The sequence below is a fragment of the Bombus flavifrons genome, chromosome 4 (assembly GCF_040668555.2).
Source record: "Bombus flavifrons isolate JBK064 chromosome 4, iyBomFlav1_principal, whole genome shotgun sequence".
NCBI classification, from domain to species: Eukaryota; Metazoa; Arthropoda; class Insecta; order Hymenoptera; family Apidae; genus Bombus; species Bombus flavifrons.
The window spans coordinates 5,547,119-5,691,297 of record NC_138445.1 but is presented as its reverse complement, the minus strand read 5'-3'; the positions used below and the strand labels follow the sequence as shown (position 1 = coordinate 5,691,297).

Sequence of the window (144,179 nt, the reverse complement as noted above, 5' to 3'; positions counted from 1 at the left end):
TCCATTATTGGAATTAAAGACTGGATTATGGTGAAATAGCAATAATATATGATATATACATCAAAATATTAAGTATCACTTCGAGTGTATATATGAATGCAACAAAGTAGCGGACTTAGTATTGATCTCTGAGGACCACCCGCGTACAAGTTTCTCCTAACTGTTCCTCCCGTCGTTCTGACTATAATCCTTCTGTCCTCGAAATGATTTTTGAGGTGCGTCAACAGTTTCTTGGGTACCCCTCTAACATCCGCTTCCCGCAAGATCACGCTTCAGTTGAGGGTATTAAACGCATTCTTCTCATCGACTGCTACCAACACGGTTATTCTGTTTCTTCTTTTGGCTCAGTTGGCAAGATTAACCACACGGCGCAGGGCGTCAACAGTGCTCCTCCTTCTTCTGAACCCATATTGGTCTTCATGGAATGGATCCAGTTCCAGGCTTTCCTTCATCAGACCCTTAAACGTGTATTCCAAGACTTTACTCAGTGCTGGGAGCACGTTGATCGACCGGAATGATGATGTCAATGCTGGGATCCTACCCGGTTTGAGAATGACCACCCGCGCCTCCTTCCATTTTTCCGAAATCTTGCCCTTGCCGTTCACCGCGTTTAATCCTCAGTACTTTCTCCGCTCTTTCTTCTATCAATACTCTGACCGCCTACACCGACCGCCTTCTTCGGATTAATCTTCTTGCTTGCGCCCCGCAAGTCTTTCACCATAATTCTGCAGCCATCGTCATCCACATCAGCATCTTCGTTCAGATACCTAGACCTAGTGTCACTACTTCCCGTTGGCCTTGTCAGGAAGAACTCGTCAACTATGTCACGGACCCTATCCACGCGAAGGCCTTCCGTCCTCGTTCTCCGAGCCATTCTGGACATGATAGCCCTGTACGGCCTCCCCGATCCAGCGTCGCACAGAAATTCTTCCAATACCTCTCCTTAGAGTTCTCAATCATCCTCGCCAATATCTTCTTGTTCGTCTTAAATTCTTTGCTCAATCGAGCCATGTCGTTTGTGCCTCTCATCCAGGCTCTCTGCGCCTTTCTCTTGCTCTTTATTGTTATTATTCTAAAGTTGCCGATTTTGTCACTCCACCAATAGTTAATACATATCTTCCCTATTGGTGGATAAACCTTTTTCAATTCCGAGGCACATGTCATCTCCAGTGCCTTCTGCAAACGATCACCATGTGCCTTGTCCGTATTGTCTTCCAGTAAATTATTGTAGTTATTGTCAAATGTTAAAAGAAATTTTGACATGTCAGTGTCCTTTGTTGAGTATTTAAAATTCTCGGCATTATGCCTCGTCCTTGCAGTCTTAAAATCATGCAGGACGTAGTGGTGGTCCGATTCTGACCAGACATTCGGCATCTTCCCACCAACATAACCCCTCGCCAGTCCCTTGCTCACGCTGATCACGTCAATGAAACTTGTTCCTCCGTTTCTAGAGAACGTGTAATCTGCGCGTGTCATCCTAATTGGTACAATTCTATTCTTCATTATCATATCGAGGAGACAAGTTCTTCTGCGGTCATTTACACTGCCACCCCACGCGGTGGCCTTTGAATTGAAGTCGCTGGCAATCATCATCGCTGTGTAACTCCTCTTAGCCGCACGTATCAATGTGTCCAGTTCATAGACGTAGAAATTGAACTGTTCCATACTCACATTGGGGGAGCAATAACCCCCAATGCAGAATATATCGTTTAGCGACCAATGTAGTGTCGTCAGCTTGTTTTCCCTTGAAGAGGGTCAGCAATAGCGACGCGTCATCGTTGTCATCGTTATACCAGTATGTCTGCTGCCGATATGGCTCCGCGATGAACACTATGTCAACTCTGGCTTCGCAGAGAGTCTGTACCTGTTCAAATTAATTATTAATACTTTTACCTTGCACGTACTATGTCGTTCCCCCTTCTATCCTTCACGGCCAGGCATGCCTGGGATCTGGCGACATGCCTCAGGTTACTTCTATTTTCATTGGCGCAAACAACGCACCTAGACTCCTTGGTGCTTTGTTTAATGGTGTGGTCCTTATCACGACAACGCTTGCAGAGCCCCTTATCTGGGCTCACCGTCGTACACCTGGCAGCATTATGTCCCAACATGTGACATCTATAACATCTCACTATGTCGGGCAGAATCCTAGCTGTCGCTATTGTCGGCTCTGTTTTAATCCTGAGCGGCCTATCTTTGGGGACGATGCTCGCCGGCAGCACAACTACCGCATGCTACGTTCCCCATAGCGTCATCCTTGAGGACTTCATCTGTATCCATTGCTCCTCTTTAATATATAATCCCGTTGCTATATCTTATATCTATTATAAGTGTCTCTCTGTTAGCCGGGGGAACTATCTCAGTACCCTGCCGCATTGCTTTCTTGAGGCTGTCAGCGACCTCGCCCGGCGTTACTTTACTGGTGAGCTCGATCAGGATATGCCCGGTTCTGGTCCTCCTCACTGCTGCCGTCTCCTTAAGGGCGCTCTTCGCCTCGGCCACCTCTCTGTAGGAGTTGATCCAATTAGCGCCCTGTCTGACCTTAACGAGGATCGCCTCGCCCCTTCTCGACGTCCTCTCTCTGGCTACTCTTACCGGAGTCCTGCCGTTAAAGCCCTCCGTGCTCGTCATGCTATCTATTCGGCTACGAATTCTACTTCGTCCCTCGACGCGCGTCCGTTCAGGTTCTTCGTCTCTTAGCACCTTCGCATACGTCATCTCGTCCAGCCTTCTAGGATTTTTGTTGTCCTTTTTCTCATCCAAGGGGGATATCCCTTTACGCTTAATTGCTCTCACAGCTTAATTGCTTACGTGTGGTATCCCTCTTGCTCAAGGTCGTAAGTCTGTTATCATTCTTTCCATATTGAGAGTTAGTGTTTCCAGACTCTTCATCAGCCCTCTCACATCTCGAAGTCCGATTATCGGTTCTCTTCCCTCGTTAGCGGACGACCCTTCCTCCTCCTCACGATCTCTTCTGCGTCCAGCCTCTGACTTCTTACGAGAATCGACCATCCCAACACCAATTCACCCAGAGCGCGGGTGAATCATTATCTCCTTCAGTGTCCTATCGACACCATCCCCCCTCTAACACTTTTAATTGGTCCCCGGTCGCACTTATCGTAAGAGAGGCGGTTCTGGGGCCGACCATCCTCTCCTTGTTCCTCGCCATGTCTCTGAATGACCGTCGAGCGAGCCTGGGGAGGCACCACCCGCAACACCGATGGGGCCTGGGGGCTCAACTAAATTTGCTATTTAGTAATCCGTTATATTAGTAATTTCGTGTACCAAATATAATAGTCCGTTATATTTTGTTTGATGTTTTGAGGGGCCAACGTGTAACAATCATCTAAATAATTTTTCTCATCGTTTATTCATCTTATATGTGAATATGGATATTTGCTATCTGCGTATTTTGTAAGGAACAGTTGCATTCTTCTGTTTTACGAGACGCTGCGCACGCACATACTCTCACACACACTCATACTCTTATATGTGTGTCACTACTACGCGGTTAATCTAGTGTAGCACACAAAATTATACATATCTCAATAATTAAAAAGAATAAAAGAGATGTGTGCTATGATGAATTTGCAAGACTTGAAAAACAACAGGGGAATGATATCCACTCCAGAACCTTTATTACCGTCAAGGAAGTTAATATAAGTAAAGAACTTGCTGGTTGACACTTTAGTATTGGAAATATCAACGGTGCTAGTGTAGAAGAAGGAGGGGTGATAGAGAGCTAGTGGAGAAAATGGATAGAAGGTAATTCGCGAAAGTATCAGCGATCGATTGATCAGGACTGACATTCTCTTTTGGCTGACTAATGAGACGAGTTTGCGAGAAAACCAGTTAGGGTAGGAAGAAATTATTAGAGGAACAGACGGTACAAAGGTCTCAACAATAGAGTTGAAATGAAAATAGAGGATATCTCATTACCTCATCTACGCGCAAGAAGGAGAGAAAGAGATCCCAGTCAATAGAGGACTAGTAATCATTAATACAGACATAGTTAGCTGATTTAAATACGATGAATCATTTAGTAAGTATAAAATGATGAGATAATTTTCAGGAAAGAAGAAATCGGGCGCAGAGGAGATGCCTTTGAAAAAGTGAGAAAGCAAGGTCAAGAAGCCTACCATTGCCATTGGTAACATAATTATGTCGGAAGAAGTTAAAGAGGCTAACGCAATCATGGATAATGTCCAAAGGAGGAGATAAACTATTGCTGTGGCTGAGAGAAGATGGGAAAGAATGTTGTGGTTGACAAGCGGGAAGAATTGGTGGGGCATAGAGAAATAGGCAGACTATGATCACCGGCAGTAATGCTATCGCCGTTCAGGGAATATTTCTAAAAGTCTTCAAACCTTCAAAGTCTTCCAATAGGTATGAGTACTTGTGTGGGCTGCTTGTAAATATGCAATATTTAGTACATACTGATGAATTTCCTAATCCTTAAATGCCGCATTCGATTTGAAAATTCGGGAAATAATACAGGAAATCCAGCACGAGTCAGAGAATCGAGAGTATGTAAACACAAATTTTTCCTTTTATATTTTAAATGGATATAAGCTACCCCACTTTTCATGAAACTGATCACTTGAAACATTTTCCGGTGTTTCTTGTAATCTGTTTCAGCCATGATGAAATTGATAAATCGTCAAAATAAGAAAAATGAAGATTTTCCATTCTTTATTTCATTATTATAAGATTGTTTTCTTTCAAGTCACTCATATGAGGGCATGAAGCACGAATTGTGTGATGTCGCGTTAGGCAAAAATGGCTCGATTTTATTATCATTCATAATCGCAGGATGATAGTGGATTATTTGTTAGAAATTCAAGACAGACCACGTTGTGCAGGTTCCTTATATTCCTGTATTTTCATATTATTTATTATTTCCATTTTGATATCATTATTCTTACATTATTTAACTGATCAGTAAAACAAAATTTGGAAAGCGAAAATATAATCGCTACAGAGGGATGGAAGGGAACTGGATGTTAGGAATGGTGGATATCACAAACAACAACTGTAGAATGGTGGTTGTATTTTCAACTGATGGTGGGGAGACGCGATCAAGAGGAAGCGCGTCAATGGGAGTCGTAAATTCCCGTTACGATTCTAAGAATCGACACCGCGATCAACTGATCGACCCCCGAATTTCCGTTAAAATAATAGGGGTGGTTGTTGTGGTATAAAGCTGCGATTAACAGTGTTATAAAATATATATTTCCAACAACTTTGTACAATAACACAAGTTCGTAATTCCGCTGCTTAAGATATAGGTGATGAAGAAATGGATTGCTCTGATATTAGAGAATCCGGGTAGAGATGTAGTCTGCTCTGAAGACCGATATTGAGTACGGGTAGTTATGTGATCTTCGATGAAGTCTTGATAGTTAAGCGTATTCGGGCTGAATTGATCTCGTACTGGTACTGTTACTGGTCTGGAACTGAACTTTTTTCGTACTGTTTTAGGATTCGAACTGTTCGCTCTTATATACTTACGGAGGAAAGCTCGGTATGTATGTAATTATTGAACGAAGGAAGCTGATTCGTTGTTCACACTTTTCGTTATGAAAAGTGTGATTCCCATTGGTTGATGAATGAAGATAGGAGGAATAAGCATCCTACCCACGTGGCTCATGGGTGACCTTGTTCATGGGAAAATCCAGACATTTCCATTAGGTAAATGACCGATTTTTCCCATTATATAATTATTAGCTGTTCCGTAATTTCTAAGAGCGAACAATAAACCTAAGGACATTTTAAGTACCGGCTATAAACCGAAAATATTTGCAGGATTAATGGTTCCTGCAAGCTAATAAGATTCAGTTTATGGCGGGGCCTTAGGTTTGTTGAGGGTGTACATAATGGTCAGCGAGGCGACAACGTTCGTCTTTCGTGTACAGCGACTGTTGCCGTCGGCAGCGTGATCCACACAGACTGTTTTCGAAGTTACATGGGTCTTGTTGCAGAAGGATTTATTTATAAAGGAATAAATCACAGTGTGGAATTTGCAGATAAATAACGTTGAGTTTGGTTATGTAATCGGTACATTGAAATTTGAATTAGATTAGATAGAATTGATTTAGATAGGTTACATTTAACTAACTACAGCCAGTGATGGCACCCACACCCAGAAGATAGAATGTAACACTTAACCAACCGCGCGCGCCACAGCAAATTGCTGTATTTTATTATATAATATACTTTATAAAAGCAGAAAAAGCAAAGGGTGCTTTCATGATGATGATTCTGTCGACCGCCTATGCGAATTTCTGTGGCAGCGGTATTATAAAGCATATCAAATCGGCAGCATGCAATCTTTAATAAAAGCAGGAGAGCATATTTGAATGCTCATCTATGTCGAGCAATCAGGGTGTGGCTAGAAGCCAATATGGCGTGAGAGTAACCTGCAAAATGTACTAAAAATGCACGATTTTATATACACATAACTTTTGAATCAGAGCAATTTGTACCTTAAAATTTGATTTTGTCGGAACACATTGAAATAAGATTACAAAAAAATAAGATGTCAAGAATTTCGCACTCCCTAAAGTATTAGTTTATCCTAGAAACACGTTCGGCTTTTTATCGCTGTAACATTAATAACTTCCCTCGTTTGCTGACTATTTCGAACAGATTAAACCACAAGGGTTAAATTAATTTTTATTTTTTTTAAATGGTCTCTCGAAATATGAATTCTGTGAGATGTCTTACTATATCTCATTTGCTTTCTTTATTCCTTATTCTTATATTTGACGTATTCACAACAGGGTGATCGGAAAGCAAGTAATATCGATGAATTTGTAGAAATCAATCTGAAATTAAAACGGAAAGCAAGTAATATCGATGAATTTGTAGAAATCAATCTGAAATTAAAAATCACGACGTAAAAGAAACTGTATATATTTCTAGATTCGAAAGAAATATCCTGTTGAGGGAGCTAACGTGACTTCAAATACAACTGTCAATTGGATGCGGTTCATGATAAAATTCTTGAACTTTGCTATATAAAGCTTTTCTATTCACAAGTTTCAACTTTTCCTTTGCTGTACTGTGCATCGAACCATCAGGCAGTTTCCAAATACATCCTATTTTTTAAAACATACATAGCTGGTAATTCAAATTACGTGCTAAATGTACATGTCGACCTTTCTAGACTAAGATCATGTTAAAGCTGTATTCAGAACAGGTAATTAAGACTACGTTTACACGATAATGTAATAGCATCGTATATATCTCTTAACGGGAAACGCTAAATACTATAAAATTAATAGATATACTAATACTTATATTCGCGAGCACATAGATAAATTTTTTTCTACCCTTTTACACAATGTAACAATCGTTAGCAAAAAACTCAATTAAAGAAGAAGGCGCACGGTTTCGTTTTACCGATCAAAAGGAGATTATTTTAAATCCCAGCAGAGACTTTATTTTTTTTATAGTAAATACGTTTATAAATAAAATATATATACAAAGTACACATGCAGAAAAAAACATATTAAGTATAAGAATATTATTTACGTTATATACATAAAAATATTTAAAACAAAAAAAATTTATGACATATTTCATACTTTCAATTGAAGTGTTATTGGCGAATTTATATAACTTGCATTTATCCGTTATTTAAACATTTAGATGATACTTCTTCAGCGAAAGCAGTTTTTACATTCGCTTTAATTGAGAAACAATTATGTAAGATATAAATAATATTACTATTAACATCTGTATCCGAACATTTATAAATCTTTGACAATTTTACATTTCATATTTGCTATAAAAAATAGTAACTGTGAGTTTGCTTTCGGCCATAATTGCTAAACTAATTAACTAATTCCATATGTTATAAATTGTGAACTAACTAATTTATGACTTCCGAAATGTTGTGTACACTCATGAAAACCCGCTTGTTGATTTTCACCCTAAATTTTAATGTTTCAATCAGTATTTGTGCATTTGGCCTACTTTTCGTTACGTTAGAAAGAGTGGGGAAATCCTGCACGGGCTTGAAGTGCGGTTCCCTCAAGAGGCACAGATAACTGTGCCGTTTTACATTTATATTATAGAAAATGTGCGTTTATATAAAGAGGGGGGAGAGTAAGTGAACGAGAAGGAGAGAAAATGTGTGGGCAGTGAAAGAGGAAGAAGAAGAGATAGAAACAAATTGGTAAGCAGCGTAAGTAGGAAATCTAACGTAACGGTTAACGATATAAAGGTGATCAGAATAAAGGCAAATATCTTTATGTTGCATAAGTCTTCCTTCTATTCTTTTCGATTCCTATACATTATGTCATAAATATTCCTAGGTTAATATTAAATTCGGGATCGTATTAAAATTTTCTATTTGAACATGTAAGTTTTCTCGATCTTCGTCGCTTTCATTGATTTCCGCGGATTGATTTCTCAAACATCACGAGGAAGCACGTCAACGGGAGTCGTAAATTCCCGTTACGATTAGATAATCGACGCCATGAAATGATCGATCCTCTATTTCGGTTAGGATAATAGAGGTGGTTTAATTGAGTAGTTACGCTGAATTAACAGGTATAACTTAATGTTTATTCCAACAACTTTGTAGAGAGATGATTACACTGATGCGTATGTACAAGTTAAGTAAGTAATTGCTATAAGTATAGAAGCCCGATAGTGACATGTTGACTTTTCTAGCGGTGTAGAAGAAGTAGTTGACTTTTCTAGCGGTGTAGAAGAAGTAATTGACTTTTCTAGCGGTGTAGAAGAAGTAGTTGACTTGACCCCCCTGATGTCGCAGAAGAAGTGAGGTAAGGTGACGATGCTGTATCGGAGGAAAGCTAGTCGTGGGTGTGTCTAACGCAAGGGATCATCGGATTTGTTGATGACAATTTTGGTTAGGCAAGTGAAGGCAGTAGACATTGCTTCTGATTGGATAAAAGAAGGTTGGTGGACTAGGAAGGGCCTTAGCCGTCCTCTATAGAAAGTTGCTGGTGGGAAGCATCATACGCGAGAAAAACTAACTTTCCTGTGTCAACCCGTGGTGGACAATAAACCTTAGGAAACAATTCAGCAAAAGAATATCTGTTCGGTTTGAAGGACCTCGACTAGGAAATTCCTTAGATTTATGGAGGGTACTTGGGAATATTGAGGGTACGCAGTGAGGACGAGCGGACATCTGGTTACCATCTTGCCCGCGGTGTGTGGCCTGGTCTAGGTAGAGTGTCGCCCGACGTAACATCAACAACACATAAATTTCCTCGAACGATCCTTATTGCCTTCATCGATCTGCGCAGGTTAATTTCTCAAACTTTTAATTAATTTCGAGCCGATTTATTGCGTAGTACGACCTTTCTCAATCAACGTAAAATGCAACGTGTTCTTTTTATGACAACTGCCGTGCTACGGCAAAAGTTATATCGTTCTTCCCATGAACTGCTTTTCTACTGTAGAGAAATGTTTTTATTTCTAAATGATATGTATCCAAAAAACAAATTGTGTTATTGATAATGTTTGCTAATAACTGAACAAAATAATTTATAATACTTACTCATAACCTGAACACTTAAAAATCAATATTTTTAAATAAGAGTAATATAATCATATTTTCTTTTTATAGGTTGCCCTTTATTTTATTTAGGAAAAAATAGAACAAAACTTTATTTATCGGATCAGTGATACGTGTGTTAAAAATATACTACATGCAGAATATTTTTATATTTAAATTCTATGTTTTATAAAATGATCATGCGTCCGTTAATAGCAATTGCTTTTTGATCCTTTTATTTCATTTATCTGATCGACTATAATTTTTCAGGAAACTTTCTCAAAAGTCTTCGTTGCCAGAAAATGATACATGTATTTCGTGATTTTGAAGAAAACTTATTACTCGGTAAAACAAATGTTCATAAATTCTTTTCTATGCTCCTATGGTATGTCTTTCTCTGTAATTATTATTATTTTTTTTTTTATTAATTTTCATAATGTCTCATGTATTGCCTGTTTTTAATTATGAAATGCATTATGTCATGTAAAAAAAGTAAAAAATACATTTATTTGTTATTTTTTCTATCTGTTATCCAAAATTTATGAATGAAAAGGATAGATGTTATTTCTATTTAGTTTTATACAAACTTATGTCAGTATTTATGAAGATTAGTTAGATTTCATTGTAAGTTTGTTGTAAGTCATAATTGATAATTTGAATAATATACCACGTTCTGTAATTACAAAATTATGAAAAATTTTCAATTTTTTATGTTGTGCTTTATATATTTTTATATATTAACATAAGAATGTATAATATGTTAACATAAAATATGTTATGTTTGAAATCATATTGGAAAATGATTTATTTTTTTCATTCTCTAATAGATTAGATGTTCTCTGAGGAAATTGGTTCCCCAATGTTTTCTGAGGAAAAAGGAAGCGATAGAAAACTAGCTTATTTTTATTTCTAGCTATTGTAGTTTAATAATATTTTATTATACACAAAGGTTTATGAATTCAAGATGTGATAGCATGAAATTGTAACAGTGGCTTTTACAACAATTATTAAATTTACAGCAAGCACACATCAAATTAATTTTTATTTGCACGTATCAAATTAATACCAGAAGTTATGTAGTGAATATGCAAAGTATATACAGATTGTGTAGGAAGTGATGCAGAGAAAGTACACTAAATATCCACTTGGGAATGTATAATATAATTCATATGTTTAGTCATATTTCTGATAGCTGCTAATCACATAAGGTCAGTATTAATGTTTAATGTAATGGTGGAAACAAATCAAATGATTTTGAAGTATGCTATCACAGTCTACATTCTTAACAACTTTATCCTGTATAATGGCTCATAAAGGTATTCATACACTTGTCGTAGATAACTTTTCAATGTACATGCATTGTGTGTGTTGTAAGAAACATTTTGAAATTTAATTAGCGCTATATGAAATGCGACTGTTACAATTATATTGTCAAAATTTGAACCCAGTCTGAAAATATATATAAAAGTTACAAGATATTAAATGGAAACTTATATTTAGTAGAAATTAGTATATACTATAGGTAGTCATCATAAGAATATACATAATAAGTGTTGAAGATAGTCCCACTGAATACTAAAACTTATTAATACTATTGTAGATAATTGCCTGTTTAAACATTTTTGTGATATTTGCAAAATATGTATATATTCTACTGAATATTTGACAATTTCTGTGCAGATTTTCAGAATTGTTTAAAATTTTACCAATATAATGGATTACCGATATAATAGATAATTAGATATCATTATAGCGCTAATGAAACTTCAGAATATCGTGTAGCAAGAGTTCGTATAGCATAAAGGTTACAATGATAGAAGGAAGTGTGTGCAATGTTCTATCAAGTATAAAATCACCAGTATGTTATATTTGTGACGTCACGCTGAAGAATGTGAATAAAGCTACTGTTTCTAATAAAATCTTACATGAAAATATGCACATATAACGAGTTTAAACAACAAGTGGATTTATTAGTCGACATGCCAAAAATAGGATTCTGATATACGAGGGTCGTCCAGAAAGTACTATCCGTTTACGCATAGAAGCCATATAAAACGATGGAATGTACTTATAGCGGCACTCGACAGCAACTAATACCGGACGACGGCAGCGCAGTGGTCGGCGCCTTTGGTTACGTACGTTCGAGACCCGGGATCAAATCCCGACGCCCGTAATCCGATTTTTCTTTCCACGATTCTTAAATGAGAAGAAAAAGCAGCAGTATCTCCCAGCGCCATCTACACCAGCAGTAGCACTATCACCCACAAATAATACACCTCATACTTATACAAAATTACCTAGCTTCATTTATATATTGACATAAGTCATACCAAATTTACTGTTTAAATATTTAATGTTATCATTGTATCACACGTTTAAAATGGCAATGCGAATTATATATGTCGGTTTTACATTGGAATTAGGGTTAGGGGCGTGGAACGAATCTTCATTTAGATTACACATTGTCGTTATGCAATAGAGAAGACATTGACTAGTGTAAATATGATTATTACAGAACTTGACAAATAACCGTGGTACTTAGGTACTCCGGAAGCTAACGACAATGATCCTAGGTTCATTAACGAATTCGCGGTCGACGGGATAATAGGATGCGCTTTCTTCCAAAGCCTAAATCGTACTCGACTTGCTTGGCTACGGTGGAAGTATAACTAAACTAACTCTTTGTAAAACGTGGAATAACCACCGAGCGTAAAGACGCCAAGTAACTCGCTAATACGACCTCACGAGAGAGAATGACTTTCCGTCGCGATGATGCTGCAGAGGAAAACTATGATGGGGTGTGTCTAAGGACACGAAATCATCGGATTCATTGAGGAATACCTTCCTTCGGAAAATAACGGAAATTGACATTGCTGCTAATTGGTCAATTTCCATATCGGTGTTTAGAAAAGATGCTAGCCGCTCTCGATGGAAAGTTGCTAGTGGGAGACGTCGTTTGTTGAAAAATAGGCCTCCTCTATCTTCTCGTAGTTGGGACAAAGACTGTTTGTTTGAAAGACTTTAGTTAGCTAAATCTTAAGATTTATAACGGGCCCTCAGGCTAGTTGAACATGTACTGCGGAGACGCATAGACATCTTTTCTTTTTTGTTTTTTTTTTTTATTAACGTGGGGGAAATCCGCACGGACACCAGGTCGCTTCTGGGGAAAAGCGGCGTGGTAGGGCTGGACTCCGGACTCCAACCGACTAAAACCTCCACGGTGACCGTACCGGCTGCGATCGAGAGGGGACCGGGAACCGGTGTAAGCGATACACGGCCCCCCCCCCCCCGCCACGCTCAATACGTCTCCTAATGGAGCGATGTGCGGCCACGTCACACCGCGCTTCGTCGCCGGAGCCGCCGTGCCAGGCAGTCCGGTTCCCCTACCGGGCCCCGGGGCGCTGAGCTGCCAGGGACTAAGTTTGCACCCCACCGGGGGACGCGGCGGACCTAGTGAGTCTCGCCGAAGCGCGTCCATGGCCTCTGCCTCGCCCTCGCCGATCAATTCTCTCAGAGTGAGAGTACCGCACACTCACCCTCTCCACGGCCTCTTTTAGAATCATGACTTGCTGACAGAAGGAGGTCACGGCCCTCTTCCTTCTCTTGCTTACCAACAATGCCTCGAGGATCGTCGGCGACGAGAGATACCAACCGATTTCCACGATGAGGTCGTGGCGCGGCCGCGCCCAAGCCGGGCAGTATTCCAGTGTGTGCTGCGCCAAATCCACGCTCGCATCGCAGTGGTGGCAGCGCGCGGACGCCTCCTTCCCGATACGGTGCAGATACTCACCGAAGCAACCGTATCCGGTGAGCACCTGCATCACCCTGTAGGTCAGGGAGGCCCGCCGCCGTCCAACCAAACGTCCCAGTTTTGAAGGACCTTTATTCCCGGCACACCCGCTCTCGTGTCGAGGCTGGCGCGCCATCTGTCGAGCAAAGCTCGCCAAGCCCGAACCCTGACGTCGGCGCCCACCGGACCCGCCCCGTCCGACAGACCCCGAGTGTGGAGATAAATCTCAAGGCATCTCAGGGCCTGCAATTCGAAAGGAGGAAACTCGGCGAGCACCGCCGCTGCCGCCGCCGAAATGGTGCGGAAACCCCTCACTACCCTGATGGCCACTGTCCTGTGCAGCTTGTCCTGACCACTAGGAGACTGCGACTGTTGGTCATCAGGTCCTCCGCCCAGATCGGAGCTCCGTAGAGGAGCCTCGTTCACACCAAGCCGGCGTACAGCCGGCGCACTCCGACGTCGGGCCCTCCCAGCCGAGGAAACAGACGTCCTAAAGCGTTCGCCGATGCCTCAACAGACTGCGTCAGGCGCTCGAAGTGAGCGACGAAGGTCCAGTGGCTGTCGAGGTTCAGTCCCAGATACTTCATGCTGGTTCCGACCACGATCTCAGCCCCCTCCAAGCTTAGGCGATAACCCGCTGGAGGCGTCCCGTGATCGGCCTTGCGGCAAAACCACATTGCCTCGGACTTCCCAGGGGACATACTCAGTCCCAATCCCTTGATTTCGGCGACCACTTAGGCCACTGCCAGCTACGCCAAGCGGACGGGTTTACCCCATGCCGTGCCCCAGACCAGCACCAACGTGTCGTCGGCGTAGCACGCCAGTGCCGAGTTCGGAGGCATCGGCGTCCGGAGCATCGCGTCGTACGCGAAGTTCCACAGCAACGGGCCCAACACCGAATCTTGCGGGACCCCGCGGTGTACAGCCCTCGCGGTCACTCCTCCGCCCCGGACGGTGTAGACGATATTCCGGTGCCGGAGGAACGCCCGCGCCACATCCCGCAGGTACGCGGGTACACGATGAAATTCGAGGTCCCGGCATATCCTGTCCCAGGGGATGCTTTTGATGGCGTTGACCACGTCCAGCGACACGGCCAACGCCAGGTGACCACGCCGCTCGGCCCCCTCGACAAGGGAGCGGACACGGGCGACAGCGTCGGTCGTAGATCGCCCCCTCCGGAAACCGAACTAGCCATCGTGCAGTCCGGGCACGCTCCGGGACAAATGCGACTCCAGGCGGGCAGCCACCACTCTCTTCAGCAGCTTGCCCGCCTCGTCCGAAAGGCACACCGGCCCGAAGGCGAAAGGCGAGTCCTGAGAACGCCCCGGCTTCGGCGGCAGGTCCATCCTCTCCTCCTTCCACGAAGTGGGGAAATCACCTCGAGACAGGCATCCGTCGAACAGACGCATTAGTCTCGGGGCCAAGACCCCGGCGACGTCCTTCCACAGGCGAGCCGGGACTCCATCGGGACCCGGAGCATTCCGCGCTCCGATCCTCTCGAAGGCCCTGGCCAGTTCTTCCTCGGTGACCCTCGATTCCGGGCTCCAACTTCCCGCAGTGACCCGTGGTTCTTCTTCCAGCGGTTGAGGCTCCTGCTCCTCCCCTTCGGTAAAGCTGCCAACTCCCTCGTTCGCTGCTCCCAGGAACAGGGTGCTGACCAGGAACCGAGGGTCCATGCTCTCCGTTAAGGGAGGCACACATGGACGGAGTTTGTTCAATACCATCTTGTAAGGGCGCCCCCAGGGATCAGAGTCGAGGCTGGCCAGAAGGTCGTCCCAAGCCCGCCTCTTCGCCTCCTTGATGGCTCGTTACAGGGGCCTCCGCGCTTCGCGGTAGGCCTCGTACAGACGATCCACCGTGCCTTTGTCCTTCCGCCGTCTACGGCGGGATCTGGTGTACTGGCGCCGAGCGTGGATGCACGCCTCGCGGAGGCGAGCTATCTCCTCGGACCACCAGTACCGCATGTCGCGCCTCAGCCGGGTCGCTCTTGCTTCCGCGTCCTCGTCGGTCGGGGATTCTTCCAACCAAGCGACGGCTATAGCGGCCGCCGCCAAAAAGTCCTCGTCGCGGCGGGAATTTTCTTCTCCTTCCCGTTGGGCCGATGGGCCCTCGCGCACCCGACGCCCATGTGAGGTCTACTATGGACTCTCCCCGCCACGCCTCGCACGTGCTGGATGTTCCCCGGTTCATAAGCCGGAGGGCGAATGCGGCCATCCACTCCTGTACGTCGCGCCCCCTATCGTTGGTCCTGCGGGAGCCCTACGCCGCTGAGTGGGCGTTGAATTCCCCAAGGACCAATGACGCCCAAACGTCTCGTGTAAGCCGGGAGTCTGTCAAGAAAGGAGGTGTATTCTGTCCGGCTGATGTTGGGCGACACGTAGTCGGCCACCACGGCCAAGTCGCCCTATTTCACGGCCACTCCCCACTCAATCACCGAGCAGCAAGGGCTTCCCGCAATCCCAGTCCAGAATATGGCGACCGAGCCGATCAGATCACCAGCGCCTCGTGACGCGTGGGGAATGCTGTACGGCTCGGCCACTGCCGCCAGAGCAATCCGCTGCTTCGTCAGGCTCTGAAACATTAAGTTCTGATCGCGGCGTGAGCGGTTAAGATTGCATTGCAGGAGCAGTTGTCCTCCTCCTCTTCTTCCGCTCACGTCGGGGAAGGCTCCGTCTCCATAGCAGCCTCCGGGCCGTTCTCCTCGCAGTCGTTGTGTCCGAATGCTCCATCCTTTCTTCTGTCCTTCGTGGGGTCAGTTGACGGCGGTGTTGTTTCCTTCCTCGTCATCGCATCCCCAGCGTCGCCTGGAACGGCCCTTGTTTCCTGTGGGGCCCTCCTCTTTCGGGCAGGCGGTTTGCATGCCGATGATCCCATATGGTGCGACGCGGGCAGTCCCAGGTCCACGCACACCGGACACGTGGGTACTCGCGCCGAGCAGCCCTGGCGCGATGTCCTTCCGCCCTGCACCGGTAGCAGCGCTCCGACCGGTCGGCCGTCGATGTGCAGTCCCGGCGCACGTAACCCGACTCCATGCACCTGAAGCATTGGAGTCGGCGCGCAGGGAGAGGAGAAACCCTCGCCGATGTCCAACCTATGTTGATCCTACCTCCTGGTCTGGCATCTCCTCCTCTGCTGAGTCTCCTGGCCGCTGTGAGCGGGCAGCGTAGCCATACCGACCCGAGGCCCCGAAGAGCGGAGCGTATAACTCCCACGTTGACCTCTTCGGCGTGGCAACCCCCGGCCTTGGCAACGGCGGCTGCCACCTCCTCCGCGGTGACCGAGTCCTCCAGTCTGGTGACTCTTAGTTCGGCCGTCCTTCGCGGCATGGTTAGCTTGGCGGGCAAATCCTTCGGCGTGGCCGCCATCCGCTCGGCCTGTCGCGATGCTTTGCTCTCAGCGTCCTGGACTGGGATTTCGAGCAGCAGCGCACCCCGTGATCGCCCTCCACGGTCTTAACTCCGTGATGTCCAGTTCGGAGAGCTTGACTTCTCTCTTCGCCACTGACATCGCATCCCTGTACGTGAAGCCCGAGCCGTCCCTCACGGTGAGCGATACCGCGGCACACCGTGGGGGTCGGGGGAAGGCCCGGCACTTTCTCGCTGTGCGCGTCCCGCCCGCTAACGTTGCGTTTCTTTCCTGCCCCGATAGCTCCGAGTCCATTGCCGCTACCTACTGCTCGCATGGATTCCCTTCCTGTGTGGAGGCGCATCGGAAGTCGAGCGGCCACCTCCGCGAAAGTCCTGCCCTCGTTCAGCCGCTTCCGGTCGCCGTCCAGGGCGCCATGGCCCCTATTCGCAATGTCGACGACGGAAGAGTCGACGATACCCGTCCCTTGGTTCTTGCGTCCTCGGTCGGCGCATGGATCGTTGGAAGAGGTTGCACCGTGGGCTTCCTGTTCTTTCGCCTCGCTCTCCCTCTTCTTCCTCCTACCACAGTGGTGAATCCTGTCTCGTCGGCCGACAACTCCATGGTCGACCGCGAGCCTCTCCGAAACTCCCCAGTTCGCGAGTCGCCTTCGCCAGACGCATGAGCGTGTCCAGGGGCCTGGCGGCCCACCCCCGGACGGCCACGGTTGCTCGATGACGACGCAGCGGGGCCCGCTTTACAACCCGCGGCTGCGCCTGTACTGGGGTATCCCTCCCCTGCACCGTAAACGACTCTTCGATTCGTTTTTCTATCCATTGTTATTCGAAAAATTGCCGACTTCGTCAACAAGGGTTTCCATCCTGGTGCCACTCACTCTTTCGCACCCTGCCCCGATCAAGGCTGGTGCAGGGTGACAGGGAGCCTCACGAGAAGGTGAATTGTGTGGTCTTGGCGGATACGGGCCACCAACTTCTCCGAGGTTCTCCGCACCGTAGCCGCCTCGTGCCCCCCGACGCATCGACATCTGGCAATCATCTTACTCGAAGAATAGGGACTGCGTGTGGCGAGCCACGGGACAGAGACCGTTGGAATGTTTACTGTCGCGTGTCGCCAGAAATATTTCTTTTAAGGAGAGCTATAGAATTACTCCATACCTTTGTTAAACAAAGCGTTCACCCATGACCACGGCTACGTTCGGCTGGCTGTCGCTTCGAGCCCAGGCTCATTATCACAAATCTCGAACAAATACAATCGGATCGAAAGACGACAATTGTTTAATTACGCCTATGATAGAATCTAGATTACGGTGTTAAGGGAAGTTCCAAAGGGAAGGCTCCGATGTCCTTTCATCTCCGACATATATATAAAACAGTCTGTGTCTGCAGTTTCCCAAATAGCGGAAAAGATAGAAAAAGAGTTGAGGTTTGGACTATTATGATGGGATGGCTTAACTGCTGTAGCTCAGTGGTGCTTCTTTGGGTATCGTATAGATCAGTAGTAACGAATTGGCGCGCTGGTAGTCTCGGTATGAACGTAACATCTGATGTTTTAAATATTCCTTATACTGTAGTATCGGATATTTTACACTGTAGATGGCCGCTTCTCTTCTAATTTCTATATCGTGGAAGAAAAATCGGACTCCGGTCGCCGGAATTCGAACCCGGGTCCCGAACGTTCGCAGCCTAACGCGCTAACAACTGCACTACTGTCGACACTAGTGTCGAGTGGTGGTATTTTTTATCGAGTGTCACCACAGGCCCTCTTTCCACGATACTACATTATGTTATTATTTAACAAGTAGTTTCGGAAGTGTATATTCCTTTCGGAGTTTGTCGTTGCAGTGGTTATTTGTAATTCATTGTTTGCCCCAGTAAATGTTGCACCGTTGTCACTATAAATATGTATGAATTTTCCGCGCCTAGTGAAGAACCTCCTCAGAGCTGCAAGAAATCCGTCAGAGGTGAGAGCACTGACTAATTCGATGTGTACTGTCTTTGTGCTAAAACAAACAAATAGTGCTGTATAAGCCATCAATCGCTTTGCGTATGTTTTTTCTGCTTGATATAAAAGGGCCTGCAATAGTCGGTGCTCACCACTAAGAATGGTTGCACGAATTTGTCTCGATTTGTCGGAAGTTGGGCTATTGCATATTGCAGAGTTCTGGCTTACATTCTATAGTAGATCACGCACTTTCGAATTACTGATTTTACCGCTACCCTCCCGTTGACCGGCCAGATCTGTCTCACTGTGTTTAAGATGCCGTGCACGGCGCTATGACTCTGTCTGATATTTGCTTCACGAATAATCATATTTGTGATATTTCTGAAGTATAACTATGATTCGGTTGGTAGCCTGCTCAAGCTCTTCTATCGTTAGGTATCCTCCGTGTTTTAATCGCTGTCTAGTATTGTGAGAAAATCTTGTGAAATCATGAAAACTTGTGAATATTCATAACACAATGTGAATGGATTAAATAGTAGTAATTTGTAGGATGAAGAAATGAATGATTTTTGGTTTAGTGATGAAAATAATACATTTAATAAAATGAAGGGCATACTACGTACTAATGAAATTAAAATTTATTATTATAATATTAAATATATTATTACAAATATCTTATTATTTGCAAAATAACAAAATGCGTTTCGCAATGTGATTGAACAAATCTTGGAGTTTCACTTCTGCACGAAATTCTATAGTAACAATATCTGTTGCATCCGAATAACATCGATGTTTGGCTTCTAATATTGTCCTATGTGGTGGATATAAGTTACAGTTATGTAACCCCAAAAGAAGCAGCAATCGAAATTGGAAGATCATCGAATTCAACTGTCGCCATTTGTCCCACAGTACATGAATCGACAAAGCTCGCATCTGACCTGATGCCAGGTTTTAATGACAGAACTTGCGTTTACTGTGGGAGTTCCGATGTCTCACTGAGAGACGGTTATTGTGGTAAAGGAGATCTTTTTATTATTACTCCTATATGATCTATCACATGATCACAAAGATTGGGAATGTTCCCACACATCTGCACTTTTCAATCATGGGCAGAGTTCAACATCTCTTCGCTGGACATCACCATCTACGACGATCGTCACGCCATCTTTGACAATCATGAGATCGGACCGATACTGCCCGCCAGAGGCGGAATAGGAAAGTTCTTCATTTACATGTCACCCCTTCTGTCTTAGAAAACCAGTAATTCGAGGACACAGATCGTTGTGTCGCAAGATCCCCCTAACGTGCGTTCCGAAACAACGCTGCATGCAGTGCACTAGGGATTCCCTTTCGGGATATCAGAACGTCCCAGTACGATTCCAGCTCTAACTGGTAGGCGGTTGCCACGGACGGGATCATAATGCAAGTAATCAGTCCTTGGGATGGCTGAGACACTCAACCACTCAGGGCAAACTCGAGTGATTGGCATCAGTCTTGCGGAGTACATTACCACCTCAAGAGTCTTATAAGGTTACGCTGCAACGTTGTCTGAGCTTAGCGGCCATAGAACTAGTTTTAACAGCAGATTAATTGTCGAGTCACGAAAGGTATCTCAGCAACTACCTTAGTCAGTAGAAGCTGACTACTACACAGTCGCTGGAGTCGCCGGAATTTGATTAAAAAATTAAAGTTGTAAGTAGTGGCAGCCCTGGCCCGCCCCATCGTATTTGCTCACGCAAGTATCCAGCAGCGTCATCATGGGGCAAACGCAGTCAAGCACGCACCGCAGCATGCATTAGTGCATCCGACATGACCTCAGCAATATATACGGATTTGCATCTCCTGCGGGCCACGCGCAATTTGATCGTAAGGATCATAACGTTCTCAGAAACACCATCGACTAATCGAAAGCCACGCTGACGTCCGTCCATGACATTCAGAACAGCGAGTCTGAGGTGTTTTTTTTTGTATAGCACAATAATATGGGTATTTTCCAGTTTTGAATTTTTCGATTCAACTCGAAACTTTTCCTACGACCATGGGTCGCTACAAGTCTATTTGCTAAGATACGATGAAACTATCTCACCGCGACAGATCCTACACTCCGGATCCGGTAGTCAAAAGGCCCAATCCTGTCCGACTAACCGGCTTTCCTGAAAAAGATTGTCCCGCTAATAGACGTTAGCGCATGTATCTCCCTTACGAGAAGCAACAAGTTGTACTACAATATACGCATTATGGGGGGGGGGCACAATATCCACATCCGTAGGGCCGCGGAATCCAATCCAGGAGTGGAATTAGCCTTGCTACACCCGAGAACGAGATCGGTAACCAGAGGAAAGAGTTATCAGACCCTCCTTCTGATGGTGAAAGTTAATCGTTTTGTGAGATGTTCCGTCCAGCACCTTGGAGACTACTTTAAACCATATAGGCTTTTTATTAGTTTACAAACGCGATTCGTACCATCATCAAAATCCTCAGGTTGTTTCACATAGATGTCTTTTTTCAGATTCGCATATAAAAATGCGGTTTTGACGTCAAATTGTCCAAGGTGTTAATTATTTTTTGCAGCAATACTAAATATTAATTTAATTATATCAAACCGAGCAACAGGACTATAGGTTTGTTTATAATCTGTGCCTTCCTTCTGCGAATACCCTCTTATCACGAGTCGCGTTATCGTTCTGAATTGTCTGGATTTAGCTTTATAGTTAAAACCCATCTATTACTAAGTATCTTCTAATACTTTGGTTTCTCTGCAAGAGTCCATGTCTTATTTTTATGGTGTGATTTTATCTCATCACACATAACCTTTTTCCGTAACCTTTTTCGGAATTCATCGTTTCGTTAAAGTCTACCAGTAATTTTTTCGCTACGTACATCATCGGGCAACTATAAAAATCGGTTCGTTTGATCGCACGTCTTCCGCGATTCCACGATCTCTTCCTCTCGATGCGTTCTTTCTCCTGGAGCGTGATTATTTTGTCCGTACCACTGGAAATCTCCGAAGACACCACTTTTTTCTTTTCCATCATAGTGGAAGTTTCATGGTCGATCTTCGAAATGATAGTCGCAAATTCACTCTTTGCATGTCTTATATCCTCGAACATTTTAAAAGCTTTTTAAGGATCGGTAAAAAATTTCGAATACGTTTGCGTTTGGCTCTTCGTAGTTAGATACTCCTCCAATTTTGAAGTCACCTCTTTGCTCGATTTTTTCCCCATTATCGTATATGATTCGCTCTGTTTCCTAAATGCGTTTCTTTCTTTCCAGGTTTATCCAAAGCTGGCTTGATATCTAGAGCACGTTTCAGAATTCGAGATTGGAATTCTTTCGTTTAAGTCGTCGGCAAAACTTCTTGTTCCCCTGTGTTTAAGTCCTTGTCGCTTTCGGTTTTACTTGGAAGCTGTTTTAATTCTGTTATACCTTTGGGTTTCGTTTCTTTTTGAATTTTATCTTTATCTATCTTTGCCATTGAAACAGGAACACACAATTCAAATTCTTTCTTAACATGTTCTGTTTCGATCTCGGTTACTATTTTCTTATCAAGTATAATTATTACTTCTTTCTCTTCTTTTCTTGGTTTTTCTTTTCTTTTTCTAATTTCTCCATCTTTGATTTTTTGGGTCGATTCTCGAGCAAGAGATATTTTCTCCGATTGTTCTTGTTTGATCGATGTTATCTCCCTTGATCTTATTCTTGACTTCAATTCCCGTTGCTCCCTCCCTTTCCAAAAAACTTCTGCATAGACAGTTTTCGAGAATTTGAACTAGCGCGGCAACTATAGTCTCGCTTTCTTCTCGTACTTGAACGAAATTTCGTACTTGTTCTTGAATCAGAGTACTTTCTGTACTTTGTAGATAATAGTAGTTTCTTTTGTTATCCCTTTGCGAATGGAGACGTCCTCCGAGCGAGCGTCGCTCTAGACGAGAAGTATTAGTGCCCGCAGTTGAGAAAGTATAAATGTTGAATGTTTGAATTATAGAAACTAAACTTTTATTTAAGTACAACAAAATTTGTTGTCATTTTCCAAGAGAACATATTTAGCTTTAGTATGTTCATGTATGACACATTTTATATTCTTGCATGGTGTAGTATCTTTTGAAGCAGTCGCCTATATGCAAGGCCGGTTTAGCCGAACAAGTAGCATCATAGTACCTCGAGTTTCTTATTTTATGTTTGACTTTCCGATTGGAACATACCTCGCAATGCTTATTCCTTCCTGTATCATCTTGTTGAATGATATGTAAAAGGTCTTTCAATTTTCCTGCTGTTTCAGGAGTTGATGAAGGGTTACATTAAACGGAAGATAAGACTTCATCACCGAAGATCTCTCATTTTTGTTCACAAGAAACGTAATACTATTTAGTTTAATATACCCACGCGTAGATACGCATGAGATCATCGCTTAGAGAAATGGACGTACTGAACCACTTTATAATACGTGTCCGCAACTGTGAACAGATTCGGGCGACTATATGTTGACACGCGTCCGCAACGGGAAGAAACTTGGGCGGCTATTTCCCGACACTCGTCCACAAAGAGTTAGTACCTTATTCTTCTGCATAATCGATCCATTTAACGAAGGTAATCGTTCCTTTTGATTCGTCGTTTCGTACGGTTCTAATTCTTGATTAAAAATCTTATATGGCTGTGATGTCTCCGATATTTGAATTTTCTCGGTAGCGATAGCCCAATCGACATGTTTAACTTCGAAGCTGTAAATTTTCGGGGAGACCGGTAGATGAGACCGGAACGGGAAAAATACTTGGGCGGCTATTTACCGACACTCGTTCTGAAAGAGTTATAATGTCTTCCAGTCGATTTTTCTTTAATAATATTTGTAATTTCGACCAATCGCGGGGAGACGCAATCGCGAGGAGAGACGTCAACGGGAGTCGTAAATTCCCGTTACGATTATACTAATCGACACCACGAGTTGATCGATCCCCTGATTTCCGTTAGGATAATAGGGGTGATTAAGTTTATATAACACTGTGATTCACAGAATTATAAAAATATATATTTCCAACACTTAAACTACACTGTTGAGTAGATATAAATCGTCGATAACAACTTGTCGCACGAATATGAGATAGATATGAATAGTAGAGCAAGGCCACAGTCGAGTTTTAAAGTACAGTTTTACAGTCGAATTTCGTATGTTAGTGGACGTAGCACTGGAGGATACTTGATAGATTTAGATGCTAGAGATTAGATTTTGATGCTAGACTTCGACGTTGTAGTATGTAGAAGAAGTAAGTTGACTTGACCTAGTGGTGTTGACGAAATAAGTTGACTTGACCCTCCTGATGTAGCAGGAGAAGTCTGCGACTTGACCCTCCTAGAGTCGTAGGAGAAGTATTCGACTTGACCCTCCTAGAGTCGTAGGAGAAGTGATGAGTAGGAAGCCTCCGACCAACGTGGTTCGTGAGTGACCTTGTGCATGGGAAAACCCAGCCTGTTCTATTAGATAGATGTTCGGTTTTTCCTAATGGGTGCGTACCCGCTTTCTCCGTGTTTTTAATTGCGCCTAATAAACCCAAGGACCTCTCTAAAAACCTGATGTGCGTCGCAAATATTTTTAGCCTTAAGAAATCTTTCAGGACAACGGATTGAATGAAGATACATGTGTACACAATGAAAGAGAAAAGTTATGGTTGGTCCTTAGGTTTATTGAGGGTCGGAGTGACGTTACGCAGGCCGTTGGCTGTTCGGTCGCGAGAGCTGCAGTGCAGATGTTTTAGGCGACGTAACAGTATACTGTGTGGTTTCATTTTGTTACGTTAAGTTTATTCTCTATTTATGTTTTCTTATATTATTCTCATGATATTCATGAATTAAAACGTTGTCTCAACCTAAGAATAAGCCTTAAGAATAACTTTCTTATATAGTGAGATGTAATCAATGTACAGAAAAGGCTGTACAAAAGATATATATATTCTTTGTTTTAAGATATAAATTAAAATATAGAGCATGGTTATTAGTTTTCTTCGGATTGTTGAACGATCAACTAAATATTTTCAAAATATCAGATCATCTCATCGCTGTAACAGCTGTTCGAAGTTTATTGTTAATCTCTGCTTCTTCTCGTTTTCGTTTATCACGCTATCGAACAGGATCCTTATTTGGTAACACGTATGTTGCAAGCTGCTCGTGTATAGAACATGAAGTGCCCTACAGACGATGAGATTTGTCTTGAGACAAATATCGATCCGTCATATAGCCTCTCACTGTTGTGGTATTTTCTTTAAAATATAACTGTTACTGCATACTATGCAATTCTATGCATAGCATAGCTGGGTAAAATATTATTTCGAACAGGAAATAGTAAATAGCTTTTTTATATTAAATCGTACGTGTATTTATAAAAATAAAATATTTTATTTGTTGAAAAAAGTTTTTGAAATAGTATTTAAAATTGTACTCTATTCGAAGGATAGTCAAAATAGCGAGGCTTTCATTTGAAGTATTTTATTAATCTTATTTTATTTTCTCTTCTATTCATAAAGATCAAATATTATATTTAGAAATATTAACGTACGCTCAGTATCCTTAGTACGTAATACAAGTAGTTTCCTAATCTCCTGGTATTTGCTTCTGTGATATTGTTATGTATGTTTATCTACATACTATACCGTACTCTATCACGATAGCACGGACTCTCATTGTCAGTTTGACGTTGTTACCGGATGCTGTTAATTAGTGTTACTCTATCTTCTGTGGTTCAACTTGAAAAATTACTTGAATCGCGTTTCAAATAATCATGTGGGGAAATTGCGATTCATCAAGAGAAGAAACAGATGTAATTATACAAGAAGATGTTCACGAAATAATTCCATTGATCCGGCATTAAAGAGACAAATTTGGGTGATACTCTTGTTTCGGCGGAATGCAAAAGTTGCTTGCGTACTATAAAAGGAAGTATAAGTGCAACATCCAATTTCTTGTAGTATCTGCGCACTTATCACGCAGATGTAGTATCAGCATCGTGATCGGTATAAAAATGCTCGCGAGAGTTTGACGAATAAAGGAAAAAATATAAACAATGTAACTGAAGAAATGACCGTAAAAAGGAAACAAATCAATCAAGAAAAAGCGGATGATCTAATACTCAATTACATATGTGCCCATGGCAAACCTTTACGACAGTGGAAGAGCCTAAGTTTAAAAAATTAATATCCGGACTCAGCAAATTAAAATTAGAAGCAAAATGTATGCGTCGTAAAAGTCTGGTTATGAAAATGCGCACAAAGTAAAAAGATATAATAGGAAATAGAAAAGAAGATTTAGAACGGATAAAATATGTCTGTAGAACCGCTGACATATGGTCCTGCTTTCGGAGAAGTTTTATCGGCATGACTGTACATTGGATAGATACAAATTTTATACGTCAGTCAAAGCTATAGTTTGCTCGCGATTGGAATATCCTTACGCATACGCTCGAATTGCGGTATTAATTATGGATGTATATAAATGGTTTAATTGAAGTTCTAATAAAATTACGTATACCGTTACGGATAATGGAAGCAATTTCTACGAAGCTTTCGAAAAATTTCATTGTAATATTCAGGCATTTGAGACTGTGCAACAAGCATCGGAATATACGAAACAGGAGCAAATCCAGTGTGCATGATATTTTGAATACATCAGATGCTAAAAATAAGTATTAAAATCTGCCTAAGCATCGTAAATGTTATAGTCACGGGCTGGGCTTAATTGCTGCTAAAGACTCGAATAAAATTGCCGAAGAATATTTTGGTTATAAAAAGGAATGTACGAGTCTGCCATGTTGAAATGTTCAACTTTCTGACACAAAACTAATAGATGCGGATGAGAAGCAAACGAAACATATCGTCGAATTGTTAGCCATTCGCCGAAAACCTCTTGCCCAACGCAATGAGACTCACTGTACGACAGTATAAGAGACTTACTGAATGCAGAATCGAAATTATCAGAAGTAACTGAAATATTGGATATATCATCATTCACTTTCATAGACATTGAATTCCTAAAAGAATATGAGCGTTGTATGCGACCAATTGCATATGCTTTGGATAAACTGCAAGGGAACAGTGTCTGTATGGGTGACATTGTTCAGTGGATTTTGGCTGTAGAACATAATTTGCAAGATATCGGAATCACAGAGAATGATATAAAAGCCTTCAGATATTGCGAACCCTTAAAACTATTTGATATCATGTTTAGAAACTCGGTTTCATCATTTGTACGATTTTTCGGAGAGTACAAATGATTACATAATTGCGACTGTAATCATTAGTTAATCATCAAACGTCCGCCACCAGCCTACTCGTCCAGCTATCGCTGCCATAGTCACGCCACTCCTCCTTCTATTTATCCTCCATACGCTCCTCCACTGTCTTGATCCTTTCATAAAAGACCGAGGCCGGATCTTCTCTTGAACGGGTATCGTCTTGTGAGTGTAAGTATTCTTTCTTGATTCGCTATTTCTCGGCCCGGAGCTCGATCGTGTAGTAAATGGGCAAGGTATCAGTAAGCACAGACAGTTCTGCGTGGGACACTGTGCGGCACGCCGTAGATGATCTTACCAGTGCGGCCCTTTACGCCCTCTTGAGAGCATTCCTATTCTTTCTTCTTTCTACCGCCTTTGTCCATACAGGCGCCGCATAGAGCACCACCGACTCCTAGACTCCTTAATAGAGCTTCCTCGCAGAGCCGGTGGGTCCGTTCATATTGGGGTGCAGCGATCTCAATGTTCCCATAAGGGCATCGGCCTTACCGCACATATTATCCAAATTGAGCCCCGAGCCTTCTGCAGTTGTCTACCTGCATCTCAAGGTATCTAATCTCCTGCTTCGTGGTCAGAAGGTGCCCCCCCCCCAAACGTTCATCTCAGTTACCTTTGGGACCCGCTATCCCGTTAGCAGTATCACTTCGATCTTCTCTTGTGCAATCTTCGAACCTTTATCGGCATACCACCGCACAATCGCACCCACCGCAATATTTAATTTATTCTCCGCCTCTTCCCGTTTGGCCACGTCGAGAATCACCGCCAATTTGTTGGCAAAAGCGACGGCATTCATTTTCGGAATCGCCTTTAACTCCTTCAGTAGACTGTCATACACCAGATTTCAGAGAAGCGGTCGAAGTATCGATCCCTGAGGGACACCCGCGTACACATTCCTCCTTACCGTTCCCCCTGTCGTCCTAACTATAATCTTTCTGTCCACGAGATAATTCTCAAGGAGCGTCACCAATTTCCTGGGTATCCCACTAGATTCTGGTTCTTCCAACATTTTACTTCAGCTGAAAGTGTTGAATGCGTTCTTCACGTCCACCGCGCCAACACACAAATCCTATTTCTTCTTTGGGACCAGTCAGCAAGATCCATTACTCGGGGCAGGGCGTCCACCGTACTCATTCTACCCCCGAATCCATACTGATCATCATGAAATGGATCCAGTCCCAGGCTTTCCTAGATCAGGTTCTTAAATGTGTGCTCCCAGATTTTACTAAGTACTGAAAGCACGCGGATCGGCTGGAATGATGATGTTAGTGCTGGGTCCCTACCCGGTTTGGGAGTCAGAAAGAGTTCGTCAACTGAGTCACGGGCCCTATCCAGGTCCCGTGGAGGCCTTCTGTCCTCGTTCTCCTAGCCATCCTAGACATGATAGCCCTGTACGGCCTCCCCCATGGATCCCGATCCAATGTCGCACAGAATTCCCTCCAACACCTTTCTCTTAGCGCTCTTAATCATCCTCGTAAATTTCTTCTTGTTAGCCTTACCTTCTTCGCTCAATCGGGCCGTGTAACAACTTTAAGAAGCGTAACGAGCACAAACGTGTGCCTCATCCTTGCTCTCTACGCCTTTCTTCTGCTCTTCGTCGTCATTCTTCTAAAATTGTCGATTTCGTCACTCCACCAATAGTTGATGCATCTCTTCCCTATCAGTGGTAAACCTTTCTCAATTCCGAAATACATATCATCTCCAGTGCCTTCTGCAAATGATCACCATGTACCTCCTGGCCTCCTTATTTTCTTCCAATAAATTATTATAATTAAAGTTAAGTGGTAAAAGAAACGTCTTTATATCCGTGTCCTTTGCTGAGTACTTAAAATTCTCGGCATGACGCCTTGTTGTTACCTCGTCCATCTCATCCTTGTAGTCTTAAAATTATGTAGAACCTAGCGGTGGTCCGATACTGACCAGACTTTCAGCTTCTTTCCACGGACATTCCTCCTTGCCAGTTCCTTGCTCACGATAATTACGTCTATGAAACTTGACCCCCCGTTTCTAGAGAACGTGTAATCTGCGCACGTCATCCTAATTGGTACAATTCCATTCTTCATTATCATATCCAGGCGGCAAGTTCCCTTGCGGTCATTCACCCTCCATGCCACTCCACGCGGTAGCCTTTGAATTGAAGTCGCCGGCGATCATCACTGTTGGGTAACTCCGCTTTGCTGCACGTATCGATGTATCCAGTTCGTTGACATAGGAACTGAACTGTTCCATGCTCACATTGCGGGAGAAATAACTCCCAATGCAGAATACATCGCCTACATTGATACCGACGTTGCCATCTTTATCGACCAGCGTAGTGCCGTCAGCTTGTTTTCCCTTGAAGGGGCTCAGCCATAGCGACGCGTCGTCGTTGTCATCGTTATACCAGTATGTCTGCTGCCGATATGGCTCCGTGATGAACACTATGTCAACTCTGGCTTCGCAGGCACACCGGTACATTAATTCTGGTGCAAATCAGTACCTGTTCACATTAATTATTAGTACTTCTACCTTGCACGTACTATGTCGTTCCCCCTTCTATCCTTCACGGCCAGACATGCCTGGGATCCGGCGACATGCCTCAGGTTACTTCTATTTTCATTGGCGCAAATGGCGCACCTAGGCTCCTTGGTGCACTGTTGAATGGTGTGGTCTTTATCATGACACCCCCTGCACAGCGCCTTACCTGGGCTCATCGCCGTACACCTGGCAGCATTATGTCCCAACATGTGACAGCTATAACATCTCACTATATCGGGCAGAATCCTATCCGTTTCTATTGTCAGCCCTGCTTTAATCCTGAGCGGCCTATGTTTGGGTACGGTGCTCACCGGCAGCACAACTATCGCCTGCTGCGTTCCCCATGGTGTCACCCTTAAGGACTTCACCTGTATCCATTACTCCTCTTCAATAACTAATTCCATTGCTATATCCTCGATGAATTCTTCCCTCGTAGGTATCGGGCCTATGTTTTTAATTTCCAGTGTCTCTCTGTTAGCCGGGGGAACTATCTCCGTACCCTGCCCCATTGCTTTCTTGAGGCTGTCAGCAGCCTCGCCCGCCGTTACTTTACTGGTGAGCTCGATCAGGATACGTCCGGCTCTGGTCCTCCTCACTGTTGTCGTCTCCTTAAGGGCGCTCTTCGCCTCGGCCATCTCCCCGTAGGAGTCGATCCAATTGGCGCCAAGTCCGACTTTAACGGGGATCGCCTAGCTCCTTCTTCTCAGCGTCCTCTCTCTGGTTAGTCTTATCAGAGTCCTGCCATTAAACACCTACGTGCCCGTCGTACTCTTTATTCGGCTTCGAACTCTACTTCGTCATGCTTGTCAAGTTTCGAAGGCAAGTTCAGGTAAAATACAAGCTGAATTACATCCTATACCTAAGACCTGCATACCTTGGCATACAGTACACATGGACATAACGGGCAAGCTAAGCGGCAAAAATGACTCCAAAGAATACGTCATTGTTTTGGTCGATGCCTTCACGACATTCGTATACTTGTATCACACTCGCAAACTAGATTCTCTTAGCACTATCAAAGCATTTAAGTCTGCTATATTTTTATTCAGTAGTCCCTGTCGGATAATAGCGGATCAAGGAAAATGTTTTACGGGCAGGGAATTCCAAGAGTTCTCTGAATGTAAACAGATTAAAGTTCATCTGATTGCGACCGGTGCTAGTAGGGCCAATGGACAGGTAGAGCGTATTATGAGTACGCTAAAGAACATGCTTACAACGGTAGAAACGACCGGGCGCTCATGGCAAGTCGCGATTGGGAAGATACAATCAGTCTTGAATTGCACCACTAACCGTGTGACTAAATCGATTCCTCTAGAATTATTAATTGGCAAGGCAGCAAGGCCCTACGGCTTATCGTTGCCTGATAATATCGAGGAAAAAGAAATAGACATCTCCAATGTAAGGCAACAGGTGATACAGAACATAGAGATTTGCGCTAGTTATGACAAAGACAGATTTGACAAAACGAAAGCTAAAATAGTTAGGTTTAATCTCCGTGATTTTGTATTACGCAAAAACGAGGAATGAAACCAAACTAAGTTACGTCCGAAATTTAGGGGTCCATTCGTGATAGCAGAGATTTTGGAAGGACATATGTATACTTTAAAAACCTTAGACGGCAAACGATCATATAAAGACAGACATGACAGATTGAGAAAAATGCCAGATAGTTGCGTTCTTGCTGAGTTGGACGTCTGCGGTGATGACAACGACGGTGATAATAACGATGCGAGTACACTGACCTCAAAGGATCATTAACATCACGTTGTGGTCATAGTAATACACCAGTATAGCGTCTGCACTTTCGTAATACGCCCAGTGTGGTATCCTACGCTTTCGTAATACACCCAACGTAGTAATACGATCCAACAGACTAAGATTCATCCGTGTACGAAATCGAAAATGATCTGTCGTGTCATTACGGTCTGACTGGTAACTCACAGAATGCAACTAGCACTTTGAATACAAATTATAACGCTACTAATTTTAGTTCTCTTTCATTTCCTTGCTTGTCAAACCCCCGAACAAAATTTTGTTGTTGAACTGGACCCTTGACTTATTTGGAACATTTAATTGAATGGTAAATAATATCAGTTACATCGAGTCTAATGTTGGAAAAATTCAATATTTTAGTTACACACGAGGACGTATAATAGTCATCCTGCAACATTGTAATTTAGAGTCTACCATTCTAGCTGTAATTAAACAATTGTAGTTATTCAATTCGATTGTAATTGTTCGAGACTTGTGATAGTGAGCTTGGGATTTAGACGACAGCCAGTCGCCGGACGAGGCTGCGGTCACGGGATGAACGCTTTGTCTGGCAGAGGTATAGAATAATTCTATAGCTCTCCTTAAAAAGGAAATAGTTGTAACACTCGACAGTAAACATTCCAACAATCTCTGTCCCGTAGCTTGCCACATGCAGACCCTATTCTTCAAGTAAGGTGATTGCCAGATGTCGATGCGTTTCCGCAGTACATGTGCAGCTTTCCTTCGAGGGCGGCTAACATCTTTTTCTAACCACCGATATGGAGATTGATCAATTAGCAGCAACGTCAATTTCCGTTACTTTCCGAACGAAGGTATTCCTCAACGAATCCGAGGATCTCGTGTCCTTAGATACACCCCATATAGTTTTTCTCTGTGACATCATCGGGACGGAAACTCACTCTCTCTTGCGATCTCATCGACGAAAAGAGTAACGCCTTACGATCAGTGAATATTACGCGTTTTATTAACAAAGAGTCAGACTTAGACTTTGTGAGCACGTACATCTATCATCCCGTTGACCGCGGATACGTTATCGAACCTAAGGCCATCGTCACTAGTGTCGCGAGCGTCTAATCACTGCAGTTACTTGTCAATTCTAGAATATCCACACTTGTACTAATAATCATATTTTCACTAGTCAATGTCTTCTCTATTGCCTAACAACAATGTGTAATCCAAACGAAGATTCGTTTTACGCCCCTAATCCTAACCCTAATTCTAATGTAAACCCGACATATCTATAAACCTGTTTAAATCATTACATAAGTTAAGGTTAAGATTAGATAAGCGTTACGCGAATAAAATTTAATTAATGTCAGTTATCATCTGTTACACGCCTTACCATTTCCGTGCGCAAGTTGCATCCATATTAAGTATTTATTATTCCTCATACATTATATTATGTGTTTAATTGTTATTTTAACCTTCATTTATTGATAACCTATACTTATTTTTATGTTTAACTATATAATTTATCCTATAACGTTTTGTTAGTTAATCGTTCTTGCGTTACTCAAGAGATATCTCTCGGTACTCGTTTATTGATATTTGCTTGTTTTACTCGTTGCTACTGTCACGTAATCTCAAGGGTTAGATGATAAAAACAAGAAGGTTGAGCCGTAACACAACTATTGACTTTCCTTTTATCAAACTTCATTATGAATTCAGTAATCACAGTTGAATACACACTGAATTGGCACGTATAAATCACAGTTCAGTCCAACAACTTTGTATAGAACCTAGTTACACTGATGCGTATGCATAAATTAAGTACGCGACTGGTCTAAGGGTAGAAACTCGGTAAAAAGATGTTGACTATTCTGAAGATAGAGAATAGGTAAAGTTTAGTGACGATGTTGTGGCGGAGGAAAGCTAGTGATGGTTGTGCCTAAGGACACGAGATAAGCTGATTCGTTAAGGACAGTTTTGGCTAGGAAAGTGAGGGCGATAGACATTGTTTTTGATTGGGTAATAAGAAGGTTGGTGGACTAGGAAGGATCATAGCTGTCCTCGAGAGAAAGTTCCCGTATCTTCCCGTGGTAAATTATAAATGTAAAGGACGCTTGAAATAAAAGATCCCTGTTTGGTTTGAAGGACCTTAACTATGAAAATGCCCAGATTTATGGTGGGACCTTAAGACTGTTGAGGGTACTCAGTAAGGATGTGTAGACATCTGGCTGCCACCTTGCCCGCGGTGTGTGGCCTTGGTCTCTGATGTGGATTGATGTCGGGTGTGACCTTCTGGTATACCTAGCCAGTTTGCTGCGTTCTAATAATGGCCTGCTTATCATTATGGCGCCCTGTCATCGTAGATCGTAATATCCAAGTACATTCTCCGATTCTTCCTCGAGTTTGTCTTCTAAACAAGAAGACAAACTGGTTATATGTGCGTGTTTACTTTTGCTTTTGTTGTTAATTGTATTTCTTTAGTTTATAACTACAGTGGTATTACTTTTTTTATTAGAAGATTATATAATTCGTGTCTGTGTCTTTGAACTTGGACAATGTCCAGTACATTTGAAGTTTTACAGTGTGCTGTTGTCACTCTATCTGACATATGATGGTATTTCGATATTAATTTGCAGTTTTGTAGTGATTTCCAATTTGTTCAAAAATCTTAGTAGTATTACGAGCGTTTCCTCCATGTTTGTTAAAATACTACCAATTTCAGTAAGTGGATATGTTCTTAAAACATAAATATTTCCTATTTATATCTTTTGATCTAATTCCCCACGTTTCTTATTTTTGTCTATTATACTATTTAAGTTGTGTGCTATTTATTAATATTTTTTATTGTACATTAAACTATTAACGACTTCTATATTGAACTCTAATTTTACCAACCTGTAGGTGGCTCTTATTCCTTCAACCTTTTTTGTTTCTTTGTTTTTTTCACGAGGAGGGAAGAATTGCTATTGTCCCGTGTCACTGGGTTATGTGTGACTCGGCAGATGGTGTCGCCATATCCACTAAAACCACTCCTCTATCCACTCCTTTAACCGTACAAGCACCAACCCCGGTTGTCCTTTCGACAATCATCTCTTGCACTCGCCTTACCTGTGCAATCTGCCTAGAAGATGTGTTATGTCGGGCGGGCCTCTACCTAGACCAGGCCATACACCGCGGGCCAGACGGACACCAGATGTCCGGTCATCCTTACGGCGCACCCTCAATAGTCTTAAGGACCCGTCATAAATCCCAGCAATTTGCTAGCTAAGGTCCTTCAGACCGAACAAATGTTCTTTTTTTTATCACTTTATAACGACTATTGTCTACTACGGCTTGACAAGGGAAAGTTAGTTTTTCTCACGCACTATGCTTCCTACTAGCAACTTTCTATCGAGGGCGGCTAAGACCTTCATAATCCACCAATCTTCGTTTGTCCAATCAGAAGCAAGGTATACTGCCCTCACTTTCCTGACCAAAATGTCATGAACAAATCTGATGGTCCAGTGCGCTAGACATACCCATCGCTAGCTTTCCTCCGACACAGCATCGTCACCCAACTTTACTTTTTCTACACCGCTAGAAAAGTCAACTACTTGTTCTACACCGCTAGAAAAGTCAACTATCTCTTCTACACCGTTAGAAGGGTCAACTTACAACGTCGAAATCTAACGTCTAAATCTAACGTCTATTAAGTATCCTCTAATACTACGTAAACTAACATACTAAATTTAACTATAAAAGCCTTGCTCTATTGTGCATCTATCTTGTCTTCGTGCGACAAAGTGTCATCTAGGAATTATATCTACTCAACAGTGTAACTTAAGTGTTGGAAATAAAAACCTTATAACTCTGTGAACCACAGTGTTATACGAACTGAATCACCCGTATTGTCTTAACGGAAATCAGGGGACCGATCAACTCGCGGTGTCGATTATTATAATCGTAACGGAAATTTACGACTCCCGTTGACGTCTCTCCTCGCGATTGCGTCTCCCCGCGAATGGTCGAAAATACAATATGCTTGGAACTTTGTTAAATTGTCCTCTTTCTTGGTTACTGCCTCTATCAAATTTTCCGTCGTCAGTGGCGTGCCAACGTAGCTTTCTAATTCCCTCCTCTCGTAAATCCAACTAGGACAGTGGAACAACCCATGCTCCGCGTTGCTTGCATTGGTGTCGCAATTCGAACATCTCCAGCGATCCTCCTTGTTGATTATCTTTCGGTAACGTTAAAAATCCCATGTCCTGTCAAAGTTTGCACGATCCAATAATCAATGTTTCTTTCGCACTTCTTGAAAGTACAAGGGCCAAAAATTAATTTCCTCGTCCAATTGTTACTTCTGTAAGAACTCCATTCTTCTCTCCATTTGTCGTCATTGCGTTCTTCCACTGCCCTCATTCTCTTCACGAAAATTGACGCGTTTCCTGCTGTTTCGACCGTTCGCGGAGAGACGCGATCGCTAGGAAGCGCTTCAACAGGAGTCGTAAATTCCCGTTACGATTCTACTATCGACGCCACGAAAAGATCGAACCCCTATTTCGTTTGGGAAAATAGAGATGGTTTAATTGAGAATTATTCTGAGTTAAGAGGTTAAGATGCACTTTATTCCAACAACTCAATAACTTTAATAGTCAATACAATAGTGAATATGTCGACAGCCAAACTACAAGTGAATACGGACTGCGAGATACAAGTAAATACAAGTAAAGTCGCTGGTCACCTCGCCATAGGTTCTTTACGAGTGAAAATCTTGGCAAAAATGGAAAAACTGAGGTCTTCCCATTTTTATTGGCCGGAGCAGTAGTCCTAAGGAATGTCTCGATTTCACTTATTATTGCAGCAATTGAGCGCCTTGAAGTTAAACTAAAAATCAGTACATCGTTTATGACCATGCCTTAGGATTAGTGCGGTCGGACCTGTGATGTTTGTCCAAGTAGTGACCGTCCCGACCTTCTTTTTTTTTATACGTGGAGAAATCCTCATTGACACTCGCTGTTGCGGGCGACAGCAGAGCAGTGTCGGACTCTTACCGACTAAAACTCCACGGTGGTCTTCCTGACGCTTTGGTAGAGGTGCACCCGGGGTCTCTTGCGAAGTTCTACCGGGGTGCCCCCTGTCGTCTATCTCCCTGTTGGTGTTGAAGGGAGGCGTCCTTGTCTGAGTTGGGCCGCTAGGGGGGGACCACACCCCCTATCGCCACGTTCCCTGGTCTGACGCCCCCAGAGTGGCGACGGCGCCGCCGCGCCCCTGCGGCGTATGGAGTCCCTCTGTTGCGACGTTCTCGATGGATCGCGCGTTCTTTCACGGTTTCTTTCCGCCCGCTCCTTCGCCAGCATCACTTGTTCGCAGTAGCACGCAGGAGCGCGGCATCGAGGCGTCACACGCCGCGCTCATATATCTTCGGAGGTCTTCCACCTCCTCGTCGATACTTCCCAGCGTGGTTGTACTTCGGGCGTCACAGCTCCAGGCAGAAACGATGACCACCGCCCGTAGCATCTCCCTCTCTTTGAGACGCCATCTTGGTGGAGGGCGGGAACGGTTTGCTCCTCTTCAGGCGGTGCCAGCCTGTGTGGCCTCAAGGGCCACCTCCATCAGTATGTAGAGGTGGTCGGATAGAATTTCAACCTCCTCGGCCACTCTCCATTCGTAGATCTTCTTATACAGCTCCGAGGTAGCCCACGTGACATCGAATACGGAGGATCCTCTCCACGCCACGCAGGTGCTCGCCGAGCCACTGTTTGCCTGTAGGAGCCCGAGGCCCGCAGTTCAATCGGTCAGTCTCCTTCTCCGAGTGTTCGTTCTGGGGTTTCCCCATTGCATCGAGTGTGCGTTGAAATCCGCGAGGACGAGTACCTGGCGGGGAAGGCATCTTCCGACGCATTCACCAACCCTGTCTAAGAAGTCCCCGAACGCAGCCAAGCCGCTGTTAGGGGAAAGGTAGACTCCCACCACTGCTATTCCAGCCTACTCGACCGCGACAAAGCCGCTGCCACAGTCGAGCAGGACGCCTGGGGCACGTTATGGACGTCGATCCATTCAAGTCCCCGACCCAGTTGGGGCGTCGGGAACACGATACGGCTCAGCCACCACCGCAAGGGCGACCTCGCTCTCCCGAATGGACTGGAAGAGCAGGTCTGGCGCCCTCGCTCTCCCGGATAGTCTGGAAGAGCAGGTCTGGCGCCCGTCTCCATCTTCCCAGATTATATTGGAGGAGGCCCTTGTATTTATTCGGTCAGCTTCATGGCCTCCTCCCGACCATGTACCGCTGCTGCTTTGGCGGTGCTCCCTTGGATCCTTTCCGCGGCTGGCTCGCCTCCTCTTGACTTTCGGGGGAGCCACTGCCGCCCCACCCATCCTGTGGTCGGCGGGCGCCCCGAGCGACTCGCACAGGGGGCACTTGTAAGCAGAGGCAGGACAGCCTCTGGCTCCAGGTCCGCTTCCCCCGCACCTGTAGCACAGGTAGCCTCAATCCACGATGGACACGCAGGTTGCACGTACGTGTCCCAACTCCAAGCACCTGTAGCACTGCAGGGACCGCTTCCGGATGGCTATGACCCTCGCAGTTGACCAGCCCAGGATAATTTCCGGGCGCCAGCCACCGGGCATTTTATCCACGCGGATCCGAGGCCGCCTCTAGAGACGCCGATCTCCCCTACCTGCACCTCTGCGCTGCCGTATCCTGTCGCCAGCAGTGACAGCTTTCCCTTGTCCCTGTCTCCAGGAACACTTATGATGATGGCGCCCGTCATCGCCTTTTTCATATCGACGGACTCCACGCCGATCTCCTAAGCAGAACCTTCTGTCTAGCCGTTGCAATGACGTCGGCGTACGATATCCTCGTTCAGCGTTAGAGTCACCGCGGATGTTCGCGGTGCGCGAGGGAGTTTGGCCACCTTGAGTGCCGGCGACGGTCCTTTGTTTGTTGCGGCGGTGCTCGATTTCGGCGCGCCTGTCGTCCTTGCTTGGGGTAGCTGCTGGCCTCCTCTCACCGGTGGAGCCACAGTCGCCCCTTTGCTCGCGGTCTCTCCTCTAGCGGCGGCTGTCTTCTTCTGCTTCTTCTTCTTCCACTGCTTCTCAGTTTCTACCACTCTCCACTGACCACCCTCCTGCTCCTTCGGGAGCGACAATGTTTGGGTGGCACGGCGAGTGGCGGAGCGATCCGTGCTTCGGCGGGCTTCAGGGGTGCGTTGTCGTCGGCCCCAAAATCGCTTCTCGATGGCCCTTATTATGGAGGGTCCGATCTCTTTGACTCTCCTCTCTAGGGCATCGATGCGCGCTCCTTCGCTCTTACCCTCCGGCGGAGGACGACCGAACTCCGGACGCCGGGCCAGTGCACCGCGGGCACTCGTGAGCGCAAGCAGCTCTTCTAGATAATTCTTGGTGAGGGGCTGCGTTTTACTCCTCCAATGTGGACAGCTTTGTTGCTTCCACGAACCTCGTGGCTCCGGTGTTGCTGCTGTGATTCATTCTTCCATACGGCGGTGATGTAACTCGCCGCGTCCTTCAGGGCCTTTATATACGTCCCCTTGAGGTTGGGCAATGTCGTCGCAACCCGCATAATCTAGTTAGCCCGGCGCTAACGTCTGCGGCCGAGCTCGTCCTTATTTGGATAGATAATTTTACAGACACGTCCGGGGTTGTAATTATAATCTTCCTCTTCTTTCCCCTGGACGCCGTTGAAGCCAGCGATGAGCGCGACGCGAACGAGGTGACCGACTCCTCGTTGTCGGACCTCGCTCGCGTCCACAATCTTCCTGCCATCGGTGACATGGCATCGCCTACCATGGCCGGAGCGAGAAAAGCGCTCTCCGACCTATCCGCGGTTCTCTGCGAACCCCTCGTTACTCTTCTTGGAGATTCCTCCGCAATCTCCGTTCTGCTGCTTCCCGCCTCGCCAGGCGCAGAAACACGTCCGGGGGCCTGGCGGTCCACCCTCGAACGGCCGCGGTCGTGAGATGACGACGCAGTGGGGCTCACGTGACTACCCACTACTGCGCCGGTACTGGGGTCTCCCTCCCCTGCACCGTAAACATGCTTTTTTAGGTAGACCAAATCCATTGTTTCTTTTGTGGTTGTCGCCATGTCGTCAACAAAAGTCTCCGTCCTGATGCCGCTCACTCTTTCGCATCCCACCCCGGCCGAAGCCGGTGCAGGGTGACTGGGAGCCCCACGAGATGGTGAAGTGAGTGGTCTTGGCAGGCATGGGCCCACCAACTTTTCCGAAATTCTGACGGGTACCAATGGCACGGACCAGCCGCTACCCGACTATAGGAGTATATCAGATCCATCGGGGTTTCCCAGGGCGTGGTCCTACGCCCTGTGAACCCATACCCGCCTCCTACTCCTCAGTGACCGTCCCGACCTAGGGACGGCATACAACTCGTACCAGATAACAGGACGTAACACTAACCTCAACATAAAGTACTGTTTGTTATGAACATGTGTCATTGATATAATCGAACAAATCATCCCTCAACATAAGGTTAACTAAGTATTTAATCATTAGTTTAACTGTAGAAGTTATCGTTTTTTCCATACTCTGAAACATGGATATTAATTAGGCTTATTGATCTAGATAGATTTTTTCTATCGCAATTATGTGCCAAGTCTTTGACAATTTCTGCATTTTACCGTTTCCATAATCCTGTACATATTTAATGAAATAATACAATAAAACACACTTTTCATCGTTTTAATCTTTAATAAATTTTATAAATTTACAATACTATCCGGAGATTTTGTAATAGATTTTGAATTGAAAATTGTAATAGATACATATCAAGTGAAATATTATTCATAATTGAACGTATTAAAGGTTTTATTGACATTCTTTGTCCAAAAAATGTCAAATTGGAGTTTCACAATTTCATTTTAAGTATTACAGTTGTCAGTCTTGTTGGTTACGAAGTACATGTTTGGAATTCAATTTTGTTTTCTCTTAATATTTTACAGGCAAGCAATAAAAATTGGAGTTGTAACATCGCTGGATATTACTGCGGCTATTATTCTGTGGCGGCACTCGATAACAAATACCGCCACTCGACACTAACTACAACTGGACGACGGTAGCGCAGTGGTTAGCGCCTTAGGTTACGAACGTTCGGGACCCAGGTTCGAATCCCGGCACCCGTGTCCTACTTTTTCTTCCACGCATCTAAATTAGAAGAAAAATAGCAGTACCCCAATAGCGACATCTACAGCCAGCAGCTACAAGTATCACGGACAATAACTACACCTCAATTGTTAGAAAAACGGTTTCCACGTAAGAGTACTTCTTATAAGCGGGAGTAAGGGATAGGGCTGCGAACAGTAGACTTAGAAATTTACAGGTTAAGATATTTAAGCAGAAATATATTAAAAATATATAATAACGTCAATATTAAAATTGCAGTAAGAAACACGATAATGTAGTATAGTGGACAGATTGCCTAAGAAATATCGGGTGAACTACAAACAATGTTGCGAGAAAGCCTAAGTGCCGTAAATCCGAAAGGGTCGGGAAACTTCTATGGGCCAAGCGGCACATCAATGCTTCATCGGTTCTTCAGTCGAATAATTACCCAGAAGAAGGCCTCGTGTTCATGATCGCAGACGGTTACGGAATACTTACGTTGTGGGGGTATGAGGAAAGATAAAGAAATGCTTAAGGGAGAAAGACGAATTAGTGGATAGTCCTCAACCCTTTAACCCTTTCTTTTTTGCACGTGGAGAAATCCTCATCGACACTTCGCCGTTGCTAATAATCGGGTAACAACAGAGTAGTGTCGGACTCCTACTGACTAAAACTCCACGACGGCCATCGTACGCGTATCACAGGAGTGCTCCAGGAATCCCTTATGAATTATCTTCTGTTGCACCCCCTTCCCGCGACCTCTTGCTCGAGCCAGTCCTAAAATTCTCCGTCTGTTTAATTTGGCGTTAGGCGGGGCCGTTGCCCCTAGCGCTATCGCCCCTCCTAGTCGTGGTTCGCTGGGACGGCGATGAAGCGGCTATAGGCCGCATGGCTGCCATACTCCTCCATCGTCTTATCCTACAAGGGTGAATGTTTTCCTTTCTCTCCCTTTCGGCTCGCTCCTTTGCGAGCATAACTCGCTCGCAGAAGAGGCGGACGGCCTCGTATTCCTGTGGCCGTCTCAACATCGCTTCTACAATAGCCAAGGGAGTCAATCTTTCGCCCATGACGTGCCGCAGGGTGTAGCGGGACAGCTCTCACGCCGGACAGATCTCCAGCGTGTGCTGCGCTGTGTCCCTGCCCCCCTCCTCGCAGTGGTGACAGATGTCCGTCGTCTCCCGTGCAATTTTCCTCAGGTAATCACCGAACACGCCGTGTCCAGTGAGCACATGGGTCATACTCTAGGTGAGTGGGAAGCCGTAGCGGCTTCTCCATGTCTCCCAGCTTGGGAGCACCGCCTCCGCGCCGCGATGTTCGCCTCCCTGGTTGATCAGCTGGGATCGCCACTGGTCCCACGCGTCCTCCTTGGCGGTACCTAGGTCATTTGGGGCTGCGTGACTGCCCAGTCATCTCTCCATTCTATATGCGGTGTTGTTTCCGCTGACTGTTCTGCCGCACTGTCCTCTTGCGTAGGGAAAAGCGTCCCCATGATCTACATACAGCAGCAGCACAGGTTCCATCTCCGTCGTTACCAGAGGGCCCTCAGATTAAAGCAACCTCAGATCAAAGTTTAAACATTTCATAACTACACCTCCCCCGCTGTCAATAACCTAGGCATTACAAATTCATTATTAGTATACTATTTAACGTAAGATCTATCTATACCTATTTAATTATTAACCTCCTTCCACACTGACTGACTATTACTTTTATTAATTTCTTGTCTTCTTATATTTCAGAAAGATAGATAACAATAACGATATCTCTATCGTCCCTCTCGGACAAGGATCAAAACTCTCCATCAGCCCACTATACGGACTATATTCATTACTTTTACCGTATGGCCTACGTTTTCTGCGTTCTCATTTACCAATAATATACCTATCAGGTGTGTAGTCTACCGAATCGTTTATTTAAAAATATCTCAATAATTTACAGTAATTTACAATTTGCAGTTTGGTGTATGGTCTATTTGTATCTGTCAACCTATTATCTACCTCCTTCTGCAACTGCCCATACGTTTATAAAATCATATCTTCTCTTTTATTTCTGGACGATAGATAATGATATCTCCATCATCCACCTCGGATAAAAAATTTAATCATTCCATTACCTACTCCTCAACGCTCTCATTCACCTGGGTATTTGAATTTTTTAATAGTATACTATGTGATATATGATCTACTATATCTAATTAATTTATTACCACCTCCCTCTACACTAACTATTACATTTATTATACTCTTTTCTATTCTTTTATTTAGGAAGATCGACTACGACATCTCCATCGTCCACCCCGGGTGAAAATTGGACACTGAAGCATACGTATTTAACGTAAGATCTATCTATATCTATTTAATTATTAACCGCCTTCTACGCTGAAGTTTTCGCGTCACCGTCCTGTATGGCCTTCTCCATGGGTCAAACTCGACTGCTTCAACGAGTTCGGACCAGGCACGGTCCGTCAAAAGTAGTTGTAGATTAAGGGGTTAACTGAAAGTCGAATTGTGAGGAACCGATAACTAAGAGTCGAGTTGTGAGGAGCCGAGAGTTGAGTTGCCGAGTTGTTATGAGTTGTAAGCTATTAGTTATGAGTTGTGAGTTTACCCACTTAGTCGTCTTAGTTATAGCATATTACTGTATTTAGTTCACGTTAAATAACCATCGCTTCTTGTTTAATCCATTGTAAATAGATTTATCTAATTTCTAATATTTCTGAATAAATAGAAATCCTATAATAATATAAATATAGTAATTAAAATAACAACTATTTGACTCACAGTGGTATATAGTATTGAAAGTTTGAACACTGAAATTTATAATTTTGTGAAACGTTTTTGAATATGTACAATAATTGAAATGCTTAAAGTCTTAAGTCCGCGCCTCGCTAATTCATTAAACTTGGAACGAACCAAGAATAATTAGCCGGATTGATCCTGGAGCAACCAAACGATTAGGAATCTTTCGTAGAACCAAGCACTAAATTGGTTTTTATTCTATTAGTCTATTAGTCCAATTCTATAATAATCGTATTTGCACTAGTCAATGTCTTCTCTATTGCATAACGACAATGTGTAATCCAAACGAAGATTCGTTTCACGCCCCGAACCCTAATTCTAATGTAAACCCGACATATATAAGCTATTCAAATTTACAACTCTTACTAACAATACAATGTTCATTATTTACAATTTCCTAAACTTTTTGCTCCGCTATCACTTCTGCGACAATCGCGACATCGAGCTTCGACGTCGACTGCTAATTGTGATAAAATTCGGTTAAATAGAAAGCTCCGTGTAATTTTAACAGGAACAAAAGGGATTGTAAGGTGTATTCTCATCGAAACAAAGCAGGAGAAAGACACGAAACAACTTATTATAACAAGCCAAGGATGTATCTTGGCAGATGTTCTATAAATTATCGTAAACAAAATACAGAAAAGATATTAAAAAACGAGATGTTCAAAGATGTAAATATATATAGATTATGAAAATATAATGTTTTTTAAGTTAATTTTTGTGTAAAATCATTTTATATTACCTACAAGACACTCGTCACATACGCGCAAAATCATCTCGAATTGCTGCTACGTCCGACTGAAAAGGCCGTTTTGTGCAAAGGATTAATAAGATATTTCGATCATTTTTACTTTCTTATTTAAAGAGATTTCAACAGCGATATAACTTTTTAATATGGAACTACAAGAAACCTGCAGTACTGGCAGAGAAACAACTGGGAATTGCATAGTTATCATATTCACCATGGGTGAGGCGGGTAGAAGGAGGAAGAGAAGGAAGAGGAAATTCCCTCCACACGCCATAAAGCTCGACGACCCGACGTAATCGAGTAGCGTAACATGATTTGATGTCAGATATCGCTGAGACAATGTGGTACAAATAGGTACTAATTCAAAAGTTTCTGTCGTTGAATCTTTTAAAGCTAAACTTTTAGTAACGCATGTATGAGGCCTTTCTAATTACAATAAGATCAAACACAATATAATTTAAATTATATTCATTTATTGATATCGATTAAATATCTTAAATTATGAAAACGGGTTTTGTTAACACTTAAAATACGTAATAACAATTGTAGGGATATAATTTAAATAACACTTATTATTTCGATACAATTGTAACGTAATATAAAAATGAAGTAGTTGAAATTCAAAGATTCAGCCACTCGCCTTGACGGTAGGCTCGTGAATTTTTCAAAACCCACCGCTTTTTCCTCTTTCGATTCGTCATCAGTTAAGAGAACTCTTCTAAATGTTTGTAAATATCTGCGACTCTCAGCTTCGCTCATCTGCCACCCGTATCAGTGATCCATGTAGCTTGGAAAATAATTATTTCTGCATATAGTTTAAAAAGTTCTCTTTCAATGTACATATTTATTTGTGCCTAAATAATAAAAAATAATTAATATTAAAATTATCGAATAGATAATTTTTTGAAACTTCGAATATTTGTTGAACAGAAGGTACTTCTCTCAATAAATATTCGCTGTTCGACCGTCTTCACGGGAAGACGCGCTCGCAGTATAATGCGTCAACGAGAGTCGTAAGTTCTCGTCTCGATACGATTATCGACGCCACGAATCAGCCGATCCCCTATTTCAGTTAAGATAACAATGGTGGTTTAAATGGTATTGAAACTTAGTTAACAATTAAAATATCACTACTTATTTCCAATAACTTTTGAATACTACACGTGTCTACGAGTATTGCGTGTGATAGATGTAGAAGTGTTTTCGCCGAAGAGTAGATAGCAAGTTAAATCTTATGACAGCAATTAACGATTCCTTAGGATTATTACGGGTCTGAGCAAATATGTTTAAACAGCTTTATAACCAATTTGACCGAAGGATGGATTAGAATATATGGTAGGGTTACAGGACGTAACATCCCCCCCCCCACCCGTGGAGAAGGTGCCAATCAAAAGTTCTATGTGCCTGCAGTTAGATGAGTATGTGTGTCTAACAGAAGAATAATTGATTTTTCAGGCTTACGGTATATTTATGATTTATATTTCATAGCTCAAAATTTAATCAAACTGTACGTACATTCCTATATGTGGAAAGTTTATACGATAATTTGAATTGTGCAGTTTTATATTTTATGTCCTATACTATACATACGTACGTTTTGTAAATTGTACTAATACTAATATTCATATTTGTATGTTATTAGCATTTGTTATATTATTAATTGCGTAATATATGCTACAGATGTTATTATATCCTATATATAGAATTTGTACACCATGTTATGGTATAATTTCGAATGATTATAAGTTGCTAACTATGTGTTTTGTTTACCGATGTTATGCAATAACAATAACAACCTGGCTTAAACTCGAAAAAGTAATGACTGTATGAATTTATGTCGACTTGGGCAAACACTAGGAGAAAATAAAAGACCAATGATTTTATGACGAACACGGCTATAACTCTGGATGGCAGAAAAGTTACGGCGCAGGAGATATCGGAGTCCCCAGGCTCCGTCGGTAATATGAATGGTTCCGCAGGCTCACCCTGACGATCATCAAGTAACTGAAAGAAAAACGACCCAGGGCCTTCCCTCGTGCGGTAAAAACGACCAGGGATCTCTCACAGGAAGATAGTGACGTGGAAGTACAATCTGACAATAAATAAATAAATTTATCTGACAATAAATCAGAGGAAAAAGCCAAAGAAGAGAAAACCTTCAAAGAGACAAAGTGATGGAAAAGATTTCAATAATCCCTTTAAATAGAAAAGGCAACACTAAGAGATTGAGCTGTGTCGTAAACTGGCACGGAGCCCAATCGGAAGAAATATAAGAGGTCAGGAGAGCGAAATGAAGATGAACTCTTTGGCTGAGTCAACTGGCCATAGCAGCAATATTACCCTAAATGCGGGAAAAATAAAATATACCAATGAAAAAAGGCCTTATTAAAAATGTCCCACCGGGAAGACAGATTCAAAATTAAGACTCGACTAACGATAGCAACGGCTAGGCTGCTACCGAACGTTATGAGGTGCTTTAAGTGCCATATGATAGGGCTAACTCATTGAGATGCACGACAGTAAGTCCTGGAAAGGAGGTCTGCCGAAGATATGGAGCCAGTGACCACACAATGAGGATGTGCACCAATGAGTCGAGATGAGCAATATGCATTAAGGACGATAGAGCAAACGTACGACATGTGACGTGATCGTTGGCCTGTCCGACTATAAGGAAAAAATTAACGAGGTCAATTGAGGAAGAGTAGTGACGAAAAATAAGAATTACTAACAAACATAATAGTGCGATAAACTATAAAATGAAATAAATAATATTTTCGTCGTATGAGATAGAGGGTACGTTTCCTAAAATATAGTAAGAAATTTTATTAGCAATTAAATATATTGCAATAAGTATAATTAAATTAAATCAAGAGTAAAATTAAAATAAAAACATAACTAATGTAAAAGTAATATTAAGGATTAATTTGAATTCAAAATTAAAATAAACTAAGTTATAATTAAATAAATATTAAATTATATTTAATTATTGAACTGAAGCATTTAATTAGTGATTAATAAATAAATTCCGAATGCGAACGAAGAAATCTCAAAGTAAATGAATAACTGCACATAAATAAGTCACGTTGAAGTAATGTAGGCGCCGGCGTGACTTAGTCCTAAACAAAGACTAGAAAGAGGAGAGCTTTTTAATGGGTATGGCGTTACCATCTTACTGAGTCCCATATAACCCTATGGAGAAAAGGTGAAAGTGTGTGTGTGTGTGTGTGTGTGTGTGTGCGTGCGCGCGTGTGCGTGTGCGTGTGCGTGTGCGTGTGCGTATGCGTGCGTGTGCGTGTGCGTGTGTAGAGTGTAATGAAACGGATGCTGAAATTAGGTGGGTCTTCTAGCCGACTCTTTCTGGAACGCTGGCTGCTTGGACTCATCTGGATCCAAGAAACTCGTTGAAGTTTTGAACATTGGCGGTTGGGATGATACCATCGGTGCCGGGATGACCTTGATGACTCGGCCCAAGGGCCATTGCATTGAGGGCACGTTATCTCCCTCGTAATCCACATCACAGTTGTAGTCCGGACAGAAATCGTCCCCTTCGTTGCCAATAGATTCCCAACTAGAGTCCACGGCTCAGGAAGTGTCGTTGAACACCTTCGTCCTGATATTTTGTGGCAGTACCGCCTTGGCAAGCGGAATCTTCTTCGTCTCTTTGGTGCCGAGTCTCTTGGCCAGATTATCTACGGAAGACGATATCCACAGCCGCCTTATCTTTCACTTCTTTCGATTCCTCCCAGTCAGTTGAACGGAGTTGATTAGAATTTGCACCTACTGACGTTTGTAGTCATCCTAGTTTATCGTGTCGATATTTATTCATTGCTGGATTGTTCCTAGATCGTCTCCTTGGTATTATGACCATGTTCTCCGCGATAGTGGCAGTGAATAAAGAATACAGAGTTAATAGCGAAATTGGTTGTACCATAGGTAAGGAAAATAAAACACATATTTAAAATAAATCGATGAACATTCTATAACACAAAAAATGAATAATATTTTCCTAATTTAGTCACAGTATACTAAATCATCCCGTTTTCTAAGCAGTGCAAGTAAGAAGACAGGCCACAAAGCGCGACCAAGCAAGCCTGTGTTGACACTAACGACTACGCTGGCACCGGAGAGTAGAAATAAAAGGATAGACAAAAGAAATTTTGAGGAGAACGAACAAAAAAAGGTCCAAAAAAGTAAAAGGAAGCGGATTTCCCCGTTAGAAGAGAAAAGGTTTGAGAAGAATACCGACGAATACGGGAAATGTAAGGATGGATAATAGCAAAGAACACATTAAAAACTCGATATAGAGCTGAGGTCATTTTAGCAAACTAAACGAAAGAAAAGAATGGCTACATGTCTATAGGAAAATCATGAAGACAAAAGAGGTACTTAAGGAAAGTACCGGAGTGAAAAAAAACCAGAAACGGTAGTATACTAATAGAGTTGAAAGTGAAAACGAATGTTTTGGAAATATCGAACAAATAATATCGAACAAAAAGAAATAATGGAAAACAAAGTGCAAGTCTCCCGCTTGAAAAATAGAATTTTGGTGGAGATAAAAAACATAGATCCACTCACAAGCAAAGAAAAATTAGCAGACGATATATATTGTGAACTAGAATTTAATAGCAGGGACGGGGTTGATGCCAAGTTAATGAAAATGACTCCGTGGGGCACATAAATAGTAATAATAGTGGTGCCAGTGGCTTACATTAACGAGGAAAATTACAATATAAAAATAAGGACGGGTCTGACTATAGCTGTCTGTAAGAATCCTCCGCAGGATTATTAAATGTTTCTGATGCCACATAGCAGGACATACATCGCATCAATGTAAATCGATTAGCCCTGGTAGGGAAATTATGTAGAAGATGTGGTTCCAGGGACCATAATATATCACATTGTAGCAGAGAACCATGCTGCGCAATGTGTAGCACCGGCGCCGGTAATAATATAAGGCATGTGACAGGTTCACTGGCGTGCCCCACCTATAGACGGTTATTGAAACAGGGTAACTCAACAGAGTCGCTTGGTGGTTTTCTTTTTCTTCAGGTCCAGAGGTTCGTTGAAGGTTGTCAGATTTAAGGTGTTTAGTGGCGTTGGATGAGGTTGTCGAAGCAACAACCACGCGAATATGGTTGTCGTCAAGGCGCCTGTAGGCGACGAGCTTCGGGTATCATGCGACGAGATCGTCGTCGGCGTACGAATATTGTTGTTAATCAAATTATTGTTACCACCCCGGAAACTGCTTAAACTAGACGTGTTGCAGCTGCTGCTCTCCGGTAGCGCTCCCGCCCGCCACCGAGATGGCGCCTTAAGGACAGAGACAACGAGATGCTCCAGGCAGCAGCCATTGTCGCGGCCTGGAACTGGGACGCCCGTACAGAAGAGACAAGCGTGGATGCGTCAATGCGGCGTTCCGTGTCTGGGGCTAGACAGAACGGGAATGTGTACTGGTGTACCCCAGGAGATCGCAGAGCTATTGGCGAGGTGCATTCGGGCCCGCAAGCCGTACCAGAGAGCCCGCCGCCGGCGGCTTCATGACGAGGAAGAGATCTCCCTCCGCTATGGGAGATATAGAGAGTCACGACATATCTTACAGCCGTGGATCAAGAGCGTTAAAGCTCGAGCCTGCATGGACCTAGTCCAGTCAGTCGAATCGGACCCGTGGGGGCGGCTGTACAGGATGGTAATGAAGAAACTGCGTCCAAGGGCCCCACCACTAACAGTAGAGATGGAACCGGCAGTGTTGGAAGATGTCATTCGCACACTGTTCCCGCCACAGAAGGACAGCCTGGGACAGCCGCGCACCACCTCGACTTGGGCAGTGGAGTGGAGAGTGAAACTACGGGTTGCAGAGGAGGAGATGCGAGATGCGACGAAGAAGATGACCTCTCGCAACGTGGCGCCGAGCCCGGACGGAGTCCCGGGACGGATATGGGCGAAAAGATGTCCTCGAGGTTCTCCTACCAATCGTCAGGACGATCACCGTGGAGGTTTTAGCCGGTACAAATCCGGCACTACCCGGCGCCCTCTCCCGGGAGAGCGCGGGGTGCCTATGAAGATTTCCTTCGCGAAAGAAAAAAAAAGCTGCTGCTCTCCGGTGGTTTCGGATTCGCCATCGGGTATCTTTAGAATTCCTGATCCAGAAGCGCCAGGGAGGAGAACTGCTGTCTATTCTTGGCCTTGTGCATCGCCCTTGGCAGTGTCAATTAGACCGGCAATTCGCCACAACATTGAGAATAGTGGGCGATCAGCGAGCGAATGTTGTCGAACCTGTTCCCTTTGGTCTCTAAGCTCAGCTTCCCTTTGTTGGCTTGGATCAGGTAGTGCTCGATGTACGGTCCCTTTCTTGGTGGCAGTCGTACGGACAGGGTAATCGTGTCGCTCTGACTTTACTGGCGGACCACGAAGTTTCCTTTCTTTTTGCCTTGCAACAAGTGGAAAGCGCCGGCTCTTTGCATGCTGGAAGAAACCAAACCGGATGGGAGCGTATAAGCCTCTCGATCAGAGTGAAGACGCACGTGAACTTGCTGCGAGAATCTTCTGTCTAACTCGAAGATCCACCCGAGGTGAGGATACGAGGAGATATATGATGTAGCTGCGTAATCTGATGATGCTGCAGCGGATTTGATGAAGACGTGCTCGGTGAGCTGACATCCTGAAGATTTATATGCTGCTGCAGGTACGGTTCCAAGAAGGCATCGCTCCTCTTGACGCCGTGATGTGATAAATCATACCAGTAATTGGTGGTGTGGTCCGTAGTGACCACTACGTCGACACTACCTACTTATTTCTCCTTGTATGCCGGTTCTACACGAACTTCATACGACCTTTATACGATCGAGAATATTTACGTGTTTTCCGTTGGTGTTACTCTCCTTTTCGACTTTACGACACGCCTCGCGAAGTAGCGGCTCTTTTCTTGATCGTCACCACCTGCCATTCCCCTTCGTCTTTCCGACAGTCCTCGTTGTCGGGCGTCGACCGCGGCCTTGATCCTCTAAATATGCTTAATGGGTGATCAAGAGTTACCGGTTCGCGTCGACATGTCAGCGAGAGCACTCATGAACGCATATAACGCGTTCTGATTTTCGTGCTGCAGCCAACGGACGGTATGGACAATGGCGTCATTCTAGGTACCGCCGATCATTACATCCTTCTGATACTTGTTACATATGCCAAAATCTAACTTGCGCAACTTGCCGCAGCTTGCACACTGTCTGGAAGTAGTAATCTGGCAGATTTTATCCAGACAGCAGTCTCATACAGAGCCTTAAACAAACGGCTAATAGTAACGATCCACACATAAAACCTTCGTCTCTACCTAGGTGTTGGTGATACGTTGGCGGGTGTGGTGCCATTGTCTGACGTGGCTTCGTAATGGGATGGCTATCAACCTCATTACTGAGAGGTCGTCACAATCATAAAGTTTGACAAGTTCGTCTAGATGCCCCATCCAGTGTTCAATCACAAGCTTGTCCATTGTGGGATCGAAAACCGGATTAATAGTTTATCGCCAGATCATGAGCCAATCACACTTCTCGATTCTCATTTCCGGATCTTCATGTCGTAACAATGAAAAATCCGGGGAGAAATCGTATGGTCTCCTCGAGCTCATAACGGAAGCACCGTAATGTATCGACCGTAATATTTCTCCGTTTCCCTTCTTCTTTCTGCGTTCTTCTCTTTCACACACTCACTTTGCACAGCACACAGCCGCTATTAAACGTTACGCACTAATGCACGTAAGCATACGCCCTTTTTGATATGCAGATCAATACTACTACTAGGAATCTGAACGCAGATGGTGACGCCGGTAAGAAAATTAATCCAAAGAAGGCAGTCGGTGTAGATGGTATACCAGGGACGGCGGTCAGAGTATTGATAGACGTAAGAGCGTAGAAAGTATTGAGGAGGCAAGGGTGGTCCTCATTCCCAAACCAGGTAGAGACCCAGCATTGACATCATCATTCCAGCCGATCAGCGTGCTCCCAGCACTGAGTAAAGTCTGGGAGCACACGTTTAAGGGTCTATCGAGAAAAGCCTGGGGCTGGACCCATTTCATGAAAACCAATATGAGTTCAGAAAGAGAAGGGGCACTGTTGACGACCTGCACTGTGTGGTTGATCTCGCCGACTGGGCCGAAAGAAGAAACAGAATAATTGTGTTGGTAGCAGTCGATGTGAAGAAAAATAATTAGATTTATTTCTTCGAATGACGTGATTAGAACTATGCATCAATCGGTCATCTAACTTTGCTAATGTCACAAGCCATAAATTAGGAATAAAAAAACCAAGGAGATCTAAGGAACATCCTGCAGGCCATCGAAACAACAACGTAGAGTGTTCCAGTGTTAGAAAACAATAACAACATGGTCACCTTTGACCTGGGGCCCGGAGATACCTCCGGCAACACCCCCTCCATAAACCTTCTCAAAACCAACTCTCAAGAAACACTGTTCTATCATTCTTAACTGTCACAATATTGGATTCACCAGAATATCCAAAGTCTGCATTTTCTCTTACCTTACTCGTGAAATGAATGAGTTTAAACTTACGCGAAATCATTCAAATGACCCGAGGGAACCATCAATAATTTCTTAATTTCGCCACTCCCCGTGTCTCCGACGTGACACTATCATTTTTCCATCATTGCACAGTTTGAGCATATCACGTGTATCTTCGTGCTTTCGTCTCAAATTTTGTAGCACAAGTTCATTGTTTCTGATGCCCCCACTTCCTTTTTACCTTTCCTGTGTTTCTTTATCAATAATCATTTTGTAGTGTACCATGCGCTCTTTTATTTGATCGCAAGCATGTCTTCCTCCAATTATTTAAATTGCCAATCGCGTGGATAAATAATGAAAATACGAAATGTTGCTGTTTCAATGATCATCCTGTATGAAGCTTTTGACAATATAATGATCAATGCTGATATTTAGATTTATAAGAGGTATTTTCACCATGTACTGATGCAAGACAAATTACGATGTAATACATAGTACATTATTGCCTATAAGCGTTTGGATATTTTACACATTTCTCCATCTGACGCATTTCCTACGTTGTACAGGTATTTCCATAAATTCTGTATATGTGTCTTTGTGGCTGGATGTCATATGTTGTAGAATTTCTTAAAAATTACGAACTATTCTTTGACTCCTACTAATAAACTCTTCTAATTTCTTTGTCTATGACAATATAATTATTCGTTGGTTATAGTAACAAAATTCAATAAATTTCATTATTTAAAAATCATTTCTCTGATTTATTTTCAAAGTTTAGTAGAAAATAAAGCAACATTGGGTAACCATATACTATGCCTTACTCTGATTTGACAACATCTCGATAGTAACTAATAAGACATGTAACAAGATTTTATTTTGATTCTCTTCTGTAACTTTCATAATTCATGAAACCAATTTCACGCGTGTTTAAGCATAATAGGATATGCAATTTATAAAGCGTAAACTCATCAAATCTATGTAATATTGTCTAATATTGAATATGTTCTCATTTTGCTATGAGTTGTACCAATATCTAGTAATAGAATCTCTTGTGAAGGTAACACAATAACGACGTTTCAAATAAACATGGTTAACTATTGTTTAAAATAATTCAATAGAAAATTCAAAATATTCCTTAAGATGAAACTCCCTTGTAAAAATATTAAAAATCAATTGATTTTTACGAATTCCGCTTAGACTAACTACTAGTTATATGAAATAAGACCTTTTTGGGATGTAAATATAATCTTGAACTACAAATGTAATTATTTTCATTTGAATTATTTCTTATTGCTTATTAACTTTTCAAACTAACACATTTAATAGTTTTTAAAACTGGTGTACATGATAATTGACAAACTTAATTAATTAGTCAATTTCAGAAAAGGTTCATTCACTTTATTACAAATTTCTCCAGGGATTGAACCTCAAATCTTTATTCAATTATTAATCTACAATATTTTTTTAAACAATATAAACTTAATTTATCTGCTGAAGGAAGTAAATTTTTCTCCTAAAAACTATAACCTTTAAATATTTCATGTCTTTCTTTCAAAAATAGGTTCATCTCAATGTAAGTCATAGAACTTTAAAAACATTCCTTAACCTTTGCATTCTGATGACTTTGACAGATCCACGCCAGCAATGATTACATTGTCAAAGACTTGTGTAATATACAATAAACAACAAGAACCAAAATAAAGAAGTTATATCTGAACTTTAAGATTACCTATTTACATCCTAAAAAGGTCTAGTCTCATATAATCAATAGTTAGTCTAAAAAAAAATTCATAAAAATCACTTACTTTTATTGTTGTTATATGAGAAATCCCCTTAACGCGGATCTAGTGTACTTTCACATAGGTTACTAGAATATTTTGATGTATAGCGATCCATGCTGGGATGCATGCTGGATCATCACTGGCCACAGGTTTGGCATAATAGGCAATAGACGCGTCAATAATTAAATGTTTGATAGCTTCAGAAACTCGAAGTTAAGGATTTATCACAGCACAGTAAGGATTCCATATTCCATATGGAGGATTCATTATTTGCAAGATCGGTCCTTACTGTGCTGTGATAAATCCTTAACTTCGAGTTTCTGAAGCTATCAAACATTTAATTATTGACGCGTCTATTGCCTATTATGCCAAACCTGTGGCCAGTGGTAATGCCAACGCGCTGGTTATCGCGATACGAGAGACGGATCCCCATACATTAAGAAAGTTTTGGTTAAAGAGAAGTCATCGATGAATATCTGTTTTTATAACATACTTCAAAATGAATGTTGGCGATTAAATAATAAAATTCCATTATTTCGAATTCTGTCTAGTGAAACGTGCCGAAGTATTGACTGTTAGTCTTGTCTAGCAAGCTACTAGTTAAGCAATCTTTACCTGGTAATCGTACATTGATATTAAGGAGGTCCTGTCTCAAAATTAAAAGCAGAAAACACAGCCATTTAATTATGGCAATTATATAAAGTGACAAAACTAATATTATTCCAGAATTAATAAACATAAAATAAAATATTTCAGAACATCATAAAACGCATTGTATCGAATCCAATATTTCCAGCAATTTATGTTTTGTATTGCAGCAATTATGTTCTGCATCATGACAATAATGTAATAATCATTCCTCATTTTATTTATTGACTTTAGTATTATTATCATATATACTTTTAATTTATTTTAATTTAAATAAATGATCAAGGATCTTTTAATAATTTTCAATGGTTTAAGAAATAAAATGGATCAAAATTATCAGATTTTATACTTACAGATATGGCCACACGGTCACCAGCTATAGTTGAGTGAGAAAAATTAGAGAAACATAAGCTAGCGCCCCTCCATTAGTATAAGCTGAATATTATTAGCATAACAACAGTCACACTCTACGTTACTGCACTGAATACCAACTTGAACATAGCAAATACTTTTTTCACACAATACCATACTATTGCACATAAATAACAAAGAAGTCAATAAAGAGTTAGTTCTGATATATTAGGTTATCCGAAAAGTTTCTTTCGTTCTATGAGGAAATAATAGACGCACAACGTTTTTTGTTTTATATTATTTTGTCGAATTACATACGGTCCATTTTGTTCTGTTGAGATAAACACCGCGATATTTCACAGACTTGGTTTCACGTTTCTATGAAGGTGCACTGTTATAAAAAACACGTTTGCGAGAGAAAGATACTTTTCGGGAAATCTAATAGCATTCAATCAAAAAGATATTTATTGTGTAATCAGGCTTTTCATTCTTTACCTATTTTGGATTCTTCAGAAGATTCATAAAGAAATTAGAAGCATAATTTTAAAAATCTCAAGATTGACTGTCAGTTATCGACAATAAAATAAATCTTGTGACATCTTGACAATGTTATATCAATATTCTGAATAACTTTTCCCACCCTCCTTTATTTTAACATTCCGGGCAAGTTTTTCTGAGTTTCCTTTCCTAGTTAAATTTATGGATCATTTTGTAGTTATGAGACTCAATATGTTATTTACATCATCCCCAAATCTAATGACTTATAATAGAATTTAATTAGTTAACATAAATTCAGGTATATATAACTGAGTAAAAACAAAATTTGTCTTTTCCATTCTCAATTTTTAGGCAACGAACAGAAAAAATAATCAATAAATGGAATTTTTCACTTTTCTTAAATGGAATTTTTTCACTTTTCTTACATGAAATAATGTATTTTATAATTAAGAACATGTAATATATCAGACATTACGGTAATTAATAACAAATAATTATAAGAAAAGAATTTCCATATCAGCACAGAAAAAAATTTATGAAGATCGCTTTTACCCAGTAACAAGTCTGCTTTAAATCATAAAATACATATATCATTTTTTGGCAAAAAAGACTTCTAAAAATATTTTCTAAAAAATTATAGTCAATCAGATACATCAAATAATAGGTTTAAAAAACAGTTGATTTTAATATAAACATGATTATTTTTTAAGAGCGTAGTATTTAACTATAGAAGTACTGTACATGCCATGTATTTTCATCACGTTCATCACTGACGCAATAAATGATATTTGTCTTTCTTATTGAAATAGGACATTTTGTAGCAAAAGAGAAAAGACAGACTTACCATATCAGTATAGAAAAGAATTTAGGAAGATTCATACTGCAATAAGCCCTTTTAAATATGATATTGTGCATTTATCATAAATTGCACATATTTTTGAGAAAATTTCTTATAAAATTCTGGTCAATCTTACAAAATCCCAATCAGTTGGAACAGAAATCCAAGAAGCAACTAATATTAAAAGAAAACACGACTGTATTAGCGTTATTAAAGAATATTAATTTTTAAGCATTCTGGTTATGAATAACTGTTACAAAAGATTTTATCTGTTATTATTAAACATTATCAATGACATAATTTGTTTTTGAATACAAATAATCACTCAACGATAAAATCACTTCTTTGCAGGAAAAATAAATTTATGGGAAGGACAATAGAACTGACATATGAAACTCTTACATGAATATGAATGTAACAAGTATCTAACCAAAAAAATAACATTAAGAAAAGTGACTATAAATAGTGCATTCTTTAATTTAATAATGCATCTGACAGATATCTATGTAAAAATCCGCAGTGTAATAAGGATAATTTCCAGGATATTAAAATCGTTTTTAAATATTAGTCTGAAAATTGAGATATTTTGCACAGTTGTACGCAGGATCCGCTTATAATTTTGAAGCGTAGCTAATGAACGTAGTATGGTAATAAAATTCACATGGCACGTGATTATGTCTAACAAGTATTAATTAGTTGCGAGTGCTAAATGAAGAATAGAATTTGATTATTAGAAGGTTGGCTTATGAAGTTTGTGAAATATTTTATAACTGAATATTTATAAATTGAATACTTTGTGCGAATTATTTTAATCGAAAAACTTTGTTCTCTCTCTACAATGGATCCTACAACAACCAAATAAATTATTCTACGTGTAAAAGTAAGTCATAAAAACAAATGTGGTTTTCTTATATTGTCTTGCTTATTTTTATTATGTTTTTGGCCTTTATTAAATTAAACAGATATTCTTTCGCTGAATTGTTTCCTAAAGTTTATTGTCCACCACGGGTTGACACGGGAAAGTTGGCTTTTCTCACGTATGAGGCCTCCCACCAGCGACTTTATCTCGAGGGCGGTTAGCATCCTTCCTCACCCACCACCATAGCAAATAACCAATTAACATCGAAGCCTATTTCCCTCACTCTCTTAGCCAAAATCGTCACCAACAAATCCAATAGCCCTATGCGCTAGACACACCCATCTTTAGCTTTCCTCTGCCACAGCATCATCGCCGAAATTCACCGATTTTCCATCATTCAAACAGTCAACATCTTTTGACCGGATTTACAACCGCAGATCAGTCAGTTACTTATCTCATACACACGCACCAGCGTAACTATCTTCTTTACAAAGTTGTTGGAATAAACTGTGATTTATAACTTGCCATATCAGTGACATATTCAATTAACCACCTCTATTATGCTAATCGAAATAGGGGATCGATCATTTCGTGGCGTCGATTATCCAATCGTAACCGGAATTTACGACTCCCGTTGACGTCTCTCCGCGAGTGGTCGTAACAATAATACAATGAAGAGAATAAAACCAGTAACAAACTAATCCACCAGGATGAAAGCTGGAAGGTGACAAGTTACAACAAAAAACGAAAAATAACACCAAACACAAATGTTAGGAAAGCCATAGAAGCAGAAAAACAACAATGATTACAAGAAATCACACTCCGGAACTCCTTCAGCGCACTGCCAAAAGAGAAAGAAACAGACCCGGCCGGAAAACCAATAATTAACATCGCCAAACCACCGCCAATTTACATAGAAGCCCAAATAATAGACCCCCTCATTGAACTACTTAACAACACGGCAGGAACAGAAAATTACAGTATAAAACAACGAAAACAAGACCAGGTAAAAGTACAAACGAACACCCCAGAAATTTTCAGAAAAGTGACAAAAGCACTAAAAGAAAAAAACGCCGGGTATCACACCTACCAGCTCAAAGCTGATAAAAGTTATATAGCAGTAATCAGAGGATTACATCCAAAAACAAATACAAATAACATATGCGAGGAACTAGCTAACATCGGGCATCAGGTAAAAGCAATAAACAATATAACCAGGTGCGATACTAAACAACCATTACCGCTATTCCTAATAGAACTCGAACCAAAAAACAATAACAAAGAAATTTTTGAAATAAAAAAGGTTCTAAACACAATAGTAACAGCGGAGTCAGCTAGACATAAAAAAGACATACCGCAATGCACACGGTGTCAGCAATATGGACACACAAAAAATTACTGCAACAGAACCTCGGCGTGTGTCAAATGCGCAGAAAAGCACCTAACAACAACCAGTTCATACATAGGAAAAATAAATGAAGTAAAATGCTACAACTGCAATGGAAACCACCCAGATAGCTACAAAGGATGTGTAGTCAGAAAGCAACTGCAACGTAAACTGTTTCTGCCACTTCGAAACAGGACACACAACAACTTTCACGCGCAACAGGATAGCACAGAAACTATGACAACACCAAATCTACAGCACGTAATGGACAATAACCACAGAAACACCAACGCCGTTGGTAGCCGAAGCTGCGCGCAAGTAGTCAACCAATCGCCAACCTTAGACAATCAAAATCGGAACAATAACAGAAACGACACTACAGAAATCAAGGAACTGCTCAAACAATCCATCAAAAACACCGAAATGCTAACAAAAATGATAAACGAACAGAACGCAGTTCTCAGACAGCAAACGCAACAGTCATGCTACAACTACTTACAAACATGCTAAGCAAAAAATAAAAACGGAAGCGCTGAAAATAGCAGCCCGGAACTCAAACGGCCTAGAACAACGGGCCCTAGAAACTAAAAGATTCCTGTATAACGACAATATAGACATATTACTAGTTTCAGAAACACACTTCACTCCAAAAAGCTACATAAAAATACCATGTTATACCATATATGATAACAAACACACCTCAGGAAAAGCACACGGAGCGAGTGCAGTAATGATAAGAAACGATATCAAACATCACTTACACAGCCAAGCATGAAAGGAAAATACCCAAGCAACCACCGTTACAGTTCAAACTAGCAGCAACCACTTCCAGTTGTCAGCAGTATATGTACCACCGCGACACAAAATGACAACACAAATGTGGGAAGAGTACTTTCAACACTTAGGTGACAAGTATATCGCAGCGGGAGACTACAATGCAAAGCACACGCTATGGCGATCAAGAATTACCACACCTCGAGGTAGAACCCTGGAAAAATACATTAGAAACAACAACCTCAATATATTATCCACAGGAAGACCGACATGCTGGCCGACAGACCTGAGCAAAATTCCTGACCTACTCGATTTTGCAGTTACAAAAGGACTGAACGCAAATAAACTAAAAATAACTCTCAGCCTCGAGCTTAGCTCCGATCATACACCCATAATAATTACATACAGAAACAAACCAATACTTTATAGCAATCCAGAGACACTATGCAACAAAACCACCAAATGGCAAACATTTAAAGAACTAATTAAGAGCAAAATCAACTGTAATATTCCACTAAAAACATTCGAACACATCGATCAGGCAGTAACAGCACTGATAGAAACTATCCAAGAGGCAGCATGGACAACCACTATACCTGAACCAACCAACAGACAAACAAAAATAATTCCACCAGACATACTTGAAAAAATTAGAGAAAAAAGAAAAGCGAAAGCAAAATGACAAAAACATAGAATACGAGAAAACAAGAAATACCTAAATAAACTTGCAAAGGAAATAAAAAACAAAATAAAAGAACACAACAACAACGAGTTCACAAAATTCATGGAGTCACTCTCTACACACGAGAACTCCAACTACTCCCTATGGAAAGCCACGAAAAGCCAATAAAACTAGTCCCAGCAATCAGAAAAGCAGATAACACATGGGCAAGAAGCAATGAAGAACGAGCTGAAGAATTTGACATTGTCATACCGACGAGGATGCGTTAACCACTAGTACCTCAACTGACAAATACTACACCATACCTGAAACAACAGCACAAGAAATTAGAAACATAATCGAGTAAACAAAAAACAATAAAGCACCAGGAATCGACCTAATCAATGGTACAATCTTAAAATACCTTCCTCCAAAAGCGATACGACTAACCACAATAATTTACAATGCAATATTAAGAATTCAATACTATCCTAAACTATGGAAACTAGTATAGATCAAAATGTTACCTAAACCAGGCAAAGACTCACACCAAACAGCGTCTTACAGACCAATCTCACTACTTCCCGTATTTTCCAATATACTAGGGAAAATAATATAGGACCGCATAAAACCAATAATAGAGAAGGAAAAATTAATACCAGATCACCAATTTGGATTCAGAAACAAACACTCCACTATAGAGCAAATGGACAGGTTCATCAACGAAATAATACTGGCATTAGAAAACAAACAATACTGTACAGCCCTCCTTATGGACATAGAGAAAGCATTCGACAAAATAAACCACGAAAGCCTACCACAAACAATCAGGAAACAATTCCTGGAGCAAATATACCAATTAATAAAATCCTACTTAAGCAGCAGAACATTCGTAATAAAAATCAAGGACACATACTCCGAAGTCAAAGACATCCAGGCAGGGGTTCCGCAAAGAAGCGTCTTAGAACCAATACTATACACACTATACACGGGCAACGTACCAACAACTACCAATAGCAAAATACTGACGTTCGCGGGCGACACAGCTGTACTAGTCAGGCACACCAATCCAGAAACAACAGTCAAATTGCTACAAGAAGATATCACAAAAATAGAAAGGTGGCTGCAAGATAAACAAGTAAAAACAAACCCCGATAAATGCAACTATATTACATTCTCACTGCGAAAACAGACACCACCAAACACCCTACAGAACGGCACGCACATACCGTAAACAAGGCAAGTCAAATACCTAAGACGCCACCCAGAAACGCAACTCACATAGAAACAGCATACTATTTAAATACTAGACAAAATACAGACAACAAGGAAACAAATGCATTGGCTAGCAATTCGAAAATCCAAATTAAGCATAGAAAATAAATGAAAAATATACAAAACCATCACAAAACCAATCAGGACGTATGGAATACCACTATGGGGGCAGCAGCAATGAGCCGTATAAACAAAATAGATACAGTACAAGCTAAAATTCTTAGAACAATAGTAAACGCCCCATGGTACGTTAGAAACGAGGATATACGGAGGGACCTGGGTATACCAACTGTCAGAGAGGAAATTAGAAGTCGCGCAGGAAAATATAAAGAAAGAATAGGAACACACCCAAACCGGCTATTTGTGGAAACGATCAACACCTCAAACATGGATAGAAGACTGAAAAGGAAACACCCAGCAGACCTTACAAAGAACACAACCTAACAAACACAAAGATGGTATCCCACTGGGGGTAACCACCTACATGATAATCTAACAGCTAAAAAATTCTACCAAATGTCCAAATTGGACAAATTGTGAATGTAATCAATAAAATAAAAAAAAAACCAAGGGCTACTAGACAAACTTAAAAAAATCATACCACACACCTGCTACTTCATCCTAAAGTCCTACCTAACCAATAGACAATTCATGGTTAAATACTTAGACGCCACTTCCACAACATTCCCAATAGAATCTGGCATACCTCAAGGGAGAGTCTTCGGAGCCCTGCTGTTCTCCATCTACACTGCCGATTTGCCAAGATCAACAGAGATAACAATAGCAACAATTGCTGTACTCAATTTGCTCATCTTTTTTTTTTTTTTTTTTTTATTAACGTGGAGGAAATCCGCACGGACACCAGGTCGCTTCTGGGGAAAAGCGGCGTGGTAGTGCCGGACTCCAACCGACTAAAACCTCCACGATGACCGTCCCGGCTGCGATCGAGAGGGGCCCGGGAACCGGTGTAAGCGATACATCGCCCCCCACCCGCGCTCAATAAGTCACCTAATGGAGCGATATGCGGCCACGTCACACCGCGCCTCATCGCCGGGGCCGCCGTGCCAGACAGTCCGGTTCCCCTACCGGGCTGCTCTGCGGCCCGGGGGCGCTCAGCTGCCAGCGCCTAAGTTTGTACCCCACCGGGGGACGCGGCGGACCCAGTGCGTCTCACCGAAGCGCGTCCGTGACCCCTGCCGCGTCCTCGCCGGTCGGTCCTCTCGGGGTGAGAGTACCGCACCCTCACCCTCTCCGCAGCCTCTTTTCGAAGCATGACTTGTTCGCAGAAGGAGGTCACGGCCCTCCTCCTTCTCTCGCTTATCAACAATGCCTCGAAGATCACCGGAGGCGAAAGATCCCAACCGATTTCCATGATGAGGTCGTGGCGTGGCCGCGGCCACGCCGGACAGTACTCCAGCGTGTGCTGCGCCGAATCCACGCTCGCATCGCAGTAGTGGCAGCGCGCGGTCGCCTCCTTCCCGATTCGGTGCAGATACTCACCGAAGCAACCGTGTCCGGTGAGCACCTGCGTCACCCTGTAGGTCAGGGGAGGCCCGCCGCCGTCCAACCAAACGTCCCAGTTTGGAAGGACGGCCCCAAGGACCCTTATCCCCGGCGCACCCGCTCTCATGTCGAGGCTGGCGCGCCATCTGTCGAGCAAAACTCGCCGAGCCCGAACCCTGACGTCGGCGTCCACCGGGCCCGCTCCGTCCGACAGACCCCGAGTGTGGTGATAAATCTCACGACACCTCAGGGCTTGCACTTCGAACAGAGGAAACCCGGCGAGCACCGCCGCTGCCGCCGCCGAAATGGTGCGGAAGCCCCTCACTACCCTGATAGCCACCGCCCTGTGCAGCCTCTTGACCACTAGGAGACTGCGATGATTGGTCATCAGGTCCTCCGCCCAGACCGGAGCCCCGTGGAGGAGCCTCGATCGCACCACGCCGGCGTACAGCCGGCGCACTCCAACGTCGGGCCCGCCCAGCCGAGGCAGCAGACGTCCTAAGGCGTTCGCCGTCGCCTCAACAGACGGCGTCAGGCGATCGAAGTGAACGCCGAAGGTCCAGTGGCTGTCGAGTGTCAGGCCCAGATATTTCATGCTGGTACAGACCCCGATCTCAGTTCCTTCCAACCTCAGGCGGTAACCCGCTGGAGGCGTCCCGTGATCGGTCTTGCTGCAAAACCACATTGCCTCGGACTTCTCAGGGGACACCTTCAATCCCAATCGCTTGATTTCGGCGACCACGCAGGCCACCGCCAGCTCCGCCAGGCGGACGGTTCTACCCCATGCCGTGCCCCAGACCAGCACCAACGTGTCGTCGGCGTAGCACGCCAGTGCCGAGTTCGGAGGCATCGGCGTCCGAAGCACCGAGTCATACGCGACGTTCACAGCAACGGGCCCAACACCGAACCTTGCGGGATCCCGCGGTGTACAGTCCTCCCAGTCACCCTGCCACCCCAGACGGAGTAGACGATACTCCGGTCCCGGACCACATCCCGCAGATACGCGGGTACCCGATGAAATTCGAGGGCCCGGCATATTCTGTCCCACGGGATGAATTTGAAGGCGTTGACCACGTCCAGCGATACGGCCAACGCCACGTAACCACGCCGCTCGGCCCCCTCGACAAGGGAGCGGACACGGGCGACACCGTCGGTCGTAGACCGCCCCCTCCGGAAACCGAACTGGCCATCGTGCAACCCGGGCACGCTCCGGGACAAATGCGACTCCAGGCGGGCAGCTACCACTCTCTCCAGCAACTTGCCCGCCTCGTCCAAAAGGCACACCGGCCGGAAGGCGGAAGGCGAGTCCGGAGAGCGCCCCGGCTTCGGCAGCAGGACTATCCGCCCCTCCTTCCACGAAGTGGGGAATTCACCTAGAGACAGGTATCCGTCGAACAGACGCATTAGTCTCGGGGCCAAGATGCTGGCGACGTCCCTCCACAGGCGGGCCGGGACTCCATCAGGAGGCGGAGCTTTCCACGCTCCGATCCTCTCGACGGCCCCGGCCAGTTCTTCCTCGGTGACCCTCGTGGTTCCTCTTCCAGCGGTTGAGACTCCTGCTCCTCCTCTTCGGTAAAGGTGCCAACTCCCTCGCTCGCTGCTCCCGGAAACAGGGTGCCGACGACATCCTCCAAGAACCGAGAGTCCATGCTCTCCGTTAAGAGTGGCACCCATGGACGGAGTTTGTTCAATACAATCTTGTAAGGGCGCCCCCAGGGATCAGAGTCGAGGCTGGCCAGAAGCTCGTCCCAGGCCCGCCTCTTCGCCTCCTTGATGGCTCGTTGGAGGGGCCTCCGCGCTTCGCGGTAGGCCTCGTACAGGCGAGCCACTGTGCCTTCGTCCTCCCGCCGTCTACGCCGGGATCTGGTGTATTGGCGCCGAGCGTGGATACACGCCTCCCGGAGACGAGCGGTCCCCTCGGCGCACCATTACACAGTGCCGGCGCGGCGCGGCGTTCCAGACCGTGTCATACACGAATCACAGATCGCGTGTATGTCGCGTCTCAGCCGGGTCGCTCCCGCTTCCGCGTCCTCGTCGGTCGGGGATTCTTCCAACCAAGCCACGGCTATAGCGGCCGCCGCCATGAAGTCCTCGTCGCGGCGGGTCACCGCCCACCGCGGGAATTTTCTTCCCCTTCCCGGTGGGCCGATAGGCCCGCGCGCACCCGACGAACGGTAGCCCCTCGCGCCGCCAACCGCCACCTCCCTCAAGATGTAGAGATGGTCCGAGAGGGTCTCCTCCGGGGAGACCTCCCAACCGGAAACGCGGCGGGATGCGGCAGGGTTTGCCCATGTGAGGTCCACTATGGACTCGCCCCGCCACGCCACGCACGTGCTGGACGACCCCCGGTTCATAAGCCGGAGGTCGAGTGCGGCCGCCCAGTCCTGTACGTCGCGCCCCCTTCTGTTAGTCCGGCGGGAGCCCCACGCCGTTGAGTGGGCGTTGAAGTCCCCGAGGACCAGTGACGGGCAGGCGCCGAAACGTCTCGTGCAAGCCGCGTGTCCGTCCAGAAAGGAGGCGTATTCTGCCCGGCAGATGTTGGTCGAAACGTAGTCGGCTACCACGGCCAGGTCGCCCCATTTCACGGCCACGAAGCCCCGTCCCCGCTCAATTACCGAGCAGGAAGGGCTTCCCGCAATCCCAGTCCAGAATATGGCGACCGAGCCTGTCAGATCTCCAGCGCCTCGCGACGCGTCGGGAATGCAGTACGGCTCGGCCACTGCCGCCAGAGCAATCCGCCGCTCCGTCAGGCTCTGAAACATTAAGTCCTGAGCACGGCGGGAGCGGTTAAGATTGCAGTGCAGGAGCAGTTGCCCTCCTCCTCTTCTTCCGCTCTCGTCGGGGAAGGCTCCGTCTCCATAGCTTCCTCCGGGCCGTCCCCTCGCAGTCGTTGTGTGTGACTTCTCCATCCTCTCTTCCGTCCTTCGTGGGGTCAGTGGACGGCGGTATTGTTTCTTTCCTCGTAACCGCATCTCCACCGTCGCCTGGAACGGTCCTTGCTTCCTTTGCGGTCCTCCTCTTACGGGCAGGCGATTTGCATGTCGGTGATCCCATAAGGTGCGACGCGGGCAGTCCCAGGTCCGCGCACACCGGACACGTGGGTACTCGCGCCGAGCAGTCCCTGGCGCGATGTCCTTCCGCCCCGCACCGGTCGGCCGTCGATGTGCAGTCCCGGCGCACGTGACCCGACTCCATACACCTGAAGCATTGAAGTCGGCGCGCAGGGAGAGGGGAAACCCTCGCCGCTGACCAACCTATGTTGATCCTACCTCCTGGTCCGGCATCTCTTCCTCTGCCGCTCCTGGAGCTCCAGGAGAATCATCTCCTGGCCGCTGTCAGCGGACAGCGTAGCCATACCGACCCGAGGCCCCGAGGGGCGGAACGTATAACACCCACGTTGACCTCGTCGGCGTGGCAGCCCCCGTCCTCAGCAACGGCGGCTGCCACCTCCTCTGCGGTGACCGAGTCCTCCTGTCCGGTCACTCTTAGGTCGGCCGTCCTTCGCGGGACGGTTACCTTGGCGGGCAAATCCTTCAGCGTGGCCGCCATCCGCTCGGCCAGTCGTGATGCTTTACTTCCAGCGTCCTGGCCTGGGATTTCGAACAGCAGCGCCCCCGTGATCGCCCTCCTCGGTCTTAACTCCGTGATGTCGAGTTCGGAGAGCTTGACTTCTCTCTTCACCACTGACATCGCATCCCTGTACGTGAAGCCCGAGCCGTCCCTCACGGTGAGCGATGCCGCGGCACACCGTGGGGGTCGGGGAAGGCCCGGCACTTTCTCGCTGTGCGCGTCCCGCCCGCTAGCGTTGCGTTTCTTTCCTGCCCCGATAGCTCCGAGTCCATTGCCGCTGCCTGCTGTTCGCATGGGTTCCCTTCCCGTGCGGGGGCGCACCGGAGGTTGATCTCTTAATTTATCGATACAGACAAATTATAATCAGACCTCGTTTATTTGCGCAAATTCATATTTTTATCAAAGCAATCAAAAAATAAAATTTAGATAGAGGTTTATTTCACCTACCATATATCTCTGCCTTTAAATATTCTATAAATTCGTACACATTCGTATACAAATTATCAATGCAGAATCTACTTGGCCACTGAAGATAATCATATTCAAATACATCCTCCTCGAATGTGTCGAATATAATGAAATTTTTGGGTACGTTATCAATTCACTTATCCACAAAAAACTAATATCTTCGTATCTTGGCTGTGATTGTCTTCGGTAAGCTGAAAATATTTGACTCTCTGAGCCGGTTTCCAATTTTCAGTCATCTGTTTCAATCTTCCTATATGTTACGTCAGGCGGCCCTCTACCTAGACCAGGCCATACACCGCGGGCCAGACGGACACCAGATGTCCGCTCATCCTTACGGCGTACCCTCAATAGTCTTAAGGACCCATAAATAGATATATAGTCATATAGTAGATCCCAGCAATTTGCTAGCTAGGGTCCTTCAGACCGAACAAATGTTTTTTTTTTTTTTATCGCTTTTTAACGACTATTGTCTATTACGGCTAGACAAGGGAAAGTTAGTTTTTCTCAGGTACGATACTTCCCACCAGCACCTTTCTATCGAGGACGGCTAAGGCCGTTCCTAGTCCACCAACTTTCTTTTATCCAATCAAAAACAATGTATACTGCCCTCACTGTCCTGACCAAAAATGTCATGAACAAATCCGATGGTCCTGTTCGCTAGACACACCCATCGCTACCTTTCCTCCGACACAGCATCGTCACCCAACTTCACTTCTCCTGCAACATCAGGAGGGTCAAGTCAATTTACTTCTTCTACATACTACACCGTCGAAGTCTAACGTTTAAATCTAACGTCTATTAAGTATTCTCTAGTGCTACGTCTACTCACATATTAAATTCAACTATAAGAGCATTGCTTTATTGTGCATATCTACCTTATCTTCGTGCGACAGGTTGTTATCTACGATTTATACCTACTTAACAGTGTAACTTAAGTGTTGGAAATATATATTTTATAATTCTGTGAATCACAGTGTTATACAAACTGAATCACCCCTATTATCTTAACGGAAATCAGGAGATCGATCAACTCGTGGTGTCCATTATTATAATCGTAACGGGAATTTACGACTCCCGTTGACGTCTCTCCTCGCGATTGCGTCTTCCCGCGATTGGTCGAAATTACACGATCTCTCATCCTCTTATTTAACAAAACGCTTTTCCACCTAAAATTCGTACGTTATAGGTATTAGTGTTACGTTAATCCACCTCTGTTAACATTTAATAGTACTGACTTTACGATCTTTCGCAGACCTGTCATAACAATCTGTTACCAAACTGGCTTTAAACACTTCAAACGTACGTTTGTATAAGCGGAGTTTTTGTTTTCAGATCATCAAAGCAGCCGTTCCTTATTACACGGTAATGAAAACGAAGTAACGAAAACGTAATGCAAATAAAGCAAATTACATAATTTGGGCGAGATGTTAATTAATTAAAATATTTGTTATATGGAAGTAGTTGTAGAACATGACGAAACATAATTTATTACGAATTGTACCAATGAAATGTACATAATTGTAGTTATTCGTTCATTTATTATCGAATTTGCTCATTACTCTACAAGTTTTTAACACAAAATACAATTACGATTATTAACTTTATGAAAACAATTAGACACTCCCAAATTCATTGTCTTCGTTCGTCTGTTGCAACTTATATTACAGTATTTTGCTTTTCACATCATCTTTAAAATTCTGTGTCGTTGATGTATAATTGTGTATCTAGACATCTCTCGTTTCCAACATCTGTGACATACATAATATATGTAAGTAGTACATACGCATAACGAGGATACCTGCTAGTTTCGTCTCCAAATGTAATGATTAAATATTTATGATGTATATGGAACACATACGTTGCATTTGTGACGTATGATTGACAGTGAGTTAAGGATGGAAGCACTTTATCGTAGATACATTTTTCATGTACGTTAAAAGGTTCCATTTACAGTATGACACTAATGATTTACAGAAATGCCGAGTGTTCACTTAGTTGAGACTGAACTTTCATCATGAATAGAGCTACACTAGAGGCGCGATTCTTAAAGATAACGAAAATATTCGCGAAACTGAATGGGGTTTGGCCAGATCAAAATAAAGTAAAATTCATTTTATGGGCTATGGTGTATATTACTATGGGATCGTCTATCATTGTACAGGTACACGTCTATCAATTTATGTCGCAATCCATTAACATTCACAACACAACATCATAATGAAACATTCAACGATACTGTCGTAAATTACCTCCCATTGCTCCTCTGTTTTAACCGATATGAAATGTAAATAAAATTCATGGATAGTCCTAACCTTTTACATTTCAAAACATAACTTTCAATTTTAAGAAAGCTTCACGGTAAAAAGAGCCCTGGACGATCATGTAAAAAGTTCTCAGAGCCCTTAAATAATTTTAGGAAAATAATTAACTCTTAAATGCAATCATTACCGAAACTTCACACCTTGCAAATTTTGTTTTGATACCAATATCTCATTTGAAAAAGAATGTTTTTTCTTTTAATAAAATAATGAATAATAATAAATACTTATAAAATACTTAATTTCTTTGAAATTCAAATGCCCGGTTTCTAAACTAAAAAAATTTAAATAACATTATCGCGATTTTCTTAATAATATCCTTTATTAATAATAGATACAAGTACTATTAACAAATAATTAAGGATAGACCATTGATTTCAATTCAAGGTAGCGAGAGTCATACATATAGGCAGTTTGGAAGTCGTGATAGAGCAATCGTCCTTAATAGGTGCGGGATTTCTCATGATCATAAAACATGGTAACTATGTTCTGAACGCAAAGAAGGTAAGCAAATATTTGCCAATCATGACAAGATTCTTCTACTTTGCACACCAACCTTACATATATTATAGCTCAAATCCCTTTTGAATGACATGTCGGAGGACTGGGCAATCGATCGTTTGAAAGAAGAATTTGCCATTATGGCCACATACGCTAATAGAGGAAGCATTCTTGCGATGTTCTACTTTGGTAAGTCGATATACGTACTTAAAAAAGTCAATCGCAATTTTAGTCGATAATCTCGTTAGACTACAAAATGAACAGATCTGGCTAACAGTTATATATATAAACAACCAAATCTCCGCGGTTAAATAATAAATACATAAGCAAAATTGAAACGTTAATATTAAAAAACGTTACAATTTTCAACGTAAAACACACAAAAAATGGCAATCTGATGATGCTTTGTAATATTTTAATTAGAAAATGAAAAACTTGAAAGGAATATAGAAATGGGTACCGTTTGTCCATGCTAGAGTTCATTATTTTACATTTTATAATTTAATTAATAGACTGCGAATGTTTATGCATTTCTGGGAAATTTAATGGTGCTAAAATGCACGAAATTAACATCATATATAAAAGTAGAAACTGTTCAAAGTATAGCATTTATTCTACAATTTCGAGAATGAAACAAACCTTTGTTTAGGTTCCATCTTTCGACGCGTTTCTGCCACAATAGGTACGTATATGCATAAACACCTATAGTGAATTAAGGTAGCAACCATATGCTTTCAGTAAACGCGTGCATATGCGCATTCCTTTTCTTACAATTACCATGGACGACGCGTCTGGTGCACATGATGAAACCACACAATACATCATCACCAATATTATACACTATACCAGCTTACTATTTTGTCGAAGATGACCGCAAATATTACTATTATATTCAAATGTATCTGGGCCTCTCTATATATGTGGTGCTCATCGTGTTCATTGGTTGCGATACTTGTTACATGGTCCTTGTGCAGCATGCTTGCGGATTGTTGACTGTGACGGGGTAAGCAAATCAAAATTTTCTTCCATTTTCCAAATTTTATTGAATAAATTGCATGTTTTTAGATACCGCTACAAAAATGCAATCAACGACCTTTCTTTCAATACAAAGGATTCCGAAAAGAAGGCGAAGGAGACATATGAAAGAGTACGCTTCTCCATACAGGGACACCAGCGGGCAATAATGTCAGTACATATTAACCAGCGAATACAAATGTTATAATCTAAATAGAAAAATTTATGGTATAAGAATTCATATTTTACTTTTAATGATTTTGGTTACGAATAACTACGATAAATGATTTAATTATTTTTATTTACTGGTAATCATTATAGACGACAGAGATTGTTTTAGTTACTTTCAATACTCAATTATACTTTCAACAATCGTTAACATTGAAATAGATAGATATCTTTTACAATTTCAGTATTTAATAAATCTCATAAATATTTAGTGATCATTGTTTTCCATTTAAACAAAAATTAACCTTCTCATAATTTTTAAAGTGATTACTATTTTTATTAGGTTCTATACATATTATTATATTTATTAGGTTTCCATTTCTAATCATGTAATTTTACTTGTGAAGCAGGTTTCTGGAAAAAATCGAGAGCACACACGTTACATACCTTTTTATGTGTATGGGCATAATAGTCTTATGCGTTAGTATTACAATGGCACAGGTAAGCTTCTTTTAATTGACTTTATATCTTTGAACATGATTTATCAATAGATTGTCGATTGTTTGAAATTAGATCGCTACGATGGAAATATGTGTGGATTTTTACAAATTTATCAGCTTTCTGATGATTCAGTTCTTGCATCTGTTCTGTCTAACGATGCAGGGACAGTTCATCATAAATTCGTCTGATGAGATTTATGATGCAATGTGAGTATAATACATATTATGAAAACTATTGAGATACGTACAATTTTGTGTTAGACTAGATTAGCCGTGTAGTAGTGACACACGTATGTGAGTATGCGTGTGTGGAAGCATGTGTGTGCACAGCGTCTCGACAAACAGATAAATGTAATTGTTCCGTTGGCGTAGTATAGAAGATGGTGAGACAAAGAGAGTGCTGAGACGCTTGCAAATGTATATCGACGAAGATCCTGCAAATCGTTTATTAAATAAATCTAAAACTATTTTAATATAAATGCTAAGTGTAATCTTAGTGTTCCTTTACTTTTATTTCGGCAATTAAGATCCACAATTCTCAACAAAAATTTTATTTCCTTCCATTATTTGTAGTGTTATCAACTGTTTGCATGGATTATCAACAATGCAAAAGAAGTACAGATTATGCTTATGCTACGTATATTGTTACTAGACTACATATATAATTTAAAGTACTTTAAGCAATTTGCTAGTTCTTTTATTTATTTATGATCTTCTAAATTGTCCTTTATAATAGCTTTTAGAATTAAGATAAAAATAAAATAATCATATTTGCCATTGGCTTATGAAAACAGAAAATTTCTAACTTATTTTCATTTATTCGAATAGTTGTTCATGCGACAGAAATGTTTATATTTAGTATAATGTTAATTTCTATTAATATAATGTTAATTTATAGATTATAATGAAATTTGTAGATACGAGGCATCATGGTACAACACGAATCCAAAAACGCAAGCGTTATACTTATTAGCGTTGCGGCGAAGTCTAACTCCATGCTATTTAACTGCTGGTGGTTTAATACGGTTGAACATGGAAAGCTTTTCAGAAGTAATGTATTAATAGTGTTATCTTCAATAATTACGCCGCATTCGCTGGAACAATATTGGTATATTTCAGGTGATAAAACTGTGCGTTTCATATTATACAGTGTTGAGATCGACATGAACAACGGATCGATATTCAGTGATTTGTGATGACTCCTGTACGTTAAATTAATCAGACTAGACACGTTATTTGGAATAATCGTTTTATCAATATTATTACAATTGATGGTGTAAAATAACTTGATAAAACTGTCCTAATATTATCTCAATTCATAATACAGATACGAGTATTATCGAAATCAACAATTAGTAAATAACAGTTTCGTTTCTGCTTACAGAAACAAATAAAAATATTTGAACACTTGTAGAAGTTTTTTATTAGTATATTATTATTTTATTAATATATATTTATTTTATTAATAATATATTATACACAACATTTTGAAATTTCATTATTAAGAATGTCAATATCCCTAAAATTTGAAGCCAATGTAAAAATATGTATAAGAACTAAAAAAAGGGTTTGGTAAATACTCAATTATCTATTATACATATTAATGAATCCCAATATCTACTGGAACTATGCGTAAGATTTATTATACTATTATTTAGGATAGCAATTCAAGCTATAGATTAATGTCGTGGTAAATATTTGTTTGCAGTAAACTCTTTGTAACTTTTATATATGTTTTTAAAGTAGTATCAAATGTTACCAATATGCTCCATTACAGTGTTGATGGAACTCCAAAATGTTTCGCATAATATGTACAATATATGCAGAAATGTCTTTATCGTATATCAATCGATTTAAAATGTAATAGGTATTACATATTATTTCACTTGTCTGCACAATTCCATTAGATTTGGCACTTTTATAAGTGTAAGTAACATGGTAGCACTAGCACCACTAAGAAAAATATTAGTATTAATCGTGGTAAGAAGTTGAATTATTCACGCATACATCATTGGACGCTTATTGATCTCACTGCAAAATATTAATTTGAAATCTGGATCGTGGGAGTAGGTCAGCTCAAACGTGCACGAAGCTCGCGACGCTTACTCACAGAGAGAATACAGACGGAAGACAAAATGTGTTTTCACTATTTATGGCTCAACGTAGAAGATAACAAGATTAAAATCCACATAGTTCTTTTCGATCTCTAACTTCATCCCTATACTTCATCCTTTCACGTTCTGTTACCGTTCTACTACCGTTCAACTATCTACGCACCCAACTGTTCTTTCCCAAGCTTTTCGTTATCAATTTAATTTAGGGTACCCGGAGTATCTATACTTACATTAATCGTTATTAAGAATTACGCAAAGAATATTTGATGACTCTCAATTGTCTTTTTAGACAAAATACATTTTTTCTATGAAAAGCGATAAGAATAAGCCATTTATCAGTAGCTAATGCTTCCACCGATTACTTGCACGCCATTGTCAAAGATATACTTTAAAAACATAGAATTAATATAGGAGAATAAATTATTGAACCATCACTATGTAATATCGTGATATAATATATTTACAAGGAATGGATGATACAGATGTTGATTTGACAGAAAAGACGATTGTAGTTCAACCTGAACTATTCACACCAAACATACAGAAAACAGCACAATTAAATAATTAGATAACGACTCGACTTTTTACAAAATGCCATCAACACTCTCTCGGTAACGCCACTCGCAAACTCTGATTGTTGATTCCCCCTCTTTTCCCGTCGCTTGGCAACCGCTCGTGGGCAAGATCACGTAGGCCTACTCTTTCCAAAACTACGCGATGGAAAAACAAACGCCTAACGCCTCGGCTCTCGCGACATTTCACGCGGTTCACCCGCCAACTCCCAGGCCTCTCACTCACGATACTACACTCGGCCATCCTGCAATAACATCTGCCCTCAGATGTTGCCTTCTATCTCGCTGTCATCTGATGCGTCACTTTCGGCGTTTATGACCCAAGGTTTCATAAAATCAGCAGTAGTTGATGACCGTCTTGGCCCCTCATGCTCTCCTACCTTTTCCACAATGTAGCGATCATTCCGCATTGCTCGCACTATCCGGTACGGACCCAAAAATTTTCCTCCCAGTTTTAATCCTGGGCCAAACTGCGTTCTCTTTATGGCCACCAACTCTCCACTTAGGTACTGTTTCGCACCTTTTCTTCTTTTGTTGTAGTGCCTCCGATTTTCCTCTTGAGTAGCAGCAATTTTCTTTTTCGCGTCCTCACGCAGTTCACGACGTTGCTCTTCGAATTCCACCACCCATTCTTCTTCAACCAATTTTCGGATCTGTGGATCTTCTTTAGTTTGCATCTCGACCCCGACAAGTAGCTGGAAAGGAGTTTTTCCCGTGCTTCTGTTTAATGTAGAATTCAGGTATTTCTGTACTTGGTCGACATGTTTATACCAATCATCGGGTTTGGGAGCAGTCAGTTTAGTTAGTAAAGGTATGAGTGTCCTGTTTACCCTCTCTACCTGCCCGTTCCCCCTCGGCACCCCCGTCGTGACTAATAAATGCTTTATATTTTCTTCTTCGCAATACTCTTGGAACGCGTTGGATGTGAACGCTGTTCCCCGATCAGAGATAATTCGTCGTGGGTTCCCAAAAATAGCCGCTTGCTTCTTCAGTCGATCGATAACATCCGCGGTATCAGTAGATCTAGTAGGATAAAGCCACGTAAACTTCGTGAACGCATCCACTACTACAAAGATGTGTGCGTATCTTTTCTTTGTAGTTGTCATAGGGCCCACATGGTCAATATGGTAAGTGTCTAACGGTGTGTCACCTTTGTCTAACGGATTTAGATATCCCTCTTGCTTGCCCGACTTTCGTTCAGCTAGGATACAATCGAGACAATTAGATACCACATACTCGACCTTTTCACGCAGCCCCTTAAACCAAAAGTCCTTCTTGACTATAGCTTCTGTTTTGGTGACCCCAAAATGCCCACGCTCGTGCGCCTGCCTGACTACCTGAATTTGCATAGCCTTCGGTACTACTATTAACACATCATCCTTACACTCTTTATACAAAATATTGTTCCTTATTACATACCCATCGACCTGATTGCACGTTGCGGCGTCTAAAATCCTACGAACTTCAACGTCCTTGTTCTGTGCACTTCTCAACCGTGCAATCAGCCCGTCTTCACTTTCTGTTACATACATAGTGCTCGGCAGGGGGTTTCTACTCAGAGCATCCACATGCTGCATGCTTTTACCTGGCCTATGACACACCTGATACTTAAACTCGTCTAGTAACAAGGCCCATCTGGCTACACGCACACACAAATCTTTCTTTTTCATTGTCATAGCAAACGCTTGGCAATCCGTGACGATAGTAAACGGCATACCTAAAAGATATATTCTAAACTTGTTCAACGCTTTTACAATTGCTAGTACTTCCAGTTCGTAACTGGTGTACTTTGCTTCGGCGGGAGTTGTTTTTCCGCTGGCAAAGTAGACCGGATGAAATTTTCCATCGTCCAGATCTAGTTGCATTAAAATTGCTCCGTAACCCTCTGCGGATGCGTCTGTATGCAACTCAGTCTCCGCGCCCATTCTATACAACTTTAACACTGGTTCGTTGACAAGCGTTGTTTTCAAGATTTCAAAGGCCTCTACTTCTCGATCGCCGAACTGAAATTTTACCTCCTTTTTCAACAAATCCGTCAAAGGCTTAGCAATCTTTGCGTATCCCCTAATAAATTTTCGAAAGTACCCCGTAAGTCCCAAGAAACTCTGAACCTTTTTGACAGATGTTGGCTTGGGAAAGTTCACTACTGCCCTAGTTTTATGTGTAGACGGCCTTATGGTATCTTTTGAAACTATGTACCCCAAATATTCAATTTCCTGCTGCAGAAAACGACACTTTCCCCAGTTTATAATTAGCCCATACTGCTCAGCTAACTCTATGACCATTTGCAAACGTTCCCATGCCTCCTCTAAATTCTTTGCAAGAATAATAATGTCATCCATATACACGATAACAATACCCTTACCTGCTAGTTCCTTAAAAATCATCGAGATATACTTCTGAAACACAATGGGTGAAATCTTTAAACCAAACGGCAACTTCAAAAATTCATATTGCCCCGATGGCGTAACAAAAGATGTATATTTTCGGCTGTCTTTATCTAAGCACACGTGAAAGAACCCATTCTTTAAATCTAGCGTTGTAAAGAACTGAGTGCCCTGCAATGCATCTAGAATATCATCAATTAGAGGCAATGGGAAATGTGGACACTCAATAAGTTCATTGAGCTCGCGAAAATCAACGCAGACTCTGATAGAGCCATCTTTCTTCCTAACTACAACTATGGGACTTGCATATTCTGAGTTTGACGGTTTTATTATGCCTTCACTTACCCATAATTCCATCAACTCGTCCACCTCTTTTTTCTCCGAAGGTGCCAATCTTCGCGGCCTTCGAACCACAGGTTTGTCACTCTTTAACACGATTTTTGCCGTTATCCCAACGTCCCGCTTTTTCTCCGGCTTATACCCCTTAATGATATCGCGAATTGCTTCCCGATAATGCGGTTCCTGCACGTGTGTTAGGTCTATTTCATCAGTCTGTTCTATCGCGTTGATTCTAAATATATCCGGCACGTCTTTGTTAGTCTGTTCGTCAAGCCGCAAGAAAGTCACTTCGCCTCGCTTAACCCGTAATTCTACCTGATCCAGAAAATCAGTGCCCAACAACATGCCGTGCTTCGTCAATATTTTGTTCGAAACAACGTGTAAAGTGATTGGCAGTTTATACCCATCAACCAACATTACCTTGGTGAATTCACCCCAGGTCTCATTGCCAGCGGAACTAAGACCGTCGAACTTAAGTTTACATTTACCTAACGGTGGTGACCCTAACCTCGCATACTCGTCTGATCGAATGAATGTGAGATCACTACCCGTATCGACTAATGCCACAAACCTACAATCATCTATCATCACTTCCTTCATATACTTCCTCTTCTCGGATCTTGACACTACGCAGGTCTCTTTCGGTCGCGCCGTACACCTCGCTGCAACATGTCCAAATCCGCCGCACTCGAAACACCTAACACCTTTTCCTCTCTCCGGACACTTAACACTTAGATGATCCTCACTACCACAAATGAAGCATCTTCTTTTCTTCATTACATCTGCAGATTGACTGAGCTTCCCTTTCTTCTCGGTTTTAGCCGGCTTCACGATCGACTTTACTCTGCGACTCTTCTGCTCTTCGTACATCACTAACCTCTTCCTCAATTCTTTGATTGACGTAGCGCCGTATAATATAGCCTTATTTCTCTCGTCGTCTATTATTCCATCCACTATGTATTCCACCTTTGCTTCCTCCTCTATGTCCACATGGCTGGCTATTTCGAGCATGCGGTACATGTAAGCCAAACATGCTTCATCACTCTCCTTTTTTGTTTCTTCAAGTTTCTGATGTACCTGCCTACTGTTAACTTTCCTCGAAAATTCTTTCACTAGCCCCCTCTTCAACTCATGCCAAGTCCTGGCGTGACACTCGAAGCTCGCGAATATTTTCGCTGATCCCTTCAGCAGCTTCCTCGCGTAGACTGTCTTCTGTCCATCCGACCACATGCACGTATCAGCGACTTCCTCGAACGACTCGAACCATCGTTCGACATTTTCACCTTTGTTGCCACTAAACGACTCTAATGCATCTTCGACGTCTCTGAAACTCAGTGTCGAACCAACACATGCCCTTCGACAATATTCATCACGGTCCTGATACACCCTTCGCGTACCTCTCTTGTGTCTTCTTGCGTATTTTTTGTCATCTTCGTCCTCACTTTCGTCGTCGCTTTCTTCTTCCGACGAAACATCGTTACCGTCCATGGCCGCTTGTAGTCGTGCGCGTAATTCTGCTTTTCTTCCCGTCGTTTTTAAACCCAAACTAGCAAGGCGCTCTTTCAACTCCTTCGTATTCATTTTCTCAACATTTTCGTCTTCATTACAATCACGCTCAGCTCTCTGTACATTTTCTAAATCTCGTTGACCGGTTGGCTCTTCACCGCCCGTCGCTCCCTTAGGATACGATTGTCCAGCCCTACACGCCCGATTCAGCCTCGCAATCAGCACTGACCTCGCGCCCGATATAGGGAGGTTCATTCGCGCGAGCTTACTTCTCAGCTCCTCCAGCGTCGAACCTTCTTCACCCGACAATCGTTCGTCCCCGACGTTAGCCATTTTTTCACACTACACCAACTTAAATGGTCAACGATATCGTCTTTTACCGCACCGCGTACCGGTAAACTCACAACTAGCGCGAATAGCTCTGTTAAACCGTTTCGTTTTCTGTCTTGTCCAATCCCGGACGAGCCCCCAAAAAATGTAATATCGTGATATAATATATTTACAAGGAATGGATGATACAGATGTTGATTTGACAGAAAAGACGATTGTAGTTCAACCTGAACTATTCACACCAAACATACAGAAAACAGCACAATTAAATAATTAGATAACGACTCGACTTTTTACAAAATGCCATCAACACTCTCTCGGTAACGCCACTCGCAAACTCTGATTGTTGATTCCCCCTCTTTTCCCGTCGCTTGGCAACCGCTCGTAGGCAAGATCACGTAGGCCTACTCTTTCCAAAACTACGCGATGGAAAAACAAACGCCTAACGCCTCGGCTCTCGCGACATTTCACGCGGTTCACCCGCCAACTCCCAGGCCTCTCACTCACGATACTACAACTATGTTTTACAAGGGTCACGGTGACAACAGGTACGCAGTACGCACTTTCGTATTTACAAGCATTGTTCCGATAGATTTCGCATGGTCGAAAGGAAGTGGAAGTGTACAGACCAATTCCTACCACTCAACAAATTTCGGTGTTATTCTTCATATGTCAGTCGTATATACAGTCGTGCAATTTTTACGTTATTTTTTATCTTATTATGGACAAAATGACACTGGAAGAAAAGTACATGAAAATAATCAAAACATGTACTACGGTTGCCGGAATTTAACCTGATCAGAGTAAATATTCGGAACTGATCATGTCAACGATTATATACATTATTATTATGTTATCGTCAACGAACGATATATAATAACGCAGGTATGTAAATATTAATTTGTAATCGACTGTCCTCTATAGAAACTTTGGTTTATTGATACATATATAAGTATCTACTATATTAATGAACAACTGTATTCAATAATCATTCAGTAATCACACGCCAGCATTATGATGTTCGTCGAATTTCTCACAAAATTCCACATTTTTTAAGTGTATTCTATACGTACTAATGTGAGAATTTCTCTTTTGTAAAATTAATCGGTGGTTGATCGTAGATGGCAAACTTCGTGTGGTTCCTTAGTTTAATTCTAAATTATAATTTAGTTTAGTTTAAATACCGTAATAGAGCAGGCGTGCTTCTTTAATTAATGCGGTAGCTGGGGCATAGATAAAACAAAAGAATTACATTATCAGTGGTGCGAAGGTAAAGAAATCTTTTGTTTCACTTCCCATTTTCTATTACTATTCTATTATATTACGGTCTGCCTAAAAACCACACGGGAAAATATGATAAGTTGATTTTTGTTGAATTTCTGACTTTCACATCACTGAGAGACTACAAAGAAGTGTTTTGGTACGACATATTTGATGTGTATAACATAACAGATTTGAAATTATAAACCTTCTAAAAATAATGGCGATAAATGTTCTGTAAGAAACGAATAACATAATGCAGTATCGTAATTACTATAATTAGTTTATTAATGATAAGTAGATTGAACAGGTGTTAATTGAGCAGAAAATAATGTTCGTTAAACATGAACTAATCACAGCAAACGTATAATAATTAACACAACTAGGTAATTAATCAATGACCCTTATCAACGCAATCTGCACTCTTTGACATCTTAACTCGTACTGCTGTTAATTCGTTTATTGTCCCCTAGCAACCCCTTGTCTTTTGTCTTAGCCTCGCTACGTACATTCTCAGCAACCGCTTGTTTATAATCTGCACAACCCCCCCCCCCCCCACAGGCTCCTCATCCATGATACTACAATAATTTGGATATGATTAGTATTATTCTGCATATTCTTAATGTGTATGAAAGGTATTGTTGTGCCAGGAAAGAAGAAGAGATACGACTTATTGTGCTTTACATACCTTGATGCATAGCTTTTCGTTGCATGACACTAGTCAAATTACAATGTAAGATGCTACTTACCGCCATTGTTGAGGGATTGGTGAAATGATAGATTGAATTATGAAGTTGACATTATGACCGAGTACGCCAAAAGGGTACGGAGTATAGTAAAAACCATGTGGGCAATTCATTTTTTCACTCTATAATTAATTTTATACATCTTTACAATCAATTTTCAGGACTCGTTTCATTTGTTCGCAACATTAAAACCATTAACTGCTGTTGAATATAATGAGGGAAAGCGTGGTATAGATTATTCCGACCAAATGGTTTCTTATGCCACCACAATTAGAAATCAAATTAAATGGTACAGAAAACTTGGCATTTAACTCCTTCTGGGAATTTCTATTGTAAACTCTTTGACGTTTTACAAAATTGATACAAGGAAGGATATAAATATTAGCATATTTAGAAAGTTATTAGCTGCAAAATTATTAGGGTTGTCTGAAAATACAAAAAATCCTTGTCTTCGACGGAGTCAGCATAATATCGCCGTTCGCAAAAATGATTCCGGAAGAAGCATTAGACGCGCATGCAAACTATGTTATGCAAATAAAAGACGTTGAATGGACCGAACAAAGACACAAAAGAATTTGAAGAAAACAACAACTTATTATCCAAATTGTCCGCCGGGGGTAACAAATGCTGTATACTCCGTAGAATTAGGATGAATAGGGATTTGGTGAAACCCGTTGGCCATGTCCAGACTAATAAAGTGTCTCGCTTTTGCGATCTCGCGATTTGACCCGCAATGAAAGGTAAAGTATACCGATCCGCGACCGTATTTTTATTTAGTTCTCGAAAATCTACACATAATCTATCTGAACCATCTTTCTTCTTCATGAGTAACGCAGGGCTCGTGAACGGTGAATTACTAGACCTTATCATTTTTTGCTCTAACTAATTCGCTCATTCTCTCACGTACTGTTCTGCGCTCTTCCTCGCTAAGTCTATAAGGACTTCTTTGTACGGTGATGTTAGGATCAATTAATTATATTTCTAACTGATCTGTATTTACGCGAGTACGTAAGAAATCCGTAACGAATGAAGCTTTGAATTTTTCAAGAAGAGAAATTAATCGACTTTTATCATTACACTGTACATCAGTGTCAACTTCATTAATATCAACCCCGTTTTCAGCGGTTTTATTACAGACATTAATTATTTTTGTTTTACACATAGCGAGGCTACTTTGTGTAATATTACGTCAAAACCTTGACTTAAAATTTCACGACCAATCACGAAATCATATTTTAAATAACTATCAACAAGGACATAAAAATTTATCTCCAATGTAAAACCATTGATACATACAATGGACAGGATTTGAGCTGTACGTTTAATACAAATATTTCTTATTCCTCGCATAACTATTATATCAATCGTTCTTTTATCGGTTGTTGTCGTTGGTTGACGTGAGTTGCGAGTTGTGAGTTGTCATTTAAAAGCTGACTAATTGTACCGATTTAGTTGTTTTAGTTGTATTATATTAATATATTAAGAAATAGTTCTAGTTAAATAATCATGATTTCCTGTTCCATCGTTGTAAATAAATATATAAAATAAATAAGTCACTATATGTATGTTACAAACAAAAGACAAGAGTTTGGTTTGGGTCAGGTCATGGTATCCGGCTACTTGTGCCGGATTTCACATCTTTTTTTTCCGTGGAGGAAAAAACCTTCATAGGCACCCCGCGCCCTCCGGGGTAGTGACGGATTCGTACCGGTTAAAACCTCCACGGTGGTCGTCCCGACGATTGGTAGGAGTGCCCTGGACCATCTACATATTACTGCTGGGACATTCCTTCGTCCTCTCCCTCATGGTGCAATCGGGAGCAATCCTTAGTTGGTTGGGCCGTTACGAGGAACAAATCCTCCTAACGCCTCGCTGCCTGGGCGGTCATGCAAATCGGAGGGGGAAGGGCCAGACCATCCCCGGTGTGACGGCACCCTCGATGGATGATGACTACTCACGCTTTCTCTCTCGGCGCGCTCCTTTGCGAGCATGACTTGCTGGCAGTAGGAGCGGACGGCGATGTACTCCTGTTGCCCCCTCAGCACTGCTTCTACGACCGCCTCGGGGGCCAAACTCTCGCCGATGGCGAGTCATAGGACACGGCGCGGTTCCTCCCATGCCGGTCAGAACTCCAGCGTGTGCTGTTCCGTGTCTTCCTCTTTCTTGCAGTGGTGGCACGTGCTAGTTACCTCCCGCCGAATCTTTAGCAAGTACTTCCCGAACGCTCCGTGCCCGGTGAGCACCCGTGTCATCCTGTACGTCAGTGGAAGCCCGCCACGATCTCTCCAGGCCTCCCAGTTCGGTAGGACCGGTCCAACGGCCCGATGAGGCCAATATGCGGACGGCGAGTCTGTCGCTTATCCCTCCTTGCGAAGCAGGACTAACCTCGCCATGCACAATATCCGAGGGTATACCCCCTCCCTCAGACACCTTGTAAATAGGTGACGTAGTCTGGGGGCCATTGATCGTCATCGTCCTCGGCGAAGGTTCTCCGCCTTCTCGTCCACGCTTGACTCTTCTGTGCAGGCGTCCCAGTTCCAGGCCGCGACAATGACTGTTGCCTGGAGCATCTCATTGGGGGTACCCCATGTAATATCGACGACGGAACATCCTCTCCATGCCACGCATGTGGTCGAGCCTCTGTTAAGTAAGAGGAACCCGGGGCCCGCAGCCCAGTCTGACAGCAACCGGCCCCGAGCATATGTCCTCGTGTTCCCCCATTGCGTGGAGTGAGCGATAAAGTCTCCCAGGACGAGGACCTGACGTGAAAGATATCGTCTCACGCAATCGTCAATCCTGTCTAGATACTCCTCAAACGCGACCAAGCCACTGTTTGGAGAGAAATATACGCCCGCCACCACCACGCCAGCCCACTCGATCGCGGCATACACCTTACCCTGCTCGAGCAGGTTCCTTGCAGCGGGTTGGCCGGTGCTGACGTCCCCGTCATAGAGACTAAGCCGTCCAGATCTCCGACCAAATTAAGGATGTCTGGTATATGATAGGGCTCGGCTACCACTGCCAGGGCAACCCTGCTCCCCCTTATCGTCTGGAAGAGCAAATCTTGTACCCGTTTCGATCGCACCAAGTTGGTCTGGAGGAGCCACATGAATCTACTTTACTAATTCCATATCCATGGCCTCCCCCCGGCCATCTGCCCCATTCGTGATTTCTTCCTCTTCTTGCGGTAGACATCTCGCGTTGTCGCCCTGTCTTCTGTCTATAGCAGGCTCCCGAATCCGGCTTGTCTCTTTAGTTTTCAGCGGAACCCATGCCGCCCCTTCTATTCTGTGTGTGGTGGGCGCATCAAGCGACTCACAGAGCGGGCACCTGGGCACGGAGGCAGAGCAGTTCTTGGCCTGATGACCGATGCCTCCGCATCTGTAGCATAGCTGCCCCCGGTCTACCGTAAATCCGCAGGTCTCTCTCACGTGTCCCAGATCTAAGCATTTATAACATCTTAAGGGCTTCTTCGGGATGGCTTCGACCCTCGCCATTGGTCAGCCTACAAGAACTCTCCCCGCTTGGCTTAGTTTCCGCGCTGTTGCTGTCGGGCATCTTATCCATGCTGCCCCAAGGCCACCTTTGGAAGTCCTGATGCCTCCTACTCGAACTTCCAGTACCTTGCATCCTCCGGCCCTAGCCAAGGTGCCACGAAGTTCTTCCTTGCGGACCGAGATGTCGATCTTAGTTATCCTTAGCTCCGCCATTTTTGTTGGAGCCGCAACTTTCACCGTGGTTGGATCTAGGGCTTGTGTCCACCGTGCTGCAAGCGCGGGTGACTTCACCCTCTCTTTGTCCCCGGGAACTTCTAGGATGATGCTCCCAGTCATCCCCTTCCTGATTTTAACCTGTTCAATGCCGAATTCGGCTAGCGGGACTTTCTGTCTAGCCGTCGCCAGCATTTCGGCATATGTTGTTTTCGTCTCCTCACTCAGCGTATGGCTACCGAAGATGGCAGCGGAAGGGGAGGGAGCACCATCTTCCTGGTCTCCTGTACCGGCCCTCCTATTAGGGTTCGTTGTGAGGTCCTATGCGCCTTGGCAGTAGCTAGTCTCTTCGCATCCTTGCTTTTTCTCTTGCGTTCGACCACCTTCCATTTACCACCCTCTTGTCCCTTCGAGGGCGATGATATTTGGGTGGCACTGCCCTCAACCGCAGTTATCTTTCCCTGTCTTTCTTCCGGGCTGTGACGCCTGTCCTGTAGGCGTTCTTCCAGGGCCCTCATTAGTGAAAGCCCGAGCTCTTCGAATATCCTCTCGAGGGCAGAGAAACGATACTTCTGCCCCCCCCCCCCCGTCATCCTCCTTAGGGTGTCAGCTCTGAAGTAGTGGAGTGACACGGTGCGTTCTCCTGACGGACACCCCGACCTTACCTGCTTGCTCTTTCCCGAGGACCTCGATCTCCTGTTCTAATGCTTCTACACGCATCTCCGCCATCCTGGCAGCTCCAGTGCCGTAGGCGGGCCCCGTTCTGATAGTCAGTTCCACCGTGCCTTCGGCAATGGTGTTTGCTGCCTCCTTTAAGATCTTAATATACGTATTCTTTAAATTCGATGATGTCGTCGCCACCTTTATTATCTCCTCTACCCGCCAAATTAGTTTCGGCTCCTATGTCCGCTGTGGAGAATGTTCTCATCTCCAACGTCAGTTCCATAGGTATGTCTGGAACTGTGGGCGTCAGTTTTCTTTTCCTTCCCTCTTCCTTCTTCTGCTGAGGATGAGGATGGGACCCCATAGGCCATCAGCTCTTCGACGTCCGAACTCGCACTTCCCTGCGAGTTTCTTGCCGTGGTGTTTCCTGCATCTGATTCGGCGCTGACTCTTCCGTTTTATCACTCTTATTTGCAAGCCTCGTGGATTTTCTGGTTACTTCTGATGCAGGCTCCATTCCTTCCTCAATATCCTGCTTTCTACTGTTGGTATTCTCCTCGTCGGACGCGGGGGCTCGTCCGGTGTCCTTTAACGTGGAGGGGCCTTGCGCGCACGTGCTCTCGGGTAGATTCCGAGGTAGCCCATGCGGCGGCTCTGCTGTCACGCGTCGCAAAATGTATGCGTCTGCCCACGTGTACCACGAGGCGTACCCGTAAGGCGGCGCTGCCGGCGCGCGTCCTAACCTGTCTTCCTTATTGCTTCGTCAACAGAACTGAGTTTTATCTCTTGCTTTCCTGTCCCATCCAGTCGCTAATTTTCTCACTTAACACTCACGCACTGGCATAACACTTTGGTCCACTTTTTTTGTCTCCTTTCCTTGTTTTCACTATGATTTAATCTGCAGAGTACGGAGCGACGTAAACGCGTCCTCTCTGCATGCCGCCATTTTTCCTTCCAAAACTGATATGACCTTAAATTCGATCAATACGGCGCTAACCGATGCCCGATCCGCTTACGTCAGTCCCATTCGGAACTGTCGAGCTAGGTTAGCAGGTCGCCAACCGGCAGTGACGTGGCAGTAGATTCACACGATAGTCCCACCAATGATTAAGGTTGGTACCACGGAGGTAGAGTATAAAGCCCGGAGGGAGTAGCGATCCTTCAGCTCGTCCAATTTGGGTTGGACTCGTGGTGGCAGTGGTTGATGGCCAAGTGCTGGCAAGATGGCCGATTTTAGGTGTGTTGGCTCCCCCGAATGGCCGTCGGCGGGTGAGTAGCGTTCCACCTGCTCCGGAACCGTCCTGGAGAGACTGTAGAGCTTGTAACAGCCCCTGGGTACCTTGTGCGCTGGTTGGGCGCAACCCCAACCCTTATGGCTCTAGGGGCGCCCGGGTCCAGTATAGCGTCAACGCTCAGGAATGAACCCGTTACCAAAGGACACACTAGATGACTTTCTCGTTTCTCGACAATGCTTATATCACGTAAAAAAAGAATCGAACATGAAAATTAAAAAAAAGAATTTATTTACTAACACCTTTGTTACAACAATGATAGTTTAGTTCCCAGCTCCAACCGAGACTTTCCAAGACTGAAGTTCTTACAACTCGACTTTCGATCGGATTCGATTCTTTTCCCTTTGTTTGAAGAAGAGTAGGGATATCGATGACTCATTAGGCATGTCGGCCTTACGCTTCGGCGATGCTTTATGTCGCGAAGCCATCAGAAATTTTCGTCGTCGAATGCCGCAACACAGCCGAGTAAACCAAGAAATGGAAAATTAAAATTAACGCGAAAAAGTCAGTTTTGCGACCTATGAACTAGGTGACGATCAGTCAGGTTGCAACTGTCACGAAGTCATTGAGATCACGAACCTCAAACGATGGAGGTGGAGGTAGGTTAAGTCGGAGTAGGTTAAATTTCTAGTAAGCTTGTGTTCAGTGTGTTTATTTGGACTGTTTAGTATAAATGGAAGAATACGAACTGTAAGTAACAGAGTTTAAACGTAGGCAAGTGTGTGATGAGTCTCTTTTTTCTTGCAGCGCTTGGTGCTTATATTCTAACTGTCCGTGTAGAGCGTGTACTTTCGTCAACGTTTCCTGTGAAGTAGGAATCTGTTTCTGTCCAATCCTATGACTGTCGAACTGTCGTGGTCGTCCCATATGTGGTGTATCTTGTGCGTACCTGGTCGAAGGTGCGTAGCGTAACCTCCCATTGATGACATCATCCTTGGTCTATTGCCGAAACTCATCGGACGTCGAGATTTATGACACGTGGTTTAATGTGGAGCGGACCCGTCGAGCGCTTAGAATGATATTTAACTTCTCGACGTAGTTCGAGTTATAGATCCCACAATATGCGCTGTGGGTAATTCCAGCTTTCCAAAAACTAGCAGATATGTTGTCCGTATCATAAACCTTAGGACAACTTAATATCCTGAGCAGTCAGTTCACATTCCTTTCACCACGAGACACGTAATGTACTTAGAAGTACTTAGAAGAGTGAACAAATAAAATAAAATCAGAAAGATCAATGTCAAATATCTTGGTATGCATCCAGACAAAAAAACTGACATGGTAAAATCACATATAAACAACGAAGAGACAACTGGGCCTAAAATTGACAAATTTATAGTAGGTATTAGGACACAAGTGTCGGCTTACAATTACAAAATAAGACTTGTACATATCGCAATCACATGTACAGTTGCAATCATTCCAATATGAACCTATGCCATATAATTATGGTCATGTGCCAAAAAAAGTAATCTGAATAATATTGAAAGATGTAAATATAAAGGATTAAGAATAATAACTGCTATCCCATGATACACCAATGAAGACATTTTTCACAAAGGTCTGGGAATAAAATATGTGAAGGAACAAATAGAAAGATTTGCGGTAAGGCATAAAAGCATGAAAAAGAATCATTCGAACGAATTGACTAACAATTTAAGGCATATACATATATACCGACAATTAGAAGACTAAAGAAATCAAAACCAACCAACTTACAGAATATAAAATAAGATACAATGAATACGTTATTGAGTGTTATTCACTCCCACAACACAATTTCATTGTTCGACCGTTTCGCGGGGAGACGCAATCGCGAAGAAGCGAGCCAACGAGAGTCGTAAATTCTCGTTACGATTTGATAATCGACGTCACGAGTCGATCGATCCCCTATTTCAGTTAGGATAACAGAGGTGGTTGAACTAATTACAACACTGAAGTAACAGGTTACAATATACACTTTATTCCAACAACTTTGTAGCAACAAATTAAATTGATGTCTGGTCAATAAACGGAAATCCAGTCAAGAGGTAGTGACTGATCTAAGGATGAAAAACCAATGAAGTTCGGTTACGACGCTGTCGCAGAGGAAAACTATTGATGGGTGTGTCTAGAGCACGGTACCATCGAATTCGTTGATGACAATTTTGGCTAGGAAAGTGAGAGCGACGGTCGTTGCTTCTAATTGGACAAGAAAAAAGCTGGAGGGTAAGAATGGGTGCTGGTCGCCTCCAATCAAAGATCGCCCGCGGGTCGCATTGTACATGAGAAACCCGCTTTCCCGCATTTCTCGAATTGGACAATAAATCTGTGGCGGTACTCGACAGCAAATACCACCGGACGACACCAACTAGTGTCGGACGACGGCAGCACAGTGGTTAGCGCTCAGTTGACCGTAAATCTCCGAACAGGACGGACCTTTCATCCCAAAAAGGGACATCAGGCTTAGGTCCTGACAGTGCGCGCGTCAAAGCAAACTAACACTCTCAAATAGGAAAAAGTGACAAAAAGTGACAAAAAGTGTCAAACAGTGAAAAACATTGCAGTGACATCATCGCCATAAAACAAAAATAAAAAACAAAATCATAAAAGAAAAAAAAACAACAAAATTAAGGTATATAAAAAAATAGGAGTCATCGATAATGAAGCAAAAAGCAAGAAAACGGAATCCGCCTTAGACTTAAAAAAAAAAAAAAAAAACAACAAAAAGAAAAATTAACGCACAGGAAGCAGCTGTAGAAATCAACAATAGCTCAAGACTTTCCGCGCAAAAGACGCGGAAACTCAATCCACAACCAAATCTGATTGCCAGGACAAAAAGACTAGTAAACGCAGACAAGGAAATTCTCTGCATACAGGAAGAAAAAGCTGCGGAATTCACAATCATGAGGCCCATAAGAGCAACCCCACCTCCAGCGATTACAACAAGCAACAGATTCGACATACACAAACCGAAACAGAAGCTCAACCCTAACAGGGACCAACAAATCACTTAACGCCGTGCTCAACGTTAGAGTAAATAAAAAAAAATGACACATTACGAGGCAAAATGGGTAAACACAGTCCCACCACATCGCCAAAACATTCATCACCGGAGAGGCGACAGGCCTCATTGAATAACCCTGGAGGCCCAGCGCCAATATGCAACAGACACCGCAGATGAGCGTACGAACGCCCCTACCACTACAAGGGAAATCAAACCGCCACCCATCATTATAACAATACAAGACTCAAAAGACACAATAACACTCATAGAAAAATTGTCAAACATCAAAAACTTCCACATTAAAAGGATACACACAGGTAAACATGCTCTCTACCTCCGAAACATACCCGACTTTCACAAAGCTAAAGAAACACTCCTTGCAGCAAACACAACCTTCTATACCTATACACCCAAAACAGAAAAACACCACACATACTTGCTAAAAGGACTAGACAACAGCTACACTGAAACAGAAATACTCGCAGACCTACAATCATTACAAATAGACGACGTACAATTTACAAAAGTCTCACGGTTCACGACAAAAAGATCAAGGGAGAACAATATATTGCTCCCAATTTATATAATGCAACTATCCCCTCACAGAAATATAAGTAATCTACTAAAAATTAACCATTTTAACTATTTTAAGATAAAATGGGAAAAAATAATAAAAAGAAAGGATGACATAATTCAATGTCATAAATGCCAGCGACTAGGGCACACTGCACAAAACTGCAACCTAAACTATCGCTGTGTAAAATGCACAGAGCCCCATGGCCCAGGCGACTGCAAAATAAAAAAAGAAGACGCAGTCACTAAGGACAAAATATTCTGCGTAATCTGCAAAAACTACGGACAGCCAGCGTCATACAAGGGGTGCCCCAAACTCGTAGAACTACGCAAAAACCTAGCAGAGAAAATAAAAAAAGGCAAAGAAACAAAGACAAAACGAATTGCCCAAATTAGCCGTAAATACGTCCCAGAACTAAAGTTCTCGGACGTAGTGAAACAGCAAATAACAAAAAATAAAACAACCGAAGACACACCACAAATAACAAACTTAGATCCGCGCCCAGGCCAAAGCCCAACTACATCCGATAAGACCCCCCAACTAAACATAATAAACATCACTGAAGACTTTAAAAAAAGCATACTCCAAGCGTTAAAAGAACATCAAATGCAATTAAATGATATAAAAACAACACTATCAACGCATGAAGAAAGGTTCGACGCCATCTTCAACACTTTGAATAGTATATATGACAAATAACCAAAAACCTCAAAACCAACAAGTACAGCAAAAAACATAAATTATACTTAAAACATCTGAAAATAATTGCAATAAATGCCAACTTCCTAATTTCAAATCAAAAAAGATACAGTATGCTAACCCTAATAAATAAAGAAACCCCCGACATCGTACTCATCTCAGAAACAAAACTAAATAAAAGACACAAAGTACACTTCAAAAACTACTCCATGATAAGACAAGACAGACCGAACGCCAGCCAAGGAGGAGGAACAGCAATCCTCATAAAAAACCCTATAAAACACAAAACAATTCTAAATGACAAAATAATAAGTTTCAAAATCCTAGAAACAACGATCATAAAAATAAAAATAAGCGATAAGGAAAACCTATTTATCACTGCAGCCTACGCAACCTATGGAAACCGGAATGAATTTAGCGAAGAATTCAATAAACTTTTCGAACTCTTACAGCTCAACAAACCGGAAAACTACTATATAATAGCAGGCGACCTTAACGCAAAACATACAAGCTGGAAAAACGAAATAAACAACACGAGAGGCAACTTCATTAGAAACTGGCTAGACAATAAAAGCATTCACTTCAGAACAAATTTATACAGCTAGGAGCTATCCTCTTACCCAAAAGGAGGCTCATACCTGGACATATGCTTAGCAGATGCGCGACTAAAATTTCAAAACCTACGTCCAAATAACACCCTTAAAACCTTAGCCTATAACAGTGACCATAACGCCCTAGTATTTCACATAAAAAAGAATACATCGGACCTCCTAACACTCGAAACACAGACCGAGGCACCCAGGTACAATTACAAAAAGACAGACTGGAAAGAATTCCAAAACATACTCGAACAGAACTGCGACCTAAAGATCTACAACAACGCCAACCTAACAAACAGTCAAATCGACTCATTCATAGACGAAATAGAAAAACATACACAAATCGCTCTCCAAAAATCCGTGCCAATCATAAAACAAAAAAATTCATGCGAGCCCTATATCAACAATAAAGTAAAAGAACTACAACGAGACAAAAGCTACATACTCTCCAAAGTAAACAATATAAAATTCAACTATTCTTACGACAAAAGAGAAGAATTAGAATTTCTAAAGTACCTTCTATACGAAATAAAAACACATCTGAAACAAGAATTCGCAAGCTCCATAAACCATTACTGGACAAACAAAATAAAAAACATCTCCAAAAACGACACAGCCAACATGTTCCCACAAATAAATCAAATCTTCAGGCCAAAAGGACAAAACCCCATCCCACCTCTCAAATTGCCCCCAGAACAAGCCTCCCTCATCCAAGAAGCAGGTATAACGACACTCAACACCATCAAAGACACCGAGGGTAACTTCATAATAGCCAAAACAACAGAAAAGCTAGACATTATCGGCACCCACTTTTCCAAAACACACACACAAAACGAACACATGGGCCGTGAACAACTAAACAGAATTATCATCGCCGAAACAAACAAACTCAAAAATGAAATGGAACAAGACATAACGCTAAACAAAACATTCAGCACATTCTCAAACGAAAACACCGCAGACAATCCCAAACAGCCGGAACCAGAAATAAACTACTTCACAAACTACAATCAACTAAACAAAATCTTCTCCAAACTAAACAACAAAAAATCCTCCGGCTTCGACGGCATCCCAAACATCCTACTCAAGCGCCTACCGAACAAAATAAAATGGAACTACACAATACTCTTCAAAAATGCACTAAACTACACATATTTCCCCAAAAAATGGAAAAAAGCCAAATTGATAGCTATAACAAAAAAAGGTAAAGACGGCTCATCACCCGCAAACCTACGACCCATAAGTCTCCTCCCCAACATAAGCAAAGTATTTGAAATAATCATAAACAACCCCCTCACCTCCTTCTGCTCAAAAAATGACATAATCCCAGAAAATCCAAACACTCCACAATTCACGCAATAAACAAACTTACGTCGGGCATCTGCTGTGCGCTAAACGCAAAACAACGAGTAGCCGCCTGCTTAATAGACCTCGAAAAAGCTTTGGACGCAGTCTGGATCCCAGGTCTCATATACAAATTAATCAAGAAAAACTTTCCCAAATATCTAATTAAAATAGTTTGGGACATGATCACAAGCAGAACATTCGTAATGACTGAAGGTTCACACACATCAAGCAACTCCATAAAAAACTGTCTGCAACAAGGCACAGTATATTCCCCGTTACTTTTCAGTATTTACAATAGTGACTTACTAAACCTCTTTAATCTCAATACATCCACCCATAAAAGCTCCATAGCCTTCGCAGATGACCTAATCATCTACGTAACAGGCCGCAAAACCAAAACAATAAAAACGGAACTGCAAGAACTTTTTGAGAAAATTAACGATTATTACAACACATGGAGATTAAAACCAACACAAGCAAATGCGAAACCATACTGTTTAGACCCAAGTCAAGCAAAATCGGTCCAATAGAAAGGGAACACTGCAGAAAATTTCAGCTAAGGGAAAAAGCAAACGAAGGGGGGCTCATACCACATAAAAACTGCGTAAAATACCTAGGTATAAACATAGACGATAAATTAAACTATAAGCAGCACATCCAAATCCAACTCTCCAAACCCAGTAAAGCATTCTGGAGAACAAAAAGATTATTCTACTCCAAACATCTCAACAGTCAAGTAAAAATCCTGTGCTATCAAGCACTAATCAGACCGATCATAACCTACGGCTGCCCAATCTGGTACAACATATCAGCCTCCCAAATGGAAAAAATTCGCAGATTCGAAAGAAAATGCATCAGAGCTTGCTTGAGTACTTACAGATCCGAACACAGCGGATTCAAAAAATATGTCAAAAACAAAATAATCTACGACCTAGCCAACATTCACCGCATAGACTGTCACATCTTAAAATTAATAAGAAACCACTTCGCGCAAGCTGCAAAGATACAAGAAAATAGTCTAATCTTCAGTTGCTTATTCCCAAATGACGCATATTACAAAAACACTCTGGCAACAGGCTACATCCCCCCAGAAACGTTCCTATACCTAGCCGAAAAAAGCTACCTCCAAGACTAAAATAACATTCCAATAATCTATCACATAAAAAGAAAAATAGGAACCAAAACTATACTCTACGAAGAAAACTTAAACGGACAAACCGCAGACACTAGGTGGAGATACAACATGGCCCTCCCTCTGAAAGACACTAAAGGCAAACACAGAAAAAACACAAAGAAATTCCAAATCCATAATAAAACAAGAGAGCAAACCAGTAAACCGACAGAACACAACTCTAACACCGTATAACACAGGTGTAATTGTAAATATCTGTAAATGTTGTAAATAAACCCCCTCCCTATTATCCCACCTCCCCTCAAAGTCATACAGCGCCCAAAATGTAGACTACCGAAACGTTCTGTTTTGCGACCAAGTTTTCAGGACAAAAAGATCAACCAAAAACAAAATTACATAAAAGCTCCGCTCCCCAGCGGCTTAAATCCAAAGAATAGATTTAAAACACAAAAAATGTAAAACGCCGACACATAATATAGTATGGCTACGTCGTACCGTCGCGTATCGGTACTTTTGCCTAACACATCTTATCGAAATTCATAGTTTATTGCGAATACCCAATATGTATTAAAAATTGTATCTTGGTTTAAATAAACTTAAAAAAAAAAAAAAAACAGTGGTTAGCGCTTGAGGTTACGAATGTTCGGGACTCGGGTTCAAATCCCGGCGATCGTAGTCTGATTTTTCTTCCACGCATCTAAATTAGAAGAAAATGCAGCAATACCCCAGCAGCGATATCTACACCCGCAGCAGCACTTATCTAGTCCTCCACACACGAGCAGTAGCGCACTATCACCACAAATAACTACCATAACTAACTATAGTTCACCTCAAATCTAAAGAATACTTCAACTAAAAAGATACTTGTTTGGTCTGAAACACCTTAACTATGAAAATGCTAAGATTTATGGTGGATCCTTGAGATTATTGAGGATCCGTAATAAGGGTGTGTAGACATCTGACAGCCATCTTGCCCGAGATATGGAGTCCGGTTTGTGTTGAGAGTCACTTCGGAGTCATTGCGGAGTAGTTCCAAAGGGCCAGCTGTAAATATATTGTAAAATAGAAAAACCTTAAAACCTAAATCTGCGTATTTCAACTTTTAAATATTTAAGGTACGAAAATTTAAGATTTATAGGTACCGTTAGAAAATACGTTCCCATCTTCTATATTTTCTCTGTGCTTCAACTAATAAATTAAACAGAATAAAATATCCCTCGATATTTTTGATGATTGTATCGTGGGAAGTATTCTTAATTTGTCCAATCATTAGCTACTCGTGGCGCAAACCCTTTGTTATAATTTTTAATACATGAAATGATGACTTGGATAAATTTCTGTTTACTTTGGCGTAGGCACTTTCCCCAGCTTCATTTTAGAGCTCAGTTATATATATTGATATTTGCCTTAAGAAATTTGGAAAATATTATTACATTATTACCGTCAATACTATTAATGATTCTTTTGAAAATCTATTTTCAAAATACTTATCAAAATTGATATTCAATTAGGTCATAGTAAATAGAAGTCAAGCAAACGCCTATAAAATCACTACTATTGCAAATGACAACCCTTTTAAAACGGCAGTATTATTGCTGCATTTTCAGAGAGCGATTATTTATCATTTTTGTTCGAGACGCCATATCAAAATGTATTGAGATGAAATTCATTTCATTATTATATAATCATATTCTTCATATCATTGACAAGATTTTAATTCGAGTCACTGCAATTTGAAGGATCGATGTGGCACAGTAGAAGTCAATAGCAAGGCACTGGGATTATTGTAATTAGTAGGTACACATTCGACATAAACACAATAAACTAAACCAGCGTAAATGTAAAGTCGTATTTACGTGGCGATCCAACCTAATTCTGTGTTGCGTAATTGCATGTTCTTGTCTACTAAGTTGACAACTTCTTTCGTGATGGAGGTCCCAATCAGCTGAGCTCCAATGAAGCCGTGGACATCCGATGATCGATCAAACGTTGGATCAGCTAATGGATATCCCTTGGTAAATCTAAATTACCGAACTCGATATCTTCTGATGGAACCGACTGTAAGACTTTGTCGATAACCATAAATGTTAGTTCTGCCGTATAATCACTGATTCGTGACTGAACCTTCGCACGAGTCAGTTGATTGATTTGATTTCATTTGATAATGGTATGTCTACACTTTGTCAGGTTAGCCCCAGAGGCTCACACGTTTTCTCAGTTAAAAGATGTGCCTGGGAGCATGCTGGAACTCCTTTCGTGCATGCTTGCGTGTCATGCATGCATCCTCCGTGCAATCATAAACATATCCGGGTACGTTAGAAATGACGATAATCGCAAAGCACTACACATCCTCTATATCCTTCCAGAAATCAAACGATTTTCTAACAAATACAAAAGCAGAGTAAAAAATCTCATGTAACTCCGGTAGTGATAAATTGTTACACCTGTACAATTACAAAAATAAAACGAAAACATTCTTTAGATTTCATACACTTTCTACAATATAATTTTACTCTCATCATATAAACAATACTACTGTAAGTATCAACATTCATATGACTTTTGGAGTACTTGTCGCTTAAGGTACCTAAAACACACGACACTCTATAACTATTTGTACTATATAACTATTTGTAAATATTATGTAAATAATAAATACATATAAATATTAAATTAGTAAAAAAATTAAATAGCATATTGGATATATTGCAATCTTTTTGAAGGCAAAGCAAAATTTAAAATTCGACACCGACATGAAAAATAACGCCGCTTATGATTTGATATCAGCAAAGTAAACCTGGCTATCAATGGGTTGTAAGGAAAGACATGAAACTTTAAAGTTATCACACTCTATTTTTACTTACAGTTGCATCACACCCGTAATTGCAACGACTGTATCAGGAGTTAGTCACAAAACTGACGTGTCACATACGTAACTGCACAAATCTGTACATTATTAGTACTTAAGCACTAATAGAAGAATTAAAAGAATTAGACCTTTTAACAGAAGAAAATTTTTATTTTCTCCGAAAAGGTTGCAATATGCTTAATATGCTATTTAATAAACGAATATGTTTCCTTAAGCATTGTTACATATTTGTATAAATAAAATGCACAGTTTTTTACACACTGGAAATGCGGTGACTAAGAGCAGTCTCAAAGTAATGCCGAATAGGATTTATGCCTACCCACAAATTCTATAAGGTTAACGGTTTGGTCGAAAGAGAACTTAAATATATCTTACTATACGAGTTCTTAATGAATGCGACCTGAGGTTACAAATTTACTGAGTACCTGAAAACCTGAGTTACACATTCAGTGTTCAGTTAAAATAAAATCCCAAAATTCTACGATAAGGATAGATTAAGAATTTATTTTATGTATATGGAAAAATTCATCCTTCAAGGTTTCCGAGAAGGAGATGTCTCACGAACAATCGCAGATATGCCACTTTATTGCTTAGATAAATGTTTAGAATAAAGATGTTTCTGTTTCTTATATGCTCTTCAAGGAATGTGAAGGGTATAGGTGAAGACCGAATATTCTCAGTTCACTTCCAAAATTTTTATATACCTGTCCGATACAATCTTCGTTTTCATCAATATTAATGCGTCTAACCCATCTTCTGATCTACTATTAGAAATTCTTCCCTTAAGTGCATCCTTACCCTGTAGAAAGACCACAGTATAAAAGGGTGCTCATATGTGACCTAAAACACAATTAGTTCCTCATTTTTTGCGTATGCACGGACTGTTATGTAAAATCGACTTAGTAAACTTTCTAACGCTGTCGAAATCCAGTATAATTTTAACTGACTGTTTTAATAAAATATTATAAAAGAAAATGTCAGTGTTATCTCAATGACAAGATAAATAAAGCATGGCGCTTATTTTAAAGAACTAACCTTGATTTGCGATCTGTTTATCTCATTAATTCTTTTCAACAGCGTGAAATCAGTACCGTACAGCGACCTCCATAAAATTATTTAACTTTCATGGATCGTTTTTCTTTTTTAATTTTAGGTAAGCAAAGATGTTGAAGTTAAGTAAAACGATAATACATAATTTAATCTCACTTGTGGTGACTATAGTGTAGCAACGTTTTAGTGCTTGTTCTAAAGTTGTTGACTAATTCTTCAACATATGCTGTAAATAAAAATTTCCAAATATAATATATTAACATTTTAGTCTTTTGGATAGATTTTTTCTCATTATAAATATATTTCCAACACGATTTGCACGTGATAATTTCAATGATCTGTATGAATACGATTGCAATACTCTTTTTGGAAAATTTAATCATTTGTGGGTTCGATGTACTAATATTTAAATGATGACACTAATTTGTTCGGTACAATGTATGTAGTTCAATTTGTGTAAAGCAAATGCACATTATTACACATAAAATATTATATCGCGCACTTTTGAAAGGACTTTAAATAGGTGTTTTATATTTCATTTAATTTATAGTAAACCGACCAAACATATTTAGAAGAAAACAGAAAAAGTGATTCGTCGTTACATAATATGTGACCTTATCATATCAACCATGACTCGAAAAATTAATAAATTTTATTTGTTGTATCACTGTACTTATTTCTGATCGAGTACATATATCTCAATTTCGTCTGCAACAAGCTTTCTTTAAATGACAACATAGGAAAAGGCTGCCTCATATCTCTTCACGTACTTAAACGACATCAATGAGACCTGCCATGAAGGAAATTTTGCTGCATTTATAAAAATTTTACGCTTTTAACTGACACGTTTTTCTTATGTAACTGAATAGGTAACCTAATGTACATACGTAACATTGCATCATTCCTTTTTGAAGTTATTACGTTTATAATCTAATCCTATGGCGGGTTCTACTGACTATTGTCAATCCAACAAGACGAGGTAGCAAATAACAAAACGTTCACGTGTGGCTACCAATCGATTTTCACTCGTCGATATTCAGGGGCGAACTGGTACCTTTATTCTATAGTTCTTTCTAGTAGGTAATTAACTCACATAAAAATATTTGCGAATAATTCTGATTCTGAAGGGGAAAATGTTACAAAATCATCAAGTAAAACACATATGAAAAAAACATAAATAGCTTCAACAAAAGTACCTTCTTATTTTCTAATACGCAAGGATCTGGAACCCGTGAACCGATACTATTCTACTCATGCGTCCACCATGTGCACTTATTTATATTTACTGCATCGTTTCGTTGGATCGACTATAGTTCTATTGCGTGATAACTTCCCTTTGCATCCGTTCAATACTATATGTCAGGTCAATATATAATGCAACCAATAATTGCTATCTGCAAGTCAGCTAGCAACGCAATAATTACATCGAGGGAAGTTATTAACCGACACATTGGCACGAAGTACTACGCTGGCTAAGTATAATTTATTAAACTTCTCGTGGATACAAAACAATTGTATGCAGCTAACGTCTGTGATTATATAGATGTTTTTAAAGCAGTGTAATTGACTTCCAAGAATCTACTGTATATCGTTCTATTCTATCAGTTAGATTCTATGTATTTCAATCAATTCATAAGGCAAAAGAATGACACCAGAGAAAGTCATCTACATTACTTGGCTTAGCGTAGCTTTGTGTTTCTCTTGGCCACTTTCTGTCGGTAGCAGCAGGAATAAAGTCTTTGGTTTCAAAATTCTACAGGTAGCTACCGTTATTAGTGCCATTATGATGCTTGTACCTTTGATGTATTCGATTTATTTACATTTGGACGATATGGTCATTGTTTCTAAATCTTTCTCCGCGGTAACGAGTGTGAGTCAAATTGCTGTTCACACTTTCATATGTTTCATCAAGCACGACTCTTTTCAAGTAAGTTCTTATTCATTTTCTCTTAATATTCAATGTAAAAGAATACAACAACGCAGATACAGTTGCTCACAAGCGTATCCACACATTTGTACAAACTTCTTATGAATATATTATGTCTGTTATACAAAACATTTTGTGTATTGTGATTATAGTGGTACAGTTCGAAACAAACTTAAAACAATAATATTACAGTTACAAGATATTTAGCGCGGTTATTTCACAAAAATCTTAAACGCATTTAACCGTTATATTAATAAAGTTCAATAGAATTATATTGAATACTAGCTATACTGTTATAAGACTATTCATGCTGTATATTAATTTATTGCTTAATATACATTTACAATAAATACGTTGTAATATCTATATCTATTTCCAGATTGGTTTCAAATTCTGTCTATATAATCATGATAGTAAAAGCTAATAGTGCTGAATAGTACTGCTAATGAAATTTCAAAATGTTTTATATAACATAGGTAGTACATAAATATTATACACATACATAAAACGTGAACATAAAAAGTGAAATAACTTTTTACCTACTTTACACAAAAAAGTTATAAATAGAGTAAATTTAATTATTCAATTATTAGAAGGAAATCAATGTATTAGATCTTCTTTGACTATTTGCATTGTTTTCCCAATATTGACTTTTGTATGCATTGTTGTTCGACGAACGACAATGTTTTTATAAAACAACTTTTTAATTTTTAAATTATCACCAAAAGATTTCCTTCGTAACAGCAAATAATCTCTCAAAGCAATAGCACTGGAAATTTAAAACGCTCACTCCCTTCTGATGTATTCTGTAGGTTACGAATATACGTATTTTCATTATTTTTCTTAAGATATTAACAATTATAACTTAAGTATTATTCATATTCAAAAGTATTATTCATATAACTTTTACTCCTATATTATAGGCACTGATGCGCCCTAAAATCCTTCGAAACGCTCCGAACGCAAAGCGAAAAATTCGAATCACTTCGAATATGATTCGACATCAGTTTAAAACTCTTTGACATCTGATAAGTGTAAATCTTGAGCTTTCATAAGCCTTGAGTTTCCAAAATTTCATAAATTTGGGAAATTTTGTAGCTCTTCATAAGATGTACCAGGTATGTAAATATGAAACCGGAATTTGCCTATAGATGGCCCTAGCTGATAATGTAGTTATCACTAAACTGCATCATTGATGCCAAAAGTCTTTGTTGACATCTCACAAACATTTTCGACTCAGAACAATACAAGTTTCATACAACAACATAGTTTGTAATAGCATTGAACATGTCAAATTTTGTGCCTGGAAACTACGATTTGCGGACAGCATTGATTTTCTGTTACCATTTGAAGAAAACTGCTGCAGAATCGCATCGAATGCTTGTCGAAACTTACGGTGAGCATGCTCTTGGTAAATCACAGTGCTCTGTGTGGTTTAAAAAATTCAGAAGTGGCAATTTTGACGTGAGGGACGAAGAACGTGGAAGACCACCGAAAAAGACCACCGAGCTGTTAAAACCTGGCGAAACCGTTAATACTAAGCGCTACCGACAACAAATGATCGATTTGAATCAAGCTTTGCGTGAAAAACGACCAGAATATCAAAAATGGCAACACAAAGCAATTTTGCTTTATGATAATGCACCATCACATACAGCAAAACCGGTCAAGGAAACGATCGAAGCGTTCAGTTGGGAAATATTTTCGCACGCGGCTTACTCACCAGACTTGGCTCCATCCGATTACTATTTATTTGCATCGATGGGACACGCACTTTCTGACCAGCACTTCACTTCTTACGAAAATGTACGAAAATGGCTCGATGACTGGTTTGCCTCAAAAGAGCGTTGGTTTTTTTGGCGTGGCATCCACCAATTGCCAGACAGGTGGGAAAAATGTATAGCTAGCGATGGGCACTACTTCGAATAAAATAGTTTTAATCATTTTCATAAAATAAACGTGTATTTTCTATACAAAAATTCTGGTTTCATATTTACAGACCTGGTAAAACTATAAACAATAAGCGGTGCTAAACAATAATCTAACTATTAATTTTAAATAATCCAACTATTATAATATAACTAAAACAATAATCAGTACTTTTATATACTATAATGTATACAAGGTTATCCACTTAACTCGGAATCTGCGCTCGAGCAGATACTCTTGGTATTACAATCAAATGTCGCTCTTCATTTATAAACTATTGTTCGAAATATAATTAGGTGGGATCACACAACGGCTTGATTGACGCCGAAAAATTTCAAATTTGATATCACAATAAGGAAAAGACGATCACTGAGAAAGCCAGGTTCTCGTGTTTATCTGACGAATTTTGTGCGCTCCCGAACATCGAAGTAAGGAAGCGCACCTAATTCTATTCTCACATATAGGTCGATTTTTTCTTTTTAATTCCAATCATTTTTAAAATTTGTTATTAAAAGTTGCATTCAACTACCGGAGTTATTAACAAAGTACAATGAAATTATTCGCACTCCTACAATCATTAAGGCCCTTTTCCTATCTCGTTCAGTAATTTCCATTTTCAACGTATTAACATCTTCATGCCGGCACTGCTATTTATGTTTCTTGTCGTGGAGCGGCGCTCATATTCATGCTTTACTTCCTCTGGTGGCGCTACTGTTGTTTATTCAAACATTGTACTTATTTTGTTAAGATAAGACTCACAAAATAAAACTTCGTGTTTTTTCTTCAATTAATATGCGTTAAATTTCCATTATTTAAATTTTCAACTGTATGGAAATTTTGTCTAGTTACTGAATGAACTATATTTTTCGTGGTATGCACCGTCTGATGGAACATTCAGATGTGAGCCACCGGTGGTATGCGCCGGCGTGATTTTTTTGTAGAAATTGACTGTTACTACCTGATTTATTTACCAAATGTCCAGCTGGGCAAATTGTAAAGTACAAATTAAATAATAAAAAAAACTACCTGATTTTGGTTCGTTCTGCTGTGAATACATCGAATGAAAGAATAAGGAACGAGGAAACTAATTAAGGTACGATAAGGCACTTCACAGAATTCATATTTAGACAAATCAATTTTAAAAAGTAAAAATACACAACTCTCGCACTATAATGGTTGTTTATGTTAGAAGTGAAACTGATCGCTCGAAGCAGTTGCCGATGTAACTTGCCTGGCGGTGACGCAATTATCCACAAATCGCCGAAATAAAAAGAATAAAGTTTTTACATTTTTTATTTTATTGTTATAAGATTGTTTTAGTTGAATTGTTGAAATTCTTACAATCTAGATGATATTGAACATGGCACACCCTCGAAAGACGGACGGTTCGATCAGCTGCACGGGAGACGAAATTTATGTTCGTTCAGACACAATATTTTGAGATTACATTGAATACTGATGTTGATGAACTGATGAGTTCTATCATTTGCCGACAAGTCCGAACAGACCCTAAGCACTGCCGTGCGAAGGTTAAACTAATTTCTATTCTTTTTTACTGGTATTCCTAAATATGTATTCTGCGAAGTGTCGGGTATCTTAATTGCTTTCTTTATTTCCCATCCTTACACTCGACTTATTTACGACAAAGCGATCTAAAATTAGGTAACAGTGATCAATTTGTAGAAAATGAATGTTAATAAATTTTTATGTACGGTGTAAAAGAAAATGTATGATACGTTAAAAATGAAAACTACCGAACGAAATATTATAGAAGAAGGGCCTCGATATTTGTAAGAATATAAACAATTTCATTGTAATTCGGAAAGAACTCTGGCAGTTTAATGCGATTTTAAATAAAACAAATTACATTGTAATTACATTTTAGGTAATCATAATCCAAAATATCACTTACTTAAAAAATAAAATTGAGCTACATGTGGTAACAGAATCGAGTGTGCTTGCTTGCTTCGAAGCTTCGGTAGCGTGCAGTAACATGAAATTGTCGGGCGAAACCGTGAGGATCGCTTTCTTAGCGTTTGTCTTCTCCTTATTTTGGCGTAAAATTTGAAGTTCTTCGGCGAAAACCAAACTGCTCTGTGTTCTCGCCTAATTATACTGCTAGCAATAACTCGTAGCTCGCGACATTTGATTCTAGTACTAAGCGTACATGTAACAAGTTCTGACTTAAATGCATAATTCTACATATGTAATTTTGCCAGGTTTAAGTCTTTAAAGTTTCAATAAATTTCGAAAGCCCTGATAGATTTCAAAGTCTTGAATGTTAGATGAGTATCTAATATTGTATACTAATGTATATAGAGGCAGTTCGACTACAGCTACAAAGATATTTGAGGGACGAAAAGCTAAAATAAAACAAAAATCAAGAATAAAAGAGTTGCGTTTTCGGTATTGCTTTTCAATTATTAACAATTGAAAATCGGCTGAAATGTCAACTCGAACAGCAAGGTGCACAGCAATCCTCAAATTGAACGATACATGGCCAGCAGCTCAGTACAAGTCGTAGAGAAGAAGACTATCATGCAGAGATGTAAACCAGCCTGCGCGACGTTTCGTAAAGGCAATCGAAGATTAAACATAAAACATGCTTATGCATAGAAATCCATAGTGGCATAACGGAAACCGCTTTATCGAATTTCCGAATAGAGGATATTAGTGTTTCCTCTAATCCTATGCCTTCATAAATAATTAATAAATGAAGCACATATTAATAATGTTTATACTATGTTCATACATGCACCACAAAAGAATTACACACGCGTCGCGAGTATCCAGACTGTTCACAGAGAAATCGTAACGAAAATATCAATCATTTTATATTACAGTAAATGCTCAATATAACTTCTATCTTTTGTAAACATTGTACACAATAAGTACGACATATACAACGCGCACTGTACACACTACACACACTGCACTGCCAAATCAATCGCGTTGGAACTAAGTAAAAGACATTAAAAAAATAACAAAGAATAGAAAAGTAACGAAAATAAAAAAGGTCAAAATACTAAAAATAAGTAGACCCCAAAAAATCTACAACAGAATAACTTAAAACTATATTAAAACTATAATTAACTCCAACTTTATATTTATACAGTTCTCATAACGTTTCTCTTTGGTTGTCGAAATGATTCTGTCCTTCCAGAATTGTTTTACCTTCTTACCAAATTTCTGAAATCGACGAAACATAACAAGCTAGTGAAACATCGTTATGAATCGTAGAAACATAATAAGTAGTAGAGAATGCATTCAGAAAGAAAAAATTACGATGCTTTTCGCCAACGCTTTCATTTTCTTTGTATGATTTTCTCGAAATTAGCCAAGGATAATCACTACATCTGAGATATTTCCTTTAAAAGCATGGTTGGGTATACCTATTGAGAAAACGAACAGGCCACTCATCAGATGTCTTTACAGATGGTTACGACTGACTTTCAAGGATAGTATCATTTGGACAACAAAAACGAAAACTTGCAAGAGCTATTCAATGTGATAAATATAATTTTTCATGTGACTGTACATTAATGTATATTATTACACATTAATCCATGAAACGATGCCTTAATTAATCCTTTGAACATATGTTTAAATAACATTTTTGTTTTTGTTTACTTCATATTTTAATTCATATGTATGTATGTGAATTTCGTAATGTGTAATGATCAATAACTTGTGTTGGAAAATGTGCGTGGTTCATGCAAGACAACATACAACCATATTCAATAGCACGCCAAGAATATTTAATACGTATATGATTTTTCTGTGAACATTCACCGACAGGAAAATCGTAGTGCATATGTAAACTTTGTGTAAACATTGTTTATATGTTCTCTTGTTCATTAAGTATCTATGGAAATAAAAACTTAGAGGAAAGACTATCTTCTTTAGTTAAAAATTCCATCAGGCAGTTTTCGATATGCTGTTATGGATTTCAATGAGTAATTATAATTACTCACCATACTTACTACATCATACAATGAGTAATTGGTTATTTCGGCCAATCTTAAGTTGTCAATAACTGAAAAACAGCCGTAGGCGCAATTTTTCACCTTCAAATCAACCTTAAAAATCACCCCTTAAAATTTTTAGTACCTATAGCCGAACTCTCTGTTAGTATACAGTTAGTGTAATACATATGGTACAAAGTGTTCGGCTACAGATGAAACAAAATTTACAGGCCGATTGTTGAAATCAAAATAAGATAAAAATCTAGAATAAACAATTGTGTTCTAGCTTTGTTTTTTTAGTTATTAATAATTAAAACTCGACAAAAATATGCCGTTGCATGAATAAGCCTCCTTGGCCTAGATCGCAGCTGTATGTCGCGCAACCGATAAACCATGCGATCTATCACAACACGAAACAAACACACCATTCTCAATGACCGCATTCTAGGAGATACCTGTGCGATCCAAGAACGTCGTACTTGTCCCTCGGATTGTCTGAAATTTGATCTTTGTTGCATCACACGCATACCCCGTATACTATCACGCAAAACATTGAACAGATCCCCGGCCATTTGAGAAGAATGGAGAAAATATCTGTTTTCTCCATTGCACTGTACTTTTATTCATCCATTGCTATCGACAAAATATAAAGAACATGTAAAATATGTTCTCTAAATATTTCACGGCATTATTAAATAATATACAATTTTCCAATTTTTTGTTTAACTATTTAATAAACCTATAGAAACGTTATGCCCTCTCAGATTTTGATGATTTTTGAGTATGTTATGAAGCTCAATACCTTGGACAATTTTTTTCTATATAGTTTTTTCTATATAGTTTCTCTATATAGTCAGAACCATTACAGTGTATTTTTGTCCTCTCTGTCAGTATTTTTTGACGGTCGCAGGCTGCTTATCTTCTGTTTATAAACGAACTGTATATGAGAGGCTGCAAGAAATATCTGTTATTTACACAGGGGATATATACTGTTTTCACTAGATATTAGCATTTTGTTTGAATAAATAAATAAATATAACAATTTTGTGTAACATATTTCGGTACCATATTGTTTATTCCACTGTTTTCGCTGTTCTGATACGTTAAGCGTTACGTTCATATTCTGAGTGTTAAACGTTATTTTCTCAAAACGAATTTCTCTTCTTTTAATAAATTTCATTTATATTACAACTCATTTTTGAAATTTTTCTTTTTACCGACTCTAGCCCAAGGTATAACAAAAAGAATTTTGAATGGTCGGTTCTGCATAACTCTCCCCTATATAGTATAATGCAAAAACGACTGATGTATTCGTCAATACACAGCTGAAACTACTGTAAAAAACGTGAAAATTAGACAGTGTACTTCTTTTAAGACGTAGGCATGGAATAAGAAATAATTTTTGGAAATACGGACCTTACAAGAGGTGATTGCCACTAGCGACTAAAAGAGATGTAAACACTGTCAGAGATGCTCAATTCCACGTAGAATTATTTGCAGTGGTTGTGTTTATTCGATCGTTTACGGAGAGACGCGATCTCAAGAAGCGCGTCAACGGGAGTCGTAAATTCCCGTTACGATACACAATCGACGCCACGAAACTGATCGATTCCCTATTTCGTTTAGGATAATAGAGGTATATATATGTCGGAGATGAAAGAACATCGGAGCCTTCCCTTTGGAACCCCGGGAAAATCCCTTAACACCGTAATCTAGATTCTATCATAGGCGTAATTAAACAATTGTCGTCTTTCGATCCGATTGTATTTGTTCAAGATTTGTGATAATGAGCTTGTGCTCGAGGCGATAGCCAGTCGCCAAACGTAGCCGCGGTCACGGGATGAACGCTTTGCCTAACAAAGGTATGAAGTAATTCTATAGCTCTCCTTAAAAGAAATATCTCTGGCGACACGCGATAGTAAACATTCCAACGGTCTCTGTCCCGTGGCTCGCCACACGCAGTCCCTATTCTTCGAGTAAGATGATTGCCAGATGTCGATGTGTCTCCACAGTACGTGATCAGCTAGCCCGAGGGCCGTTATAAACACTAAGATCTAGTTACCTAAAGTCCTTCAAACAGATAAACAGTCTTTGTCCCAACTACGGGAAGATAGGGGAGATCTATTTCTTTCAACGAACGGCGTCTCCCACTAGCAACTTTCCCTCGAGGGCGGCTAGCATCTTTTTCTAACCACCGATATGGAGATTGACCAATTAGCAGCAACGCCAATTTCCCTCACCTTCTAAACGAAGGCTATCCTCGACGAATCCAAGAATCTCGTGTCCTTAGACACACCCCATCATAGTTTTCCTCTGCAGCATAATCGCTAAGGAAAGTCATTCTCTGGTGAGGTCGTATTAGCGAGTTACGTAACGTCTGCACGCTCGGTGGATATTCCACGTTTTAACAAAGAGTCCGACTTAGATTTTGTGAGCATGTTCATCCACCATCCCGTCGACCGCGGATTCGTTATTGAGCCTAGGATCATTGTCATTAGTTTCTCGAGTATCTAATTACCACGGTTACTTGTCAAATTCTGCAATAATCGTATTTGCACTAGTCAATGTCTTCTGCATCGCATAACGACAATGTGTAATCCAAACGAAGATTCGTTTCACGCCCCTAACCCTAATTCTAATGTAAACCAGACATATATATATATATATATATATATATATATATATATATATATACGTTACGTATATATGTATATGTTAATTATTATGAATGATCAAAGTAGTTATAGTTAATCAATATATGTTGACTGAGTTAAAGTAGTGAACCCAGTGTAGAGACGTTGACTGTGTGACATCAATCACATCTTAGTCCCCATCAGAGATAAAATCTCGACCCCCGACTTTCAGACGTTAAGGCCGCGACGCATCTTAGTCCCCATCCGAGATAGTATCTCGACCCCGACCTTCGGACTCCTTTGGAACCCACACCGAACCCCTCAACATCCTCAAGCCAGGGCGTATATAAGCCGAGACTTCACCCAGCTCGGGCAGTTCTTGTTCTTGTTCTAGTCGCTGTTCTCGTACAACCCCTTTTCTCCGGTTCAGTGTTATTTGATTGTAAGTGCCAAAATTATAATGAAGTTCGATAAAAGAAAATTAATAGTTGGGTTACGACTCAGCTTTCTTTTCTCTTACAACCCCAGTATCAATTTTACGTGAGAACTGATCTGTAATCGTAGATCCAGTGGAGATCGGTGACGATGCTGTCATCACGTGAAATTCGTGATAAAGAAGGAGTAGCTGAGCAATAGCTTCTTTTTTTTGTTTTTTTTTTTTTCTTTTTAATTTAGTAGTTTACATTTACAATTTGAATGATTTGGACATTTGGTAGAATTTTTTGGCTGTTTGATTATCATGTGGGCGGCTACCCCCAGCGGGGACCATCTTCGTGTTTGTTAGGTTATATCCTTTATGAGATCTGTTGGGTGTTTCCTTTTTAGCCTTCTTTCTATGCTTGATGCGTTGATCGTTTCCGCTGAGAGCTGGTTCGGGCGCGTTGCCATTCTTTGTCTGTACCATCTTGCACATCTGCTAATCTCCTCCTTGACCGTTGGTATTCCCAGGTCTTTCCGAATGTCCTCGTTTCTAACGTACCATGGAGCGTTTACTATTGTTCTAAGGATTTTAGCTTGGATTATCTCTATTTTGTATATATGGCTCATTGCTGCTATTCCAAATAGTGGTATTCCGTACGTCCTGACTGGTTTTATAATTGTTTTGTACATTTTTAATTTGTTTTCTATGCTTTGTTTGGATTTTCGACTTGTTAACCATTGCATTTGTCTCCTCACTGTCTGTATTTTGTATATTATTGACTTAATATGTTGTTTCCATGTAAATCGTGTATCTAGGTGGAGTCCTAGGTATTTGACTTGCCTTGTTTGTGTTATTTGCGTGCCGTTTAGTATAATGTTTGGTGGTATCTGTTTTCGCAGTGTGAATGTAATGTGGTTGCATTTATCGGGGTTTGCTTTAATTTGTTTATCTTGAAGCCACTTCTCTATTTTTGTGATATGTTCTTGTAGTAATGTGACTGCAGTTACAGGGTTCGTGTGCCTAACTAGTACAGCTGTGTCATCCGCAAATGTCAATATTTTGCTATTGGTAGTTCTTGGTATGTTGGCCGTGTATGGTGTATAGCATTGGTCCTAGGACGCTTCCTTGCGGAACCTCTGCCTTGATATATTTAACTTCAGAGCATGAATCCTTAATTTTTACTATAAAGGTTCTGCTGCTTAGGTACGAATTTAATAAATGGTATATTTGTTCCGGGAATTATTTCCTGATTGTTTGTAGAAGGCTTTCGAGGTTTATTTTATCGAATGCCTTCTCTATGTCCATAAAGAGTGCCGTACAGTATTCTTTGCTTTCTAATGCTGTTATTACTTCGTTAGTGAGTCTGTGCATTTGCTCTATCGTAGAGTGTTTGTTTCTGAATCCAAATTGGTGATCCGGTATCAGTTTTTCCTTATCTATTATTTGTTTTACGCGGGCGTAAATTATTTTTTCTAGTATTTTGGATAGTACAGGAAGTAGTGAAATTGGTCTTTTATGATGCTGTTTGGTGTGGGTCTTTGCCTGGCTTAGGTAGCATTTTGATCTGTGCTAGTTTCCATAGTTTAGGATAGTCTTGGATTCTTAATATTGCATTGTAAATTATTGTGATTAGTCGTACCGCTTTTGGAGGTACGTTTTTTAGGATTTTACCATTGATTAGGTCGATTCCCGGTGCTTTATTGTTTTTTGTTTTTTCCATTATGTTTCTAATTTCTTGTGCTGTTGTTTTAGGTATGATGTAGTGTTTGTTATTGGAGGTACTAGTGGTTACTGCATCCTCGTCGGTATGACAATTGAGGTTGCTGTTATTGATATTATGGGGTGTGAATGTGTTGCTTAGGTGGTTGGCAAATTCTTCCGCTTGTTCTTCATTGCTTCTTGCCCATGTGTTATATGCTTTTCTGATTGCTGGGACTAGTTTTATTGGCTTCTTTATTTATTTTATTGTTTTCCATAGGGAGTAGTTGGTGTTCTCGTGTGCGGATAGTGACTCTATGAATTTTGTGAACTCGTTGTTGTTGTGTTCTTTTATTTTGTTTGTTATTTCTTTTGCAAGTTTGTTTAGGTGTTTTTTGTTTTCTTTTGTTCTATGTTTTTGCCATTTTGCTATCGCTTTTCTTTTTTCTCTGAATTTTTCGAGGATGTCTGGCGGAATAATTTTTGTTTGTCTATTTGTTGATTCAGGTATGGTGGTTGCCCATGCTGCTTCTTAAATAGTTTCTGTAAGTGTTGTTACTGCTTGTTCGATGTGTTCAGGTGTTTTCAATTTGATGTTGCAGTTGGTTTTGCTCTCGATTATTTCTTTAAAAGTTTGCCATTTGTTGGTTTTGTTGCATAGTGTCTCTTAATTGTTGTAAAGTATTGGTTTTTTTTCTATATGTAATTATTATGGGTGTATGGTCGGAGCTAAGCTCGAGGTTGGGTGCTATATTTAGTTTATTTGCGTTTAATCCCTTTGTAACTGCAAAATCAAGTAGGTCAGGTGTTTTGCTCAGGTCTGTCGGCCAGTATGTCAGTCTTCCTGTGGATAATATATTGAGGTTATTGTTTCTAATGTATTTTACCAAGGTTCTACCTCGAGGTGTAGAGATTCTTGATCCCCATATTGTGTGCTTTGCATTGTAGTCTCCCGCTGCAATAAACTTGTCACCTAATTGTTGAAAGTACTCTTCCCACTTTTGAGGTGTAATTTTGTTTCTCGGCGGTACGTATACTGCTGATAACTGAAAATGGTTGCTGCTAGTTTGTACTGTAACGGTGGTTGCTTGTATATGTTCGTTACTGACTTGGCTGTGTAGGTGATGTTTAATGTCGCTTTTTATTACTACTGCGGTCCCTTGTGTCCTTTTCCTGAGGGATGCTTGGTGTCATAAATGGTGTAGTACGGAATTTTTAAATAGCTTTTTGTAGTGAAGTGCGTTTCTGATACGAGTAGTATATCTATGTTGTTACTGTACAGGTATGTTTTGGTTTCTAGGGCCCTTTATTGTAGGCCGTTAGAGTTCCAGGCTGCTATTTTAAGCGTGCCCATTTTTTCTTATTTTTTGCTCAGCATGCTTGTGAGTAGTTGTAGCATAAGTGTTATTTGTTCCGTTTTCTATCTCAGGGTTGCGTTTTGTTCGATTATCATTTTTGTAAGTATATCTTGTTGTTACTCGCGCGTAACTTCCTTGGAGATCTGTGTTTCTGATTATAGATTTTATTTCATTTTGAGTTTTCAATGTTGCTTTGTCTTCCATTGTATTTTGTTGTTGTTGGTAGTTATCAACAGACCTATTGCGAAGTGGTGGAAACAGTTTACGTTGTAGTTGTTTCCTGATTTCACATCCTTTATAGCGGCTGGGTGGTTTCCGTTACAATTGTAACATCTAACTTCCTCAATTTTTCCTGTGTATGGGCAGTGTGTTGTTAAATGGGTTTTTGCTCATTTAACACATACCGGGCTTCTATTGCAATAGTTTTTTTGTGTGTCCGTATTGTTGGCGCCGCATGCATTGATACCGCGGTATTTCTTTCTTGCAGCGTGTTGGTTCCACTGTTACTATTGTGTTTAGCATTTTTTTGACTTCATATATTGCTTTATTGTTGGTTCCCGGTTCTAGTTCAGTTAGGAATAATGGCAGTGGTTGTTTGGTGTTATACCTGGTCATATTATTGATTGTTCTTGTTTTGGGTCCTATTTTTTTTTAGTTCCTCACTTAATTTTTCTATGTTGGTTTTCGGATGTAATCCTCTTATCACTACTTTGTAGCTCCTTTCTGTTTTGAGCTGGTACGTGTGGTATATAGCATTTTTCTCCTTAAGTTCGTTTATTACTTTTCTACAGCTTTCTGGGGAGTTTGTTTGGATTTTTACCTGTTCCAGTTTTACTTGTTTCATTATGTAATTTTCCTTCCCAGCTATATTGTTTAATCTATCAATAAGCGGGTCTATTATTTGCGCCTCAACAAATATTGGTGGTGGTTTTGTAATGTGTGTTGGTTAGTTGTGATTTTGCTTGTTGGGTCATCGGCTATTTCTTCCGTTAGCGAGGTGAAGGAGTATCTTAATGGTAATTCTTACAGCCATCGCTGCTTTTCTGATTCTATATTACCTATAATTTTTCTTTTCTTATTATAGGTCACCACCTTCCAGCTTCCATCCTGTTGTGTTGTTTCTTTGTTCGTTTCCACTTCCACTTCAGTTGTATCTGAGCAGTTCTGATCTTGATTTATTTGTTGACTTGGTTTTGTTGTGTCTGTTGTTTTGTTTATATAATATTGTTCGTCTTTATTAATTATCTTTATTGGTGTAACTTTCATTTTGTTTTTCTTTATAGTCTTCTTAATGGAAAACACAGGTTTCCACCATTTAGCTATGGGCGTAGCCGTTCGTGTATTTATTTTAATCACTTGCCGCACTTTTATGACGCACTGTACCACCGCTGCTTCACGTCCTCTCAGCTCGGCTGCTCGGGCAGAACTGCACTTTCTCTGAAGCACTGTTTTACACGTCCGTTTAGCTCGGCTGCTCGGTCAGAACTGATATTGAGAGGTGACGAAGAAAAAAAGAAACAGATTCAATCGAAAGTCAAATTGTAAGAGCTTCAGTCTTGGAAAATCACGGCTGTATTTCAGAACCAAATCGTAATTAGTATAAACCAAGTGTTCAAAAATAAATTATCTTTTTATTTTTTGTATATTTTATTTTTCTTTTTTTCTGAGATTTCCTTTTTTGTTATTTTACGTGATAAGGACGTAGCTTTCTTATAGTTTCATTAGTTATGTTACTTCTGTAAATTTTTTTATACTCATTTATTTTTTTAGTTTTTTGAACTTTTATATTTTTGATTATTTTATTTTCTTTATTTTTATATTCTCTTTTATTTTTTTCTATTTTATGCCTACGCGAGTGATTTGGATGTATTGTGTGCGTATATTGTGTATATTGTATGTTGTGTATATTGTGTACATAATATCTAGTTTACAAGGAAACAGAAATCATATTGAACATTTATTGTAACATAAAACTATTGCCTTTTTTGTTACGAATTTTCTGTGGGCATCCGTCAACGAGACAATCATAGTACGTTTGTGAACTTTGTATGAATATTGTTAATATGTGCTTTTATTTATTAGGTATTTATGAAGTCAAAATCTTACAGGAAGCATTAATCTTTTCGATATGCGATTTTCGATATGCTGTTATGGATTTCCGTAGGTTTAATGTTTCATCTACGATTTTTCTTACAAAACGTCGTCCGGAATCAGTTACCTCTTCGATTTTAATAATCTTCTCCTGTACCACTTGTACGAGATAAGCTGCTGCCCATATGTCGTTCGGTTTGAAGATCGCTGTTGTAACGTCAATTCACATCAGAGACAGGCCACACACCGCGGGCAGGATGGCGCCCAGATGTCTGCACATCCTTGGCGTGTACCCTTAATAGTCCTAAGTACCCACCGGGGGTCTTGGAATTTTCATAGTTAAGGTCCTTCAGACCAAGCGAGTATCTCTTTTACACGGAAAGTTAGTTTTCCTCACGTCTGGTATGTTCCGTTAGCAACTTTCTCACGAGGGCGGCTAAAACCCTTCCTGGTCCACCAACTGTCTTTTTATCCAATCGGAGACGGTGTCTACTGCCCTCACTTCTCTAACCAAAATTGTCATCAATAAATCCGATAGTCCCGTGTCCTTAGACACACCCACCCCTAGCTTTCCTCAGACACAGTATCGTCAGTAAAACTTCACTTATTCTGTATCCTTAGAATAGTCAACGTATCTTTACCGGTCTCTACCCTTATAACAGTCGCGTTCTTAACGTGTCAGTGTAACTAGGTTTTACATAACGTGGTGGAATGAATTGTGATGTATCTTAATTCAGTGTGTATTCCATTGTGATTTCTGAATTCATAATAAAGTTTAATTAAAACAAAATTAATAGTTGTGTTACGATTCGGTTATTTTATTTTATCATCCAACCCTCAAGTTTACGTGACACTGTTGCTGCTTTTACGAGACGGCCTGCAATCATCCGTTTGCTCACGCACAGAAATATTTAAACTGATATATAATTGTCAATAACTAAAAAACAATACAAAAAACGCAATTCTTCTATTCTCGATTATCATCTTATTTTGGCTTTGAGAATCGTTCCTTAAATATTTTTGCATCTGTAGCTGAACTGCCTGTACGTAAAAATTAATTTGACTTAAACTCTTTCAAAATTCAAAATTTCAGATTTTCCAATACTTTCCTGAGTTTCAATACATTCGAGACCGGAATATTTTGACAAGTTTATACTCAAAAAAACGCAATTGCAATTATAATTTATTTTTGGATAAATTGATATCCACGGATGTGGAATGTTTATTAATTATTTGGTTTTATAATCAACGACTATTTCGTGCTTTAGACATCTTTGTGTGCAATTTATTAATCTAACGGAGTGAATTTCTTGATTGCAATCTGAGACATCGAATCGTCGGTAACTATATAGAGAAGGCTGTAATTCAAAATCTGTGTCAGCGGTCTCAAATGAGTTAAGTATTGAATAATGTTCGAAGTGATGACCGATAATCGCAGTATTAAAAATATTCGAATCGCTTCGAAGGTGTCCTGTTTCAATTTTGCTCAATTTTCCAGGACACATACTTACGAATGTTATTAATAGATACCGTTTTCCTATAATTGTTCCGCTGTATAATTTCTTCCTGATTCGTATGTTCAGATCAACATCTGGTATTGTTCAGATTCAATCTTGATAATTATAAGTAGAAGAAAAAATACAATGAATCCTATTGTTCTGATTTGTCAGTGAAAAAGCTTCGTATGAACTCTTTTACAATAGCATGTGTTCTGTCGAGAGCACCGCGACTTTGGAAATGGAAAGCAATAGTCTGTATTGCAATGCGATATATGTGTTTATATTAAAAGCATCTTCAACTGCATAAATTAATTGTGAAACTAGGCTTGCGCTTTGATTAGTAAGTTATAGAGATTAATAAGCAGTAATGTTTTGGGGATCCAAAAGTATAAATGTTATGCTCGAGTAATCAATAATCGAATCCGTTTTGGATAAAAGTAAATTTAAAGAAAAAATTAGAGAAAAAGACTTAAATATATTAGAAGGCAGTCCTGAATATAGAGAATATATTTATTTCCATTTATTCTTTTGTTAAAGGGGCTTACTCGTTTGATTCTGTTGAAGTGGTCACCACTTATAAGAAAACTCTACATCTGGTCTTTTTAGTTTCTCAAGCACTGAAGCCATCAACAGCGCGTAGACAAAAGACTGCGACGAAGTCGGACGATAAACAGTAGACAGGCGACGTTGGTGTCACGACCGGCATACTTCAAATCCGATGGACTGTCGATGGAGATAAAGATGAGGCGGCACTCAGCGACAATGTATATTGCTGAAGTGCCTTTTTTTTTTTTTTTTTTTTTTATTAATCTGGAGGAAATCCGCACGGACACCAGGTCGCTTCTGGGGAAAAGCGGCGTGGTAATGCCAGACTCCAAGCGACTAAAACCTCCACGACGACCGTCCTGGCTGCGATCGAGAGGGGCCCGGGAACCGGTGTAAGCGATACACCGCCCCCCCCCGCGCTCAATAAGTCACCTAATGGAGCGATATGCGGCCACGTCACACAGCGCCTCGTCGCCGGGGCCGCCGTGCCAGGCAGTCCGGTTCCCCTACCGGGCTGCTTTGCGGCCCCGGGGCGCTGAGCTGCCAGCGCTTACGTTTGCACCCCACCGGGGGACGCGGCGGACCTAGTGCGTCTCACCGAAGAGCGTCCATGACCTCTGCCTCGCCGATCAGTCCTCTCAGGGTGAGAGTACCGCACCCTCACCCTCTCCGCAGCCTCTTTTCGAAGCATGACTTGTTCACAGAAGGAGGTCACGGCCCTCCTCCTTCTCTCGCTTACCAACAATGCCTCGAGGATCGCCGGCGGCGAAAGATCCCAAAAGATTTCCACGATGAGGTCGTGGCGCGGCCGCGCCCACGCCGGACAGTATTAGAGCGTGTGCTGCGCCGAATCCACGCTCGCATCGCAGTGGTGGCAGCGCGCGGTCGCCTCCTTCCCGATTCGGTGCAGATACTCACTGAAGCAACCGTGTCCGGTGAGCACCTGCGTCACCCTGTAGGTCAGGGGAGGCCCGCCACCGTCCAACCAAATGTCCCACTTTGGAAGGACGGCCCCGACGACCCTTATCCCCGGCGCACCCGCTCTCGTGTCGAGGCTGGCGCGCCATCTGTCGAGCAAAGCTCGCCGAGCCCGAACCCTGACGTCGGCGCCCACCGGACCCTCCCCGTCCGACAGACCCCGAGTGTGGAGATAAATCTCAAGGCATCTCAGGGCCTGCAATTCGAAAGGAGGAAACCCGGCGAGCACCACCGCTGCCGCCGCCGAAATGGTGCGGAAGACCCTCACTACCCTGATGGCCACCGTTCTGTGCAGCCTCATGACCACTAGGAGACTGCGACGGTTGGTCATCAGGTCCTCCGCCCAGACCGGAGCTCCGTAGAGGAGCCTCGATAGCACCACGCCGGCGTACATCCGGCGCACAGCCGAGGCAGCAGAAGTCCAAAGGCGTTGGCCGTCGCCTCAATAGACGGCGTCAGGCGCTCGAAGTGAGAGCCGAAGGTCCAGTGGCTGTCGAGGGTCAGGCACAGATACTTCATGCTGGTTCCGACCCCGATCTCGGTCTCTTCCAACCTCAGGCGGTAACCCGCTGGAGGCGTCCCGTGATCAGCCTTGCGGCAAAACCACATTGCCTCGGACTTCTCAGGTGACGCCCTCAGTCCCAATCCCTTGATTTCGGCGACCACGCAGGCCACCGCCAACTCCGCCAGGCGGACGGTTCTACCCCATGCCGTGCCCCAGACCAGCACCAACGTGTCGTCGGCGTAGCACGCCAGTGCCTAGTTCGGAGGCATCGGCGTCCGAAGCACCGCGTCGTACGCGATCTTCCACAGCAACGGGCCCAACACCGAACCTTGCGGGACCCCGCGGTGTACAGCCCTCCCTGTCACCCCTCCGCCCCGGACGGTGTAGACGATACTCCGGTCCCGGAGGAACGCCCGGAGCACATCCCGCAGATACGCGGGTGCCCGATGAAATTCGAGGGCCCGGCATATTCTGTCCCACGGGATGCTGTTGAATGCGTTGACCACGTCCAGCGACACGGCCAACGCCACGTAACCACGCAGCTCGGCCCCCTCGACAAGGGAACGGACACGGGCGACAGCGTCGGTCGTAGACCGCCCCCTCCGGAAACCTAACTGGCCATCGTGCAACCCGGGCACGCTCCGGGACAAATGCGACTCCAGGCGGGCAGCTACCACTCTCTCCAGCAGCTTGCCCGCCTCGTCCAAAAGGCACACCGGCCGGAAGGCGGAAGGCGGAAGGCGAGTCCGGAGAGCACCCCGGCTTCGGCAGCAGGACCATCCGCCCCTCCTTCCACGAAGTGGGGAATTCACCTCGAGAAAGACATCCGTCGAACAGACGCATTAGTCTCGGGGCCAAGACCCCGGCGACGTCCTTCAACAGACGGGCCGGGACTCCATCAGGACCCGGAGCTTTCCGCGCTACGATCCTCTCGACGGCCCCGGCCAGTTCTTCCTCGGTGACCCTCGATTCCGGGCTCCAACTTCCCGCAGTGACCCGTGGTTCTTCTTCCAGCGGTTGAGACTCCTGCTCCTCCTCTTCGGTAAAGCTGCCAACTCCCTCGTTCGCTGCTCCCGGGAACAGAGTGCCGACGACCTCCTCCAGGAACTGAGGGTCCATGCTCTCCGTTAAGGGAGGCGCCCATGGACGGAGTTTGATCAATACCATCTTGTAAGGGCGCCTCCAGGGATCAGACTCGAGGCTGGCCAGAAGCTCGTCCCAGACTTGTTCGCCTCCTTGATGGCTCGTTGCAGGCGCCTCCGCGCTTCGCGGTTGGCCTCGTACAGACGAGTCACCGTGCCTTCGTCCTCCCGCCGCTGGTGTACTGGCGCCGAGCGTGGATACACGCCTCGCGGAGACGAGCGATCTCATCGGACCACCAGTGGAACGGCGCGGCGTTTCAGACCGTATCATACACCGGCGTCGGTATCGGTGTCGGTATCCGGCCCGCGCCTCACGCCCCTCTTCTTCCTTTTACCAGGAGCCGGAAGTAGCATGGAGTCCGGATCCCCCGCGGGCGCGTCCCCCCGCCGTGTGCGACGTCCCGCGCCTCCGCCGCGGCCGCTGGCGGCGGAGGCGGTGTTTTCTGTAGACTCGGCAATCCTGCGGTACGACCGCTTGCCGAGTGTGCAACGGTCGAATAGGAAGATCATGACGACATTTCGTCGTCGGATCTCAACCCCCCGCCGCCGCCGCGGCGCCGCCGCATCCCACCCCGCGAAGGTCCCGGACCGATAGTCAAAACGTCGGGTTCCTCCAACCCTCTCCGAGACTCCCCAGTTCGCGAGTCCCCTTCGCCAGACGCATGAGCGTGTCCAGGGGCCTGGCGGCCCACCCCCGGAGGGCTACGGTTGCTCGATGACGACGCAGCGGGGCCCGCTTTACAACCCTTCGGCTGCGCCGGTACTGCGGTATCCCTCCCCTGCACCGCAAACGATTCTTCGATTCGTTTTCCTATCCATTGTTATACAAAATTGCCGAGGTCGTCAACAAGGGTTTCCATCCTGGTGCCACTCACTCTTTCGCACCCTGCCCCGGTCAAGGCTGGTGCAGGGTGACGGGGAGCCCCACAAGAAGGTGAGGTGAGTGGTCTTGGCGGATACGGGCCCACCAACTTCTTCAAGGTTCTTCGCACCGGATCGGCAAACTGGCGGGAGCCAAATGCGCCGACCAGTCACCGTCCGGCTATAGGAGAATATCAGATTCATCGGGGTTTCCCAGGGCGTGGTCCTACGCCCTGAAAACCCGTAGCCGCCTCGTGCTCCCCATCGCTGAAGTGCCTAATGAACCATCAACATCCCAACGGTCCTTCCACCGAAGGTTCTAGAAGAAGCAGCACGTGGCAACGGTCGCGAACGCCTAGCAAATGCATGGACGGTGGGGATGTTGAGGGATGACAAAAGAAAGTAACCGGATCCGATCGAAAGTCAAATTGTAAGAGCTTCAGTCTTGGAAAGTCACGCCTAGAGTTCGGAAGTGGATTGTAAACTGGATTGTTGTTAGAAAAATAAAGTTTCTTTTTTTATTTGTCACTTCAAATTTCTTTTTTTTATTTTCTTCTTGTTATTTTACGTGACATTTTGGCGATCCTGCCAGGATAGTGAAAAGTGTTTGTTCGGAAACCAAAAGACATTCATCATCTACGGAAGATAGAATTATTTGGGACTACGGTCATCCGCAACAACAAAGTAACTATCACGAACCAAGTGAAGTGATAATAAAAGGTAAACTCGATTCCTTTGTACGTTACCGTGAAAGAAAATTTAGCTTCAGTAGCCAAGACTCGTCTTCGTCTGAAAATAGTAAAATCAGCGCAATAATGTCTAAGGCAAACGAATCTCAAACTTCAACCACAACTGACCCAATGTTGCGAGCAATATGGGACAGTATTCAAAAACAGAACGAGAACATTGCCCTTTTACGAGAGGAACAAACGTAAGTTTGTCTATGCAAAATGACGAAGAGAATAGATACAGGACAGCAGAAATCGAGAATTTCGGGAAAACCGTCGCAGCTCTACGGACTGGGTTCGGATCCCCTACGACCGATGACTTTGCTTCCATTATCACCGAAGACAATGAAAGTGCATCGACAGCAAACAATCGCTCCGGGAATATGGCAAAAGCACGCAAACTGTTAGGGTTAGCAGCTCCAGACATCCCACCTGTCGACCTCGACATCGAACAACCCGAGGTGGAAGAAAGAGGCTATTTTCCGCCCGCTCCTCCCACTCTACGAGCTAAGGATGCAATACGCAACATCCCAACGCTCAACGGAGATGATGATGTAGGAGTTGAAGACTTCATCAAAGAAGTGAGAAATATGAAGGATCGCTGTATGGAGCAAGATCTATTCCTAAAAGCAATAAAAGTGGAAAAGGTCGTGGGAAAAGCAGCCCAAAGTATTCGCAACATTCCTATTGAGTGTTACAGTGATCTGTACGACGCACTGAGAAATAATTTAGCAGCACAAGTGACTTCGGATGAGTACCAAGAACAATTACGAGAGTTTTAATTTTCGATTTAGAAGAATACTCAACCGTTTGCTGTACGCAGTAACCAATGAGTACCCACAACCACTGACACGTAAAATTATGACCGAAGAAATCACAAAGAAGACTGTTTGTGTGTACCTAAAGGGACTCAGACGCGACATAGGGCGAATACTATTAAGCAGTGAACCCTTGAATCTTCCGGAAGCTGAAAAAAAGGCAGCCGATGTAGAACGCTACTTGCGAGAAGAACGACAATCTAATTGGTCATGTAATCGCTTACCTTCCGCTAGTAATCGCCCCAACAACCAGCCAATGCAGGTAAGATGATCTAATGTACCATCAAGATCGCCTAACACGCTCAGAAACCTGCTACATTTAACCAAATAGAAAATAGACCACCTGCTGAACGCGCGCAGATGAAGTGCTTCAAGTGCGGAAAGCTGGGACATATTGCCAACAAGTGCCAAAATTTTCTACCACCGAGCCAGCGCGATCGACCATCCGCAAGGATTCAGGCAATCCAGAAAAGGGACGAAATACAAGAAACAACATCGAACCAGGAGATGGACGAACCGTACGAGACATACGAGTCAACATCGCCACAGGAAGACTTACTCGCAATACCTTTGTCAACCTGAACCGAGGAGCGAGTATTTCTGGTCGACACAGGAGCAGGGATAAACCTGGTGAAACGGAACAAAACTGTCAACGCGATACAAATAGGGCCTAAACAAAAATTTTCTATGGGATGAAACAAATACGAAACTAACAAATACGTAACGAAACGAATTTTTGGACAAAATTACATTTTTTACATAGTACCGAACAATTTCCCTATTATCGAAGACGGAATCATTGGGCTACCATGTTTAGAGAAGTATAATTATTCAATATCCAAAATCCGATTAAACGACAAAACCATTTTATTTCAGAAACATTTGACTCCTGGAGAAAACAGAGTTCAAACAATCTATTTGGAAGGCAAACCAACTAAAGTATGTTTTATCAACACTGGTGAGCAAAACATTGAAATTTCTAGCAATATTCAAAATTCTCATGACTTTTCTAACGTATCAAAACTAAAAAGCCTAGTGAGAACAGATCACATTGAAAAACCAATCCGTGAATCCATCGAAAAGATTATTCTCCATTATATCGACATCTCTAATTTAGAAACCGATCTTTTGCCCTGTACTAATTTAACTCAGCACACAATTTCGTTAACCAAAGACAAAATTATTAACACACGATCGTATAGACCACCGGAATGTCACCGTGACGAGATTTCGCGACAAATAGGAGACATGTTGAAGAAAAATATTATAGAAGAATCCGAATCCCCTTATAACTCTCCGGTATGGGTAGTTCCGAAAAAATTAGATGCCTCAGGAAAACAGAAATGGAGGATAGTTATCGATTTCAGGAAAATAAATGAATTCACAGAACAAGATGCTTACCCTTTACCTGATATAGACGACATATTAACACAACTAGGAAACGCAAAATTCTTTTCGGCACTTGATTTATCCTCAGGATTCCACCAAATTCCAATGTACGAGAAATCTAAAAAATATACCGCTTTTTCGACACCGCAAGGGCATTTTCAGTTCAATCGAATGCCATTCGGACTTAAAAACGCACCCGCTACCTTTCAAACATTAATGGACAGAGCCTTAACTGGACTTGTAGGAAAACACTGCTTTGTTTATTTGGACGATATAGTGATATTCGGAAAAACGATTCAAGAACATAACGAAAACCTCGCGATAGTATTTCAGAGACTCAGAGAATTAGGACTTAAATTGCAACCGGATAAATGTGAATTCGTGAAACTGGAACTAGAATACTTAGGCCATGTAGTTTCATCGGAAGGAGTTAAACCAAACTCCAAGAAATTAGACGCTGTAAAAAACTTTCGATTACCCCGCAATGCCACGGACGTGAAGTCATTCTTAGGTTTAGCAGGTTATTACCGCAAATTCATTCGAAACTTTTCCAAAATCGCGAAGAGCCTTACAGACTTAACAAAAAAGGACACACCATTCCATTGGACTGACAAACACCAGACTAGCTTTGATACTTTAAAGGACAAACTCTGTAATTTCCCAATATTAGCTTATCCAGACTTTAACAAAACCTTTACCTTAACTACCGACGCAAGTAACAAAGGACTAGGAGCAATACTGTCACAGGACGGTCATCCTTGTTGTTACATTTCAAGAACACTGAATCCACCCGAACGAAACTATACCACGACGGAAAAAGAACTTTTAGCCATCGTATGGGCCGTGAAAAGATTAAGACAATACTTGTTAGGACGACGCTTCATTATTCGAACCAACCACCAAGCTCTTAAGTGGCTGCACAATTGCAAAGACCCTTCTAGCAGACTGATTCGTTGGAGACTTAAACTCGAAGAATATGATTATGAAATCGAATATACAAAGGGTAAAGATAACACAGCTGCAGACGCTTTATCTAGAGTTCACGCGGTAACTCGCGACGAAGTAGTTAACCTCGACCTAGTAATTGATCACACTAATTCATTCAATGCATGGAAAGACAACGAGAATCCGAAACTCTTAGAAATTAAACCGAATGACCAAACATTTTACCAATTAACTCGAAACGACTTACGAGAATACGACGAGACACTTTGGATCAGAAGACTTTACAAAATTCTTAAAGATACGACAAAAGTCGGCATAGGAAATAACGATTTCACTGAATTAGAGAAAAGCAGATTAAACTCATGCTAATATATTTTAACGACACGTACAAGAAAATTACTTATGCGCCTAATCCCATCTTAAAACTAGACGAAAACGAAATACTACAAGCAATAAAGGAAAACCATAACGACACCGTAGGACATTTAGGGATACAGAAAACGTATCAACGGATCAAGGATAAATTCAAAATTTCCGGACTTTTAGAAAGAGTATAAAACTTCGTGAAAACATGCGACACATGTCAAAAGGAGAAACTAACGCGTATTAGACCCAAAGAATCCCCACAAATCTCGGACACGCCACTTAACCCTAACGACAAAATCGCTATGGACATCATAGGACCGATGACGAAAACCAAACGCGGAAACCAATACATACTTTCAATTCACGATGAACTTACGAAATATCTGATACTAGTTCCCCTTAAAACGCAACGAACTGAATTCATAATTAACGCGCTCATTGAACACTATATTTACATATTTTCGGCACCAAAAACGATCCTAACAGACCAGGGACAAAATTTTGTTAGCGATTTAATGACGAAATTTGAAGAAGCTTTTAAAATCAAACACGTCAAGACAACTTCATTTCACCCACAGAGTAACGGATCCCTCGAAAGAACACATGCCTCAGTTAAAGATTTAATTCGTACTGCATTACACGACAATGACAAAGAATGGGACGAAGTACTTAATTTCATTTGTTTAGGGTACAACACCGCGAAACATTAAGGAACAGGATTCTCTCCCTTTGAATTGACCTTTGGGCGAAAAGCTAACTTACCTTCCGCAATATCCAAAATCCCCACACTTACCTATGATGATATGTACTCACTTTGGCAAAAACAGTTGAATAAATATTGGGAAACAGCTCACAAAACACTTATTCAGAATAAGCAACGGTACAAGCGAGACCAAGAAAGAAAGATTGTTAAAACTCAGACCGTGTTTAGGAAAGAAAACTTCGTTTTAATTCACAACGACCATAAAAGAGATAAGTTGGACATTGAATGCTTAGGACCCTACAGGATTAACGATGTGAAAACTCCTTATTACATTATTTCTATCGACAATGCTAAGAAAAAGATACGTGGTAACCGATTGAAAGCGTACTTTTTTCAGGATAATGCTGACCCTAGCACTAGTAATAATACCCTTAATCAGTTGCCTTAAATTCACGGGATTGGAATTACGCTTTGTAAACAAACCCAACCAATTCACGATCAAAAACTACAACCTGATTTGAAATTATTAGCTTCTCGAACACTATCAAATATTGTAAAATTGCTATATTTAAGATTAACGAAATAACTTTTGTACCATTACATGCAGAAAATCAATTCATAGCGATCCCTGAGAAAAAAAGGGTGTAAACATATCCTTCGATCTACATTTAAATAATTCCATTCTACTACGATCTTAGAGGACCAAGATCAATCTAACCAGGGGGGTATGTCACGACCGGCATACTTCAAATCCGATGGACCGACGATGGAGATAAAGATGTGGCGGCACTCAGCGACAATGTATATCGCTGAAGTGCCTAATGAACCATCAACATCCCAACGGTCCTTCCACCGAAGGTTCTAGAAGAAACAGCACGTGGCAACTGTCGCGAACGCCTAGCAAATGCATGGCCGGTGGGGATGTTGAGGGATGACAAAAGAAAGTAATCGGATCCGATCGAAAGTCAAATTGTAAGAGCTTCGGTCTTGGAAAGTCACGCCTAGAGTTCGGAAGTGGATTGTAAACTGGATTGTTGTTAGAAAAATTGTTATTTAATAAGGTTTTGGGTTTATAAAATAACGATTCACTTAGATTCGTTTTCTCCACTATATTTCAGTCTAACAATTCAGTCTTATAACACGTCTTACCACACAGGAATCTCCAAGTCAATAGAACAACGTGGTCGACTTCTAAGACAAAAGAGCGTCGTTAGAAGTCGTACCAACTTAGCTTGTAGCAACCGGCGATCATACCAACTTAACATTTCTCAACAAAAATAAAGTCTCTTTTTTTATTTTTCACTTCAAATTTCTTTTTTTTATTTTCTTTTTGTTATTTTACGTGACATTGGCTTCGGGGTTTTCAGTTATTGGATAACACAACTAGCGTGCGGATCTGGACCAGCTCAAATTGTATTCTTACTTATAATTACACTTATATTTAAATATATTTTCTGCCTTACAATTTATCCACGAGTTTTCTCTGATTACACATCGAATAACCTCAACAGATTCACTTGGTATATCGGTAACAATAACTTGTTCCTTTGCGCGTATTTTGATTAGTTAGTACCGTTGATATAAATCTCATTTCCTTAAGTAATTAAGAACATCCTTCTCTAAGTTTTTTCATCGAGCCAATATCTTTACTTTCTTTCTTTTTTTCATCTGTACTAAAGTCTGTTGTCTATAGGTTTTCTGTGTATATCTTGAGCGTGGATTCGTACGCAGACATACATATTGACGACATGTCACATATGTATATGTAGTATTTCGAATCGTACAAATGAATCAGGAGCTAGTGAAATCGGATATAATATATGTCGGAGACGAAAGGACACCGGAACCTTCCCTTTGGAATTTTGAGAAAATTACTTAACACTGTAATCTAGATTCTATCATAGGCGTAATTAAACAATTGTCGTCTTTCGGTCCGATTGTATTTGTTCGAGATTTGTGATATTGAGCTTGGGTTCGAGGCGACAACCAGTCGCCGAACGTAGCCGCCGTCACGGGATAAGCGCTTTGTTTGACAAAGGTATGGAGTAATTCCATAGCTCTTGTTAAAAGAAATATTTGGAGCAGCACGCGACAGTAAACATTCCAAAGGTTTCTGTCCCGTAGCTCGCCATACGCAGACCCTATTCTTCGGGTATGATGGTTACCAGATGCCGACACATCTCCACAGTACATATTCAGCTAGCCTGAGGGCCGTTGCGTGGCGTTCCGTAGGGCTCGGTGTTGGGACCGATCCTGTGGAACGTCGCGTATGTCGCGTAATAATTTAACAAATTATTGAAAAAGTGTCGATCTCAAAACAGGAGATCAAGCTCTTTATTTCCACACACTTATACAATGATTAATGGTAAACATTTTATGATGTTCGAGGTTCACAACGACAGACTTTTAAAGTTTTGGGTAGTTTTGAATTATGCAGACTGCAGACTAGCAGACTAGCTTGGGTGATTTCAGGAGGAGTATTTATATTCTTTCATTTGTTGGAGTGGGAGAAAGACTTTGGTCGTACGGATGTATCATATGGGTGGATGTTACTCTGGACTTTGGTTGTACAGATGTATCATGTTTAGAGTGACTGGATGTTACTCTGGCGGTGACTCATGATAAGGCGTCCATTTCCCTCACTTTCCGAACGAAGGTATTCCTCGACGAATCCGATGATCTCGTGTCCTTAGACACACCCCATCATAGTTTTCCTCTGCAGCATCATCGTGACAGAAAGTCATTCTCTCATGAGGTCGTATTAGCGAGTTACTTAGCGTCTCTACGCTCGGTGGATATTCCACGTTTTAACAAAGAGTTAGTTTAGTTATACTTCCACCGTAGCCAAGCAGGCCGAGTATGATTTGGGCTTTGGAAGAAAGCGCATCGTGTTATCCCGTTGACCGCGGATTCGTTATTGAACCTGGGATCATTGTCATTAGGTTCTCGAGTATCTAATTACCACGATTACTTGTCAAATTCTGTAATAATCGTATTTACACTAGTCAATGTCTTCTCTATTACATGACGACAATGTGTAATCCAAATGAAGATTCGTTTCACGCCCCTAACCCTAATCATAATATGAACCCGACGTATATATAAAATGTTGAGGTTATTCGATGTATAATCAGAGAAAACTAGTGGATAAATTGTAAGGCAGAAAATATATTTAAATATAAGTGTAATTATAAGTAAGAATACAATTTGAGCTAGTCCAGATCCGCACGCTAGCTGTGTTACCCAATAACTGAAAACCCCGAAGCCAACGTCGCTTGTCTACTGTTTATGGTCTGACTTCGTCGCAGTCTTTTGTCTACGCGCTGTCGATGGCTTCAGTGCTTGAGAAACTAAAAAGACCAGATGTATAGTTTTCTTATAAGTGGTGACCACTTCAACATAAAATACAAAAGTTTCTGATTCACTCATGAAAGTCCAGTCCAAATCGTTGTAACTAAAAAAGCGAGATTTGAAGAGCATACTTCTTCTATAACTTAGACATAAAATGAGACAGGACTTTTGGAAATACCTGTCCTAAAAAGGTGAAACAGGGTAGGTTTTTTTTAAAGGATACCCATATCCCATGAATTTCTAAAGTTAGGACATGAAATTCGACATATAAACTCCTCATCAGAGATAGATAAATATGTATTCCGAAATTCAATTCCTAAATGGTGTTCAAACAGAAGGTAATAAACATATATTACCATAAAAATAAATACTAATACTAAGCAGCTAGTGTAACATAAAATGAACAATCCAAAATTGCATTTGAGGATTCGTTTATTGGTTATTGCCATTTAACAATTTCCCACAATATCCTTGATTTGAGGATTACTGTGTTCTTCATCGCTTAGATTGTATTAAATTTTTCCATATAGACTTGTTTTTCCTGGCCTTAAGACCATTTTAGAAGATTTTCAAAAGTAAATAAGTAATTATTCGTAAGTTTGTGTCCCTAAAAATGACATTAAAGTTATTTGCTGTTGTATTTTTAATATATAAGTTAATTGAAAGATATTGGTTGAAAATTCTAAATCTATAGTTTCGTTAATATACAGGATCCGACGGAATGACATGTAGAAGCTTATGAAATGTGAAAAAAACATAGAATAAATTTGTTTTATCCTCAATTTAGTTTTCAAGAAAATCAAGTTTAGAAGTTCATGGCGTTTCCACGCTGTTATGGCAAAATTACGATCCATCGAGCGACATATAATTCATAACCTATGCCGAACAATCAATTTTTGTTCAAATACATTATGATGAGTTACAAGACTAGATACATTGCGTCAACGTGATCTGTTCTTTGAGAACTTGTAACCGTTCTAACTCGTACTGTTCACTACTGCAGAGAGCAATATCCTAATCGGCGTGTTCCAGGTATAGGAACTATTCAAAGAATATGGCAAAGTCGTCTAGAACTTGAATCTTTCGTATCTTGGTGTCGAGATTGCGGTCGTGTCTGCCGACGAACACTTATCGAAGACAATGTTTTGGAAAATATTGACAACAATTCTGCAATTAGTGTAACTTCATTGTGTTATAATTATGACGTCAGTGAAAAGACCATCCGTCGCATATTACATGATAATAGAATGTACCCGTATCATGCAACACGAGTGTATGCATTGTGCGTGCATTAGTGATGACATACCACGAATGGCATTTTCGCATTGGTTTATTTGAACAACATAATAGTAATTCACAATTTATGTCGTACATTTTATGGATAAATGACATGCATATGTCCACAATTCTATAGAGATGGTGCTTTTAATGTTCATAATACAAATCTATGGTCCTCCACAATTTCTTATGAAACACGAGAAACTCATTTCCAGAAAAGTTGAGTGTTAACATTTGGATTGGAATAGTCGGTAATCACATAATCGGACCGTACTTTTTGCTATATTCTCTAACGCAGTAGATTTACTGAAATTTTCTTCCTGAGGACTTGTCAACATTGTTAGACGATGTGCCTTATCGTATTCGACAACGATTGATCTTCCAGCATGATAGTGCTGATAGTGCGTGATAGTGCAATGTAGTAAAAAGATTTCTAAACGAAAATATCGTTGTTGAATAGGCGATGAAGGAACAATCGCCTGGCCTTCAAAGTTTCCACATCTAATACTCCTAGACTTTTATTTGTGAAGACACATTACAGAAAAAGTGTATAGTGCAGATATCGAAAGTCGGGATCAGTTAGTATAAGCAATTAATCACGCATTTGAGGAATTGTGAACGAAATACGTTGTCAAAGTTTCATGCTGCGACAATTAGACAGGCACAGCTATGTATCCGACAACAAGGATAACATTTTCAACGATTTTGTACTTAATAAAATAGAATCTTTTTCATTTATAAATTGTATTTATTTCATTTATAAAAACACGACACGCGTTATACGCCAGTCGAAGGAACGTAACGTTACAAAAATTTTATTCTATATCTTTTTCTTATATTTTCATAAGGAATTATGTCGTATCCGCTTTTACATGTTATTCCTTTTATCGGACCGATCCTTGTTATGTCCTGTCCTGTACAGACCCTGTATGTTCGTCACTACATGAGTATATATTTTCACTATGGGTTACAGCGTGTAATCGGAGAAATGGTGACCTATGTCAAAGAGGCGCAACAATACGAAAAAGAAATTTTCTGCAAGTATATTGCAAAATGTAGCATCCTTTACGGAAGTTGCATGTTATTCGCATACGTGACTGTGACTATCTTTTTGCTAGGACCAGTAATCTTGTCAACTTCTTTTCCATTAGATGCAGAATATCCATTTAACGTTAATTATACGCCTGTAAATGCTATAATATATTTTCATCAATCTTTTGTCTGCTGTCAATGCGCTGCAAATATATGTCTATGCATATCTGGTGCGCTTTTACTTTGGTTTACGGCTGCAAGATTCGAATGTTTGGCCGTGGAATTCAAAAAAAGTTCAAATATTGATATGGTGATCACTTGCGTAAAGAAACAATTACTTTTAAGGAGGTAAGTGTTATATTTTCCACGACATACCAGATAGGCTAAACAGTACATTTTCATTTATCGTAAATGGATTTTTATTATAGATATGCAAACGAAGTGATCAATTCTTTTCGTTTTCTAATACTTTATACTACAATAGTAACAACATTTACTATAACTTTGTCTTGTATTATAGTATTCATGGTAAGTCATACTTACGATATTAAACATAGAACCTAGCTAATTTATAATGCAATTTACAAGCAGAACCCACCATTAATTGTGAAAATGCAGTTCATGGCCGCATGTCTCACTGTACTCACGGAAGTTTATATGTACGCGTGGCCAGCCGATCACATGAAGGATATGGTAAATCATGTTTTATAATATCATTTATACAGTCAATCACAAAAGTTTACATACACACCTTAAATATAAAATATTATACTAAAAACGTTCTGTATGAATTTTTTAACAGATTAACACATATTGTAAAACTGTAACACACTTTATTTGGTTTCATCTTTAATAAGAAAAAAGAAATAAAAATCCTATAAAATACAACGTTGCAGAATTACATACATCTGTTATATTTACATGTAATAATAAAAATAGGCTTAATATTATACTAATATCTTGTAGGTCCCTGACATAAACATTCATAATGTACCACTGCCTTCTTTGACATTGAAAAAGTTAAAAGTTTTATAATTTCTGATGTAGATTTAACCCAAGATTTTTATGAGTTAAATGTTTTGGCTTTTAAAATTCTTTTTAAAAATACGTTAATAATAGATCGTATTAATAGCCAAATACAAATAATTTTGTGACAAAGTACATTTTCAATTTTTTTAGTAAGTCAGATGTACAAAATGTATGTTGCGACACACAACTAACGACCAGTCAGACACAACTGATCGGTTGGTGTCGCAAGCCTTGAACGTTATTAGCGGCCAAGGTGGAAGATTATAATAAATGTAAAGAGCGAAGTTTAGTTCACCTTATTTATTCCACTCAATACTCTGAATACAACTGTCTTTAAGTTCACTGAGTTTCACTTAATACTCTAAATATAACTGTCCTTAAGTTTACTGATTATCCTGTTAAATATAATGTTCACTGACTGAATACTGTTATGTGTTGACTCTTAGAATACTGGTGCAAGAGTGTCTCTTGGGGATGTTGCTATCGTAGAGGAAGGTTCGTGGTGGGTGTGTCTCAAATCTGTTCCTAACTGATCATTGGGTAAAGACGTATGTTTGAGAATGGGCTGGTTGCCTTCGTGAAGGTTTGCGCGCGGGTGACCTTACACTTGGGGAAAACCCGCGTGTCCTGGTCTTCCTGAGATATAGCATAAAAATAAAGAAATTGCATGCCTTATGGGTTTTCTCCGTGGGGTCCTAAAGTACCTTGACTGTACAATAGGCCCACTGTTTATGATGGATCCGCACTCGGGTAGCGCAGACCCTTGACGGTCGTCCTGCCCGAGGATCGCATCTGGTCCACATAAATCGTCGCGGTAATTAACAGGCGGCCATTCCAAATCTCGAACAAGGTATATGTAAACTTCCGTGACTGACTGTATGTATTCTATGGGTTATATTTTCCTAAACTCAGTCAATCTTCCATGATATTTAGAGCGCAAACGTATCACAGAGTGTGTACGACATAACTTGGTATGAACAGACTTTAGAAATGCAGAAGGATCTACTAAACGTATTGGTATATCAAAAACCAGTGATTATTTCCATCACTTATCTAGTGCCAGAACTTTCTTTGCGTTATTATTGTTCGGTAAAGCAAGTTAAAATTCGGATGTCAATAATTATACTAAATGAATTACTCAAAGATAACAAATACTAAATTCGTATTATTTCAGTACCTGTCCAATGCTTTCTCCATCTTCACCTCTTTGCGCATCTTATTGTCAGTAAATAATTCAGCACAATAAATATCATCTTCTAATAATATGGAGAAGCCTTTATTGTAATAGTCATGGTTGAAAAAGAGGAGCTAATTCCGCTACCAATAACATATCAACAAAGATGAACATATATCAAGATTATAATTTCTTTTTATTCAAGAGAAATCGATGTTCATATCATTATCGGTTTAAAACAAGAGGTTTTGCAATACTTTCTTTGACCCGCTTCACTATTTCTAATATTGTGAACTTACTACGTATTTTGAGATGCATTTAGGAATGTATAAAGTGTATGTTGGGATAATAATATCTTTATGAAAAAAAGTGTTTAACAACTGCCGAGGTTTGCTAATCATCTTCTAATTAAGAATCTGAGGAACAAAGAAATTAAGTCACATCGATATTCTGCTGTTTGTTAGCAATGTTATATTTCAAATTTCGGATGAAAAGGGTTTATTGTTAACAATTTGATTGTAGGATACTTAGTGTGGGGTGCCCTTCGCACTCTGCCTATATCTAGGTATACGTTATTCCTATACCTCTGTTATGTTGGTCGGAGCCAATCAAGCATATGTTATGTTACGTCCCGTTACCCTCTATATAAACCAGAATCCATTTATCGAACAATACGGCCACCAACTGTACAAATATAATTAGTCGGACCGCAATAATCCTAAAGAACGGCCATGAAATTAAACATTCTTTACTTTACCGTTAAGACCCTTAATTGCTACAAAACATTTTTCAAGTCGAGAAGTTCCTTAGAGTTATTGTTCCATCTGGTAAAAAATGGGAAAATCGAGTTTCTCCCATGTTCAACGGTCATCTCCACCAGCCAACTACCGTTGGTGGGGCGACCAGCACCCATCGCTAGTTCAGTATAAAAACCGCTTTCGCGAACAAAACATAACTTCATACATTTCAAGTTGTTAGTCATCTCTTCACCTTGTATTCTTCGAGAAAACGTTGTTGGAATAAAGTGTATATTTAACCAGTTAACTCAGTGTTATAATCATTTCAACCACTCCTATTATCTTAATCGAAATAGAAGATCGGCGGATTCGTGACATCGTCATCGTATCGTAACGAGAATTTACGACTCTCGTTGGCGCGCTCTACCGCGTCCGCGTCTCTCTGCGAGAGGTCGAACACGGTGTGACACGCGACGTGATTTTTTGACGAGATTTCGCGACATAATAATTAATAATACTGTCATAACTTCTTTAATTTTGTTTTCGTGTGAATGTTTTTTAAACATACTGGTGAGATCTTTCCGATTGATAAAACATGATATAATGTGGACCGCACTCACTTCTTTAATGCTAATTATAAAACTTATTTTACTACATTATCGCCTTGATTACATTAGAAAAATGGATTGTTAGTTACATTTGAAATAATAATAATAATATTATAGTATTTCTAATATAATACTATAAATTAGTAAAGTATAGTAGTACACAATATTCTACATTAGATTATCTTTACAATCAGATGATATGTATATAAATATGTAATAGACTTGACACACAAAAAGTTTTAAATCATTTAACGTGATCGAAAAATTTTTCAGGTCTTGTATTCATTAAAAACGAATAGTATGCAACAATTTTTTTTATGAGTAATCCATATTTAAAAGATTACAAATGCTTATTAGCATAAGAATATGTACTTAACAACTTTTTATTCAAAATTTATTACTCAAGAAACATATTGTAAGAACTTGATCATACACCGAATACAGGTTGCACTATAAAATATTAATCTTTCGAACGTTCCTTTCATGCAGAAAAAGTTAAAAAGAAAGAAATTTAAGCATGTTTATTTATTATAGCAATTAATTAATAAGTTGATTTTTCAATGTATCTGCAGTAAGCGGAAGTTAGTTAATGACAACGCTTTTCCAGAGTCGATAAACAATCACGATTTACTTCCGTACTTCCGTCACTTCCGTTGATTAAAGCAGCCATTCACCGATTTGTTGCATAAGGATGCGAAAATCTCTTGGCAACAGAAACAGGCCGAAGCATTTAACGAAATCAAAACCCTTCTTCGTAAAATACGATCATTACGCGGAAGTAGAAATCCATACAGAGCGTTCATTTTGGGTTTATACGCTGCATTACTTCAAAGGCAGAGGAAGCACGATATCATTTGTATGTATTGGAAGCTCTTGCTATAGTTAACGCACTCGAAAAACTTAGAGTTTATTTGATCGGGATTCCCTTCGTAATCTATACTGACTGTAATTGTTTGGAAATGTTCGAAAGAACAAGGAAAATTTTAATCTGCATATTGAGAAATGCTTTATCAGGTTCTCGGAATTCAATTATGCAATTGAGTACAACAAGTACGTTGAAAGAAACGAAGTAGTGGACGAGCTGGGTAGAAATTCGGTCGAAGCAAATCAAGCAGTAGATGTTGTGGCATCACCAGTTTAGGATAGCACCCCACTAAGGTGGAAAATCAGGGAAAGGGACATCGATCTGCATCGAGCGGCCGCAATAGTGTCTACCTGGAACTGGGAGGCCTCGACGACGCCGACGGAAACAAGCGTGGAGATACGTCCATGCCGCGAACCACACTGGACACCGGGCGAAGCAGAGCCGTGTATTGGTGGAGTCCTGACATCGCGGAGCTGAGGGCGAGATGTGTCCGAGCCCGAAGACGGTACCTGAGGGCCCGACGCTGGCGACGACGCGACGAGGGAGAAGTCTCCCTGCGCTACCGAGCGTACCACGTGCTACGGCGCTCGCTACAAAAGGAGATCAAGAACGCGAAGGACCGTGCCTGGTCCGAAATAGTTGAAGCAGCCGAGTCTGGCCCATGGAGAAGGCCATACAGGACGGTGACGCGAAAACTTCGCGCGAAGGGCCCCCTGGCAACGATGGAGATGAAACCTGCGCTGCTGCTGCAGATCATCGGAACGCTCCTCCCCTCGTAAGAGGAAAGTGCGGTAGAATAGTCGCGGGAAACAACCTGGACGGTGGAATAGACAGACGACTGGAAAGTCACGGAGGAAAAGCTGTAGGAGGCGACCAGAAGAATGGCCTCCCGCGACGTGGTGCCGGGCCCGGACGGAATCCCGGGCCGGATCTGAGGGGGGGGGGGTGATAGGAGTCGTAGCTCCCAAACTTCGGCTCCTCTACACGAGATGTCTGAGAGAGGGAGTCTACCCCCGGGCATGGCGGACGGTGAGGCTGGTCTTGCTCTGTAAAGAGGGCCGACCGATGACTTCGCCGACGGCATACCGGCCGACATGCATGAAATTGCTTTCATGTTGGCATGAAAGCCAGTACGGCTTCCGGAAGGGACGCTCGACGATTGACGCGATCAGAAGCGTGCTGGTCCAACTCCATGCCGTGGGACAGGACGGTGGCGGCCCTGGAGTACTTCGAAGTTCCCAGCTACCTCGCTCGGCTGATCCGCGCCTACCTTGACGACAGGTGGGTATGCTACGCCAGCAGGGAGGGGAGGAAAGGCGGCCCGTCGAGCGCGGCGTTCCGCAGGGCTCGGTATTGGGACCGATCCTGTGGATCATCGCGTGTGACGAGGTACTGCGTTGCCCGCTGCCTCCAGGCGCGGCCACGGTATGCTACGCGGACGACACTCTGGTCTTGGTCAGAGGTTGACACGAGACGTTGCGCATCGGCGAAATCGCAACGGCCTGCGCGATTCGTGCTGTGCGCGGACTGGGCCTGAGGGTCTCCCCTACGAAGTCGGAAGCCATCCGGTTCCACGACAAGAACAGGCGAGGGACTCTTCCGCCCGGTCGCATGGTAGGCGAAACCGTCGGGTTGGGATCACGAATGAAATACCTGGGTCTTGTCATTGACAGCCAGTGGACGTTCGAGCTGCACTCCGATTCTCTAATTCCTAAGGTGTCGGCGGCTGCCAATGTCTTGTGCGGCCTACTGCCGAACATCGGCGGGGCGGGAGTTGAGTGCGCCGACTATACGAGGGCGTCGTTCGATCCTGAGTGATGTACGGGGCCCCGGTGTGGGCGGACGATCTAATGGCGAGTCGCCGCAGCATCCTGCTCCTCAGGAGGTTGCACAGGGTAACCGCCATCAGAATCAGGGGATACTGTACGCTGTCCCACGCATCGGCGACCGTTCTGGCAGCGTCTCCCCCGTGGGAGCTTCGGACACTGGTGCTCAAGAGGAGATACACCCACATGAGAGTATGGGACCCGGGAGAGGATTCGACCGAGCAGGCGGAAACAAACGACCTAGGAACCGCCGAGGAGGACGCGTGGGACCAGTGGCGATCCCAGCTGATTAACGAGGGAGACGAACATCGAGGCGCGGAGACAGTCCTCCCAAATTGGGAAACATGAAGAAGCCGCCGCGGCCTTCCGCTCACCTACAGAATGATCCAGGTGCTCACGGGTGACGGCGTGTTCGGCGAGTACCTGATGAAAATCGGACGAGAGACGACGGACATCTGTTACCACTGCTTAGAGGGCAGGAGCACGGCGCAGCACACGCTGGAATTTTATCCTGCGTGGGAGCTGTCCCGCTACACCCTGCGTCACATCATAGGCAAGAGATTGACCCCCTCGGCGATCGTAGAAGCGATGCTGAACAGGCCACAGGAATACGAGGCTGTCCGGCTCTTTTGCGACCGAGTTATGCTCGCAAAGGAACGGTCAGAAAGGGAGAGAAAAAGAAACTCTCACCGTTGTAGGATAACGCGATGGAGGGGGATGGCGATCAGACGGCCTAGAGCCGCTTCATCTTCGTCCCAACGTACCGCGAATAGAAGGGGGATGGCGCTAGGGGCAATGCCCCTCCCCCCTAGTGTCAAATTCCACAGTCATGGAATTGATAGGACGGGCTCGAATCACAGGACGCGGGAGGGGGTGCAACGGAAAGATAATTCGTAAGAGGTTCCTGGAGCGTTCCCGTCACACGCGTATGATGGTCATCGTGGAGTTGGTAAGATTCCGACAATACTCTGCTGTTGCCGATTATTAGCAGCAGCGGAGTGTCCATGAGGATTTCTCCAAGTGCAAGAAAGAAAAGTTTAGGATAGCACCCACTGGATGACGACGCTACAACGACCACGATGTTAGCCTGGCGAAACAGACTCGAAATGGGCGATCAAAATGCGCACACGAAATTCATCATGTATAACGCACATGGTCTTTAGGATAGCTAACGGACGTTGGCGATTATACATGCCTGAGGATCTACGTTATTAAGTCGTATTATATCAAAGGCTCATCAAGCATTAAGGAATGTTGAAATAGACAAAACTCTTGATAAAGCGAAAAAGGAATATTATTTTCCGGAAATAAAAACCTGTATCATGAATTATATCAATCGATGTATAAATTGTTTGCATGTGAAGTATCGGGAACACATAACAACAATTGTTTGTGGTTATAGCAAACATTTAGTCCTGAAAGCAGTCATGGACGCAGGAGTACAGTTCATTTTGCGAATCGTGCACGAGTTCATATCTCACTATGGCAAATCTGGTCGTATAATTACGAACAGAAGTGCAGCATTTCGACGTATATTTTTGAAGAATTCCGTAAATATGCGAAGACTTGTTGAAGTGGTCACCACTTATAAGAAAACTCTACATCTGGTCTTTTTAGTTTCTCAAGCACTGAAGCCATCGACAGCGCGTAGACAAAAAACTGCGACGAAGTCAGACCATAAACAGTAGACAAGCGACGTTGGCTTCGGGGTTTTCAGTTATTGGGTAACACAGCTAGCGTGCGGATCTGGACCAGCTCAAATTGTATTCTTACTTATAATTACACTTATATTTAAATATATTTTCTGCCTTACAATTTATCCACTAGTTTTCTCTGATTATACATCGAATAACCTCAACAAGACTCAATATATTAAGATAGCGACAAGCGCATTACGAGCGAATGGTCAAGTAGAGCGTATTTTTTAATTTTCTATCAGCGACAACTGATTCTATTACCGGGGAATATTGGAACAAGAAATTGTGTCAAGTGCAATGAACGATAAATAATTCTCAGCATAGAATAAAGAGGCGGTCTCCGTGCAACATCGCTCTTAATCATAAGGTAATAGGGTTATTTGGATGCCCAGTAACACGACAAATTCGCTTTCGAGCTCCATGAAACAGTAAGTAGACAAGAAGCGGATGCGGACGTTGTAATGTTACTCGAAAAAAATAGATAGTTCGATAAGGGGCGGATTGCCTCGCGAAGATACAAGGTAGGCAATTTGACGGCAACCAGAGAAAATCGAAAGAAAATTCGTGGAGTAATATAAGATATTAATTTGATAATTTGTGATAAAAAATGAATATTTACCGAAAAACTTATAGTCGGTTTTCTAACAGTTTCTACAAAATATCAAATTAATATTTTGTATTATTCCACGAATATAGTCAAAATATTTGCTTCAAAATAAATAATAAATGCGATAGTTGTGCTTCTTTTCTATGTTGTGTGTGATTTTGCTGTGAACACTCGCGGAGCCACTTCCTTCTCCCATCGTACTTTCATTACTGACTCAAATTTATAAATTCTTGTTAAAAATATCAAAATAAACATTTCACATTATATTGAATAGCGACCAGCAGAGAACAGCAGAAGAATTGTAGAAGATGAAAAGAAAATGCGAAATTTTTCGACAAAAAATTACAAAATAATCAATTAAAACTCCCTACCAAAAAAATTATAAAAAATATAGGAAATTATGTCAATATTGGTACCGAATATTCATTTCAGAAGAAAAGCGAAAAATTTTACGAAAATTTAATATATCTATGAATTTTTGACACAAAGATGCAACAGTCTGGACAGTATGACACATATAAACCAGGGTGAGAAGTTTTTTATTTATTTATTTAAATTTTTACAATTTGTCCAATAAGACATTTGGTAAAATGTTATATCTTGGTGTTGTAATAATATAACATGTGGGTGGTTACCCCCAGCGGGGTACCATCTTCGTGTTTGTTAGGTTATGTCCTTTGTGAGGTCTGCTGGGTGTTTCCTTTTTAGTCTTCTTTCTATGCTTGATATGTTGATCGTTTCCGCTGCCTGCCGGTTCGGGTGCATTGCTATTCTTTCTCTGTACCTTCTTGCGCATCTGCTAATCTCCTCCTTGACCGTTGGTATTCCAAGGTCTTTCCGTATATCCTCGTTTCTAACGTACCATGGAGCGTTTACTATTGTTCTAAGGATTTTAGCTTGCATTGTCTCTATTTTGCTTGTATGGCTCATTGCTGCTGTTCCCCATAGTAATATTCCGTACGTCCAGATTGGTCTTATGATAGTTCTGTAAATTTTTAATTTGTTTTCTATGCTTAGTTTGGATTTTCGACTTGTTAACCAATGCATTTGTCTCCTTGCTGTCTGTATTTTGTATATTATTGATTTAATATGCTGCTTCCATGTGAATCGTGTATCTAAGTGGAGGCCTAGGTATTTGACTTGCGTTGTTTGTGTTATGTACGTGCCGTTAAGTATAATGTTTGGTGGTATCTGTTTTCGCAGTGTGAATGTAATGTGGTTGCATTTATCGGAGTTTGTTTTAATTTGTTTATCTTGAAGCCACTTTTCTATTTTTGTGATATGTTCTTGTAGTAATGTGACTGCTGTTACAGGGTTCGTGTGTCTGACTAGTACAGCTGTGTCATCCACAAATGTTAATACTTTGCTATTGGTAGTTGTTGGTATGTTGGCCGTGTATGGTGTGTATAGCATTGGTCCTAGGACGCTTCCTTGCGGAATCCCTGCCTTGATGTCTTTAACTTCAGATTATGTGCCTTTAATTTTTACTTTAAAGGTTCTGCTGCTTAGGTACGAATTTAATAAATGATATATTTGTTCCGGGAATTGTTTCCTAATTGTTTGTAGTAGGTATTCGTGGTTTATTGTGTCGAATGCATTCTCTATGTCCATAAAGAGGGCTGTACAGTATTGTTTGCCTTCTAATGCTGTTACTATTTCATTAGTGAGTCTGTGCATTTGCTCTATCGTAGAGTGTTTGTTTCTGAATCCAAATTGGTGATCTGGCATTAATTTTTCCTTATCTATTATTGGTTTTAAGCGGGCGTGATTTATTTTTTCTAGTATTTTGGATAATACGGGAAGTAGTGAAATTGGTCTGTAGGATGCTGTTTGGTGTGGGTATTTGCCTGGCTTAGGTAGCATTTTGATCTGTGCTAGTTTCCATAGTTTGGAATAGTATTGGATTCATAATATTGCATTGTAAATTATTGTGATTAGTCGTACCGCTTTTGGAGGAAGGTTTTTTAGGATTTTACCATTGATTAGGTCGATTCCCGGTGCTTTATTATTTTTTGTTTTCTCGATTATGTTTCTAATTTCTTGTGCTGTTGTTTTAGGTATGGTGTAGTGTTTGTCAGTTAATGTACTAGTGGTTACTGCATCCTCGTCGGTATGACAATTGAGGTTGCTGTTATTGATATTATGGGGTGTGAATGTGTTGCTTAGGCGGTTGGCAAATTCTTCCGCTTGTTCTTCATTGCTTCTTGCCATTGTGTTATCTGCATTTCTGATTGCTGGGACTAGTTTTATTGGCTTCTTTATTTTTTTTATTGCTTTCCATAGGGAGTAGTTGGTGTTCTCGTGTGCGGATAGTGACTCTATGAATTTTGTGAACTCGTTGTTGTTGTGTTCTTTTATTTTGTTTTTTATTTCTTTTGCAAGTTTGTTTAGGTTTTTTTTTGTTTTCTTTTGTTCTATGTTTTTGCCATTTTGCTTTGACTTTTCTTTTTGCTCTTATTTTTTCGAGGATGTCTGGCGGAATAATTTTTGTTTGTCTATTTGTTGATTCAGGTATGGTGGTTGCCCATGCTGCTTCCTGAATAGTTTCTGTAAGTGTTGTTACTGCTTGTTCGATGTGTTCAGGTGTTTTCAATTTGATGTTGCAGTTGGTTTTGCTCTCGATTATTTCTTTAAAAGTTTGCCATTTGTTGGTTTTGTTGCATAGTGTCTCTTAATTGTTGTAAAGTATTGGTTTTTTTTCTATATGTAATTATTATGGGTGTATGGTCGGAGCTAAGCTCGAGGCTGGGTGCTATATTTAGTTTATTTGCGTTTAGTCCCTTTGTAACTGCAAAATCATGTAGGTCAAGTGTTTTGCTCAGGTCTGTCGGCCAGTATGTCGGTCTTCCTGTGGATAATATATTGAGGTTATTGTTTCTAATGTATTTTTCCAAGGTTCTACCTCAAGGTGTAGTGATTCTTGATCCCCATATTGTGTGCTTTGCATTGTGGTCTCCCGCTGCGATAAACTTGTCACCTAATTGTTGAAAGCACTCTTTCCACTTTTGAGGTGTAATTTTGTTTCTCGGCGGTATGTATACTGCTGACAACTGAAAATGGTTGCTGCTAGTTTGTACTGTAACGGTGGTTGCTTGTATATGTTCCTTACTGACTTGGTTGTGTAGGTGATGTTTAATGTCGCTTTTTATTATTACGGCGGTCCCTCCGTGTGCTTTTCCTGAGGGATGCTTGGTGTCATAAATGGTATAGTACGGAATATTTAAATAGCTTTTTGTAGTGAAGTGCGTTTCTGATACGAGTAGTATATCTATGTTGTTACTGTACAGGTATGTTTTGGTTTCTAGGGCCCTTTGTTGTAGGCCGTTAGAGTTCCAGGTTGTTATTTTAGGCGTGTCCATTTTTATTTCTTATTTTTTGCTCAGCATGTTTGTGAGTAGTTGTAGCATAAGTGTTATTTGTTCCGTTTGCTGTCTGAGGGTTGCGTTTTGTTCGATTATAATTTTGTGAGTATATCAGTATATTTAATTGATTGTTTTAGTAGTTCTTTGATTTCTGTAGCGTCTTCGGTGTTGTTGCTTTGACTCTGATTGTTAATGGGCGTTTCTTGTCTGATATTTTGCGTTACTTGCGCGTAACTTCGGTTTACTTGGATGTCTGTGTTTCTGATTATAGATTTTATTTCATTTTGAGTTTTCAATTATGATTTGTTTTCCGTTGTATTTTGTTGTTGTTGGTAGTTATCAACTGATCTATTGCGAAGTGGTGGAAACAGTTTACGTTGTAGTTGTTTCCTGATTTCACATCCTTTATAGCTGGCTGGGTGGTATCCGTTACAATTGTAACATCTAACTTCCTCAATTTTTCCTGTGTATGGACAGTGTGTTGTTAAATGGTTTTTTGCATATTTAACACATACCGGGCTTCTATTGCAATAGTTTTTTTGTGTGTCCGTATTGTTGGCACCGCATGCATTGATACCGCGGTATTTCTTTTTTGTAGCGTGGTGGTTCCACTGTTACTATTGTGTTTAGGATTTTTTTGACTTCATATATTGCTTTATTGTTGGTTCCCGGTTCTAGTTCAATTAGGAATAATGGCAGTGGTTGTTTGGTGTCATACCTGGTCATATTATTGATTGTTCTTGTTTTGTGTCCTATTTTTTTTAGTTCCTCACTTAATTCTTCTATGTTGGTTTTAGGATGTAATCCTCTTATCACTACTTTGTAGCTCCTTTCTGTTTTGAGCTGGTACGTGTGGTATATAGCATTTTTCTCCTTAAGTTCGTTTATTACTTTTCTATAGCTTTCTGGGGAGTTTGTTTGGATTTTTACCTGTTCCAGTTTTACTTGTTTCATTATGTAATTTTCCTTCTCAGCTATATTGTTTAATCTATCAATAAGCGGGTCTATTATTTGCGCCTCAACAAATATTGGTGGTGGTTTTGTAATGTGTGTTGGTTAGTTGTGATTTTGCTTGTTTGGTCGTCGTCTATTTCTTCCATTAGCGAGCTGAAGGAGTTTCGTAATGGTAATTCTTGCAGCCATCGCTGCTTTTCTGATTCTATATTACCTATAATTTTTCTTTTCTTATTATAGGTCGCCACCTTCCAGCTTCCATCCTGTTGTGTTGTTTCTTTGTTCGTTTCCATTTCTACTTCAGTTGTATCTGAGCAGTCCTGATCTTGATTTATTTGTTGACTTGGTTTTGTTGTGTCTGTTGTTTTGTTTATATAATATTGTTCGTCTTTATTAATTTTCTTTATAGGTGTAACTTTCATTTTGTTTTTCTTTATAGTCTTCTTAATAGAAAACACAGGTTTCCAACATTTAGCTATAGGCGTAGCAGTTCGTGTCTTTATTTTAATCACTTGCCGCACTTTTATGACACACTGTACCACCGCTGCTTCAGGTCCTCTCAGCTCGGCTGCTCGGGCAGAACTCGACCACAACGAGATTGACACGAAATCGCAGTGGCACGATAGATAGTGCCCAAGATGCGGGAGATAAGTGAAAGTAAATCGAAGTCAAGTCTATGACCAATTTCAGAACAAGAATGAGAGTTAGCGAATTTGATATGTTTAGACTAATGATTAAGAATCGATCAATCAACGAGCAGTTTGTCGCCTATGGAGCGCGGATCTTTTTCACGGAATTGAGAAGTAATACTTAACAGGACTGTTCAAATACTTTCGGGATTCACTGTAAATGAATATAAATTTTCACATTGTATTTTTCAATCTGATGACTGAATTTACTTACGGTTACAAGAAGAAAGCCCACAAAGCAGATCACTACGGTGTTAAAAAAGAATTGTAGCAAAGATATCAAAGTGAATACACTTTCGACATTTTCAGATAAACTTATAATTCTTTGGTGTTTGGCTATAAGATTTTTTATGATTCTTATACGTAAATGCTCTTCATTATGATTATTTAAAATCTCTGTTAATCTATCGCAGAGTATATCGATCTGACTGGCTACATGAAGCACCTAAAAATAATGAAACACGCTTTTAGAAACTAGAATTGCTCCAAATTATTACCGTAATTTCTATAATATTTCTTATTGATAAATACTAACGAATAATATAATTATTAGCAGTAACTAATTGATAATGCAACTGATTAGTCAATAATACGTAATATAATATAGTTATATACAGGATGATTCATAAATGCATATCAATATTCCAGAAAGCGAATCTACACATTAGAATAAATAAAAAGCCTCATATGAACGTTGATGTTGGCTTGCACGTTATGATTACAGCACACGCTCCAAGTGTCTATCTCGTACCACAATACACACTATTATAGATGTTCTATTATAGATGTATAGATGTTATAGATGAAAATATTAGATGTTCTCCAAGTAATTTTAAATTCAGTTTGTATTCTTTCGCTTAGGTTGTGTATTGTTGTGC

At 41.4% G+C, this 144,179-nt stretch overlaps 2 protein-coding genes across 2 annotated transcripts; both read left to right on the top strand.

Moving 5' to 3' along the window:
• The first annotated feature begins 68,928 nt into the window (after positions 1 to 68,928).
• Positions 68,929 to 72,869, top strand: LOC138178975 (odorant receptor 13a-like). Its single transcript, XM_069111366.1, has 9 exons — positions 68,929 to 69,075; positions 69,620 to 69,736; positions 69,805 to 69,922; positions 70,472 to 70,736; positions 70,799 to 70,918; positions 71,326 to 71,416; positions 71,489 to 71,622; positions 72,333 to 72,465; positions 72,535 to 72,869. Exons 1-9 carry the CDS (start codon positions 68,929 to 68,931, stop codon positions 72,580 to 72,582), a joined length of 1,173 nt encoding a protein of 390 aa, XP_068967467.1. The 3' UTR covers positions 72,583 to 72,869.
• A 26,366-nt stretch (positions 72,870 to 99,235) lies between these two features.
• Positions 99,236 to 132,028, top strand: LOC138179078 (odorant receptor 22c-like). Its single transcript, XM_069111517.1, has 6 exons — positions 99,236 to 99,517; positions 129,695 to 130,101; positions 130,182 to 130,281; positions 130,345 to 130,446; positions 131,716 to 131,871; positions 131,957 to 132,028. Exons 1-6 carry the CDS (start codon positions 99,236 to 99,238, stop codon positions 132,026 to 132,028), a joined length of 1,119 nt encoding a protein of 372 aa, XP_068967618.1.
• Positions 132,029 to 144,179: the final 12,151 nt, after the last annotated feature.

What these genes read in the sequence shown, in the direction of transcription:
- LOC138178975 (XM_069111366.1), top strand. Translation starts at nt 68,929, where the DNA reads ATGAATAGAGCTACACTAGAGGCGCGATTCTTAAAGATAACGAAAATA. An exon ending in GGATTGTTGACTGTGACGGG is followed by an intron (nt 70,737 to 70,798) that starts GTAAGCAAATCA and finishes GCATGTTTTTAG; the next exon opens with ATACCGCTACAAAAATGCAA. An exon ending in TTAGTATTACAATGGCACAG is followed by an intron (nt 71,417 to 71,488) that starts GTAAGCTTCTTT and finishes GTTTGAAATTAG; the next exon opens with ATCGCTACGATGGAAATATG.
- LOC138179078 (XM_069111517.1), top strand. Translation starts at nt 99,236, where the DNA reads ATGACACCAGAGAAAGTCATCTACATTACTTGGCTTAGCGTAGCTTTG. An exon ending in TCAAGCACGACTCTTTTCAA is followed by an intron (nt 99,518 to 129,694) that starts GTAAGTTCTTAT and finishes TATGGGTTACAG; the next exon opens with CGTGTAATCGGAGAAATGGT. An exon ending in CTTGTATTATAGTATTCATG is followed by an intron (nt 130,282 to 130,344) that starts GTAAGTCATACT and finishes ATTTACAAGCAG; the next exon opens with AACCCACCATTAATTGTGAA.